Genomic DNA, 121,896 nt, shown 5'->3' on the forward strand with positions numbered 1-121,896 from the left:
CAGTTGGTGGAACGTGAGACTCTTTGATCTCGGGCTTGTGAGTTCTAGCCCTACGTTGGGTGTGGAGATAACTTAAATAAATTAATGAACTTTAAAAATTTAAAAGAAACAGATGAAATAATAGTGATGTATTTTACGATAAAATATGTTATGTTAACAATTATATGAATGATAGGGGCGCCTGGGTGGCTCAGTCGTTAAGCGTCTGCCTTCGGCTCGGGTCATGGTCCCAGGGTCCTGGGATCGGGCCCCGCATCGGGCTCCCTGCTCAGCGGGAAGCCTGCTTCTCCCTCTCCCACTCCCCCTGCTTGTGTTCCCTCTCTCGCTGTATCTCTCTCTGTCAAATAAATAAAATCTTTAAAAAAAAAAAACAATTATATGAATGATATATCATATGAGTATTATATACTATACAGTTATATATTGTATGAATAACAGTTACATAATTATGTTATTTAAAATTATATTTACAATTAGATAATATAAAACATAACTATTACATAATATAAAAAATTTATATTAAAATATTAATACTATATAATATAGTATAATGCTATTAATATATTTTATTATATTATTATATAACCATATTTAATATATAAAATATTAATATAGTCAATACTATATTTTCCCTAACTTAATATAACCAAAATATATTTTTAATGATTTTATTTATTTATTTTAGAGAGAGAGAGTGCGAGCAGGGGGAAAGGCAGGGAGAGAGGGAGAGAATCTCAAACGGACTCCTCACTGAGCACAGAGCCCGTCATGGGGCTCGATCTCACAACCCTGAGATCATGACCTGAGCCAAAATCAAGTCTGACGCTTAACCGACTGAGCCGCCCAGATGCCCATCTTTTTTTTAAAGATCTATTTATTTATTTTAGAGAGAGAGTGCAGGTGAGTGGGGGGAGGGGGGCAGAGGAAGAGAGAGAGGGAGAGAATCTTAAGCAGGCTTCATTCTCAGCAGGGAGCCCGACTCAGGGCTCAATCTCAACCCTGAGATCGTGACCTGAGCTGAAATCAAGAGTCAGCTGCTTACCTGACTGAGCCACCCAGGCGCCCCCAAGTCTTCAAAATCTTGTGTGTATGTTACACACAGCACGTCTCAATTCAGACTGGCCCATTTCAAGTGCTCAGGAGCCACGCAGGGCTGGTGGCCTCCAAAGTGGACAACGTGGGTATAGCCTTGTCCTCCATCTTTGCAAGAGCAGGCTGAGCCCAGGGAACAGCCTGCAGTGCTGGGCTGGGATCTTGCACGATTGTGGCCAATGTCGTTGGATCCTGTTACTACAGTATGGTTGCGTCTGCCTGGGTACAACTTTTATTTAGACACGGTCTGGGGGTGCCTGGGTGGCTCAGTTGGTTGAGCATCAGACTCTTGATTTTGGCTTGGGTCATGATCCCGGGGTCCTTGGATGGAGCCCCATGTCGGGCTCCCAGCTCAGCACGGAGTGTGCTTGAGATTCTCTCTCTCCTTCTCCCTCTGCCCCTCCCCCCCACTCATGTGTGTGTGTGTGTGTGTGTGTGTGTGCTCTCTCTCTCTCTCTCAAGTAAATAAATAAGTTAAAAAAAATAAAGACACTGTCTGAGCACAGAGGACAGGTGCTCTGCTGGGCTTCTAGAAGGGGCTGTGTGTGGTTTTGGTAGTAAATGTTGATACCTGGATAGATCCTCAGGCACCACAGTCTTTGGGGAGACCTAAGCCTCAGGTTGGTGGGGGGAGGCGCCTGGTACCACCCCGGAAGCCCCTTGGGATCTTGGATGTCCTTTCTAGCTAGACAGCCAACATCCCTCCCCACCCTCTTCCCACAGCTGGGCGTCCTCTCTCTACGACCCTTTCCTACCACCTCCAATCAGTAGAGTTTCTTCCTCGGCCCTTAAATGTTGGCTTTCTGGAGTTCTCTCTCTCCAGCATGCTGCCCACATTTACAGCTTCACCCGATACCTTCACAGCTCTCTGGAGGATGTGGCCTCAGCACCCACTGACCTCACTCAAACTGACCTTGTCATGTTCTCCCAAGCCTTCCCCTCCCCTCAAATCCCCATCCCAGGGAAGCCCTACTGTCCACGAAGTCACCAAGCCTGTGCCTGGGACCCAGGCTGGAGGCCACCCTCTTCCCACACGACACCCTTCCAAGTAGAAGCTCCCCCCTCTTCCCAGACTTGGGTCTCTACCTTGCTTCCTGTCTGGTCTTCTGGCTGCCGACCTGTTTTTATTTTTATTTATTTTTTATTTAAAGATTTTATTTATTTATCTGAGAGAGAGAATGGGAGACAGAGAGCATGAGACAGGGAGGATCAGAGGGAGAAGCAGACTCCCCACTGAGCAGGGAGCCTGATGTGGGACTCGATCCCGGGACTCCAGGATCATGACCTGAGTCGAAGGCAGTTGCTTAACCAACTGAGCCACCCAGGCGCCCCTGCCGACCTGTTTTTAAAAGATCATCCCTGTCCTTATTCTTTTTTTTTTTTTTTAAGATTTTATTTATTTATTTGACAGAACACAAGCAGGGGGAGTGTCAGGCAGAGGGAGAGGGAGAAGCAGGCTCTCCGCTGAGCAGGGAGCCTGATGCGGAACTCCATCCCAGGATCCTGGAATCATGACCTGAGCTGAAGGCAGATGCTTAACTGACTGAGCCACCCAGGTACCCCGATCATCCCAGGTGCCCCGATCATCCCAGGTACCCCGATCATCCCAGGTGCCCCGATCATCCCTGTCCCTATTATACCTTCTTTCAGGGTGCTGCCTCCTCCAGGAAGTCCTTCTTGACTTCCTCCTCTATCCCCCCTCCCCCCACCCCCCTCTCTCTATCTCTGTTCCTGGTCAGATGCTAGCTTTCCTGGTTTGGGGAGTGGGCTGCAGGCAGTGAGGTCTTTCCCTTGCTCTGGTTTGGGAAGGAGATGCTGTTCCAAGAGCTGAGCCCCGTGGGCGCCTGGGTGGCTCAGTTGGTTAAGCGACTGCCTTCGGCTCAGGTCATGATCCTGGAGTCCCGGGATCGAGTCCCGCATCGGGCTCCCTGCTAGACAGGGAGTCTGCTTCTCCCTCTCCCACTCCCTGTTTGTGTTCCCTCTCTCGTTGGGTCTTTCTCTGTCAAATGAAATGAATAAAATCTTTAAAAAACAAAACAAAACAAAAAAAAACAAGAGCTGGGCCCCCCTGGTCTTCTAGAAACACTTGGAGGCCGGCGAGTGGGGATCCAGGTGGCTTCTCTGAGGTGTTGAGTAGCCCTGCCTGGGAAGGAAGTGGGCTGAAGGGCCAGGCCGTTGCCAAATCTTGGGGCTTGGGGGATCTGCTGGGTCAACAAGTCCTGAAGAGGAAGTGGTGGGAAAAGGAAGTGGATGACTGGGTTTGGCTGAGTTGCCCGTGTCCATTCCCTGTCCCACCCCACTCCCCACCACGAAGTCCCCTGTCACCCACACACCCACCTATGCCTCAGACCAGGCTCCCCAGGGCTTGGGTCAGAGCCTCCTCCCCCGCATCCATGTCACGTGACCTTCCCCGGGCACCACACTTCTGGCCTCCAGGAGGGTATTACTCCAGATTTCGCCTTGTCTGATAGGAATACGATGTGAGCCACATACGGGAGCTTACATTTTCCAGCAGCTAAGCAAGGGACAAGCAAAGAGCAACCAAAAGAATCAGATAACACAAATTTGGGTGATATATTTTATTGAACCAAATATATTTATTTTTTTTTAATTATTTTATTTTATTTTATTTTTTTTAGATTTTATTTATTTATTTGAGAGAGAGAGAATGAGAGACAGAGAGCATGAGAGGGAGGAGGGTCAGAGGGGGAAGCAGACTCCCCGCCGAGCAGGGAGCCCGATGTGGGACTCGATCCCAGGACTCCAGGATCACGACCTGAGCCGAAGGCAGTCGCCTAACCGACTGAGCCACCCAGGCGCCCTAATTTTTTTTTTTAAAGATTTTATTTATTTATTTGAGAGAGAGAGAATGAGAGCGAGCGAGTACATGAGAGGGGGGAGGGTCAGAGGGAGAAGCAGGCTCCCTGCTGAGCAGGGAGCCCGATGCGGGACTCGATCCCGGGACTCCAGGATCATGACCTGAGCCAAAAGCAGTCGCTTAACCAATTGAGCCACCCAGGCGCCCCTGAACCAAATATATTTAAAATATTTTCATTTCATTAGGTGATCAATATAAAAAGTTATCAAGAGATCTCACATTGCTTTTTCCTACCCATTTTTGAAATCTGGAGTGTATTTTCCACTCACAGCATCTCAGATGCACCACATTCCAAATGCCCAGGAGCCTCCTGGGGCCAGCGGCTACCATACTGGACAGCAGAGGGCTAGGACTCCTTCACTAATGTCCAGACCATCTACAAATTTCCCTTTCTATAACATCCAACAGCGGGAGCTCCATATGTCTAACACTCCCAGGTTCTAGAATCCTATGATTCAAATAGTCTGTGACTCCCACTGTCGGATCCCTTGGACCTAATAGCTTGTGATTCTACGAGTCTGTAATTTCAACGCTTCAGAGTCCTTGATCTAGATCGGGGGTCGGCAAACTCCAGCCTGGGGCTAAATCCGGCCCACTGCTTGTTTTTGTAAATAAAGTTTTATTGGAACACAGCTGTGGCCATTCAGTCTGTGCCTACTTTCATTCCACCAAGGCAGACTGAGTAGCTGTGACAGAAACCTCGAGTGACCTCTTGGCCAGCAAAAACTAAAATATTTAGTCCTTGTTCTTTTACTGATCAGCTTACACTGATGTTACCTACACTCTTTCCCGTGCATCAGATATCACATAATAATATACATTGTCCAAAAGGGACTTGTTTCCCCATCTTGGGCATTCATTTACCCTTTCAGGTTTCTATAATTGTGTTAGGTTGGGGGCGCCTGGCTGGCTCAGTCGGTGGAGCATGTGACTCTTGATCTCGAGGTTGTGGGTTCGAGCCCACATTGGGGGTGGAGATTACTTAAAAAGAAAATCTCTTAAAAAAATTAATTAATTAAAAAATTATGTTAGGTTGAGCTCCATGAAGTTGCCACACTTCATCTCATTTTGGGGTGAGGGGGTGTAACGGCTCATTATTTATTACTTAAAAAATTATAAAATATGAGCGACATAAAATTCACCATTAATGGCATTTAGTACATTCCCAGTGGGGTGCAACGGTCACCATTCCCTAGTTCTGGAACATTTTCATCACCCCAAAGAAACCCCATCCTGGCCCCCAGCCCCTGGCAACCACTAATCTGCTTTCTCGTTACAGACTTGCCGGAATGCAAACTTTTTTTTTTTTTTAAAGATTTAATTTATTTATTTGTGTGTGTGAGAGAGAGAGCACAAGCTGGGGGAACCACAGAGGTAGAGGGAGAAGCAGGCTCCCGCCGAGCAGGGAGCCCGATGTGGGCTGATCCCATCTCATGACCTGAGCCGAAGGCAGACGCTTAACCCACTGAGCCACCCAGGTGCCACCCAACCTATTTTGACCCACAACATGGCAATTTCCTATGTCAATGTAACCGTCTAAGGTCCTTCTTCTTCTAGCTCCCCCCGTGTTGAGGGGCTGGTACTTGGCATCTTTCGGAGTGGCTGTAAAAAGGAATCCCACACCCAGAGCAGCCCTCCCTTTCTATAAAAGCTGTGTCTCCCTCCCCCCATGCCCGCTCTCCACCCCCAGCCATCTGCAGGCTATGGAGACCCTGGCCTCTGCCCCCAGCATCCCCCAGCCCTCAGGGAAGAGCCCCCAGCGCTAGCGACACCAGAAAACCTCAGGCCCCCAGAATCTGAGAAACGTGCACTTCAGGATCAGTGACCACGGCATTTAGGAAGCTCTACTGATCTGAGAGACACACTCCTGTAAATCTGAGATCAGTGGAAGTTTGGGCTGATCAAGGACAGTCCCCACCCTGAGCTTCTGCCATGCTCGTCTCTTCTCTGACCAGGGTGGGTTCCCATAGGATGTGGGAGATGAGGAGGCCTCCCAGAGCATGGCAGGAGGGGATAGAAGGGGCGTTTGTCTCATCGGGAGGGTCTGGGGCCACGACAAGGCTCAGCCAAGACATGGTCACCTGGGGAGGGGCCGGGAGATGTCACAGGTCACGCAGTGAGCTCCAGTTTGTTGACTCAGACCAACTTCCTCTATTTTTTTTTAAAAGATTTTATTTATTTGAGAGAGAGAGAGAGAGAGAGAGCGCATAAGAAGGGGGGGAGCGGGAGAGGGAAAAGCAGACTCCCCGCTGAGCAGGGAGCCCGACGTGGGACTCGATCCCGGGACTCCAGGATCATGACCTGAGCCGAAGGCAGTCGCTTAACCAACTGAGCCACCAGGCGCCCAGAACAACTTCCTCTAACAACACGGTTTTATTCCCTAAAGGACATCAAAAGAAATGTGTAAATATATCCCCTCCACCCAAAGCATGCACAGAGAGAAGTATACAGCCACAAAAGAACTGCTGAATAAGAGTTCTGAAATTGGAGAACCACTTCCTCTTGCTAAGCCTTCTTAAAATGTACATTTTATTTTTTATTTTATTTTTTTTAAAGATTTTATTTATTTATTTGAGACAGAGAGAATGAGAGAGAGCACATGAGAGGGGGGAGGGTCAGAGGGAGAAGCAGACTCCCCGCCAAGCAGGGAGCCCGATGCAGGACTCGATCCAGGGACTCCAGGATCATGACCCGAGCCGAAGGCAGTCACTCAACCAACTGAGCCACCCAGGCGCCCTTAAAATGTACATTTTAACAATTTCTATTGTATTCTTTTCGTCATTGTTAATTTAACACGTAGGGAGGCACAGCCGATGGGCCGGTGAGCCGGGCACCCACGGATGTGCTTGAAATCTCTTCACCCATGTATTGCTCAAGGCAAAACATCCACTGCACAGATGAGGAAGTTGAGGCCCAGGGAGGCCGAGGCCCTGGATCTCACCCACCGCGGACCTGGACTATGAGTCTCGTCATTCTGGCCCTCAAGTTCACGTTCTCGGCCTGGCGCCTGTGGTGGGAGTGAGGTTAGGGACCACGACGGTCAACATCCTCCCACTTCAAAGACGGGAAACTGGGGGAACAGGAGGGATATGATTTGTTTGTGTTTTTGTCTGCCCTGTGGTTGACGACCTCGGCCCTTTTGTGGGGAATGTGACCCTGAGCTGTTTCTCTAAGTACACGGAAGGCGGGAGGAATATTTATCTGTCTTCAAGGCTTTGCAAAGAGCAGAGAGAGGGGGCTGGTATACATTTGGAGGCTGGGAGGCGGGTAGCAGGCAGTGGGTGCTCCCTGAGGATGACCCCAGAGGGCCCCCCGGGGAAGTGAGAGTGAAGACCTCCAGGCCTTCAAGGTCAAACTGCATGCAGGTCTAGCTTCCAGGAACAGATGGCATTGATAAACTGGGGTTGGTGACACTGGGTCAACTCTCCACCCACCTTCCTTTGCTGCCCAGTAATTTTGGGATGTGTGAGTCATGGGAAGAATACAGGACAAACACACCCTTAGAGTACGAAAAGGCCACTCCTGTTTTCCCCTGGTTATTAAGATTGGCTGGGGCCCGTGAGGTGGCAGTGCTGAGAGGCATCCCTTAGGAGCCTCGGCAAGGGGGACGAACTTCCAGGAATCCACCAGCTGCCAGACGCCGGGAGAGACCCCCAGACCTCCCGGGTCCTGGCTGTGAGCCCGGATCAGGCTTCTGAGTGGCATCTGGTCAAGATGAGGATCCTCTTACAAGAGCCGGTAAGGATGGAGGGAAAGAGGGAGGCAAGGACAGGAGGGTGGCATTTGGCCATCTCGGCTTTGTAGGCTAATTCTTTTCAGAATCTGGGAATCAGAAACGGCAATTTGAGAGGTGGGATCTTATCACCATTACATTGGAATTCCAGGCTCTTGGAATTCACTTCGGCGGCCCAACAGAAAAGCTTTTGGTCAAAGGGTCCACATATCTGGTGCACTCAGGTGACAGCAAAGGACGATTCTCCAAACTCCAGGAACCCCAGCAGTTTCTGGATAATCCACCCAATGGCCACTTGTCCGGTGAACTAGCCCTTCGATTCACCAACTTCACTTTTTTTTTTTTAAAGATTTTATTTCTTTATTTGAGAGAGAGAGAGAGACAGAAACAGAGCATGAGCAGGGGGGAGGAGGCAGAGGCAGAGGCAGAGGGAGAAGCAGACTCCCCACTGAGCAGGGAGCCCGATGTGGGGCTTGAACCCAGGACCCTGCGATCATGACCCGAGCACAAGACAGACGCTTAACCAACTGAGCCACCCAGGCGCCCCTCCAATTCCACTTCTTAAGAAAGAAGCTTTAACTTTATTTTCACAGATAACAGACACACGCACGTCAGAGCTGGGAAGCTCTGTGTATCTCCACGAGCCAAATGTACACAGGTACTGAGCACCCGGGTCAAGGAATAGCACAAGCCTAGTGCCGACGTGCCCTCCTGTTCCCCCAGTCGCTACCCACCCCCCACAGAACTCTTCTGCTCGTTTTTGAACTTGATGTGAATGGTATCACTCAGTCACCTCCCCTGCGTGTCTGTTTGCCTCTTTCCCCAGCAGTATATGTATGAAATCCATCCACATTTGTGTGTGTGGTTTGTTCATCCGCACTGCTATAGAGTATTCCACTGCATGAATATATCATGCTATGTTTTTTAAATATTTTATTTATTTATTTGAGAGAGAGGAGAGAGCACAAGCAGGGGGAGCAGCAGAGGGAGAGGGAGAAGCAGGCTTCCTGTGGAGCAGGGAGCCCGATGCGGGGCTCGATCCCAGGACCCTGGGATCATGACCTGAGCCGAAGGCAGTCGCTCAACCAACTGAGCCACCCAGGCGCCCTAATTCATTGTTTTTTATATGAATCAAATTTACTGTACAAAATGAGGATAAAATAATAAGGCTATTCGTGATTATCATTAAATGTCCTTTATTTACAGTCCGAGGCTGGTTGGTGAGCACGGCCCATCCAGCCAGCGGGCTGATATTCAAGCTGCTGTAGGAAAGGGCTGATGTGTGTGCAGATAGGGAAACAGATTGAAAACACATTCATTATGCGGAAAAGATAAAGAGATGACACAGTGGGTTTTGGATGTTGCATTTCTGTTTGGTATATTCAAAGGGAAATACCACAGTTGGTTGAGCTGCCAACATGCAGAAGATTTCCTGGATTTTGACCAGTAGAAGCTGGGCAGGGTGGGGTTTGAGGGTGGGAGAGAGGGCGTGTGTACCAGCAGGTACCAGCTGCTACCTCACAGCTAATGCTCGCTGTGGACCAGGCACTGCGTTCAGCTCTCCACTCTGATTCGCTTCCTGAACGCTCGTGACACCTCTAAGGTAGGAAGAGTATTATTCTCATTTTACAGGCGAGGAAGCTGAAGAACAGAGAGGTTAAGTGACTTGCCCAAGGTCACACAGCTGGTGAGGGTTTGAATTTTTAAAAGCTGCACACCTTTTACTCTAGTGATGAAAATAATATGAAAGCAGCAGGCCAAACTCCAAACACACACACACACACACACACACACAAGTGGCTGGGCCTCTTGGCAACTACTTGGCAGGGAGGAGAGGGCAGAGGGCAACACTCCAACTTCCCCTCCGCTTTTCCTGTTGGGTCAGTGCCAGCTAGAGCTCTGGGGAGCGCCCATGAGAGCCAGCAGAGAGCCTCAGGGGCAGGTCATGCTGACGTTGGGGGGCTAGGGTCTACCATCCACCCGAGCCCTTTACTGCTTTATCACACGTCAACTCCACAAAGCCTCCCCTAAACCAGTGAGGTAGGTTCACCTCGGTGACTCATTGCTCAGATGAGGAAACCAAGAGAGAGCCAACTGAAACTGAGTTACGGAGCCCGGGTCTGCTTAGGGCCACCGGCTGTGCTGCCGTCTGTCTCCTGAATCTAAGGTTTTTGGGTGAATGCGCTCTAGGGCCCGCAGTTCCAGAGTGGGGATGACACAGTTCAAAACTCAGCTCTGTTACTTGCTTAGCTGAATGATCTTCGGCAAGTTACGTCCCTGGGCCTCAGTCTTCTTGTCTGCCGAATGGGTACAATGATAGTACGGGTAAAAGGATAGTATTAAAATCAGAGGGTTGTTATAAGGATCAAATGATATAAGATTTAAAGGCACCCGGAGCAATGCCCAACACATAACACAAAGTGCTCAGTGGATGGTGGCTTCTAATACTAATACTACTAATATAATAATAGTAAGTAATAATAATATATAATTATATATTAATATTACTATATTATAAAAGTAAAAATAACTATTATATCACTATATAATGTATTAATGTATTAATCTATATTACTTATTATTATATATTTATATATTATATTGTATATTTATATATTATATAGTATATGTATATTATTATATATTTATATATAATATAGTATATTATATATTTACTTATTATTATATATTTATATGTTATATTATATATTTATATATTATATATAGTATATGTATATTATTATATATTTATATATAATATAGTATATTATTGTATATAGTTAATATATAGTAAATTATCCATAATATAAAAAATATATATATTTTAATATTTTATTTATTTGACAGAGAGGGAGATAGCGAGAGCAGGAACACAAGCAGGGGGAGTGGGAGAGGGAGAAGCAGGCTTCTCACCGAGCAGGGAGCCCGATGTGGGACTCGATCCCGGGACTCCAGGATCATGACCTGAGCCGAAGGCAGACGCTTAACGACTGAGCCACCCAGGCGCCCTAAAAATATATATTAATGCATTTGTTTAATATGTTTAATATATAATATTTGTTTAATATATTTAATATATAATACTAATATATGATATATTAGTTTATTACTATTATATTATTATATTAATATTATATTAATAATAATATTCCTATATATTATTATAGTAGTAATATTACTATATATTACTATATGTTATATTATTATCATAGTAATAATATAATATATATAATTATTATTATTGCTATTGTTATGATAGATCATGTCGCTTCACAGCTCAGCACCCTCCTGTGGCCCCTATCTCATGTGGAATAAAAGATAATGTCCTCACAGTGTGCCCCATGGTCCACGATATCTTTCTGTTCTTACCTTCCCCTTCTCTGCCTCCCTACTCCACCCCAGCCACACTGGCATCCTCGCTGTTCCTTGAACATGACCACCATGTTCTCACCTCAGGGCCTTTGCTGTCAATACATATATATATATTTTTTTAAAGATTGTATTTATTTATTTGACAGAGAGAGACACAGTGAGAGAGGAACACAAGCAGGGGGAGTGGGAGAGGGAGAAGCAGACTTCCTGCAGAGCAGGGAGCCCGATGTGGGACTCGATCCCAGGACCCTGGGATCCTGACCTGAGCCGAAGGCAGACGCTTAACGGCTGAGCCACCCAGGCTCCCCTGCTGTCAATACATATTAACCTTTCCCCCTCTTGATGGATATTCGGATTCCAATATTTTAAATTCTAGGGGCGCCTGGGTAGCTCAGTTGGTTAAGCGTCTGCCTTCAGCTCAGGTCATGATCCAGAGTCTCAGGATCCAGCCCCCCATCAGGCTCCCTGTTCGGTGGGGAGTCTGCTTCTCCTTCTGCCCCTCACCCTGCTTGTGCTCTCTCGCGTGCTCTCTCTCTCAAATAAATAAATAAAATCTTTTTTTTTTTTTTTTTTAAGAACATTTCCATCAACGCTGAATGTTGGATCACACAGCGCGGCCCTACAGTTCCAAATAATAATTGGCTGGGGTTCTAATAGTATAATATTTTGGGATTCCAAAATATATTTTAAAAATATTTTATTTATTTATTTATATGACAGAGAGACAGACAGCAAGAGAGGGAACACAAGCAGGGGGAGTGGGAGAGGGAGAAACAGGCTTCCCGCTGAGCCGGGAGCCCGATTTGGGGCTCGATCCCAGGATCTGGGATCATGACCTGAGCCGAAGGCAGACGCCCAGGCGCCCCTAAAATATATCTTTTTAAATCACGATCATTTTCTGCATTGCAATACTCCAGAATTCCGAGATGCGAGTAAGCTTGGGTTCTAACATTGTAATATTCCAGAATTCCAGGATGCTCATGAGCTAGTGTTCTCACACTCTGGCATTCTAGAATTCCGGTATTCTAACCTGCGGGGGTTCCGACGTGGCACCATTCCCGCAGCGAGTTCTAAGAGGGTAGTCTTCTAGAATTCCGGTATTAGGATGCACTGGAGATCGGCAGCTGCCGCAGTCCGCGTCCGAGCGGCTAGCGGGGGTTCCCACACCCGGGGATTCCAGGCGCCTGAGGGTTTCGTCAAGGAGCTCCCACGATTTCTCTCCGGTTCAGGTGTCCGGGGCCTGGATGGAGAACACTTCTCTCAGCTACGAGTACGCGGACTACGACGGGGTTCCGGATCTGCCCGTGGACTGCGCGGACGGCCTCTGCGTCTCCACCGACCCGCTGCGCACCGCCCCGTTCCTGCTGTACGCCGCGGTCTTCCTGGTGGGCGTGCCCGGCAACGCGATGGTGGCCTGGGTGACCTGGAAAGAGGCCCGCCAGAGGGTCGGCGCCGCCTGGTTCCTCCACTTGGCCGCGGCGGATCTGCTCTGCTGTGCGTCTCTGCCCCTCCTGGCGGTGGCCATCGCGCGCGGGGGGCACTGGCCGTACGGGGCGGCGGGCTGTCGGGTCCTGCCCTCGGGCATCCTGCTGTCCATGTACGCCAGCGTGCTCCTTCTGGCCGCTCTCAGCGCCGACCTCTGCCTGCGGGCCCTCAGGCCCAGCTGGGGGGCGGCGGCGGGGCGGGCGCGCGGGGTGCAGGTAGCCTGCGGGGTCGCCTGGACCGTGGCCTCGCTGCTCACCGTGCCCTCGGCCATCTACCGCCGGCTGCACCAGGAGCACTTCCCTCGCCGGCTGGCGTGTGTGGTGGACTACGGAGGCTCCGCCGTGGTGGAGAACGCGGTGACCGCCACCCGCTTTGTTTTTGGCTTCCTGGGGCCGCTGGTGGTCGTGGCCAGCTGCCACGGGGCCCTTCTGTGCCGCGTGGCCCGACACCGCTGGCCACTGGGCATGGCCGTAGTGGTGGGGTTTTTTGTCTGCTGGACCCCCTACCACCTGCTGGGGCTGGTAATCGCCGCGGCTGCCCCGCACTCCGCGCTCCTGGCCGGGGCCCTGCGGGCTGAAGCGCTGGTCAACGGCCTCGCTCTGGCTCACAGCTGCCTCAACCCCATGCTCTTCTTGTACTTCGGGAGGACTCAACTGCAAAGGTCACTGCCAGCCGCCTGTCGCCGGGCCCTGAAGGAGTCACAGAGCAAGGATGAAAATGCGGTCAGCCAGAAATCCACCAGCCATGATCTAGTCTCGGAGATGGGCGTGTAGGCTAGAAGGAAACTGGTTTGTGTGAGTCCATCCGATTTCGCAAGGCTGGCTTCAGGCATAGCTGGATCCAGCAGCTCAATGATATCATTTCTTTATTTATTCATTCAACAAGCATTCATTACGCACCTCCTATGTGTAAGGCCCTATTATAGGCACTGGGGAAGTAGCAGTGACTAAAACAGACACAAATCCCTGCCCTCAGGAAACGGACATTCTATTGGAGGAAGACAGGCAATAAGCAAAGGAAAAAGAAATATGGAATATATCAAGTGGTGACAAGTGCCAACCTAAAGGGGACAAAGAGGACTGAGTGGGGCAGGGATTTAGGTAAGCTAGGCAAGGCCCATTGGGTAAGGTGATATTTGAGCCAAGACCTGAGGAAGGGAGGAAGGAGTCATGCTTAAATCTGGCAGAAAAGCATGTCAAGCACAGGGAGCAGCAAGTACAAAGGCCCTGAGGCACAATATGCTTGGCACATTTCAGGAAGAGTGAAGAGGCCAATGTGAATGAAGCAGAGGGAGCAAGAGGGAAAGTGGAGTGAGACGAAGGGAGAGAGGTGGTGGGGGGCTGGGTTTGAAAGCCTTCCAGGCCATAGCAAGTGTTTGGAGATCCATGGCAGTGTTCTGAGCTACTGTTAACAGATAAAATATACAACACCAAATTAAATTTGGGTTTTGGGTTTCAGATAAACAACAAGAAAACGGGGTTTTTTGTTTGTTTGTTTGTTTTGTTTTGTTTTTTTAGCATGAGTATGTCCCATGCAATATTTGAAACATACTTCAAAAAATTATATGTTGTTGGGGGTGCCTGGCTGCTCAGTCTGTAGAGCTTGTGACTCTTGGTCTTAGGGTTGTGAGTTCGAGCCCCACATTGGGTATAGAGATGACTTCAAAATAAAATCTTTACTGGTGTCTGGGTGGCATAGTCGGTTAAGCGTCCAACTCTTGGTTTCCACTCAGGTCATGATCTCAGGGTCATGGGATCAAGCCCCGAGCCAGGCTCTATGCTCAGCATGGAGTCTGCTTAAGACTCTCTCTCCCCTCCCTTTGCCCCTCCCCACGGCTCGCTCTCTCTCTCAAATAAATAATAAACATCTTAAAAAAATAAAATCCAAGGGGCACCTGGGTGGCTCAGTTGGTTAAGCGACTGCCTTCGGCTCAGGTCATGATCCTGGAGTCCCGGGATTGAGTCCCACATCAGACTCCCTGCTCAGCAGGGAGTCTGCTTCTCCCTCCGACCCTCCTCCCTCTCATGTTCTCTGTCTCTCATTCTCTCTCTCGCAAATAAATAAAATCTTAAAAAATAAAATAAAATAAAATAAAATAAATTAAGAAATAAAAATTATTTGTTTATCTGAAATTCAAATTCAAATTCAAGAGAGCATTCTGTAAATTTTTTTTTTCCTAAATCAGGCAACCCTATTCTGAGCAGAGAAATGTCTTTTTTTTTTTTTTTAAAGATTTTATTTATTTATTTGACAGAGAGAGACACAGTGAAAGAGGGAACACAAGCAGGGGGAGTGGGAGAGGGAGAAGCAGGCTTCCTGCTGAGCAAGGAGCCCAACACGGGGCTCCATCCCAGGACCCTGGGATCATGACCTGAGCCAAAGGCAGATGCCTAATGACTGAGCCACCCAGGCACCCCAGAGAAGTGTCTTGATCTTAGATTTTAATAGGATCCCTCTAGTTGCTGGTGGGGACTAGACTATGGGGGTGTGGGGGGAGGGACATGAGGATCTTCTGCTTTAGCGGAGAGACTACTGCCATGGTCCGAGCAAGAAGTGATGTTCACTTGGGTCAGGGTACTAGCAGAGGCAGGTGAGAAGGTGACAGATTATGGCTCTGTTTTGAAGGAAAGGCTATGTCCTAGCTCCTTAGCTTGGTAGTCGAGGCTTCTCTCTGCCACTGAACACAGTTACGTTCTAGCTGTGCAGACCATTGTGGCGGACGGAATAACGGCCCCCTAATGAGGTCCACATCCGAATCCCCTGCACCTGGGAATATGTGACCATACATGGCAAAGGGAACTTCGCAGTTGTGATTAAGGGTCTTGAGGTGGGAAGAGGATCCTAGATTATCTGGGGGGGCCCAAGGTAATCACAAGGGTCCTTATAAGAGGGAGGCGGGAGGGTCAGAGTCAGGAGCAGGAGATTTGACAGTGGAAGCAGATATCAGAGTGATGGGAGGAAAGGGCCACCGGCCAAGGAATGCAGCCCCAGAAGGGGCCTGCCGACACTTTGATTGTAGATGCCTGACCTCCAAAACTTTAATGGAGTAAATCTGTACTGTTCTTGAGTCGCTAAGTCTGTGGTCACCTTGTTACAGCTGTCACAGGAGACCAGGACAGATCCTCTGGGCTGTATCATTTTCATGCCTCTAGGCCTTTTCTCAAGCTGGTGCCACTGCCTAGCGTGCCCTTCGGATCGGTGCCGCCCTATCTGGTAATCACCAGCTGTCGGTTCCTCTTTGGATGCAAATGAATTCAAGTAAAAAATTGAGTTCCTCAGTTGCACCAGCTGCTAGTTCGAAGCTCAATAGCCCAGTGTCGCTCGCGGCTGCCATACGGGGCGGTGCAGATACAGAACCTTTTCATCACTTCCGGACGTTTTACGAGACAGGGCTTCTCGAGGATCTCACCCGCTCACATCTTGAAGTCATTGTAGTGGCACCTGAATGTAGGGTCATTACTACAGGACTGCATCTTCCATAGAATTTCCCCTTTAAGATAAGTCCTACCCCAACACAGGGAAGTAAGGGGAGATGCTTCCTTTTATAAGACGAGGCCCAGAGAAGGGAGGTCATTTGCCCAAGATCACACAGCAAAGAAATTATAGAACTGAGATTTGATCCCATGTTCACTTGACTCTAGTGCCCATGCTCTTATCTCTGAAATCTTCCGTCCTTATTTTGCTCAAATGACACTTTCTCCAGGGAGTCCTCTCTGATTCATTCCCCTCCGAGGGAGGGAGTAGTGTTCTCTTCTCTGGGTTAAGTTTCTGGAACACAAGTTCCCAGGTACGCTGTAAATTCCCCATGGGCAACATCTGAGCCATTTTTATTTTTATTTCTTCTCCACCCATTCCCAGGCCTTAGAAATAACAAAACTATCTTTATTTGTCTACATCCAGTTTTCCAACTAGACTGTGAGCTCCCCAGTGATGAAGCTCTCTTTCTTGCTATCTCTTCTTTTAAAAAAAAAAGATTTTGTTTATTTATTTGACAGAGAGAGAGAGAAAGCATGAACAGGAGCAGGGGGAGTGGCAGGGAGAGAGAGAGGGAGAAGCAGGCTCCCCGCTGAGCAAGGAGCCCAACACAGGGCTCAATCCCAGGACCCCTGGGATCATGACCTGAGCCGAAGGCAGACACTTAACTGACTGAGCTACCCAGGCGCCCCGATATCTCTTCTTTCTATTTCTGGTATAGGTACACATAGTAGGTCCTCACCAATACATATTTTAGTCCTGGGGTTTTATTCAGAATTGACATGCATGAGTTATGAAGACCAAGTCTCCCTTGTAGAATGAATTATGTCCTGGGACAATTTACAGAGCTTTATGAACAGCTGGGGGAAATCCTGTTGTTAATCCACTGGGGCCAGGTGCCATTTAAGAGAGCTCTTCTTCAATACATTTATAAAAAGTCTTTTGTGGTTTTTTTAAAATTTATTTTCATTTATTATTGCATCAGCCTTACTTTTTTTTTTAAAGAAGAAATCAATTTCACAGAAGCTTTCAAATGTAACGCTTTTTTAAAAATTTATTTTATTTTATTTTTTTTAAAGATTTTATTTATTTATTTGAGAGAGAGAGAGCACATGAGAGGGGGGAGGGTCAGAGGGAGAAGCAGATTCCCTGCTGAACAGGGAGCCTGATGCGGGACTCGATCCCGGGACTCCAGGATCATGACCTGAGCCAAAGGCAGTCGCTTAACCAACTGAGCCACCCAGGCGCCCTAAATTTATTTATTTTAGAGAGAGTGCACAAGAGCGGGGGGAGGGACAGAGGGAGGAGAAGAATCTTCAGGCAGACTCCCCACTGAGCATGGAGCACGATGCAGGCCCGATCCCAGGACCCAGAGATCATGACCCGAGCAGAAATCAAGAGTCAGACTCTCAATCGACTGACCACCCATGTGCCCCTTAAATGTATTTCTGTGGAATTTGGTCATTAAAAATAATCTTGCTTTTTGTTTGTTGTAATTTCCCCTTTTCTGTTCTTAATTTTGTTTGTTCTTTGAACACATTGATTTCCAAAGCATTGTTTCCAAAGCACCAGGTCTGAATATTTTTCTAAGAACGAATTTCAAGTTTGCTACTCAATCCTAGGTTTGGTAGTTTGTGACACATATCTTGAAGTCATATTTGTTGTTTACTTCCTCCCATTTTTCTTTAAAAAGAAGTTGTAGTTCTCTTTTGGAAAGTTCAAGCAGTGCTTAGTCAGTTTCTTCCCCTTCTTCTTTTTTTTTTTTTTTTAAAGATTTTATTTATTTATTCACGAGAGATAGAGAAAGAGAGAGAGAGGCAGAGGCAGAGGGAGAAGCAGGCTCCCCACGGAGCAGGGAGCCTGATGCGGGACTTGATCCCAGGACCCTGGGATCATGACCTGAGCTGAAGGCAGACGCTTAACCGACTGAGCCACCCAGGCGTCCCTCTTCCCCTTCTTCTTTTGATGACTTACGAATTGCCTTCTCTACGTTCAAATTGTTTTCCAAAGGTTTGATAATTGCATCCAACTTCCCCCTTGACAACCCAAATCAATGTCCAACACATAACTCAAACTCGAATATGCTCAAAATGGAACTCTGGATTTTCTCTCTCAGCCCTCCTTCCCTATTTTCCTGATCTCAGTTGATGGCAACTCTCTATTTCCAGGCACTGAGACCAAAAACTTTGGGGTCATCCTTGACGCCTCTCTTTCTCTCACATTCAATGGCCAATCTGTCAGCCAACCCCTCTGGGCACTACTTTAAAGTATCCACAGAATCCGACCACTTCTCACCACCTTCTCTGCCATCATCCTGATCCACCATCTCTCACTTACTGCACCGGCTGCCTCCCTGGTCCTCTTTCCTCATCTTGGTTCCCTACAGTCTGTTCCCCCACACACGAGCCCAAGATTCTGTTAAAATCTAACTCAGATCTTTGGGGTGCCTGGGTGGCTCAGTCATTAAGCGTCTGCCTTCGGCTCGGGTCATGATTCCAGAGTCCTGGGATCGAGCCCCACATCGGGCTCCCTGCTTGGTGGGAAGCCTGCTTCTCCCCCTCCCGCTCCCCCTGCTTGTCTTCCCTCTCCCACTGTCTGTCAAATAAATAAAATCTTTAAAAAAAAATCTAACTCAGATCGTGTCTCAGGTCCTTCCTCTGCTAAACTCCTCCCATGGCTCCCACCTCACTCAGATGAGAAGCCAAAGTCCTCACCGTGGTGTGCCTGATCTACTCTCCTCCTTTCCTCACCTCATTTCCTGCTATGCCCCCCTCCTTCACTCCCTCCACACAAGCCAGCTTGCTGACCTCTGAACCCACCAACCATGTTGCCATGGCAATCTGCATTTGCGATTTCCTTCACCTCCAGGGATCTCCATGGCTTGCTGCCTCACTTATTTCTGCTCAAATACTGCTTCCTTGGGGCTGTCCTCTGACCACACTACTTAAAATAACACGACTCCTTGCCCCTTTCCTGCTTTGTTTTTCTCCATAGAGCGTGGTGGTACTGCTTGACATTCTTTTTATTTTTATTTAAGTAAAGATATTTAAATGTCTGTTTCTCCTACTAAAACCCGAGCTCCACGGGAGCAGGGACTCGATCCGTTTTGTTCACTGCTATGTTCTCAGTACCTAGAACTGGCTCTGGAACTGAAGGCTGTACCTTCTCAGCGGAAACATTCTCTTAAGGAAAAAGGAGAATGTTGGGAGGATATACTATGAATGAAAGATCTAACATTTATTGAGTGCCTACTATGTACATTAATGAAAAAGCAATTTATGTACCTTATGTATATATTTTCACTTACTTTCCCCAACAATCTTGAAAAGCAGATATTATCCTGTTATAAATAGGGAAACTGAGGCTGAGACCCACAATGACTGGGGCACCTAGGACGAGAGAGGACTCTATTTTCTCATTCATTTAGTCATTCATTCAACAACATTTACCGACTCTCTGATACTTGTGGTGGACGCTGGACAACACAGGACCTCCAAGACAAGAATGGCCCCTGCCTTCTATTTGGGGAGTTGAATTATTTGTTAGTGAATTATACGTTAATAGAATTATGCATTAATAATTATGAATTACAGTGAATAAATCACCGGAGCAGTTTTTTATTTTTATTATTTTTTAAGATTTTATTTACTTATTTCACAGAGAGAGACACAGCGAGAGAGGGAACACAAGCAGGGGGAGTGGGAGAGGGAGAAGCAGGCTTCCCGTGGAGCAGGGAGCCCGATGCGGGGCTCGATCCCAGGACCCTGGGATCATGACCTGAGCCGAAGGCAGACGCCTAACGACTGAGCCACCCAGGCGCCCCAACAGAAGCAGTTTAATAGTGTCTGGGCTCCCGCCAGCTTTCTCTCTGGCGTCGGGCGATCCGTTGCAAAGACGATTCACGGGAAGGGTAGAGCGCGCGCCCGGGCGGAGGCGCTTGCAAGTCTCCGCTGCAGCGCTACCGCCGACCTCTAGACGGCGCAGCGTCAACCCTGGCACCCCTCGAAGAGAGGCGGAGCTGGAGCGTGTTGTGCGCAGGCGCAGAGTGCGTTTTGGCCGCTCCCAGTTGCACACTGGCTCCTCTGCCTGCGGCGGGGTGGGGCCTGGCAGTGAAGGCGGCGCGCGCAGGCGCAGAAGCGGCTTCGGGCGCGTGAGGGGCGCTGGGGACCGGAAGTTGGAGCGATTCCGGCTGTTAGTGAGGTGAGGGTGGCGGGGCTGTTGTGCGGGGCCGTGGCGGCGGAGGCGGTGGGTGTCCGACCGGCTTGGGTAGTTGGGGAGCGAGCCGAGGGGTGGGGAGGGAAGTTCCAACATGGGAACATGTGTTGGAGGAGACATGGGGCCCGGGAGAAGCGGACGGAGATGGAGCCTGAGCGCCCCGACAGCACCTGGGCGACACAGAGACTCGAAACTGGAAGAAATGGGAGCCACGAAAAGAAGCTCGGAGAAGCTGAGGGACCGAGAGACGGGGAGGCGGAGAGAGGACGGAAGCCGCAAACTGGGGCCAAGGAGCTGATGGGGTCCCCCCCAGAGCGCCTCCCAGAGGCTGCAGAGAAATGTGGTCGCACCGTGAACTTGGGGAGGTGGGAAACTAGCGAACAGAAAGAGACTGAGGAAGAGGGCGGTTCAAACGGAGGAACAAAACACTCGTTGACCTTAAAAGTTATTTTACCAGCCAAAATGGGTTTACTTGGGGATAACTGCGAGTTGCAACTTGGGACAAGCCAGCTACAGCAAAAACCATTGGCTAGTCCAACCACAGAGAAGATAATTTTATGGAGAAGGAGGAGGAAGTTGGGAGGGGTTGTTTTGAATGGAAAGTAGGTTGGAGAAGAGCAAGAGTTCGGGGTGTTGGTGGTTTCTCATTGGCTGAGTTGCTGGGGTGGTCGCTTTCTTGTGGGAGATGCAGCTGTACCTCCTTCCCTGTTGGCACCTGTAATTGATGATTCTTTCCTGTCGGCAATTCTGTTGGAGCCTATAATTGACAGTTCTTCCAGTACTAACTTCAGGTGGTATCGCAGGAGAGCTTCCCCCATCCTTCTGGCCTCGCAGCTCCATCTTAGATTTTTCTTCATTAATGGTGAGAGACTGATAGATAGAGATGGAGGCAGTGGCATAGGGAGAACCTGGCAAAAGCTGATGGAGGGACTGAGAAAGGGGAAGAGCAGCCAAGGGAAAGAGACTTGGAGAGAAAGCCGGAGGTGGGAAGTGAGTGAGATAGATGGGAACTGGGTGATTAGGGCAGACCAGTGAAGAGAGAGCCATCTGGAGTGTGGAGAAATGGGGCTCGATGGAGAGAGGGTGCATTTGGTAAACTTGGAGAGCAAAGAGAACTGAAAAGACAGTGTCAAGTTTAAAAGCCAGACCACGGAGAATCACACTGAGAAGATGAAGAGGAATAAATGGGAGCCTGACTCCCTGGATTTGAATTCCTTGTCTCACTGTGTACTTAACCTGTCGTTGGCTCAGTACAATAGGGAGTGATAATAGCACTTTTTTTTTTTTAAGATTTATTTTAAAGGAGGAGGGAGGGGCAGAGGGAGAGCGAGTCCAGCGATGTGGAGCTTGATCTCATGACCCTGAGATCATGACTTGAGTTGAAACCAAGAGACACTTAACCAGCTCTACCACCCAGGTACCCCAAATAGCACCTTTTTAACACGAAGAAAGTGTAGCTGTGTGTATGTATGTAGTTGTGCATATAAATATACATAGGTGATTTAGAATAGTACCTGATAAGTGAGGAGCGCTGTTAGCTAGTAAAGCGTCAGAACTGGGAGACAAAAGGTTAGGTGGGGAAATGCAGATGAATAGTCATGATGGAGGGAGAGGCAGTAATAGAGACTGGGAACTGGAGAGAGAGAAAAATGGAGCGTCAGGAAAAAAAAACAAACACGACTGAACAAGCAAGTGAGAAAGTCAGTTGGAGAAGTGACGAGGAATGGAAAGGGTCAAATGGAGAGGGCTGGTTGGAGAGAATATCAGACCTGAAGATAAGAGAAACGATGAGAGACGCGACCAGACTATGAGAGGGAAGAGGGGTGAGCATGGTGAGCTGAAAAAAACAGGCTGAGACATGAGGATGGACAGCCAGAGAGGGGAGAGCTCAGAAGCAGAGAAACTCTGCAAGCCATCACCAAGAGACCCAGAGATGGTCAGAGACACTGTGGCAGAGAATCGAGGGGACCCAGGAAATCTACAAGGTTGAGACTCCAGAGCCATGGTACTCAGTTGGGCCCACGTGCGCATAGGCAGCTTGCAGCTGGGAGGAATGCTCATTTCATTCCGGATCCTTTTCTCGGGATCCCGGGCTCAGTATCCGTAGCCTTCTAAGGCCTTTTCCTCTTACTGCCTCCCTTCCAGCAGGAGTTACCTATGAAGCCACTCTAGCATCACCTAACCCAGGTGTTTACCAGAAAATGTGCTCCCATGGGAAACCACTCTGCCAGCTCACAGATGCTTCATCAGTAGAAACCCCCCTTCTGGCTCTAATTACTCCCAGGGATGGCCTGAGTTCCCCCCTGAGACTGCAGAGATCGAATCTCTGAACTGTGTTCCGTGATGGCCCTGAGAGACTGCAGGGAGAGTGGGTGAAAGCATTGCTAATTCCAGATGAAGGCGAATTGTGGCCTTTTTTTTTTTAATTCTAGAGAGGGGTGGGGGAGGGGCAGAGGGAGAGAGAATCTCAAGCAGACTCCCTGCTGAGCATAGAGCCTGGTGCGGGGCTCGATTCCATGACTCAGATCATGACCTGAGCTGAAACTAAGAGTCAGACACTTAACCAAATTAGCTACCCAGGAGCCTCAAATTGTGGCCTTTTGAGTGTAGTTTTCCAGGCTGTATGCCCTGGTTCCTGTCACTGATTTTCCATGTTAGTCATCACTGTGAGAAAGAGTGGACTTGAATTCTAGTTACTGTTTAGCTCCTCTGTCCCAGGCTAGGCGATAAGCATTGCAGTGTTTGGAAGTAGGTATTATCCCCATTTTATGGGTGAAGAATACAGCCTCAAAATAGTTAATTTGCAGGTGGCCACACATCTAATAAATGATGAAGATTCGGAGATTCAGAGATTCAAACCCAGATCTGCCTGACTCCAAAACCTATACCAAGGAAGGTTTGAATGCTCTTAAGGTCATAAACTTAAAGAATCTGGGTGATGGGCTTCACTCCATAAAATTGTACATACGTTAGGACTTAGGCAGCTGAGAGAAAACCAACTTTGCCCAAAAGACATTTTCTTGTGTAGCTGAGAAGTGGGGGTTGGAGTGGACTAAGCCAAGCTCCTCTCTCTCCCACTTTTCCTAGTTCCTCAGTGGCCATCCTGGTGCGTCCTTCATTGTGCGCATGTGCAGGCTTTTCTCTAGGATGGGTTTCTAGGAAGGACTCGGGGGTTCAAGAGCTACTACTACAGACAGCTGCGGGTTGATACGTCGTCCTAGTGTAAATGCCAGAGAAAGGCCGTGATTGGCTCCCTGTGGGTCATGTGTCCGCCTCTCGCACCAATCAACGGTTGAAGGAGGAGGAGTCGGGTGCCGTGATGGGCCAGGCCTTTGTCGCTTGCCCAAGCAGTAGGGGTTCTCTGACTTGGAGCCGTCAGAACCGTGTGGAATCCAGGAAGGACTGCTTTTCAAAGGTGGGGAGGGGGGGGGGGTGCTGTTACCAGAAAAGGAAGGAAGGAAGGGAGGAAGGGATGTGCCAGGCAAGCAAAGACCGCGTCTAACCTAACACTTGCAAAATTGTGCACTTGATTTCAAAGCGTTCCTAGATGTCCTGAAGCTCAGGGACCTCAGATGAAGAACACTTGCCTTACTCTTCATTATACCACACCCCTCTTGTGTCATTGCCGCTCGTGACAAGGTTCTGTTGTCGATTGGCCCCGTGACCCACCCTCCTTCAGGTTTCAGCTCAAACATCTCTGGGCATCCTTCCCTGACTCCCAAGTATGGTCAGGCAGCTCCTGTGGGCTCCCACGGCCCAGTCACTGGATTGTCTGTCTCTCGCCTGTGACCACGACCACATGTGAGGGCTCAGGATGGCCTTACTCATATTATCCGTCCTAGTCCAGTGCTTCCAGAACAGCAGGCTTTCAGGAAATGTTTCTAATTTTTTTTTATTTTATTTTTTATTTATTTGCGAGAGAGAGAATGAGAGACAGAGAGCATGAGAGGGAGGAGGGTCAGAAGGAGAAGCAGACTCCCTGCTCAGCAGGGAACCCGATGTGGGACTCGATCCCTGGACTCCAGGATCATGACCTGAGCCGAAGGCAGTCGCTGAACCAACTGAGCCACCCAGGCGCCCCTCAGGAAATGTTTCTAAAAATGAATGTCTTCTATTCTCTCCTCCAGGCATTCCGGACCTGAAAACCCAGGATGGACTAGTGTCTGTCCCAGAGATCACTGCAGGAGTTGTGAGGGGCCCTGGGTGTCGCCAGCTTGAGCCAGGTTCCTGGGCACTTGCTCTGTCACTGCCTGTGGTCATCCTGGACCATCAACGAGGAGGGAGAGTGTCTCTTTGAAGAGAGCGTGGTTCCTTATTCCAGACACTGGCTTCTTACTGTGACTTGGAGATAGCACCAGTAGCATGCCTCCTCCCAGAACGAAGGAGGGCGGGGATCCCCGAGGCCGACACTGGGATCCCGGTGAGGAGGAGGCCCCCGAGAAATGGGACTGGAATTGTCCAGAGACACGTCGCCTCTTCGAGGATGCCTTTTTCCGCGATGAGGATTATATACGCCAGGGTTCTGAGGAGTGCCAGAAGTTCTGGGCCTTCTTTGAACGCTTGCAGAGATTCCAGAGTCTCAAGGCCACCAGCAAGCGGGAGAAAGACCCCGTGTGTCGCAAGCACAGCGTCCCAGCCCTGGCTGACCTGCCTCGCACTTACGACCCACGCTACCGCATCAACCTCTCGGTCCTGGGCCCCGACACCCGCGGCTCCCGGGGGCTGGGCAGGCAGCCCCCGGAGAGAGTTGCCGAGTTCCGCCGAGCCCTGCTGCACTACCTGGACTTCGGCCAGAAGCAGGCGTTCGGGCGGCTGGCCAAACTGCAGCAGGGGCGGGCGGGGCTTCCCATCGCCCAGTACGGGAACCGCATCCTGCAGACGCTGAAGGCGCACCAGGTGGTGGTGGTGGCCGGGGACACGGGCTGTGGCAAGTCCACTCAGGTGCCCCAGTACCTGCTGGCCGCCGGCTTCAGTCACGTGGCATGCACCCAGCCCCGGCGGATCGCCTGCATCTCCCTGGCCAAGCGTGTCAGCTTCGAGAGCCTCAGTCAGTATGGCTCCCAGGTGGGTGGGCCTTAGCCAGCTCTCCGGTGTTTCCAGCGCGACCTCGAGGCGTAGGCTGTTGCCCCTATGGTCGTATCGATGAAAGTTAGCGGAGCACTTCCGGTTCTTCGAGAGACTGATCTACAGATTGACCTGAATATGGTCCAAACGAGAAAGGCACTAGCATTACCCATAACACTTTCTTAAATTTTTATTTTATTTTTGAGAGAGTGCGAGCGTGGGGAGCGGCCGAGGGAGAGAAAGAGAATCTCAAGCAGGCTCCACACCCAGTGCAGGGACCAATGTGGGGCTTGATCCCAAGATCATGACCTGAGCCGAAATCAAGAGTCAGATGCTGGGCGCCTGGGTGGCTCAGTTGGTTGAGCGACTCCCTTCGGCTCAGGTCATGATCCTGGAGTCCCGGGATCGAGTCCCGCATCGGGCTCCCCGCTTAGCGGGGTGTCTGCTTCTCCCTCTGACCCTCCCTCCTCTCATGTGCTCTCTCTCTCATTCTCTCTGTCAAATAAATAAATAAAATCTTTAAAAAAAAAAAAAGAGTCAGATGCTTAACTGACTGAGCCACCCAGGCGCCCCCCTCCCAGTATGACACTTTTAACAGCAAAAAATTGGAAATGTCCTAAATCATTGGTTTTTTAGCAGCCATAAAAAAAAGAGTGAGGCTACTTTTTTATAATGATTTCTAGGGTTCTAATCCAGGTTCTGCCCCTTAAGAATCGTTACTGAAATTCTAATACTCTAAGCAGAAGAGTACGTATCCTGTGTAGCTCAGTGAATTTTCACAAATTGAATTCATTTATGTAACCAGCACCCCAGAAACCCTCTGTCCCCCACGTCCCCCCCGTTACTGCCCTGAGGCCCCAAGAGTTGTCACTATCCTGAGTGATAGATTATCTCTTAGATGATGACAGTTGAGTTAAAGAGGAAACACCACAGATCAATTTTGCCTCTTTTATTTACTTTTTATAAATGGAATCAAAAAGTGTGTTCTCTTTGGTGCCTGTCCCCTGTCGCCCGGTATTAGTTTTGTGGGACTTGTGTGTGGGCGAGTGTGTGGGTGCACACTGTCCTCCTGTTCTTTCTCGCTGCTGTTTGGTATCCCCTGGTGCAGACACCACAAGGCATTTGTCCCTTCTGCTGTTGACTGGAACTTGGGGCATCTCCAGCTTGAGGCTCTTGTGGAAAGGCGCTGCCATCAACATTCTAGAACATGCCATTTGCTGTCTGTCGGTACATATTTCCGTCAGGGATATAGCTAGGAGTGTGACCGCCGACGCGTCAGATCTGCAAGATCGTCTAGCTTTAGTGGATGCTGCCGAGCCGCTTTGCGAAGTGGTCGTACCCATCCACATTCCCAACTGGTGCTGTGTTCTACACTTGTTACAGTTAATCTTTCTCGTTCTAGCTTTTCTGGGTGGGTGGATCGTAGTAGCACATTTTAATTTGCATTTCTCTGACAACTAAGGGTGGAACGTGTGTATTGGCCATTTGGAGATCCTCTTTTCTGAAGTGTCTGTTCAAGTCTTTCTCCCTGTTTGTCTTTAGTGTTGTCTTTTTGTTCTCGATTTATGGGGTTTTAAAGAGGAGGGAAACGAGTCCTTTGTAGGATTTGTGTATTGCAGATCTTGTCTCCTACTCTGTGAGTTGTCTTTCATTTTCTGAATGCTGTCTTTTGATGACGGTGTCTTTTTATTTAAATACTGTTCAGTCTGTCATTTTCTTCCTGTGGTTGGCACTCTCTGGGTTCTGTTTAAGGATTATCCCCCTACTTTAAGGACATAAGGACATCCTATGTTTTTTCCTAAGGATTTTTACCTTTAAAACTATAATTTATCAGAAATTGATGTGTATGTGATACAAGGTAGGGTTAAGATCATTTCCTCACGGGGCGCCTGGGTGGCGCAGTTGGTTGAGTGTCCGACTCTTGGTTTCGGCTCAGGTCACGATCTCAGGGTCGTGGGATCGAGCCCCATGTGGGGCTCTGCGCTCAGTGTGGAGTCTGCTTGGGATTCTCTCTCTCCTTCTCCCTCTGCCCCTCCCCACTGTGCTTTTTTCCTCTCTCTCTCAAATAAAATTTTTAAAAAAGATCATTTCCTCTCAATACTGCCTTTAACTGTGTTTTGCCTTGGATGAGTGACCTCAGTTTCCCCATCAGTGAGGTGAGAATGGTGGTTTTTGCTTCTCACATTGGCTGTGAGGATGAAATGAGTAGGGGGTGCCCATTCAGTGTTTACAGTAGTTCCCAGCAGAGTAGGGACTCAAAGGTGAACTATCCCCATGATCATTAATTAGTATATACGCAAGGCTCTGTGCCGACACTTTATGTGCATGAGCACGTACCATTCTCCCAGCATCGGGGCAGGGGGGAAATGTCTCTGAGGCACGGAACTGCTCGCCCCGAGTCAGCAGCACTAAGCGGCAGAGGTGACGTCCAGCCCCAAGCGTGCTGGACTCCAGAGTCTGATGGGGGCCGGGGAGCAGGGGCATTTGCTCAGATTTTCAGTTTGGGCGGGTGCGGGCTGGTGTTCAGGCGCGGGCTCCTATCCTGACCATCCCCCTCTCCCCCCAACTCAGGTTGGCTACCAGATCCGCTTTGAGAGCACGCGGACGGCAGCCACCAAGATCGTGTTCCTGACGGTGGGGCTGCTCCTGAGGCAGATCCAGCGGGAGCCCAGCCTGCCCCAGTACCAGGTCCTGATAGTGGACGAAGTCCACGAACGGCACCTCCACAACGACTTCCTCCTGGGCGTCCTCCGGCGCCTGCTGCCCAAGCGGCCGGACCTCAAGGTCATCCTCATGTCGGCCACCATCAACATCTCGCTCTTCTCCAGCTACTTCGGTGGTGCTCCCGTGGTGCAGGTGCCTGGGAGGCTGTTCCCCATCACGGTCAGTGCTGCTCCCGTGTCCCCCAGTCCTCCCACCCGGTCTCTGGCCGGCCTGGACCTGTCCCTTCTCTCCTGCTCAGAGTCCCATCTTTCTGTGAAGGACATTCTTGCTCATGCTCTCTCTTCTAAAGCTGTCATCTCCTGAGCATTTGCAATGTGCTGGGCAGGTGCTTGGTGCTTGTTGGAAGAGACCCAGCGAAGTAAAGCTATGAGTTCGTTCCTCTTATATAACAGTCCTGCTGGTCCAGGCTGCTGGGCAGCTCTGTTGCATGTGGTCATTCAGGGACCCGGGCTCCTCTTTTCTCCTGCTCTGCCATCGCACAGGGTGGAGCTGCTCAGTCTCCGCACTGTTGACATTTTGGGCTGGATAATTCTTCCATTGTGGGGGCTGCCCTGTGTGTTGTAGGATGTTTAGCAGCCTTCCTGGCCTCTTCCCACTAGCTGCCAGCGCCATTCTTCCCCCTCAGGGGTGATGGCCCAGAATGTCTCCAGATGTTACCAAATGTCCTCTGGGGGCAGCCCCCACCCCCCCTCCCCCCCCGCCCCCGCACCAAGCACCACTGTTCTAGGGAGCTGTCCAGGTCTGTCTGGTCAAAGCTTGCAGGAAGAGGGAAGGAGCCCTAGTCCAGGGGAAGGCCAGTTTGTCTTTAAGTTGGACGTGACCTTGCAGTTGTCTTGTTCTCATCTCCGTGCCCATCTGGTGCAAGGTGGGGAGGGCTGGAAGGTGCTCGCTCTCTCGCTAGGGGACGACGTGCCCAGGAAGAAAAGAGCAGAGTCTCTGGGGCCACTGTGGGTCTTGCACACCACTTGACACCCCCGACCTCACCCCGTCCCCACAGCGGTCCTGGGCAGGCCTGACTCCACACACGTCCTTAATCTCCCACCCCAGGTCTTTGGTTTCTCCGGAAACTTCTACCCTGACCTTTGCCCCCTTTTGCTCCAGCCTGTTTGCTGTGGCTCGCATAGTGGTCTTGTCGGGGATCAGAGTGAAGCCGCTAGCGTGGGGGAGCCCACGAGGGCGGCCCTCGCCACAGCCCTGGGGGGCCTGCGCCAGGGATTTCTGCCCCTTTGGGGTAAGACGGAGGTTCAGAGATGCGGAGCGGCAGAGCCGGGACTGGAATCCTGCTGGAATCCCAGATGTGGCCCCGGGCCAGGCAGCTTCTCTTCGCTCTTTCGGATCCCCTTTCCCCTCCCCACCTGTCTGTCTCCCCGCCCCCCCCCATGGGTGGCACTCGTGGACCCCTCCCGCCTGGCTTCCCGGTGGCCCTGCGAGTCGGTCTATGCCTGCTCTCTTTGTGTTTGAAAGCCACTCCCTTCCCTCACAGGGGGAGTTGGTAGGAGTCCCGGAGTTCCCAGCACCAGGAAACCGCACTGCTCCTTGTGGTTGTGGGTTCTAAATACCCATCCGTCTGTCTTCCGAGCAGCTGTAAAAAAAAGGGGGGGAGCATGCTGTCTGAGAAGTGATTTCTCTAGGCTTTTGATCCTGACTCCACCCTTAAAAATTCTGTTGTTGTTGAAGTTACCTGTCAAACCCGACGGAACGTGCGTGTCGCGCGTGGAGCTCAGCTAACTTTCACACTTCAAATACTTGCGTGCAGCCGGCACCCGGACTGCAGAACCTCGGACGTCCCCAGCGCCCCAGAAGCCTGGTTACCCCCATACGCTGTCCTTTTGGGACGTCCTCCTCTAACTAACTCGCTCAAGGGCGCCAGGTGCTGCCTGAGGGGTCCCCGCCGTCTCCTGCAGCCTGGGGTCTCCCTGCCCTGTGGCCCTGTGCTCGGGTGACAGGTGCGCCCCTGCCCGGGGCCGTCTCCCTGCAGGTCGTGTACCAGCCACAGGAGACGGAGCCAGCAGCGTCCAAGTCCGGGAGGCTGGACCCTCGGCCTTTCCTCAGGGTACTGGAAGCCATCGACAGCAAGTACCCCCCCGAGGAGCGGGGCGACGTCCTCGTCTTCCTCAGTGGCATGGCAGAGATCAGCTCGGTCCTCGAGGCTGCCCAGACCTACGCCGGCCGCACCCAGCGCTGGGTGGTGCTGCCCCTGCATAGCACCCTCTCCGTGGCCGACCAGGACAAGGTACCACGTGTGGCCAGGCCGGGGGGGGGGGGGGGGGAGGGGGGCGGGGGGCAGGGCGCGTCTGGCTGTATGGGAGGGGAGGGGAGGCCCGATTCGAGCACAGGTGTGGAGGTGGGAGTCTGCGAGCTGGGTGTGGGGAAGGGTTGGGAGGGGGCCGTCAGAGAGGCCGTCGGGTCACCCTGGTAGTTATTTGTTGCCGTATAACAGAGTCCCCCCAAACCTAGCAGCTTAGAGGAGTAAGTGTTCACCATCTCACATCACTCCCGCAGGTCAGGAGGTCGCGAGAGGCTTCGGTGGGTGCCTCCGGCCCAGGCTCTCTCCGGAGGGTGCAGCTGAGGTGTGGGCTGCCATCGGAAGGCTTGCCCGGGGCTGGAGGGCCCTCCTCTAAGAGGGCTCACTCACATGGCGGGCTGTTGGGTGGGGGCCTCAGTTTCCCTCCACGTGGGCTGCTTGAGTGTCCTCCCAGCATGGTGGCTGGCTCTCCCCAAGAGACCCAAGCAGAAGCCACAACGTCCCTTATGGCCTGGCCTTGGGCATCACGGCCCGTCATGTCTGCAGTGTCCCGTTAGTTGACCTGGGCTGCTCTGGTCAGGGGGAAGGTACTGGATGAGGGTGTGGATCCTGGGAGGCGAGCCACATTGGGGCCTTTGTGGAGGCTGACTACCACGGTTCTCTGCGGGGGGAAGGGGGAGGCCCTTCACTTCACAGTTAGTCATTGGTTGATTGAAGAAACCACCTTTGAGCACCTCCTTAGTGCCTCCCCTTGCGCCGAGGGGGCTCTTTGGGACACGCTGGGAGCCAAGATATGGCCCTTCCCCTCGAGTAGCTGCCGGTCTGTGGAGGGAGCTGGCAAGCAAGGATAATTTACAAATGGAAAAGGAAAGTTCTGGAAACGGGCACAGCTCTGTGAGAGCACAGTTGTGGTGGATTCAGGGAAGGCTTCCTGGAGGAAGAAACGTTCAAAACTGAGACCCGAGAAAGCCCCAGCCTAGGAAGGGGGCAGGGAGAAGAGTGCCCTGGCTAAGGTGTGTGGAGCATTGCTGGGTGCCGGCCGGAGTGGGCAGCTGTGTGCACGCCTGGCCTCATTGAGACCTTCCGGCAGCCCCGTCTGCCAGGGGCCGCTGTTACCCAGGACAGACACAGACACTGGGGCCGAGGCACTCGTGCAAAGTCACGTAAGTGGTGGAACCAGGCTTTGGAACGTGGTAGTTTGGCACCAGAGCCCACGCTCTTAACCAGGGGTTGCCAACTTCCTGTAAAGGGCCAGGGAGTACAGAGTTGTAGGTTTGTTTATTTGAGAGAGAGCATGAGAAGGGGGAGGGGCAGAGAGAGAGGGAGAAGCAGACTCCCTGCTGAGTGGGGAGCCTGACGCGGGGCTCCATCCCAGGACCCCGAGATCATGACCTGAGCTGAAGGCAGCCGCTTAACCAACTGGGCTACCCAGGTGCCCCCAAAGTCATAGGTTTTGTGAGCCATTTCGTCTCTGGCTCTACTCCTCTCTATCATTACAGCAGGAAGGCAGCCGCAGACTGACCCAGGTGAGGCTGTGCTGTGTTAAAACTTGATACACAAAAAACAGAAGGCTGGCTCTGGCCCCCAGGCCTAGTCGCAGATCCCCCACTCTTGACCACTGTGTTTGTCTCTTGGGCCTAAGAGAAGGGCTTGTGCAAAGGGCCTGCGGTGAGAGAAAGGTGGGGCCCCTGGGAGACCACCTGCAGGGTGTCTGGGGTCCAGACTGTGATGGGGAAGGCAGGCCGGGTGGTACTGAGAGGTGGGCAGGCCTAGGCCGCAGGGCCTTGAAGACCCAGTGTGGTGCTTGGGCTTTGTCCTGAGTGCTCCTGGGAGCCATGGGAGGGTTCTGAGCAAGGTGGGGAGCAGTGCCAGTTTGTGCTTTAGCAGATCCCTTTGCTGTGTGTGATCATGGATGGGAGACCAGAGACCAGGGAGGAGGCTGGGGCAGGACCTGGGTGGGAAGCGAGGGCCTGGACCAGGGCAAGACTGTGGGTTGGGGAGAACGGAATGAATTTCGGAAACGTCCAAGACGTGCAGGTGTGGCTGGAGCAGGGAGGGGCAGGGGAGCCAGGACAGCCCAGATTCCTGGCCCACGTGGAGTGGTGGATGACGAGCTGTCTCTGAGATGGGGACCCGAGGAGGAGAAAAGTGTTCAGTGGGAGGCGCTGAGGCTATTCGAGATACTGTAAGTGGGTGTGACGTGCCCGTGGGCCATCCAGGAGTCGTCAGGGAGGCCACCAGACACGGGTCAGCAAGGGTCAGCTAGTCTCAGATGTCACCTCCTCCTCTGCCCCCCCTTCAGGTATTTGACGTGGCCCCCCCTGGAGTTCGGAAATGCATCCTCTCCACCAACATCGCCGAGACTTCTGTCACCATTGATGGGATCCGCTTTGTAGTCGATTCTGGTAAGAGCTGCTCCCCGCCACCCCTCAGGCCCTAGAGAGAAGTGTGGGGTCTGGAGATGTGCAAGTGCAGTGAGGGAACTCTGGACCAAAGCAGGGAGTAGGGGGCCTTAGGGCTGTGGGGCAGCGGCAGCATCTTCTCAGACATTCCAAGCTTGCTCCTGCCTCAGGGCCTTTGCACTTACTGTTGTCCCTGCCGAGAGCAGTCTTTCTCCAGATATCCACAGGGCTCACGCCCTCATTTCAGGGCCTGCATAAATGTGCCGCCATAAGAGAGGCCTACCTTGTCCACTTTTGTGATTCCCCCTCCTCCTGCCACTGTTGCTTTCCTTATGAGACCTGTTGTTCCCCAGAATATGGGCCTTATATTTCATATCTGTTGACCTATTTCTTTTCTGTCTTCCCAACTGGACCGTTGTCTGGGAAGTCAATGTAGCGTAGCGTAGCGGTTGGGAGACGCTGGGGCCAGCCTGGCTATGTGACCAAGGTTGTGTCGCTGAGACCATGTGTATTTGCTCATTTGTAAAATGACAAGAATAGCAGAGCCTCCCTCGGTTTTGAGGATTCAGCGAGCGAATTCTTCCCCTGGGTACTGTGGATGGTGCCTGGTGCTGAGTGAGCACTCTGTGTTAGCAGTGAGCTTATCGTACCGAACCTGGGAGCAGTAAAACATTGTCACTTTATGTACCATCAAAATTTAAAAATGCCGGCCATTAAATGTGGACGTGGCTTTGCTCTCAAGGTGCGCCCCGTTTTCAGAGACTGTGAAAGTGGACAGAGTTGGTCTTAGAGTTGATGAACTCTGTTCTGTTCAGCCCCGGGAGAGCAGGGACAGCGATCACAGCAGCGCCTCGCACGCTGCCTGGCACACAGCAGGCGCCTAATAATAACAGTTGGATGACCAGGCTGCTGAATACACAAGCAAGAGATGGGGGAATGAGGAAACAAAAGGCTAAATCAACGAAGCGTCAGGGTGTCAGGGTCGAGGCTAAACAAGCTCTCCGTCTGCGTCAGTGGAATGAAGGAGGCGAGGGCGTCAGGGACCGAGCGGAGGTGCGCCCCCCGCCCCCCGTGGCTGCCGCACCGAGTCTCCCATCCCCGTGCAGGGAAGGTGAAGGAGATGGGCTACGACCCACAGGCCAAGCTGCAGCGGCTGCAGGAGTTCTGGATCAGTCAGGCCAGCGCCGAGCAGCGGAAGGGCCGGGCCGGCCGCACGGGCCCCGGGGTCTGCTTCCGCCTCTATGCTGAGTCCGACTACGACGCCTTCGCCCCCTACCCCGTCCCGGAGATTCGGAGGGTGGCGCTCGACGCGCTGGTGCTGCAGGTGAGGCCTGGGCGGGGAGGGGGCCCCTCAGCCGGGACCCACCCTGGGGTTTCAGGGCCGGGAAGGGCACGGGAGCTCATGGCTTCCAACCGTCCGGGCCCCCTGGCAAGGAGAGGATTGTCCCGGGGTCCACAGGCTCGTGGGAAGAACCTCGTGACTCCGTCAATGCCGTCAGCTGGGACAGAAAATCCGCCCGGAAGTGGCTCTTGAAACCGGGGCTTCTCCGTACATTTTACGTCCTGGCTCTTAGCTCGTTAGTCAGCTTTGCTTCGATCAGGGAGCTGTACCAAATGGGCCCGCTCGCCGAGCGGCCGGCACACAGAATCTCGGTCCTCGGGGTGGCGGGCGGTTTCTTTTCTCTGGGGACCCAGGCCCCTTCCCCGTGTGGCTCTGGTGGAGGGGAGGGAGCGTGGGAGAGGAGCTTGGGAGGGTTGGAGGGCCAGGCCCCTCCACTTGCCTTGCCCTGGTTAGCGCTCACACCCGCGGCTGCTGGGGAGCCTGGCCGGTGTGGGCTCTGGGCTCTGGGCTCTGGGCTCTGGGCTCGGGCAGAAGAAGAAGGGCCGACGGCTTCCACAGCAGGCTCCCCCGGGGGGCAGCGGCCGGGAGCACCAACCAGCCCCCTCCCTGTGGGTGATGCACCCTCGTAGTTCCTGTTTTGTTTGATTTCATTTTTCAAAAATGCTGCTTGGGGCCCACCGTGTGAGTTCCTGACCCATGGGGCCTGACCGATACGGACGATGGACCGTTTCACAGCGGAGCAGTCCCCAGATGGGGAGGCGGCAGGCTCGGTTGTTTAAGTGGGTCAGTGATGTCCTACAGGGCTCGGGCTCGTTCCAGCCTTTTCCATCTTCCGTCCGTCAGCGGCTCTTCCAAGCACAGTGATGGCAAAGGTGACGCTGGATAGAGAGCGCTTGCCTCGCACTCGCTGTGGGCCAGGCGCCGTCCTCGGTGTTGTCTGTGTAGAACTGTTTGGATCCCCGCAAAAACTAGACGGGAGGTTGTCTTATCATCCCAGTTTCTGCACGAGGAACCAGTCGCACAGAGATGTGATTTAAGTTGCCCCAGGTGTGTCCCAGGCGGTCAGAGCCCGGGTTCCATCTGGGGCTGTCGGGCTCCGAGCTGGCCTCAGGCGTGCCACCTGGCTGTGGCAGCCATGACATCACCACCACCTCGACCATCCAGAGGCAGAGGCAACAACTGCCCCTCCACGTGGGTCTCATTTTTAAGACCCTGGGCACCTTTCCCTGAAGGCCCCTGGCCGCTCTCCCATCCCTGTCTCGTCGGCAGCACTGGGTCATGGGTGTCTCCTGGTTGACCTGGAAATGCCCAGGGCCGTGGCCTTGGCTGAGTAGCTCAGAGCGGGGATTGCTGGCCCCGGCTACACAGTAGAATCACGTAGAGAGCTTAAATTTAAAAAATCTGGCCTTACCCCTCACCCAGAGCTTCTAACGTAAAGGGTTTTTTGTTTTGTTTTGTTTTCATGGGCCCTGGATGTTTGTCCAGGCAGCAGGGAGGGAGGTGGACCGGCTGCTTGCTGGGTGGCCAGCCCAAGCTGTGGTGCCCGCCAGATGAGGCCCAAGTCAGCAGATGACCTCGCGGCAAGGTTGGCTAGAGCCCCTGGGCCCTTCCTGCTCTCTCCCGGCCCCATGAGCTGCCACGCCCACCTTTCCTCCATTCGGTCCAGAGAGGGGATGGTTGCTTCTGCCTTGCCAGGCCCGGTGATGGGTGCATGCTTTACTTGATTCCCCCACACCCTGCTGCCCCTCTGGACCTCTGAATTAATGAGGATTCACTTTGGTCCACGGTGAGAGAAACCCAACTCAAACTACCGTGAGCAGAAAAGAGGATTTCACGAGGTTGTGCATCCATCGTGGGGGGTGGTCTGGCTTAGGAATGACTGAGGACTTCTTCATCTGCTGTGCTTGGGCTAATCTCCAGGCAAGGGAAAAATAATCCCAGCAGCTCTGGGCTTCCACGCTGGCCCCTCAGAACCAGAGAGGAAGCCAGAACTTCTCTCTCCCACTGTCCGTTTGCAAACGTCCCTGGGAAGATCCTGATTGGCTCAGCTCAGGTCCCATACTCATTCCTTGCTCGGTTGCTGTGTTGAGGGGCTGAGAAACCAAGATTGGTCCAGCTTAGGTCCTGTGGCTTGCTCTGCGGCCACGGTCCGGGAGAAGAGGTGCTGGACAGACAGACAGACAGTGGCCCTTCTCCCCTGCCCCGTGCAGAGGGCCTTGGCATTGGGAGTTTTAAGGTAGCATGAGTTTATGATCTGTGAGCCCCCAGCCAGTGCTCCATAGTAGCTCCTGTGTCCCCCATTCCTGGGGGGCTCAACTGTCATTCCAGATGAAGAGCATGAACGTGGGGGACCCACGAACCTTCCCTTTCATCGAGCCCCCACCACCAGCCAGCCTGGAAACAGCCATCCTCTACCTCCGGGACCAGGGGGCCCTGGACAGCTCTGAGGCCCTCACCCCCATCGGGTCCCTACTGGCCCAGCTGCCGGTGGATGTTGTGATTGGTGAGGACTTCCTTCAGAGTGGTCACCCAGGGCTCTGGGAGTGGCTGCGGGGACCGTTCATGCTCTGAGCGACTCATAGGGCCAGACTGTTCCTTCTCTGGGCCCCGTCGGTTTGGTCACGAGTTCCCTGTTCCGGGCGCTGGGTTACAGCAGTAAACAAACAGGCCCCTCTCTTCCCCACACACCCTGTTCCCAGCTCCACCCTGGTGTCCCCTCTCTTGGTGTCGTAAGGATGTCAACATGGCCTGCCTCTTCCTGCTCATCTCTGAGTCATCCCTGCCCCTTCTGAGAAACTCGCTGACTGTGTTCTGGTCTGATTGTCCTGACTCGAGACGTTCTAGAGGCTCCGTGGCACGCAGAGTATTCCCAGGCGAGCAGGACTCCTTGTGGCACTATTGGCTGGGCATGATGCTCCACAGAACCTTCTGCCCATGTTAACATCATTAACGTCCCCATCAGTGCACCATCCTGGAGCTTCAGGGGGGCAGGAGCCTGGGGACCACCGACCCTGAGGGCCTCTCGTGGTTATGAAGGTGGTTCTGTTTGTTTGAGGACACAGGGCTAGAGCAAGGGGAATCCGATCTGAGAAGAAAAAGAACGTTCTGTGAGCATCGGCCGTGTGTCAGTGAAAGGCTCTGTGGGCCTTCTGTCATTTCACCCTCACCTGGGGAGGGGAGGGCCTTTGGTCACCCCTTCTGTACAGACGAGGAAGTTGAAGATTGGCCAGGGACAAAGATCTGCACCCAAGGGCCTGGAGCAAGCAGGCAACAGGGCCTGGATTGGATCCGCGTGACGTGGGAGTAACTCAATCCAGCCTCAGAGATAGGTTGTCACTCACTTGCTCAGGGTCATGCTGTGGGCAGAGCTGGGAGGCACCCCAGCCAGGCGGACACTGTTGGTCCCCAAGCCCTGCGGGGACTCAGTGCCGGGAGCCTCCGGGCCCGGATGGCTCAGTCACCGTGCTTCGTCTGCGCCAGGTGGGGCGCCGAGTGCTTCCCGGCGCGGCACGGTCCGTTCTCATGGCAGCCAGACGCCGCCGTTAGCCCATTTCACCGACGGGAAGACAGAGGCGCAGAGAAACGGAGGGACTTGCCCAAGGGACAGAGCTAGAGGGTTCTGGGACAGCCTCGTTTTCTTGCCCAGCTTTATTTTACGAGGCTAGATGTGTAACAGGAACTTTACAGAAAGGCAGCCAAGGGGACCAGAGAGGATGAGTCAGACGCGTGTTACGCAGGCCGCTGAGCACGGGGCAGGTAGGCGAGGGCCTGGTGGTGCGGACCAGGGGCCTGCTGCTTCCGTCTTGCCCTGTCTTCCCTGCTCCCACTCCCCCCCCTTCCCCTCTCCCCCCACCTCCACCTTGAATTAAACAAAGATGGCAGGAGAGGATCCAGCGGAGGCAGGCACAGAAGTCAGTGCCCACGGTGTGCCTGGCTGGCTGTTGGGGCTCATGGGGAGTCCCGTTCTGGAGGGAGGAGGGAGAGACCGTGGGGGGTCAGAGCGAGTGCCGGAAGGAACACGAAGCCAGGAGGGGGTTGTGGGGGCGTCAGTTGTGGAGAGGAGAGCCAGGTGGGTGGGGGCAGTGCTGCCGACAGCAGCCAGCTCTCAGACGGTGCCCACCTGGGGCCCGAGGCAGTGAGACTGAGGTGACCTCCGGCCTACAGATGGGGAAACTGAGGCCTTGCCCAGACTCACGTGACTGGGAAGCAGAGCGTGGGCTTGATTCTGTCCCTGTGGCTCCCGAGGCCTTTGCGGGCCAGGCGGAGGGGGTTTGAAGCTGGCCGGGGGTGGGGGGTGGGGGGTGGGGGGTGGCCGTCCTGGAGCCCAGGAGGCTCAGCTCGGTGTCCGCGCACCTCTTCCCGCCCCCGCCAGGGAAGATGCTGATCCTGGGCTCCATGTTCCACCTGGCGGAGCCCGTGCTCACCATCGCGGCTGCCCTCAGCGTCCAGTCGCCCTTCACCCGCAGTGCCCAGAGCCACCCGGAGTGTGCGGTGGCACGGCGGCCCCTGGAGAGTGACCAGGGGGACCCCTTCACGCTCTTCAATGTCTTCAACGCCTGGCTGCAGGTGAGGCCGGCGGCGGGGCCACCGCTGTCTGTGACATTCTGTGTGCGGCCAGGGGAGGCCCGCTGCCCTGCCGAGGACCCCTGAGCCCTCTGCAAACTGGAAGGGCCCCGTCTCCACCATTCATTCCCAGGGCCCAGCCTCAAGGGGAGGCTGGTGGTGGTTTTGTATTTTTTTAAAGATTTTTATTTCAGAGAGAGAGTGTGCATGTACAAGTGTGGGGGAGCAGCAGAGGGAGAAGCAGACTCCCCACTTAGCAGGGAGCCTGATGCAGGGCTTGATCCCAGGATCCCGGGATCATGACCTGAGCCGAAGGCAGACGCTTAACCGGCTGAGCCACCCAGGCACCCGAGGCTGGGGTTTTTATTTTTATTTATTTTTAAAGATTTTATTTATTCATTTGTGACACAGAGAGAGAGAGAGAGAGAGCATGAGCGGGGTGGGCGGGGGAGGGAGAGGGAGAGGGAGAAGCAGGCTCCCCGCTGAGTCAGGAGCCCGACGTGGGGCTCGATCCCAGGACCCTAGGATCACGACCTGAGCCGAAGGCAGACGCTTAATCATCTGAGCCACCCAGGCGCCCCCGAGGCTGGAGTTTTTAAAGCGCTGAATAAAAGCCCTGCCACCCAGGGGAGGGCCACACACTCCTAGGGTGGCACGTGTATATCCAGCACGTGCTCTGGGCCTGGCCCTGTGCCGGGCAGTGCTGGGGACTGGTGGTGACTAAAAGCACGTGGCCCTGCCCTCCTGGGTTGCACAGTCCCGTGCAGAGAGGCAGACCTGTCCCCAGACTGTGATCACCGAGAATGGGCTGTGATAGGCAGTCCAGGGGGCTGGGAGAGCCCAGAGGGGATGTCTGACCCAGTGTGGTCTGCAAGGGCTTCCTGTAGGAGGGGGCAGTGGCACTGAGACCTGGAAGAAGAAGGAGAACACATGTGTCCCTGCCTCTTATTCTTCAGGGGCTGGTGTTTGGGCCTGTGCTGGGGGCGTCCGGGCGCTGGGTCAGCCCTTGCACCCTTCCCCATCCAGCTAGGCCCTGACCCCCTGGTGTCCGGTTTTCCACCCAGGTGAAATCCGAACGGAGCAGAAACTCACGCAAGTGGTGCCGCCAGCGGGGCATAGAGGAGCACCGGCTGTACGAGATGGCCAACCTGCGGCGCCAGTTCAAGGTGAGGCTCGGGACCAAAGCTGGGAGGCTGGGAGGGGGAGGGGTAGTGAGTGTGGGTACACCACCCCTTTCCTTCTCTGATGGCGCAATCGGAGTCCCACCCTACACCCACCTCCTGCAACCCTCAGACACTCAGACGTGGGGTGGCCTGGGTGAGTCAAAGGGGGTGGAAATCCAGGAGGGCTTCCTGGAGAAGAGGCCAGGGTCAGCGGTCACATGCTACATCCTCACGAAGAACCTGGCCGCCTGGAGCAGGGGTGCTGAGCTCTGGGAGGCAGCAGGGGGCGATGGCTGGCACATCAGATCCAGAGCGGACGTCCCAGTGGCAAGTCCCAGCTCCGTCATTCACTAGCAGTGCGATCCTGGGCAAGTTCCTGCACGGCCCTGGGCCTCAGCCTCCGTGCCGTCCTCTGAGGATTAAATGAGTTAATACACGAAGAGCCTTTAGGACAGGGCGAGTCCCTGGCGTCATCACTGCCCCTGATTGCGGATGGCCACACTGAGGCCCGGAGGGGGTGGTCACCCGACCGCGGCCTACCATGCAATTTTAGGAGCCTCCCCCCGATCGGGGACCGCGGATGTTCAGGCCGTTCTCGGCATCTCACTTTGTGTTGGCCTGCAGACCTGAGAGGGTGGTGCAAGGCAGGGGCCCCTTTCTCTGTGTCACACAGACATGACGTCCCGTGTCCTCTAAAACAGAGGGGCTGGCGGGTGGCAGGCCCTGTGTCCCTCACCTGGCCCCCCCCCCCCCCAGGAGCTGTTGGAGGACCACGGGCTGCTGGCCCGGGCGCAGGCCGCGACACCAGGCGACAGCTACCGTCGGCTGCAGGAGCGCCGTGAGCGCAGGGCCCTGTACCACCTGAAGCGGCAGCACGAGGAGGGCGGGGGGCGCCGGCGCAAGGTGCTGCGGCTGCAGGGGGACCTGGACGGCGGCTCCAGCGACGAGGACCGGGGGCCCGGCGACAGCGTGGACATCCAGGTGGGCTGCGCTCCGCTCAGGAGACCCGGCTCCGTGGACAGGACCTGGTCCCCGCACTCCGCAGCACCCTGGGGTCCACGTGTCCTAGCGCCAGCCCCTTGGGTACCGGGCTGGGCCCCCCGGGAACCCACCATCCCCACCCCCCACCCCGCATTTCCCCCCAGGACGTGAAGTTTCAGCTGCGTCACAGCCTGGATCAGCTGCAGGCGGCCACCAGCTCAGCCCAGGACCTGACGCGGGACCAGATGGCCCTGCTCAAGCTGGTGCTGGGCCGGGGCCTCTACCCGCAGCTCGCCGTCCCGGATCCGTTCAACAGCAGTCGCAAGGACTCGGACCAGGTGGGCCTCCTCCTTGCGCCCTGGACCCGCGTGCACGTTGTCACTCAGCACGCCTTCCCAGCCCTGCTCGGTGCTGGGGACTTGGCGGCTATGGGAACAGTCCTGGCCCTGCCCTCACGGGGCTCCGGTGCAGTGTGGGGGTGTCAGGGAAGGCTTCCTGGAAGAGGGGACTTTTTTTTTTTTAAAAGATTTTATTTATTTATTTGAGAGAGCGAGAATGAGACAGAGCACATGAGAGGGGGGAGGGTCAGAGGGAGAAGCAGACTCCCCGCTGAGCAGGGAGCCCGATGCGGGACTCGATCCAGGGACTCCGGATCATGACCTGAGCCGAAGGCAGTCGCTTAACCGACTGAGCCACCCAGGCCCCCGGAAGAGGGGACTTCTGAGTGGAGACATGGACGGGGGAATCTGGCTGAGAGAGTGGAGGAGAAGGGTTCTGGGCAGTGGAGGAGTAGGTCCCAGGGCCTCTGTCACCTGGCGTCCGCCTTTGGCCTCTGCAGATGTTCCACACGCAGTCCCAGCAGGGCACCGTGCTGCACCCCACATGCATCTTTGCCAGCAGCCCCGAGGCTCTGCACCCGCAGGAGCGGAAGGCCGGGGCCGGCCAGGCCAGCCGAGGTACTGTGAGTGCAGGCGGGGAGAGCAGAACCCTTCGGGAGGGGAGGGGCAGAGGGACAGGGACCTTGGGTTGTCCCTCACCCTCTGGGGTTACCCCCTGGCTCCCACCCACACTCTGCCTCCACTGGGGCTGCCGACACGGGAGCGGCAGGTGTGGGGCCTTCGGGGTCCCAAAGCCAGACCTCTCGGGGAGTCGCTCCCAGGCGGAGCCCCGCCCCGGGGCGGTGGCGGCTGATGGGGCACTCTGGCCACACCCCCGGAGGCCGGAGCTTTTCGCAAGTAGAGGGGACCTGTCCCGTGGGCCCTGTGAACACCCCGGCTTAGTCCTGGCCGTGGGGGCACGGAAGGCAGCGTCCAGGCGCTTGGCCGGAGGGAGCAGCCGGCTGAGGCCGCAACAGGCCAGGCGGGGTCTCAGCCGGGCGCCCTCCCCGAGGCACAGGCACGAGCTCTGGGACGCAACTCCTCTCTGTCCTTGTTTGTAAACAAAGTAACCGCGTTAACCCCAAAAGCTAAGGTTTATGATTTTAAATTCCCAGACAGTTCATCCTCTTCCTTTTACATTGTTTTTCCCTTTATTTTTTCATTTTGAAAAATCCCAGACCCCATCCAAGTAGAGAATGGGATGAGCCCTTGGTACCCTCACCCAGCTTCCTGCCACCCCGTGTCTTCCGTCACCTCACGTTTTTCTCCTTTTTGCTGGGATCAGGTCCCAGATGTCCTATCATTTAGTTTTGTGTATCTGATCATCCTTTTTTTTTTTTTTTTTTTTAAAGATTTTTTTATTTGTCAGAGAGAGACAAAGCACAAGCAGGGGGAACAGCAGGTAGAGGGAGAAGCAGGGAGCCCAACGCTGTCCTATCATTTAGAAGTGTAAAAATAAGGACTTTTTTGCACTACAAGAACGCTATCGCACCTAACAAAAGTAGCAGTATTTCTTAACGTGTGTAAATGGCCCTGGGGGGACTGGCACCCTTGGGGGGACAGACCAGCGCAGGGGCTGCTGAGGGTAGGAGATCGGGTGGCAGGGTGCCCTGAGCTGCCCTGTGGACTGTTTCAGATGACAAGGACAAGATGAGCAGCAAGCACCAGCTCCTCGCCTTCGTCTCCCTGCTGGAGACCAACAAACCCTACCTGGTGAACTGCGTCCGCGTCCCCGCTTTGCAGGTGGGTCCCAGCCCCGCGCAGCCCGACTCGCAGGTCTGACAACTGTCTCCCCGGGGCAGGAGGCCGGGGTGGGCCCGAAGAACTGCCCTCCCCCAGCTGGCTGCTGGCTCTGCATTCGTGTCTGCATTCCGTAAGCACTTGCTGAGCACCTGCTGTGTGCCCCGGACCTGTTGCAGGCAGTGAATAAGACCAGACCTGGTTCCCGCTGTCCCAGAGCTCACGTCCAGCTGGGGAGGATGGTAATAAGGACAGTAAAGCAGTGCCCTGTGATATGTTAGCAGATGAGGAATATTTGAGGAAAATGAATAGGGTAAGGGGGTTGGGGGGGGTGAGGGTAGGGAACAGGCTGTAATATGAAGTGATCAGAGTTTGGGCCTCATCGAGAAGGTGCAGTGGAACAAGGGAAGAAGGGAGGGAAGGAACCACAGAATACGTAGGGAGAAGAGTGTCTTGGAACAGCAAGTGTAAAGGCCCTGAGGCACACACATGCCCACCGTGACCAGGGAACAGTTGGACCAGAGGTGGTGAAGGGATGAGTGGCGTCAGAGAGATGAGGTCGGAGAGACTGGAACCCCCACCCCCCGGAGGGTTTGAGCAGAGCTGGAACAGGGTCCGATGTGGGGCAGTAGCAGGAGCCCAGCAAGGAGGCGACTGCAGTCATCTGGGGAGGAGAGGGTGGTGGCTGGCCCCGGGTGGAGGCCGAGGACACGCTTGGGTTGCGGGTAGATCGGGGTATGTGTCTGGAGCCAGGAAGGGAGAGTCCTGCAGGCATTAGCTGCCCTACCCCATGAGTTCCGCACGCCGCCATGAGACTCGGGGGGCATGTCGCTTGTCTGAGCCGCACAGTGAGCAGGGGACCCAGCCAGAGCTCCGGGGCCCCACGCCACACCTCATGGCTCCTCTGCCTGTCAGCTGGGGGTCCCCGTAACCAGGCCCCCTCACTTCAACCCCGGGGAATGCAGAGGGAAGGGAGAAAGCCCGCGGGCTCCCTGAGCCTCCGGAGATTTTGCCGGCGCCTTGCTCTCCGCCTGCGCCCGGAATGCTGACTCGAACCTGCTTGGTTCGTCTTCACTCAGACACGATCGAGCAGCTGCCTGGCACTAGGCACTGCTTCCTGATCTAGGTGTTGGGGATGCGGTCGTGACCAGAATCCCAACACGGCCCGCATCCCTGGGGCTCCCAGAGGCGTGGGGGAGGCAGAGAGCAGACAGAAACACCAAGAAATAGGGGCGAGAATGCCAGGTTCCCCCAGCAGCGCTAGAAAGGAGCAGAGCGGGGTTGCGGGGCAGCGTGGTGGCGCCGGGTAGGACTTCGGCGAGGAAGCAAAGATTCAGAGCGGAGATTCTCTGCCGCATGCTTGGGGTCTGACAGGGCGTTTCTCACACACACAAAAGAACAGCAGGCGGAGCAGATCCGTCCGTGTCCCCCCATCAGTCCGCTACAATAGCCGGGGTTTTTTCCATTTCCTGACACATTTTAAAGTAAACGGGCTGGAGTCAGGGCCCTCAGCATCTGTCCGTCAACTAGTGTTCAGTTCTTGTTTGTACATTTTGAGGGTAAAGCGTAGGTAGTGACATGTACAAACGGGAGGGATGCCGAACGAGGAGGTGTTGACAGAGCATCTGTGTGTGTTAGCTCAGCCCTGTGGTGACACGGGAGGATGACCCTGTCTTCTTAGAACCTAGTACAGTTTACGCTTTAACCTTGGTTGGTCTCTCTCTCCAAGTAGCAAGTTTGTTCTGTGGGGGCAGGGACCCTCGTTTGCAGCCGAGGCTGGAAGGGGGCCTGGCACACGGGGCGGGAGGGGTGCAGTAGGTGTTTAATGGGAGGTGGACACATGGGGTCCACGGACAAGTGGGGAGAGGAATGAAGGGTGGGCAGGGGTCTGAGCTGGCCTCCTGCCCCGCACACCCACCGTCGACCTCCTGTCCCCTCTCTTCCAGTCCCTCCTGCTCTTCAGCCGGTCCCTGGACACCAATGGGGACTGCTCGCGCCTGGTGGCCGACGGCTGGCTGGAGCTCCAGCTTGCGGAGAGTGAGAGCGCTGTCCGCCTTCTGGCAGCTTCCGTGCGGCTCCGGGCCCACTGGGAAAGCGCCCTGGACCGGCAGCTGGCCCGTGAGGCCCAGCGGCGGTGGCCAGAGGTGGATCAAGAGGAGGCGGCGGCTCCGGTGGACCACAAGGAGGTGGCAGACCTGAGCAGGGACCTGCTGCATTTTGCGGCGTCCAAGGTACGTGCCGCCTGGGCCAGAGGGACCGCCCGCCACGGGGCTTCAGAGTCCAGAAGGCCTGGCTTCCAGCTCCTTGTGGGGGTTTGCAAACCGGACAGGCCGAGGACAAGCCCAAGGTCACACAGCAGGGGAGGGGCAGAGCAAGGATTTGACCCCGGGAGCCCAGCTCCATAGACCGAGCCATTAGCCCCTGCGGGCCCCTCCCCACCAGTTCAACATGCATTTATTGAGCACCCACTACATGTGCTGTGTGAGCTACCCTCAGTAAGAGTTAAGGGCGTGCAGGCTGGAGAAGGAAGCTGTAAGTAGCCATCCGTTCACGGAGGGCACAGGGGAAGATCAGTTCCCCACCTCGTCAGCGGGGAGTTGGGAATTGCTCCTGATTCTACTGCGTGTGGATGGGGCGCAGAGAAGGGTGTGCACCAGAGTGATTTCCTGGAGCGGTGGGTCCAGGGAGCCAGGGCAGGGGGATCGGACCAACGTGCTGGGTGAGGATGGGCAAGGTGGCCCGGTGGCAGGTCTGGTTGTGGTCCCCCAGGTGACGGAGCAGAGAAGGGGCACCAGGGCGTGTGTTAGACAAGCCTGTGGTAGCCAGTGTCTGAGACTGTTGTGATTGACTTAAGCAGTTGGTCCTCTTACTGAACCATCCAGGTGCCCCAACAGTGTCTCCCTGAGTCCATCTCTCCTTTCCTGTCCTTCCTTCCCCAGGTTCCCTACAGCCTCCGGCGGCTCACAGGGCTTGAAGTCCAGAACCTATATGTGGGACCCCAGACCATCACCACTGCCCCCAGTCTCCCCGGCCTCTTTGGCAGTTCTCCCCTCTCCCCCCACCCCACTAAAGGGGGCTATGCAGTCACTGACTTCCTCACCTACAACTGCCTCGCGGTAAGCATGGACCCCACTTGACCCATCAGCCCCCTGCCCCTGAAGATGGGATCTGGGGGAGTCCCGGCCTCCCCACCAGCCACGTCTCATCTTAGTGCAAAGACGTGGTTTCAGCATGGGGCCTCCCAACCCCGAGGGGTTCTGGGACGGGGCCACGTCCTGATGCAGCCTTCCTGCCCCAGAGCGACACGGACCTGTACAGCGACTGTCTCCGCACCTTCTGGACCTGCCCCCACTGTGGCCTGCACATGCCCCTGACGCCCTTGGAGCGCATGGCCCATGAGAACACGTGCCCTGAGGCCCCGCAGGACAGCCCCCCAGGTAAGAATGTGGGGCAGGCTGGGGCACTGTGGCCGCCCGCCCCTCCCGCGGTGGTTTCCTGCGAGTCTGGGCGTTCATCCGCTCGGCACCTGGGGACTGAGGACAATCCCGGCTGGAGCCACATCAGGCTTTGTCACAGAGACCAGGAGCCGGGGATGCGAGGGCCCAGAACGTCCCCTCTTTCTCATTTCGCTGTGTTTGTCGTTCTTTTCTCTGTCTCGGCCACACACCCCCATTGTCACCCCGGGGCATGCACCGCACACCTCCCGCCAGGGCTGGTCCGGGAGGCAGCAGTGGGTGTCCCAGGGGGTGACAGAGACACAACAAGAGACACAGAGTAAAGACTTGCATGTGTTAATCCAGGAAGGCTTCCCAGAGGAGGGAGAGCCCGGGGCCAGGAGAAAGCCTGAGCCCCCCCCCCGCCCCCGGGACTTGGGCAGGGGTGGGAACACGCGGTGGAGCCACCCCCCCACCCCACACCCAGCCTCGCGTCTCCTCTCTCCTAGGGGCTGAGAAAGCCACCCCCGAGCCCCTCCCGAAGGTGTCTGCCCTGCAGCGGCCCTACCACTGCGAGGTCTGCGGGGAGGACTTCCTGTTCACGCCCACGGACGTGCTGCGGCACCGGGGGCGGCACCTGTGAGCCCGCCTGTCGCCCCGCCTATCGCCCCCGCCGGGCACCGGGGCCAGGCCCAGGACTCCCGCCCGAGCTCGCAGCCTGGGCCCAGCCCCGCAAGGAGGGGGTAGGAGAGTGTGAGTAAAGTCTCCGACGCGGCCTGGGCCCCGGGAGCCTGCCGCCGCCGCACGCCGGCCCTCCCCGCGGTCCGACTCCCGGCATCCGGGGCGCTGCGGGGCAGATGGGGGCGGGGGGGCCAGCAGGGACTTCAGGTCCCAGGCAGAGGACCCTTCCCCCGCCGCTGCTCTCTCCCGAGTCTGTCCTCACGGGCCCTGCTTTTCCTCAGACTAGGGAGACCTGCGTTGTCCGTCTGCATGAGTCGCTTCGAGGACTGGGGGGTGGTGGGGGCCCACATCTGACACGGTCCCCGGGGCCGTTCCTGCTGCCGGGTCCTTGGCAGTTCTCACTTGTCCCCTCCGACCCCCCAGCCCGACCCTGCCGCACACATGAGAACCGCGGGGAAACCCCCTGAACCCTGGATGCTGGCAAATCCCACGGCTCCACTGAAAGACAAAAGCGAAGGATGCAGGTTCCCAAAGCTGGCTCCAGAAGGGAGAGAGAACTATGGGCACTAAGGCCCAGACAAGAGCCCACTGCAGTATCCTGTGTGAACACAGACGCAAAGTCCTCACCAAAAGTTTAGCCAGGCCTATTCCCGGGTCTGTAAAAACGGCAGTAAGTCCATCATGGCCAAGTGGGGTTTGTTCTAGGAACTGTGTTGGTTTAACATTTGAAGACCAGTCAGTGGGATTCACCATATTAAAAACAAAGCATATCGGACAAATTTCAACACCCTGGGGCCTCGGGTAAACCCCTCGACCTCTCTGCTCTACCGTTTTTCTCTCTGACCAATAAACACAGCCCCACTCTTTTCAAATGGAACTCTTGGAAAGCCGTCATATTTTTTCCCCCCCGAGTCTGAGAGCAATGCATGGTTGTGTGGGGGCAGGGATCAGAGCCTAAATAGAAGCCACGGCAGGGGTTTTAACCAGGAAGGGGGTTACCACGGGGATGGGGGGCTGACGACAGCCCGGGAGGCTGGAGCGGCAGGCTCCGGGCCGGGCCCTCAGGAGCGACCCCCAGGACGACAGCACAGAACCCTCGGAGGCCAACGCCGGGACCGCTGGGTGCAAGAACGCCCGGCCCCGGCCGGGACCCTGGGGTGTCTTCTGCACCCCCCCATCTCTGGAGGGGTCCGCCTGCCAGAACCTGCTCCGCGGCCAGAGTCCGGCTGCGGGGGGCGCCGCCTCCAGCCTCCGCCGCCAGAGGTGAGGGGGGTCCCCCTGCCCTGAGCAACACGGGCGGAAACGGAGAAGGTGCAGAAACGCGATGGAAGGAGAAGAATCCACCGCGATCCGCCTTCCCGGGCGCAGCCCCCAGCGCCTTTCTCTGCGCATGCGTCTCCCGACTCGTACGCACCGGTCAAGGTCGTGTGGCGCCCTTGGCCGGTGGAGCAGTTCCCGGAGACAGATCCCAAGTGTTTCCCCAGCTCGCTACACATTCGTCCGAAAGCGGACGCTTTACAAGTGGCGGTGAAACGGCCCAAGTGGAGACACCCCACTTGTAAATGCCCGCGTCCTGCTCCTGCGTCTTTGGGCTGCTTCGGTCTCTCTTAATTTTCCAAACAGCGCGACAGCGGACGCCTTTGGGTGCACGGAGGGGTCTCCGCTTCTGAATTGCCGTTTTTGAAAAGACTTTCTCCATGATGGGAAATTCGGAGAAGCTGGAAATAGTAAGAAGGGAAAAGAATCCCCCGGAATTCCCCGCACCCGAGAGGCTCTGGGCGCCCGTGTGTTTGATGAGCGCCGCACGGACGGCGGCGGGTCCTGTTTGCTTCCGTCCACAAGGCATCTGCACATAAACACGGCCCGGTTACTACCCGCGCGCCTGTCCCCTCGGTTAGTGGCCGGGCCTGCCCGGGGCCACGACCGCTTCCTTCCATTCTGGTCTGGTCCCCCCGCCTCTGCACGATGCCTCTCCCCAAACTTCCGGCCGTTTCCTTAGGGCACGTTCCCAAGAGTGCAATTAGTCGGGCAAAAGGTGAGAGCATCTATGAGTGTCTCCTTCATCCCCACCCCGTTTCACCAACCACCACCCCTGCAACCCTCAGTGTGTTCTCTAGAAGAATCTGTTTCTTGGTTCCTCTCTTTTTCTGCCTTTGCTCGTTTATTTTGTTTCTTTAAGTCCACACATGAGTGAGATCATATGGTATTTGTCTTTCTCTGACCGGCTTATTTCACTAAGCATTATACCCTCTAGCTCCAGACATGTCCTTGCAAATGGCAAGATTTCATTCCTTTTTATGGCTGAGTAATATTCCTTTGTATATGGGTGACAGGGATGAAGGAGCACACTTGTCCTGATGAGCTCTGGGTGATGTACAGAATGGTGGCATCATTACACTGTATACCCAAAACTAATAAAACACCCGTGGAAAAAAAAAAAAGTAACACGTTACACTTAGACGCACACACCCACAGAGCATTTCTGATGAGTCTTTGGCACAGACTGCAAGTTTCCCCTCCTTTTTAACCACCTGCATTTCTGTCCAACTTACAAGGGACACTGCGTGCATTTTGGTACAGTAGCAAACACTCAGTGGGGCCTACTGTGTGCCGGGCACTGTTCTGGGAGATCGTCTCGTATTGATACAGAGCTGGCTCCTCGTTGTGCCTGGCTGTATAGTGGCCCATTACCTGGATGGGCCGAACATTTATCTAACCAGGCCCGTTTGGAGAGACGCTTAAGCAGTTTCAAATCTTTTGCTCCTACGAATATAGCTGGCATGAAAATCCTTACACGTGGATCATTTCCAGATATGTATCTGTAGGATAAATCTCTGGAGGTAGAATCACTGGTTCAAAGGAAGGTACATTTTAATAGGTCATTTGATGGATTAGCCTACCTGTCCTCTGTACAGGCTGTGGTGACTTACATTATTTTTATTTTCCCTGATCGCCAGCAAGCCCAAGCATCTTTGCATATCCTGGGCCATTTGTATTTCCTCTTCTGTTGGCTCAAATCCTAGACTCTTTGTCATTTTGTTATTGGTCTGTAGTAGCTCTTTATATATTCTGGATCTTAAGCATCATAGATGTTATAAACATTTCTCTCAGTTTGCTGCTTGTCTTTTGGCTTTATGGTGACTTCACTCAACATTTTTAAGTTTTTTAGTAGTCAAATCTCTCTCCCGTTATGACCTCTGAAAATGCCTTCCCTGACCCATGGCATTAAAAAATAGAGAAATAAATGGCTTATGGGAGAAACTAACCTCAGAGCTTCTCCCACCCACTGTCCAGCCAAGTCTCCTAAGAACATTACAGCTTATCGGACTGTTCCTGCTTTCCCCCTTTTTCAGGTTAAAACATAAATTAATGTCCCACTGGCACGAAACAGAGTTCTTTTTATTTGTGTGTGTGCCCATGCACACGGGTAGGGAGGTGCTAAAAATGGAAGCTCTCCAGTATCTGCCAAAAAGACTCAAGCATCCCCTGGGTTCAGGCCCAATAAAACCATGCTAGGGCGTGAGTCTGAAGGAAACTGCCAGAAGAAGGGAGAAAACTCTTAACGCGCAGATATGGCCACCAGGGCATTCGTCCGAATTGAGAAGTTCATATTACCCGTCAGCCCCCTGGGGAAATAGGTCTGCTCTGAAACGTGCACAAAAACTCCAGGTGGGGCTGTAGTCTGGCCATTCTCACAACTGCATGAAATAAAGCTCCCGGACACCTCCCTTTTCACCCAACAGATTGGCCCAAATTAAAAAGATGGAGGATGCTCCCTGCTGGCGAGGATGTGAGGAGAGGGGCACCTCCAGCCACCCTGAGGGGAATTCGCACTTCAATTTCGCAGCATCTTTCAAGATGCAAAGTGTGTGTGCACTCACTCAACAACCTTGTAAAACTTTCTCTTGAAGCGTAAGGGCCTGGTGAATTTCCCCAGGACACAAAACACGCCTGGCCACCAGCATGCAGACAGAAACAAACCATGGCCAGCCCGGGCCCCCAGGGCGACCAGCACTCTGACCCCTCACACCATCGCCTAGCGTTGCCCGTTCTAGAACCTCATAAGAATGTGCTCTCCCATGCCTGGCTTCTTTTGCTATCCTGTTGCGTGGAGCTGTGGTTTATTCATTCTGTTGAATGAATTCATCACACTTTAATCTGTTCTTTTGTTGATGGGCAGTTGGCTGGGTTCCAGCTACAATAATAATGCCGCTATGGACACACAGTCCGTGTGGCTTTGGGTGAACCCATCTGTGCCTTTCTGTGGAGTACGTGCCCAGGGCTGGAGCTGCTGGCTCACGGGGCACACAGGGGTTCAGTGTTAGCAGATTCTTTGCAATGGCCTTCCAGAGTCGTTTTACTAATGTATGCCATGCATAAGACCTTTGATTAGCCATGCTAATGATACTGTAATATTTATTGCAATTGTACTTGCATTTCCACGATGCCTAATGATGTCGAGTATCTTTTCATGGGCTTATTAGCCATTTGTTTATCTACTTTTCTTTTTTTAAAGATTTTATTTATTTATTTGACAGAGACACAGCGAGAGAGGGAACACAAGCAGGGGGAGTGGGAGAGGGAGAAGCAGGCTCCACGCAGAGCAGGAAGCCCGTCGCGGGGCTCAATCCCAGGACTCTGGGATCACGACCCGAGCCAAAGGCAGACACTTAACGACTGAGCCACCCAGGCGCCCCTGTTTATCTACTTTTCTTAATTTATTTTGACTCTTATAAAGGAGTTGTCTTCCTGATTTGAAAGAGTTCTTTATATTACGTATATAGTTTACAGGGAACCTGCTGGCTCAGTTGGTAGAGCATGTAGTTCTTGATCTTGGGGTCGGGAGTTCGAGCCCCAGGTTGGGTGTAGAGTTTACGTAATAATAAATTTTTAAAAAAATATATATATGGTTGAGGGGCGTCTGGGTGGCTCAGTCGTTAAGCGTCTGCCTTCGGCTCGGGTCATGATCCCAGGGTCCTGGGATCGAGCCCCGCATCGGGTTCTCTGCTGGGCAGGAAGCCTGCTTCTCCCTCTCCCACTCTCCCTGCTTGTGTTCCCTCTCTTGCTGTGTCTCTCTCTGTCAAAAAATAAAATCTTTAAAATATATATATATATACAGTTTATATATTTATATAATATATATAGTCCTTTATATATATGTGTGTGTGTATATATATATACACACATATATATAAATTTGTCATGTGTGTAGTGAATATTTCCCCCAAGTCAATGCTTGATTTTTTAATTTCTTTCACCCTATGACCTCATTTTAACTGGCTCATCTGCCAAGATCCTATTACCAAATAAAGTCACATTCATAGGTCCTGGAATTAGGACTTCAGTATATCTTTTTGCGGGACACAACCCAACTCCTATCATCCCCCTCCCCCGTAATCCACCCTCTGCATGGCCGCTCAGCACAAAGCACACAGAAGACTCTGTCCTTTCTCTGCTCAAAATCCTTCTGAGACAATGGAATATCCCGCCATAAAAAGGAACGAAGCATCGAGACACACTACAACATGAAGGAACCTTAAAAATTCTATGCTGAGTGAAAGAAGCCAGACACAAAAGACCATATAGTGGGGGTGCGCTTCAGCTCAGGCCCTGATCTCAAGAGTTGTGAGGTCAATCTGCATCGGGATCAGCACTCAGCATGGAGTCGGCTTGAAACTCTCTCCCTCTGCCCCTTCCCTCTTTCTAAAATAAATAAATCTTAAAAAAAAACAAAAAACAAAACAAAAAACAAAAAAAACCCATATAGTGTATGATTTCATTTCTATGAAATGCCCAGAGCAGGCAAATCCATAGACCCAGAAAGTGGATCATAGCTGCCCGAGGTTGGGAGTTGGGGTGGCGGGGGAGTGGCTGTTGAGGGGTAGAAGGTTTCTTTCTTGGGGTAATGAAAACGTTCTACAGTTGATTATGGTGATGGCAGCACAACTCTGAATAGACTAGAGCCATCGAACTGCACACTTTAAATGGGAGGGTTTTAAGGTAGTGAATTACATCTCAATAACGCGGTTACAAACAAACCCGCCTTGCATGGCTCCCCAGCGCCCTCTGGAGGGAGCCCGGGCTCACTGCCTGCCCCACATTCACCGGCACCCGAGCTGAAATGACCCAGAGTCTCGCTGTCCTGGAAACAGAGCTCCCAAGAGCCTACAAAGCTACACGCAGAGAGACACCGCCGTGGACTCGTTCGAGGAGGCCCCCAGTTATAAAGATGACCCGCTTTGCCACACAATCCCCCCCAGACTCAGGTAGCGACGGCCAGAATCTCATAGTCGCAAACACACGAGCTGGACGGAGGCACGACGTGACAGACGCAGCCGGGGACCCGGGCATTTGTCGGGGACACGCGGGCGCTGGGCGGGGACAAGCTCAGCCGCGAACACGCTCCGCGCCGACCGCCCCCCGCCCCAGCCCGCCAGGCCCCGCCCCCCGGCCCCGCAGACCCGGAGGGGTCCCCACCTCCCAGGGCCCGAACCCGCGGCGGCCGCTGCTTCCTCACCCCAGGAAACGGGGGAGGTATTTTTAGTTACAATTAACCTCCCGCCCAATTTCCCTCCTCCCCGGTGGCACATCCAATTGGTTTAATTAGAGAGGACTCAGCGAGAGGCATTTACGGTCACCGAGCAGGTGGAGGGGGAAGCGGGAGGGGAGCTGCCTCTCCCCCCTCGCCCGTGTCCCGGGTTCCCCCATCCCCCCAACAGGCAGCGCCTCAGGAATGCGCCGGCCTACCCCTCTCAACCCCCCGCCGCCGACCTCGGCCCGGCCCCGGCCCCTCCCCAGGGCCCTCCCCGACCTGCGCTCGCAGGAGGGCCGGGAAGTCCTTCCTGCTCTCTATCACTCATCCATGCCACTTCAGTCCTGCGGAGTTTGGCGGGAAATAAACACGAATCCTCGTCACCAAAATCATAGCTAACACAGAGAATAATAGTTCATGTTAGGCCCTTTCAAAATCAGACTCTTAGAATTCTATTTTTTTAAATAAAAGGGCGCGCGGGCGGAGTGCTTAGCACGCGGGCTTCAGAGGTGCCAGGCTGCCGGTTTGAATGGAGATCCAAACTCTCCAGCTGTGTGGCCCTGGGTGGGCTCAAGTTCACCTCTCTGGCCCTCGGTTTCCTCATCTGGGAAATGGGGACAGCCATCGCACTTCCTTAGTGGTAAGGGCGTACCAGGTGGGTAGGTACGGAGCTCCTAGAACGCAGCAGGTAACTCCCACCCCCACGCCGCTCTATTATTTACAACCTCCTGTCACCTCGCAGTATAAACCATGTGCTCGTTTGCTCAGCCCTTTGTGGAGGTCCCCCACACTAGGACGCCAGCTCCCGAGGACAGGGGTCTTCGCCTTGCTCACGGATGAGCCCGGAGAGCAGAGTGCGAACCCTGGAGACACCTGTGGCCTGAGTGAATGAGGCTCAGCTGCCCCGTTTCCTCTGCCCTCCACCAGTTGTCCCCTGCGCACCTGCTGCGCGCCGCGTGCTGGCAGGGCTGAGGTTCAAGCCAATACGGAAACAGGCGAATTAGTGACAGAGAGAATTCCAGGGAGGGGACGTTAGGAGGAAAAGGGATGGGGCAATAAAGGAGCGGCAGACAGAAGAGGGGTGCTTTGATTGGGCTGCTCCTGCATCTTTGCCGAGGGGATTCTGAGCTGGGGAAGGTGATCCAGGGCAAAGGGAGCCGCCAGGACGGAGGCGCAGAAGGAAGACTGAGCTATTTGCCACAAACAAGGGTCCAAATCCAAGCAACTTACAGTTTGCACTGAGCTCCACGGCGTCTTGGGAACAAAACAGCCGAATCGGCAGACCCTGGAGTTGGCAGCAGCTGAGGCTCCCACGAGGGAGGTTAGATCCACGTGCACTTCGTTGGGGAGGGTAAAGGCCTCTGTGGGTCACAGGCCTAACAGGGCCTCAGTTTCCGTGTTTGCATTATGAGGGTCCAGAGGCTGCTGTATCTTAGAAGGTGTGTATGTGAGGGGTGCCTAGGTGGCGCGGTCGGTGGAGCCTCAGACTCTTGATTTGGCTCAGGTCAGGATCTCAGGGTCGTCGGATCCAGCACCCAGAGTGGGTGCAGTCTGCTTATGCCTCTCCCTCTCCCTCTGCCCCGCCCCTGCCCCTCCCCTAACCCCACCCTCACGCGCATGCTCTCTTTCTCTCTATAATAAAATCTTAAAAAAAACGAAGATGAGTAGGTCAGTGAGTGGTGTTTGGAGGTGGGCTCTGAGGGTCTCATGCGTCCAAGCGCGGGTCTGCTCAGTCCAAGTGAGGATCACGGAGCTGGTAGGGAGCAAAGCGGGGATTTGAACCCCGGGCATGTTGGGCTGGAGTCTGGGTTCATGACCTCTCTGCTGGGCAGTCTGCTGGTCTGTTGGCCACACATGAATGTTTCCAAGGACAGCCCTGGGTAACTGTGTTTGTGTCCCTTGGGACTGCGAGCCGCAGTGTGGGAGATTAATGCAAAAGTGGCCATTTTTCTTCATCCCTCCCCGTGTCCCCATCTCTTGTGCTGTGAGTTTGCAGCCCCCCATCCCCAGCCTGTAAGGGGTGGAGTCTATGTCTCCTCCCTTGAATCTGGGCTGGCCTTGAGATTTGTGGCCAAGATAATGCAGCTGAGATAACCAGGTCAGACCTGAGCTGGGGCCTCAAGAGGCCACAGATACACAGCAGAACCCTGTTGAAGTTACAAGAACTGCCCAGCAGAGCCTAGTAGATTAGCCCATAGAATTTTAGCCCGTAGAATTATTAGCCCTAGTATTTTAGCCCATAGAATAATGAGCTAAAAAATAGTTGGCATTTGAACCACAGAGCTTTGGAGTGGCTTGTTACACAGCAATAGCTAATTGATAAAGAGTGCCTGAGGACAGTGAGGATTAAGAGTACCAATGATTGGGACGGCTGGGTGGCTCAGTCGGTAAAGCGGCCGCCTTCAGCTCAGGTCATGATCCCTGGGTCCTGAGTTCGAATCCCGCATCAGGCTCCCTGCTCAGCGGGAAGTCTGCTTCTCCCTCTGCCCATTTCCCCTGCTTGTGCTCTTGCTCTCTGTTTCTCTCTCTCTCTGACAAATAAATAAGTGAAATCTTTAAAAAAAAAAAAAGAGTATCAATTATTATTATAATTGGTGATTCATGAGCTTCAAATTGATGAGAATTTGAATCTCGAAAGAGACACAAGAACTCAGATTGGTGCCTTTTTGTTTTTAAGACTTTATCATTAAAAAAAAAGGGTAGAAGACTTCCATGAAGGGAGGTAGGGGAGAGAAGGGGTGGGGAGTGGGCTGGGAGGACAAGGGGACCTCTTCCAAATGTCGGATCCGGCTGACCCTCCTTCCCTGACCTCCCCAGCCCACCGCCAGTCCCTTCTCTGGCCTGGAGGCGGGGGACCCCCAGCCACCATCTTCTGAAGACCCAGGCCCGGGATCTCAGCTTGGGTTCCAGGCAGAGGTGAGGGCAGAAGCGGGGCACAGGGTATGGGGGCCTTGTCTTTGTCCTTGAGAGACCCTCGAGCGGGCGCTCACGCCCCCATGTCCCAGTGGGGCCCCAGGGAGGTAGGCATTGCATTGGGGGCCTTAGGAGGTGGGGTCCTGAAGTCAGGGGGCCAGGTGGGGACCAGAACCAGGTGTGAGCCTGGTGGTCACAGTCCAGAGGCTGGAGTCTGTGGAGAGGGGACGAGAGGCCACGTCAGGAAGTGGAGAGGGGTCTGGCCCCACATCAGCCCCATAGTGAGAGGAATGCAGAGGGAGGGAGGGAAGCAGAATAGAAACAGAGGTGGCAGAGAGAGAGATGAGGTCCTCTGACACTCAGACCAGGCCACACCTGTCCTCGGTTGGTCAGGCCAGAGCTGAGACCCCCACCGACCTGCCAGGCTCCGGACAAACATGTCCATCTCTCCTTCCCAGGCTCCATGCCTAAGCCCTCCTAGGTCTCCACTCCCATCTCCCAGCCTTTCTGTTGGCCCCAAGTTCATTACTCACTCACCCATCCTGCTGGCGCCAGCCCAGCCCAGTCCTCCCTCCCCCTCATTGGTGTGTAGGCAGTGGTGATGGGGGCGGGCTGCTGTCTCATAGCCATGAGTCTGCTAAGTGCACTGGGCCTTTGCATATGCTATTTCCCTCCTTTCCTGCCTCACTCCTTCCATTCTCCTGGTCTCAGCTCCCAAGTTCCCTCTTCCAGGAAGTCTTCCCTGAATGCCCCCAGCCTGGGTCTGATGCCCCCTCTGGGCTCCTCCAGTTCCTGGGTTCCCTCATCCCAGCCCTGCTCACTTTGGGTCATCACTGTCTGAAGACAGGTCTGTCTCCCCTGCTGGACAGTGGGCCCCGTGAGGGCAAGGCTGGGCTGTCATGGTCACTGCTATGTCCCAAGTACCAGCCAGGCCAGGGCCAGGCACAGAAGTGCTCAGGGAATGTGCATTAAATGAATGAAGGAATGAAGAGGTGCTAAACTAAAGAGTCTGGACTGCATCTAGAGGGCACTAGGAAGGCACAGAAGAGTTTTAATCCAGAGAGAGTCAAGATCTGATTTGTGTTGTAGAATTTCCAGGCAGCCTCTCAACCCTGGGTCTTTGCACATGCTATTCCTTCTGCTTTTCTGAGCTGAGTGAACCTGCACAAGTGAACTCTTCTTTCTGAGCATCAATTTTCTCAACTGTAACATGAAAATAATATTTTCTCCCTCTTGGGGTTTTTATTAAGACTAAGTGAGAAGATGCTCTAAAGCCTTAAGACATGGGAGAGTAAAAGAATGTACCCTACTCCTTTGCCCCCCACTTCTACCCAGTGAATTCCTATTCATCCTTCAGTGTCCTACCCCGAAGTCACTTCCTCTATGAAGTCTTTCCTGATATCTCAGAGATAGGTGATGTCTCTCTCCCCTGAGCAAGCTGTGTTTTATTGTTTCAGCTGTTGCTCTGTCATTCTTTCCTGATGTCCACTTCCTCAAAAGCCCAAATCTTCTCAAGAGCAGGACCCTATGTGAGGCTGCTCAATATGCTGGAGATGTATGAATGGGTAGGTGTGTGGATGAATGGGTTTGTAGGTGGGTGGGTGAATGTATGGAGGTGGACATATGAGTGGGCTGATGTATTTTCTGATAGATGACAGGTAGTAAATGCATGCATGAATGGATCATGGGTAGGTAGGTAGGTGAGTGAATGCGTGGATAAGTGGGTGGATGTGTGGGTGGGTGGATCAGGGTGGAGGTGGATGGATGAGTGGGTAGGTGGGTGGATAGATGAATGGATAGGGAGTGGACATTTGTCTGGATGGATAGTAGGTAGGTTGATGACTGATGGATGGATAAATATATAGACAGACAAATGAGCAGATGGATGGATGGATGAATCATCTCCCCAGTAAGCCTTGGAGAACCCTCAGTTCAGGGACCCATGCTGACCCTGCTCTGGGTGAGCCCAATATTGGAACCTGGAGGTCTTACCAAGGTTTGAGAGCCATACAACCCCAACCCAGAACCCCTAGACATTGGACACTCACACTTGTCCTGAATCTATAGATAATGCCACTCTCCTTCTAAGTTCAAACTCATTCCCATCGACCCTGGAAGACAAAAGAGGAAGATTGTGAGTCTTCACCAGACATCCCCATATGCCCCTAAATCTCTCCCACCTGCTCCTTCCCCAGGGGATCCCTCTATCAGGACAGACTGAGTCATCATTTAAGAAAGTACTAGTCCTGGGATGCCCGGGTGGCTCAGTCGGTTGAGCCTCTGATTCTCGGTTTCAGCTCAGGTCCTGATCTCAGGGTCCTGAGACTGAGCCCCGCGTTGTGCTCTACGCTCAGCACAGGGTCTGTTTGTCCCTCTCCCTCTGCTGCTCCACCCCTACCCCACCTCCACCCAGCTCGTGTGTGTGTGTGTGTGTGTGTGTGTGTTGCGTTCTCTCTCAAATAAAATAAATAAGTAAATAAAATCTTAAAAAAAAAAAAGGTACTACTCCTTTAAGGAAAAGTAGAACCTTCCAATGGATGGGCAGGGCCTGGAAAGAAGCACCAGGAAATCTGCAATTGCCTCTCCCGCTCCGCTGTTATGCAAATGAAGTACTGCATTATTCATAAACTTAATCCCAGAAGGTGGGACATCTCCATTAAGAGGAGGGGCCTGGTGTGTTGGGGGCATGGCTTAGTTAAGGGGCGGGGACTTACCTGGAGGTCTGACAGTCATGTGCTGCTGAGCTTCCGAGTAGCCCCCCATTGGCTGGCCCTCTGGGCTGAAGACTGCACTCTGACCTGGGAGGGAGGTCGAGGGGTGCAGGCTGAGCCCCAGGATATGCGGGTCCCAGCTTTGATACTCCCCAGGGAACATTAGGCCCTCTCTCCCCACCTTCTCCCCGTACCTGTGCGGTTGGATTGATCGATCATTGGTTGCACGATGCGTCTCCGGGCGTTAATGAACCTGGGAGGGGGTTATGGAAACCGAGCAGGGTGTAAAGAGGGAGTAGGAGAGAGGCAGAAATGAACACACGGAGACAGCTGGAAAGAGAGGACGGGGATGGGGAGGGGAGAGGAGAGGCTCCCAGGGGCTGCGGGGCCTCCTTCAGCACCGCGGACAGCGCCCGGCCTCCCACCCCGGGCTGGCCCACGGACCCGCACAAACCTCCTGGGCCACTCACCAGTTGTTGACTTGCAAGATGGTGAGCCCTGTGTCCTGCGCCAGCTGTTTCTTCTGCTCCTCCGAGGGGTATGGGTGCTGTGGCCACCAGCAAGAGTCACCCTGCCTGCCCAGCAGCCATCTGGTCCCCAAGGCCTGGCCCCATGAGGATGGTGAGCCCAGGCTGGGGCAGGGCCGGGAGAGCCAGCTCTTCGGAGCTGCTCTAGGCTCCCCCAGAGCCCAGTGGAGGGAAGCGGAGCCAAGCTTCGGGCAATTATGCCTGTGGGCGCCCCTGCCTCTTCCAGCCATTAGAGGCTAATTGGCCAGCTCTCATTAGGGAGACCGAAGCTCGGGGTGGGGTCTCCAACACCAGAAAGGAGGCAAAGCCCAGCATGGGGCCCTGTCTGAGTCTCTGTCAGGGTCCTGGTGCATGTCTCTCTCTGTCCCGGTCTCTGTCCCTCTGTGACTCAGTCTCTCCCTGACTCTCTTCCTGTATTTTCCCGGCTCCCTCCACGAGGCAGCATGCTGCACTGGATAAGGCCAAACTGCCTGCATCTGAACACACTTCTGGCTAGGAGACCTCTGGGCTCCTCACCTGCAAAATGGAGCTCCTCACAGCCCCATCCTCATAGGCTCTGTTTGGTGATGATTGTGGAGGGGGCGGGATGTGAATGGGTGGTGGGTTGGGGGCAGGACTGAGTGAGTTCAGAGCCCTAGCAGCACCTGGCACGCAGCTAGCGCTCATGGATGCTTGCTCTTGTTAACCGCCTCCCCTTGAGATTCGCCCTCAGTATCTCCCCCATGCCTCAGTCTCCCATCACTGGGTCTCTCTCACGGCCTCAGTCTCTGTGTGACCATCCTTCTCCTTCTCTCTCTATGCCTACCCTGCACCCGGGCTCCAGGGCTCTCACCGAGAGGTGCTGGAACAGCCAGGCTCTCATGATATTGGTAGCCACCTTGGGGAAGATCCCCCTCTTCTTATTCCGCCGTCGCTCCTGGTCCAGCTCCTCGTCCTCTCCCCCGGAACTGGGAGAGGCCACGCTTGTGTCTAGTCCGTCTCCTGAGGGAGGACAGGCATGCTGTGCTTGTGGGCAGTGAGCGGGGGGACCAGAGGGACCCAGAACCCTCACCCAAGAGACTGCTCCACACCTCTGTCATCCTTGCGCCTCTGGAAGTCCTACTTGCTGTCTAACTTCAATTCTCAGACCAACTCCCACATTTTCCCTCCACCTCCCAGGCGTCTTACCTTGGTCACTGGAGTTGTCCCCACTCTGGGAGGCTAGGCCCCCACTGGATGGACCCGGGGTCCCCAAATGTACAGACCCGCTGTCCTCATGGTCTCTAATCCATGTATTATTCTGGAAAACAAGAGCTAGAGGTCAGTGCCAAGGCTTGGGTGCTCTATAGCGTAGTGGCGGAGACCATGGGCTCTGGGACACCTGAGTGTAAAGCCTGTCCCTGCCTCTTTCCTGGCTGTGTGACCTTGGGCAAGTTGCTTCAATTCTCTGTGCCTTCGTTTCCTCAACTGGAAAACAGGACAACTCTCCCTACCTCACAGAGCGTGGAAAGGACTCAGTGAGTTCATTCACATAAAGACACATAGCAATCGCCCCATAAAAATGAGCTTATACAGATCCATGACAGCTTATCTGAAATCCTTGGGGACCAGCAGTGTTTCAGAATTCAGAACTTTCCACATTTTTTTTAAATTTATTTTTTAAAGTAATCTCCAACTCACGACCCCAAGATCAAGAGTTGCATGCTCTACCGCCTGAGCCAGCCGGGCGCCCCTAGAACTCTTCGCATGTGTAGACAGTAAATTCGTGCACACACTGTGTATTTCATAACACCCCCAGCAGGGTCTGGGGCTTAACCTCCTCATCAAACTCATTAACATTTCTGCAGCAAGATGGATGAATATTTAACTAAGTGGAATAAATAAAGTCTATAAATAGCCTCTCATTAGTTCAGGTCAGACTTTGCTGCCAAATGAGTTTGCACTAAACTTACGGGGGATAAAAAACAACTTTCAGTTTTCAGCGACAGGGAGGGAGGTGTCTCTGAATTGCAGATCGGGGGAGTTCAGGCTGTGCTTTCTTTATGCAGACTCCGACACACTTTGAAGAACTGGACAATGCATTGGATCTGCCCTCGGCCCCAGTTCCGTGTCCTGGAGGCTGACCTACCTGTACACACTTCATCAACGCCCTTTGTCATTCAGTTTCAGGTTCAGCTCAATTGTTGGGAGGCAGACTGGGTGGGTTCAGCTCTTGTTGAACCCCAGGGTGCCCCACCTGCCCTATTGATTACCCTCAACCCTGCCTGTTGCTTTGTAAGCAGCCCTCCCCACCCCCCCCCCAACATGGCCCATTGCGGGTGCATCATCTATCCTGCAGGGGCCGGGCTGGAGATGCCACAGCTGAGAAGGTTTCTCCAGGTGTGGTATGTCTGTGTGGAATTGTGTGTTTGATTGCATGATGGACGGGCGAGCGAACTGCGGAACCATCAGTCCGAAGGCTTTTGAGCTTGGCTGCAAGGGTCGCCTCCGGCTCTTCTAGCGCTGGCTCTGATGGGACGCTGTGGGTGAGCGTCCACAGCAGTGTGCCCGAAGCTGTCTTGGGATTATTGTGTGGCAAGTGTCAGTGGTGTGCCCATGCCTGTGTCTCTCTCTGAGATGGCCAGGTGGCTGTATGTGACCATCACGAGGCCACAGTGTTCTAAGTCTGTGTCTGGTGTTCCAGGGCTGGGTTGTCTTCTTTGTGAGACGGTGTGTGTGGTTACCACGCCGGTGGCTTTGTGTCTACACTGGGCTGGAGGATTGCCATGGTGTGTATCGGAGGCTGCCTGAAAATGCGGAATACGGCGACGCCTCTGAGCGGGGCTCTTGCTGCACATGTGCAGATTGTGCGCTGTGGGGCCAAGGGTCCCCGAGGCCCGTCTGCGACTGCTGTGCGCAGCCGACCCGAGTCTGTGTCGGGGTACGGCCATGTGCCTGTATCTGGGGCAGGGGTGGCCCGGGTCAGGCTCCGCGCGGCTGTTATGGGGCTGCCAACAAAACGAGTCCATCTGCACCTGGGGCCAGGGGCTGTCACGCGGTGAGGGTGGCTCACGTCTGAGTGAGCACAGGCCCTGTGCTCGTGCAGCTCTGGGTCTAAGTGCGGCGCTGTCCAAGTCTGTGCGGCAGGATCTGAGCCGTTTGGCTCCGTCTCCACCGGTGTGACTGTTGTGTGGCTGGGCGTGCTCTAGAAGTGCGGGTCTCGGTCAGGCTGTGCGACGCAGGACGCTGCTCTGCGGCTGGGATGTGTGTGCTTGAGTAGGGGGTATTCGCTCTCATCCAGCTGCGAGGGCGAGCGGCTGTAACTGAGCGTGCGTGGCTGTGTCTGAGGCTCTGTGCGTGCGGCTGCGCCTACGTGTGTGCGTGTGTGCGCATGCGCTGCCATCCAGCTGAGTCCCGGTCTGCGCAACTGTTGCGTCGTTGGCGCATGCCCAGTGGTCAGGCGTGTCTGGCTGAGGCTGCGGGGTGTGTGTGCGCGCCCTCCCGCTGCAGCCCGGCCGTGTCTGCTCGCGGATTTGGTTGCGGGGTGATGCCTGGTGCCCCTTCCCCGGCCCACCTGATCCGGGAGGCTGGGGCAGGAGGCCGGGTAGTCCTCGAGGTCCTCCCTGCAGCCGCCATCCCGATCCTCGATGACCAGGTCGATGGGCATCTTTCCCTTGAGGCAGGTGATGTAGCGGTGACAGAAGTTGTCGCACAGGTCGTGGACCTGAGGGGGCACCGGGGTACTGGGGGGGCCACCCGGGGGCCAGGGCTGGGGTGTACAGGGATGGGGGCAGCATTCTGCTCCAACTCCAGTGGGCAGAGGGCCTGAAGGAGGGGTGGAAGTGGGGAGAAGGGGAGGGGTGGAGGGCAAGCAAGGGTGTGAGGGGAAGTGAGAAGCACTCACCTTCTCCAGCTCCAGCAGGTGGAAGCGGAGCACCTGAATGGCCTGTATCATCTGAAAATGAAGACAGGAAGAGACAGAGCAGGGGAGAGAGGGAGGGATGGAGGGAGAGGAGGAGGGAGGGAAAGAGAGGGAAAGAGGGAGAAAGAGGGAGAAGGACAAGAGGAGGAGGAGGAAGAGAAAGGAGAAAAAAGGAGAGAGAGGAACAGAAAGAGTGAGATAGAATGGCAAAGACAGAGGACAGGCAGAGAGGGACAGAACCACAGGGGCAGAGAGCAACAGGGAACAGACACAGAGACCCAGAATTAAGGGAAGATGGAATGTCAGAGAGTCAGAGACAGAGAAAGAGAAGCAAGAGGTGGAAGAGACAGGAAAGGATCCATCGCAAGAGGAGTGAATGAAGGTCTGCTATAATAAAAATACTCCATCCTTTGCCTGCTTGCCCCTTGCTCCATTTCCCACCCTCTGACTGTAAACTACATTTCCCAGAGTCCTTTGTCAAAAAGGTCAGCCAATAGGAAGCCCTGGCGGGAGCTGGAAAACAAAAATAAGGGAGAAGCCAGGGTATTTCTCCTTCCCTCTCCCTCTCCTCTCTCCTTTGCGCTTTGTCCCTGCACTCATCTTGGCATGGGCTCTGTTGTCCTGGCTGATAGAACAGCTAGCGTCTACTGAGTCCCTCTTCTGTGCCAGGCATTGTTCTAAGTGCTTGACTCTTGTTAGCTCATTATATCCTCACAATAGCCCTATGAGATAGGAATTGTTCCTAGCTACAGATGAGGAAACCGAGGCACAGGGAGATTCAGCTACTTGTCCTGGTTCACAGAACTAGTGAGTGGCAGAGCTTGGATTTGAACTCAGGCCATCAGTCCCCATTCTCAAACTCTAGGCTATACTCATTGCAAATGGGCCACAATTATCACTGTTTGATCAAGTGGGTCAGGTGATCTCTTCTCTACTCCCACAACCAACCCCGGGGCTATGGAGGGTGGGACAGGAGACCCCTGCGGAGGAAGGAGCACTGGGGAGGGCGCAGGTCTCACCAGATTGTCCAGCTCCGGGTTGGAGGAGAAGAGGGGCCTCTCAGAGCGGACCTGGGAGGAAGAGAGAGACCAGGGAGGGGGCGCCCTGTCTTCAGCCCACCCCTCCTCTCTGGCTGTCCTGGCACACAGCAGATGGGGGTGCCCACCTGCTTGGCAAAGGCAGCGATGTCCTCGTTGAAGGAATCAGAGGAGCATACATCACCACCTGGAGGTGTGCCCAGCCCAGCCCCGGCCCCATCCCGGGGTGAGCACGTGGCCAATTCACATTTCTCAAAGACCAGGGCCAGCAGTGGGAAGAGCGGGTGTCTGGGGGAAGCAGGAGAGAAGGTTCATGAGGGAAAGCAGGGGACATGTGGAGTATGGAGCACCTGGGAGAGGGACAGAAGACCCAAGGGAAGAGATGGAGAGATGAAGACAGAGCAAGCGTGTCAGAGAGACAGAGAAAGGGGCCCAAATCCCAAGACCCCATGGAACCTTCAGTCCTGTCCCCACTCACCCGTAGATCTCATCCTTCTCCCTCCTCAGGCCATCACTGTCCAAGCCCGGGGGCTGGGGCTGGGGAGGCCGGTGGGGGCCATAGGGCCCGGGGGCTCTCGGTGTCGAGGGCACTGCCTCCGAGAAGCCAGCCAGGGCTGCGGTGCTGTCCACGATGCCTGGGTAGTGGGGCAGCTCATCATACTGGGGGGAGGCAAGAGGGGGAGAGCCCCAGGGAGGCATCAGGAAACCTCCCTACCCTGGCATCCAGGAGATGCCCCTCCCTGCCCCCCAGAACCAGCCCTTTCGTTCCCCGTGTCTGAACCCTGCCACCTTTAGACCGCAGACGTCCCATGGAGCTCTCTGGGTGGGTCTGAAAGCCCTGTCCCACGGTCTTCTCTTATACCCCTGGCCTGTGAAAAATGTTCCATCAGAGATTCTTGATGTGTGGGCAGAAGGGTCCAGAGGAGACAGACTGACCCAGGTCTCAGGTCTGAGGATCAAGGTGGGGGTCAAGGATCAGCTGATGGTAACTCCCAACTCCTCCCAGAGTGAGGAGGGGAGGGGGAGAGGGGAGAGAGCCATGGAGAGATTCAGATAGAGACTAGGAGCAAGATACAAGAGAGAGACAGAGGGTAGGAAAGAGAGGGATGGAGAAGAGAAGATACAGGAGCGAGAGAGAGAGAGATGCTCACTCATGGACACTTCCCACAAAAGCAGTGCATCATTTATGCATAAATGTAAGTCTACACTGTCACTCCCCCTTCAATTTCATCCCACAGTTGTCAAATATGTCCATCTGACTGTACATATTTAACAACTTGTCACACCCCACTCACCATGTGAATCCACCCCTCCATACACACATACACACACAGAGCCAAACACCAGACACAGCAATGCAGGAATGAGTCGTTGAATGAATGAATGAGGCATTTAGCGCATGTGTGAATGAATGAATGAATGAATGAGGCAGGTAGCACAGCGCCTGGCACACATTCCATAAACACTTGTTGAACCCAAGTGGAACCCCGCACAACCGCACAACCCACTTGTGTGATCAGCCCCAAAGCGAACCACTGTCATCACAAAAGCAGGCACGCTGGGGAGGCCAGAGGGGCCTTAAACCACCCAGGCTAAACCGTCTCCTTGGGCTTGAGGAAACAGGCTCAAAGAAGCCACGAGACTCAAACAGAAGGATGCAGGCATTCCCGCCATGGGTCGCTGGCCCCTGCCCCTGACGGGTGCGCGCCGATGGCTCTGTGTGTGTATGTCCCTCTCTCGGTCTCTTTCTCTTCCTCCTCTCCTAACTTCTCCCGAGCCCCGAAGTTGAATCCAACTGTTCCCTGTGAGGATGTGCAATGGGGTCCTCACAGCCTGCCATGTTCCCACACCCCTGCACCCCCAAAGGTGCATACTCACCTCCTCGCCTGAACTCTGATCTCCCCATCCCCAGGACCATAGAAGAGAGAATCCCTCGGCCCAGCCTGGTGAGACCCTCCCTCCCCTCCCAGTACTGTCCCCACCCCTAACCCTCAGGAGGACTTGGAACAAAAGTAGACCGGGGAGGAGGACTGGGGAGGGCAGAAGAGGAAGGAGGGGGTAGGAGAAAGGACCTGAGATGGGGCAGGAGACCCAGGGGTGGAGGGAGGGGGAGACCCGGAGCAGAGACAGGGGAGACCCGGGGATAGAGAGAGGAGGAGACCCAGGGGTGGAGAGAGGGGGAGACCCGGAGCAGAGACAGGGGAGACCGGGGGCAGAGAGGGGAGGCAGAGAAAGAGATGGAGGAGAGGGCGGGACGGGCTGACGGGGGCCGGGGCGCCGGAGTGGGGCGGGGGGCGGGCGACGGAGGGACGGGGTGCGCGGCCGGGCTGGGGCACGGGGTGCCCGCCCTCAGACCTACCCTCCGGGCCATGGGCTGATGCCGGCGGCAGCTCCCGGGTCCCTCCAGGGCCTGGCCGGCGGGGCGGGCGCAGCCCGGGGCAGCGGCCCCCGACGGGCCGCGGTGCGGACGCCAGGGGGTGGGGCAGGAGACCGGGGGACCGGCCCCCCCACCCCCGCCGCCGTCAGTGGCTGGCGCCGGGCAGCGCGGAGGTTGCGTGCATGGACCCCCGGCACCCTCCCCCCGCGGGGGTCAGGACGAGGGGCTCATGCCGGCGGGGGCGGGGGTGAGCGGGGGGTCGGGCCCCCGGTCCTTTCTCCCCCCCCCGGGGTCCCGGGAGGATCGGGGCGGCCCGAGGACGATGGACCGGGAGACTGGGGAGACCGGGGGTGGAGGGAGACTGGGAGGGGGCGCGGGCGTGGGGCCGGGGGGCGCGGGGCACGGGCGGGGGTGGCGGGGGCTCCCCGCGCGGGGTCCCGGCGGCGGCGGGCCGGACGGCTGCCGGCGGCTGGATGGCTTGGTGTCTCCCCGCCTCCCCGTCTCTCCCGGTCTCTCCCGGTCTCTCCCTCTCTCTGTGGTCACATCCGGAAGTTCCACATCGAGATGCTTAACCCACTGTCCGCCGGTGGCTGGGCCGCGGGCGGGGCGGGCGGGGCGGGCGGCCCCTCCCTCCTCTCCCCTCCTCCCTTCTCCCCCCTCCCCCCCGCCGCCGCCCTAGGGGCGGCCTTTGTGTCGGGGTCTCCCCGGGTCCCCACCCCGGCTGCCCCTGTCCGCGCCGCCCTCTCCCCGCACCCGGCCCGGGCCTCCTCTGCCTCCCGCCCGCCGGCCGCCACAGGTCTCTGTCCGCCCGGCCCGCCCCCGCTCCCCAGCCGCGGAGCCTCCCGCTCCCTTGCTCTCCATGTCCTTCCCTCTTTGTCTCTCTGTCTCTTTGTCTCTCTCTCTCTTTGTCTCTGTCTGTCTGTCTGTCTCTAGGAGACAAACGTGCAGACAGAGGAGAGAACTGAAGGCTGGAAGTAACCAAACCCCATATTTTAGTTTCTGTTCTTGCTCTGGGCCCCCTAACTTCCCTCCCCTGGGAGCCAAGGATGCTCATGTGCCTGTGTCTGAAGCCATCTGTGTGTGTGTGTGTGTGTGTGTGTCTGGTCTGGGGCAATGCCTGGGGATGTGCGTGTGTTTGCAGGGCTGTAGCTGTCTCTGCATATGGTGACTCCTGGGGCTGTGTGTCTGCCTGAGTTCGTACACACAGAATCCGGACCTCAGTCGTCAGAGCGTCAGCCCATGCACGGTGTGTGTGGGAGGGCCGTGTGTGCATGCGCATGGGGGGTTGCACAGGTGTGCAGGCCTGGAGGTGTCCCTCTGTCCCTCTGCCCCGTTTTGACCCCTGCCTTTCACAAGGGTCTCCCCTGCCCTCAGTTTGGGCAGTTTCTGGAATCTGCAAGGTTGAGGGTAAATCATGTACCCACCTGCTCGCATATCTGTCTGGGAGCCGGTCCGCGGTTTTTATCTGGTTCCTGGAGGATCTGGGACCCAGACAGCCTTTGCAACTGGTGTTCCAATGAGACGTAGGAGGGTTCTGCAACAAAAGTTAATATTGAGCTCTGACTGTGTGCGGGGCGGTGTCCTGGAGACATATCAGGGAGAAAAGACAAACTTCCTGGCCTCCTGGCACTCACGTTCTACTGGGGATGGTTGGGGAGAGAGCAGACCAGTAAGTAAGTGTGTAAGTATAAAATAATGCCTGGAGACGACAAGTGCTCTGAAGCAAAGCAGAACAAGGACAGAGGAGTTGATATAAGCTAGACAGGGAAGGCCCTCAGAGGAGGTGACATCTGAGCAGAGACCTGAAGAAAGCGAGGGAGGGAGCCATGTGGACACCTGAGCGAAGATCACCGGAAGCAGAACAGCAGGTGCAAAGGCCCTGGGGCAGGAATGTCCCTGGTGTGTTGGAGGAACAGTGAGGAGGTCAGGAGGGCAACGGTGGGAGAGGGCAGGAGAGGGCAGGTAGGAGGAGAGAGAGAGACACCTGGGATTCATCATCTCACTGGCTTTTTCTACATTGGGGGTCTTTATCCTCTGGTGTCCTCAAATTCCTGAGGGGATATGCTAATGCGTGTCAGGAGGCCCGTGAACTCTCTGAAATTGCAAATGGTGGGCTTGGTGCCTGTGTGCTCCTTTCCCAGGAAATGGCCCCTTGATTTAGTCCTATTGTCATAAAGGGATACTGGACCCCCAAAAGTTACCCAACCATCACTCCTGAGAGACTGTGCCAAAGAGAAACGAGACAGAGATCCAGACAGAAGGAGGGCAGGGACAGAGATCCAGAAAGAGGGAGACAGAGACGAGGGGCAGAGATCCAGAGGGGGAGGGACAGAGATCCAGAAAGAAAGGGACAGAGACCCAGGCGGGGTGGGGCACTGAGAGAGGGGCGGAGGCAGGACGCCCACCCCTGCTGGGCTTGCTAAGGATATTTTTATGGCCCTCATAAACAGCTCTGCTCCACGGCAATCTGCTTCTCCATCCTCCCATCTTGTGGAAGCTAAACAAAACCACCCAGGGCAGGGGTGAGACAGCTGGAGCTAAAGCAGGAGGGACTGGGGTCAGGACAGCAGCAGGACTTCCCGGTGAGAGAGGGCTAGTGAGCAGGGGGCCGTGAGGAGGGCAAGGACAGGACGATGGGATGGCCCTGGTGCCCCTCACTCCTGGGTAGGTTCCCTCCTCCCCCGCCCCAGGCTCAGCTTCATCCCAGAAGCCTCCCACCTCCGGCTCTGGCTCTGTCACTCTCTCCCACGCCCTCACTCTCTCTGTCTCACACGGGACCTCTGACCCTGTCTCTCCGTCCCTGCCTCAACCACCAGCCCTCCAGCCTGGCCATCTCTGGGTGTCCTCCAAGAACCCGGCCCCTCGGCCCCTCTTCTCTCAGCCTCTGTCTCCCCATGGGCTGGATGGGCAATGGGCTTGAGGGGGAGGAGGAGGGAAAATGGTTAAAGCGGAGAGTGCCAGGACCCTGGGGACCCCTGTGTTAGTGGGCACTGCCCCTGAGGCTCTCCGGAGGGACAGGAGCAACTGTCCCTCGGATGACGCTGGCCCTTTAAGGAAGGCAGAAGGGAAGGGAAGGGGGCCCGGAGAGCCTTTAATCACTGCCACACACCCCGCCCCCCAGATAGGGGTTTTGGAGCAGAAAATTAATTTAAATCACTTTTTAATTAAAGATGCAAAGCTCTTCTGTCTGCCCGCCCCCCCCCCCCACGTCCACTCCCTTCAGCTGAGGTTCAGGGTGGGAGGGCCAGGGGTGTGGGCACCCAGGCTCACCTTACATCTTGGGGGGTATGCTGAGGTCCCCTCCCCAAGCTCACTCTGAAAACAAGAAGTGTGGGGGGTGCGTGGGCAGAGGGAGAGAGGCGACCCTGTCTTCACTGGGGTGGGGCATCCCAGTGAGGCCAGTGAAGGGGTGTGAGTGGGAACCAGGCAAAAACAGCGCTGGAAAGAGACAGGAAAGTGGGGGGACAGGCTGAGTTACAGATGGGGGGAGAGGGAGACAGAGACAGAGACAAGAGTCATCTCTGCCATTGCTCTGAGTTCAGAGGACGCTCCAGCCCCCCAAACAAGGAGGAGGGCCTCTGACTCTTGGGCATAAATCTTTTTAATTAAAGAGAGGAGGGAGATGTTGGCAAGGGGAAAATAGGAGTGTCTGGAAAACTGATGGAGGGAGGGGAAGGGAGGAGGTCTGCAATTTTCTCACTGCCCCGCCCCCCCAGCCTGTCTGTCTGTATCTCACACACGCACACGCACACGCACATGCCCGCACGCGCACCCCAGTCTCCCATCTTTCTCTCCGACCTCAGGCCTCCTCTGCCGAGCTGCCTCCCTTATGTGGTCCTTGGACCTCTGGACCCTTGTGTCCCAGGGGAGGGAGCAGGTGGGGTCCAGGCCTGGATCCCGGCAGGCGGGGCTGGGGTGGGGGCCCACACTTGCTGACTCTGGTGGGGTCGCATCTCTAAGGGTGGTGTTTGGACCCCTGGGCACAGGTACTGGGGAGTATGCCATCTGCCTTTCTCTCTGGGTGTGTGCGGCTCAGCATGGACACAGACCCCCCAGGTGGGCCCCGAGCCCGGGAGGGGGTCTCATCCTCTAGCTCTGCGCCATCAAGTCATCCATGAGTAGACCTGGGGGACCTGGAGGTCCCCCCAACACAGGTTCCCCCCACTTGGCCACCAACCTCTCGGTGGCCTGGGAGGACCTTCTCCCTCAGTTCAGTCCTCTCTGGGGCTTTGCCCACCAGGTGGCTGTGATTCCCCAGAGACCCCCAGCCATCCCCACCATCAGCTCTCAATGGATGGAGTGAGCAAGGAGCTGCTGGGAGGGGGGGCTTTCTTCTGTCATGGTCCTACAAGCTCTCTGCCTCAGTTTCCCCTCTGTCAACAGCTTGGGGTTTGTCTCTCCATCTCTCTTCCTCCTTCCTCATCCTCGGCTCTCCACAAGGATCTGTATCTTTGCTCAGGGATGGGGATGAAGGGACCCTAAACGAGGGTCCCCTGTGTCTCTGTTTCTGTCTTGGGTGTGTGTCCATCTGTCTGTCTCACCTGTCTCTCCCTCCATCTTTTCATCTGTCTCTGTGTCTCCTTTTCTCTGGATGGTCTCCTGTCTCCCCCTCCCCCTAGCTCATCTCTGTCTCTGGAGACTGCTGTCTCTTGGTCTTTGTGTTCCCCCCCTTTTCCTCTCCTTCTGAGCCCCCCCACCCCATGGCCCTGGGTTTCCGCCTTCTGTGTCTCTCCCTCACCCCCCACCCCACCCAGGCCCTTCACAGATGCATCGCCCAAATCCCCAGTGCCTCCCCTGCCTGGCTCCAGGAGAGGAAAACATTTATCTTGGTGGGGGGGAGCCCCCCTCCCCACGCCCCCCCTCCGCCTGCCTCCTGGGCCCATCCATCACCAGAGCCGGCAACTCGGGCGGCTCATTTGTCACCGCCGCCTGCCGCCCCACCAAGCAATCATACCATTAGCCATGGCTCAGCAGAGGCCACTGGGAGGACCAGCCTGACCCAGGTGGGGGAGGGGCGCTGGCCACGACTCCCACCCCCAGCCCCACTCCTGTCTTCCTGTCCCTTCCCTCCTTTTTCTTCCAATCGGCTTTCCTCTGCCAGCCTCGCTCCATGCCTTAATGCCTGCTTTCTGGGTCTCATCTCTACTCTGCTCTTCCCCTCCTCCCTCCCCCCTCCCCCCCCACCTCTCTCCCTGCTCCCCCCCACTTCCCCTCCCTCTCCCTCCTCGCCTCCTCCCCCCTCCTCCTCTCCCTCCCTCTCTTACCACACGCCTCCCTCCCTGTCTTGAGTGTGTCTGTCTGTCCATTTGTCTGTCTCTTGTGTCTCTCTCTCCATCTTTTCCTTCCTGTCTGTCTCTCGTCTGGATGATCTCTCTGTCTCTCATCCTCACTCTCCCCTGTCTCTGCATCTCCCCGCGTCTCCCTCACCCCCACCTGGCCCTGCTGGGTTGGGGGGGCGCTCTGTCTGCTCTCTGGTCCACAGCTCCCTGGCACCGCATTAAGGGACTGGAGGACCGCTTTGACCTTCTGGAACCATCTCTGCCCCATCTCTCCCTCTCTCTCCCATCTGCCTCGGCACCACATTTTCAAGTCTCCGGGCCCCCTCTCCCCATCTAATTTTCTGTCTCCTTTGGTCTTTGTCTCTGCTTTGTTCCGCGCTCCCTCCTCTCTTCTGTTCCTCTTCCCCTCCAGCCCTGTGGTCCCTCCTCTCCTGACCCCAACTGCCCCTTTCAATCCATCATCCTTGACATTTCCTTCTCTCCACCTCCTGGGGAGAAAATTGCAGGCAGAGGGCAGGGGAGCAGAGAGGCCAACTATGAGAGGGTGGGAGGGGGCAAGAGAGCCAGGGCCTGGAGAGACACTGAGACCTGGGAAGCCCATCCCTTCTCTCCCCCAGCCTTGAGTGCTGGGAAGGTCTCCATGACTTCAATCCTCAAGGGGACAGCTGGAAGCCCAGGAGGGGCCAGGAGCCAGCCCTTCCTTGTTCCCTGGAAGGACAGCCGGGCCTCCCTTCTTGGTGCCCATGCATTTTCCCACTGGACGAGGGAGACGGTAGGGCTGTGTGGGCTGTGGGTGTCCCACTTATGTCCCTGTGACCCAACAGCAGCTCCCACATTGGCACCTGCACCCCCCAATGGATGCACTACTCTGGCTGAGGCAGGAAGTGGTAGGAGCCAAGCCCTGGAAGAAGGCCTCCTCATCAGCAGCCCAGAGTTAGTGGATAAACACCCCAATGTCCTCACCCTGAGGTTGGGCACCCCAAAGAGGATTCTGCACCATCCCTGAGCGGTCCCAGCGGGGTTGAGACTCTGTTGCCCGCAGGGGGTGACCTGCTGATCAACACATCCTTAATGCTTTCCTTCCCTTCAGTGTCTCCTGGAATCACCTCCCAAATAAGCCACTTGCCTTCCATCCTTGCCTTGGGCTGGCTTCTGTGGAGCCCAGCCTCAGACGGTGGCCAAGCAGGGACTCAGTGGATAGGCACAGAGAGTGGGCAAGGGGAGGAGAGATCCCCTGTGAATCTTATCTGTCCATGTCGCTAGGCTATGGTGGCGCCCAGCTTAGATGTTACTTGTGAAGGTGTTTTTCAGATGAGATTAATATTTAAATCAGTTGACTCTAAGTAAAGCAGATAATCCTCCAAAAAGTGGGTGGGCCTCGCCCAATCAGTTGAAGGCCTTTAGAGAAAAAGACCGACGTCCCATGAGAAGACAGGAAATCTACTTCCAGGCTGCCTTTCAGCTTAAGAAGCAACATCACCGCTTCCCTGGGTCTCCAGCCTACTGACCTGCCCTGCAGACTGTGAATTCACCAGCCCTCACAGTCACATGAGCCAATTCTTTAAAATAAATCTACCTGTGGATCCATCTATCCATCCTATTGGTTCCATTTCTCTGGAGAGGCCTCACTAATATACCTCCCAAGCCTACGATGCTGTGAGCATGTAAGACACAGCAAAGAAATGAAAAAGAACATAAGGGTTCAAGACGTGGGGTATATTCATGCACTGGATTATTATTTATCTATAAAAAGGAATAAAGTACAGATACCTGCTACCACATGGATGGACGATGGCTAAGTGAAAGAAGCCAGACATAACAGGCCACATATTGTAGGATTCCGTGTATATGAAATGTCCAGAATAGGCAAATCCATAGACACAGGGCTCTGATTAGTCGCTGCCAGGGCTGGGGGAGGGGAAGTGGGGAGTGACTGCTAATGGGTATGGGGTCTCCTTTGGGGCGATGGAAAAGTTCTGGAACGAGATAGTGCTGATGGTTACACAGCATTGTGGATGCACTAAAATGGCACTGAACCGTGCACTTGAAAATGGTTGAAACGGTGAATTTTACGTTATGTGTATTTTATCACAATCAAAAAGAAAGACGTTCAAGGGGCCGCCTGCGTGGCTCAGTCGGCTGGGTGTCCGACTCTTGATTTCAGCTCAGGTCCTGATCTCGGGGTCGTGGGATCGAGCCCAGAGTTGGGCTCTGCGCTGGGTGTGGAGCCTGCTTGGGATTCCCTCTCTCTCTCTCCCTCCGCCCCTCCCCCCCGTAATTAAAAGAAAGAAAGGGGTTCAAGAGGTAGAGATACCCAGAAACTGAGAGACAAGAGGCAGTGATGAGTTAGCTCTAAAGGTAGAGGATTCATTACCTTTAACTCCGCGCAGTTGCTGTTACAAATTAGCACCAGCTCAGGGGCTGAAAACAACACCGATTTATCCTCTCACAGTTCTGGAGGTCAACATTCCAAAGTCAGCGTCTGAGCCAAAATCAGGGTGTCAGCAGGGCTGCGCTCCCTCTGGAGGCTCGAGGGGAGAATCCGTTCCTTGCCTCTTCTGGCTTCCGGGGGCTTGTGGCCACGTGACTCCAGTCTTGACGGGCCAGCGTCGTCAGATCTCTCTGCCCCGTGCTCACATGCGCCCCCTCCTGCGTGTGTAGTATCCTCTCCCTCTTCAGGATGCCTGTGACTGCATTTAGGGCTGACCCGGGTCCTCCAGAGTGATTGGCCCATCTCAAGACCCTTTATTTAATCCCACCTGCAAAATCCTTCCCTGTCCTACAAGGTAACATTCAACAGGTCCTGGGGATGAGGACATGGATTATCTTTGGGGGGGGGCGGCTAGTATTCAGCCTACCACGAATGGCTGCCAACAAGTCCCCTCCTCCCTCTAGGCACGTGCTTCACCCATCAAGAGGCGGCTTCTACTTCCCTGCCCGCTGAAATCCTGTGAATTGCTTGTGGCAGACGTGACCCAGGGCACCTTGCAACCTGGTAGAGAAGTTGGTCTAACCGACTAGGGGAGGAGGGCGGCCAGATGGAGAAGTAAAGCGGCCCAGCCCACAGGCAGCGCCCACTGCAATCCACAAGGGAGAGCATCTTGCACATTCCAGCCACGCCGAGCTCCCAAATGAATGCAGCCACACGATGACCTCAGCCAACACGACATGGACCCGAAGAATCAATGTCAACACACAGAAATGTGAGAAATAATACAGCGTTGTTTCAAGCCACCAAATTTCAGGTGGCTTGTTCCTCTGCGATAGGTAATTGATGAAGACACACACACACAGAGGGGTAGGGGACTGACATTTGGAAACAGGTAAACAGGGAGTGAAGATACAGATCAAGGAAGCAAAGCAGAGAGACAGAGATGGAGAGAGAGGAGGAGAAGACAAGGCTTAAAAGAGAACTTTGGAAACAGAGAGAGGGGGAGAGAGAGCAGTGGAGAGACAAGAGGCAAAGAAATTGTCAGGAAATTCAGGGGCTCGGAGCCCCCACTAGGCTTTCAGCCCCCAGCCAGCACCAGCCATCAGCCACATGGTGCCTTACCTGCACCCCCAGCCTGGCTGAGCCTTCAGATCGCTGGAGCCTCAGCTGACATCTGACTGCAGTCATGGGACAGACCCCAAGCAAAGACGATCCAGGTCAACCCACAGAGCCCACGGGAACCAAGCCACCCACGGAACCGTGGGAGAGGATATGAACTTGTCATTTCAGCCCCTAAGTCTTGGGGTGGTTTGCTCCGTAGCAACAGACATCCCGGACGGGGAGCTTGGAGGGTCAGGGACAGGTGTGGGTGAGGAGTGGGACCCGGGGCAGTTGAGGGGCGGGGTCTTAGGCAGCAGATTTATTTGGGGGAAACAGGCTGAGGACTTGGGGAGCGGTTTGGGAAGATGAGGCTGAGGAAATGTGGGTTTTGAGTTTGGGGAGGTTTGGGGGGTTGGGACCAGGTCTGGCTGGGGACCTTGATCTTGGAGCAGGTGACGCAAAGGGTCCAGGACCCTCTGGTGTTGATGTCAGTTTCACCCCGCACCCCTATTCTGATTGCTTAGAGTTTCTCAGCATCCACTCCACACGCTCCCTCAAACGTTTCTGCAGAAGAGATTGTTCATTGACCCTCTACATCCATTCACCTCACTTGTCCTGAAACATCCTTGGAGATTTTAAGCATCATGACTCAGGATAAAAACTACATTTTTTCCCCCAGCGCCTCTCACAGCAAGACGTGGCCATGTGAGTCAGGTCTGGCCACCGAGATGCGGAAGGAAGTGATATGTGGCCTTCTTGGGTCACAGCCTTACAGGCCGCGGTGGATCTCAGACCTCTCCTTCCTGCCCCATCTTTCTGGTTGGAATGAGGCCATGGACGTGAGCCATCCTGAGCTCAAACGAGGAGGGCTATACTCTGGCTATGCTGGAGCAACAAGATAGAAGAAACCTGAGTTTTTATTGCCCCGGTGAAGTAGATTTGCCATACCAGATGCGGACTGTCACACGAGAGAGAGAAATAAACTCTTACCTTACTTAAGCCATTATTAGTTTGGATCCCTGTTATTCACGTCTAAACCTACATCTAACTACTATCAGTAAAAATATTACCAGTACAAGTACTTCCTTCTTTAACCAATTATCATCTCTATTTTACAGGTGAAGAAACAAGCCCAGAGAGGTTAAGTAACCTGCTCAAGGTGGCACAGCTAGTTAGTGGTAGAGCTGGGATTGGAACCCAGGTCCTCTTACTTGAGGACCAACATATTTGAGTCTTTTAAGTCTTTAACTGATCTGAAAGTCCAGTGGATGTTACAGGCCCTCTCCTGGGAAAATGCTCCTGCATGTGCGGTTTGCGCACAAGCTCAGAAATTTCCCAAAACCTGTCCACTGATCTCAGTACATGTAGATTCCAGCTTGAGAATCCTCATGCAGTCTATTCCCTCGGCACCTGTCTGTGGCCTTGGTTGCACACAGCAGAAGGTGACTGACTGATTCCACAGAAGCAGAGTGTATGTGTCAGCTTAGGCTGGGTGATGTCTCAGTAACAAACATCCCCCAAATATCAGTTGAATGAAATAAAGATCTTTCTTTCTTTTTATTTCTTTCTCTTTCTTTCTCTCTCCCTTCCTTTCATTCATTCATTCATAATCTCTATGTCCAACGTACAGCTCAAATCATGACCCCCAAATCAAGAGTCAACATGCCCTACTGATTGAGCCAGCCAGGTACCCCAGATTTATTTCTTGATCAAGCTACAAGCCCATGGCAAGTTGGCTGCATAACACCTTCACCCTAGGACCCCAGGCTGTTAAGAGTGGTCACTATGTACATTATAGCTCATCATGGCCAAAGAAGACGAGACACGGTAAAGCGTGCACTGGCGTTGAAAGCTTCTACCCAGAAGGGCCACACATCACTTCTGCCCTCTTTCTTTAGCTGAGGCAAATCACTACTGAATTGAAAGGGCTGGGAATGCACAATGTTCCCACAGGGAAGGCGAATAGAATTTAGCGAATGTTAATACAATTCACTATATGGAACTTAAGGAAAAAGGTATGAGGGGCCCACGGAAGCACTGAGTGGCCTGGAGAACCAGGCATGAGGCTAAGGTTCCAGAAAGAGAGCCCCAAACCTCGGCCAGAATGGACCCAACAAGGAAGCCACCTCCATAGCCATGGGCGATCCGGATCTGAGTCTTGGATGTCCCAGTTTGCACCGCTGCTGGGACCGGGACATAACCTCGCCTGCCCCCCCCCCCCCAAACACTGATGCTACCTCTGTGTCTGTGCCCCTTCTTGCAACCAGCGAGCCGTCCCAAAGTCAGTGGGTGCCGGTGTGACACCATCCTCACCAGCTACACGGATCCCCTACGGTGCCTGCTTTTGCAAGGCGCTCCTTTGGAATTGAGGACTCCTGCTGGTGAGTCTGTTTGGGGGGATCTAAGTCACGCGACTGTGCCCTAACTGTAAAGAAGGCTGGGAAGGTCAGTTCCATGGCTCTTTTCTGGAGGATACAAACTTTCAAGGCTGGAAACGTCCCCACGCATAGCGCATTTAGTGGCCAGAAATACGAGAAGTTTCCACTATGTGCTCACATTACTGAGGTCCAGGGAGAGATGGGAATTGGCACTAGGAGGCTTCGGCAAGCCTCTGCATTCATTCCCTGTTGCTCTTGTAACACATTACCACCAGCTTAGGGGCTTCCAACAACACACACTTCTTTCCCTACAGTTCAGGAGGCCAGAAATCCAACATCAAGGTGATGGCCGCTCATTCCAGGGGCTCTAGGGGAGAAGCCGGTCCCTTGCCTTCTTCAGTTTCCAGAAGTGCCTGAGCTCCTCAGCTTGTGGCCCTTCCCGGGTAACTCCAACCTCTGCTTCCCCTGTCACACGTCCTGCTGCGTTCACCCCCTCCCCCTTTCTGAAGACCCTTGTGGTTGCACTTAGGGCCCACGCAGATAATCTAGTGTAATGTCCCCTCGTAAGACGAGCTTAATCACATTGGTGACGTCCCTCTGGCCACAGAAAGGAACATATCCACAGGTTCTGAGGATTAGCAAGGGGACCTGCTGGGGGGCCATTAGTCAGCTTACCGCAGCGCGGCTTAATGGAACGCATCCAAGGGTTGTCTGTCCTAGGGACTCCTGTAGAGCCCTAGAGTGAGGTCAGGGCATTCACCGCCCCACACCTCCCACTGGCCCGGCCCCCACCCCATGGGTGTGGGTCAGTTTGCATGTCTATACCAGAGCCACAGCTTTTGTGGGGTGACCCTCTCCATGTGGCCATACTTTCCAGCTTCTGTAAGTCACTGCCTCCCGCCCCCCCCCGCCCCATCCCCCAGGCTGGGGGCATTACTAGCTCTCAGCTCTGCCAGCCCCAGAGTCCTGCACCATCCCTTGTCCATTTCCCTTCACCCTCCTTGCTTAGACCAGCCCCATTGCCCCAGTTCCCTGCCACCTGTGTCCTGCTACAGAGTCTTTCCACTCACAGGTCCCAAGCTGACCGCCACCTCTTGCACTCTGTTTGCAATGTGTCCCCCACTGCCCTGAGAGCCGGGCGAGAGCAGGGCCAAGGGAGATTTTGGTCACCACAGTGGCCCCAGCATAGTGCCAGGCACAGATCAGGCACATACTGGATAAAGGGAATTAAAGAACGTGGGGGCTAGAGCGAGTGGAAGGGATATTCCCCATTTCTTCTCCCCCGGGTTTGGGTTTTAGGAACCGAGACTCAGGTGGCAAAGCAGGTGTATAGGGAGTCTGCATTTCTCTGTCCTTCTGGGGCTGTTCTAGGACGGCCATTGTGGTGCGTGCGTGCGTGCGTGTACGTGTGTGCGCGTGCATGTGAGTGGGGAGGGGAGGGAGAGAGGAGGGGGAGAGAGAGAGAGAATATGAACTATAAAAGTAAGCAAGCTGGAAATATCTAGAAAGTATAACTCTTCCATCTATTGAGCTCTTACTATGCGCTAGGTATTATTCTAAAAATATATATCATTCCATAGAACCCTGCACCATTAGTCCCCATTATTATTGTTCTTGTCCCCATTTTCCAGATGAGGGAACTGAGGCACGAAGAAAGGAAATCATTGTGCTATTGCTTCCTGCCATGACAAGTAATTGAAATCACTCCCAAGCTGACTCCCTTGGAACTCCTAGCATCCAGGGAAGAATCGTGACTTTGGTGTGGGACGGTCCTCATCTCATCCACGTCCCAAGCTCTGGATATGCTCTCTCTTTGAAGCTGAGATCTTACTCATCTTCCTGAGGCCAGGCTCACCCATTTCCTTGCCTCTACCCCACTGTCCTTCTTCAACCTGGTAAGACAGAGTTGTCCTTGTTCCATTGGGCACTCTGGACCTCATCCTCTTCCATCCCTGCCCTTCCTAGCCATGAGACTTTGGGCGAGTTGCTTTCCCTCTCTGAGCCTGTTTCCACACCTGTAGAAGGGGGGCGATCCTTAGGAGGGACTATATGCTCTGCCTCAGTTTTCCCGACTTCCACTCCCTCCTCCGTCTAGATCAGCCTGACCCCTCCCCCACACCCTCCACCAAACTGCTCTTGTCAAGTCCTAAATCCCAAGGTTGCTTCCAGCTGCTCATCTCCCTCCACCTTTCAATCCTGTCAACCGCACCCTCATTCTGGAAACTCTCTTCTCTGGGCTTCAGGTGTCCCAGTCTCCTGGTTTCCCACCTACCTTTCCGGCGTGTCCTTCTCCATCGGCAGGTCTCCCACGTTCCTTGTGCCCCACCCCCTCCGTGGCTTGGTAACACCGCATTGCCAACAGATGCCAAATCTCTGTCAAGCACATCCCCCTCTCCTGAGTTCCAGGTGTCCCCTGGATGTCTCCCCTCCCTGACATCTCCTCTGGATGTCCCATAGGCTGCACCCTCAGCATGTACTCACCTGAATCCAGCATGTTCTCCAAACCTGTTCTCCCTACTTATCCCCACCTTCATTCCCCAAACCCAGGAGAGACCTCACTGCTTCTGCCAGACATTCTCCACACTTGACTCCCCGTCCCCCACCCCCAATTACCGGATCCACTCTCCACCCTTCTCCCTCCAGCTCTGCGTCCTAGGAGGGTGACCTATATGCACCAACTATTAACCTCTGGCTTCCGGTTGAATTCAGCCAATGGGAGGCACCAGCAGGAGCCTGGTGGGTGGGAGGAGAGTCAGGTTGGGGTGTTCACTGTTCACTGTCCAGCCCCCTTCTCTCTTCAGTGTGGGTCGTCGATGCCCATACTCATGGCCTTCATTATACCTACAGCTTCAAATCTCAACAGCTTCAGGTAACTGTCAGCTCACACCTTCAGACCGGGGGTGGTAACTGGTCCCTCTACTGCCGGCCCCGAGGTACTGCGACTTCTCCGGGGTTGTCTTCCTTGACCTTGCCCACCCCTTAATCCCTTAATAGCCCCTTCTTTAAACTTTCCCTGGCGACTCCCTTTGCGTGCGCCACTTCTTTCCTGCTAGGGCCCTGCCTGCACGCTCTCCCTGAACGCCCTCATCCAGCCTGATCCATTATCTTCTAAACCATCCCCTTCGTGCCGTCCCCCTTCCACCTCCATCTCCTTACTCCAGGACCCCTCTGCTGCCCCAGCCTCCTCCCTGATCTCGCAGCCTCCAGCCTCACAGGCAGCCAAAAGGAAAGTTTGAAAATGTAAATCAGACATCAACTGCCTGCCCCCTCTTTAAAGCCCTTCCAAAGCTCCCCTTTGGTTTTGGGATAAATTCTCAGCTCCTTAGAGGGGCTGATAAGGTCTCTTGAGCTCGCTCCACTCCCCATCCCCAGGCACTCCATACCCCATTCATGCTAACCACTGGCAGGAGTATGAAAAAGCCAGTAAATCACAAGTCTGCACACCTTTACATAGGCTGTGCCCTTTTCTTGGTGAAGCAAGCGCACGCGCGCACACACACACACACACACACACACTAGCTTCTCCTATTTCAGGATTCTGAGAAAATCACTAGCTTTATTCAGGAAACTCCCATCAACCCCAGCTCCTCTGATAGGCAAATCTGGGTCCTCCTCTTTTGTGTTCCCAGGATGCCCAGTGAAAAGGAAGAGTTTGTAGCTGGTGGAATGGGGGCGTGGCTAGGAAAGCTCCCGGGTGAGGCGTGGGGGCGTGGCTAGGGAAAACTGGCTGGCCGTTGGGGGCGTGGCTAGGGAAAGCTCCTGGGCGCGGCGTAGGGTCGTAGCCAGGGAAAATTGGGTGGTGAATGGGGGCGTGGCTACGGGAAGCAAGTGTGGCTGGTGCATGTGGGTGTCCTGCAGAGGACTGGGGGCATGGAAAAACCCAGAGTACCTGGTCTGTTCCACAGTTGCCCAAGTCTCAGTCAGAGACTTCATTAGCTCCCTCCTCTAGAATCCCAACTGCTGACGGGAAGGCTGTTTTTCAGGCAGAATTTCAAATTTTTATGGCAACTTTTACAGAAATCACAGAGAAGACACAGCGACTGGTGCTGATGAGCTAGGAGTAGAGAAAGGGGAGTGGGTAACAGGTCTGGGATGTTGGGGTGATGCACAACAGGACGATAGAACGCTAAAAACCTGTGGGAAGCAGGGTGTTATGGGGGTTGCAGGGCGATCCTCAGGGTCCCAAGCAGAGGGCAGCACTCCGCACACCCCAAGTGTGTCCTTTGGGCAGGAAACAACAGTAAGAAAATGCAGATGGCCTACCAACAGATGGGTGGCCTCCAAAGTTAAAAATGCCCACTCAGACCCCCTGGCCCCAGTCCCACCCTCCCACCCACCCCTGCTCCCCATCAGGCAGAGATGTGGCAGCATTTGCTGGCTTGTAGCCTTGGTCCTCTGGGACCCTCGGTCTCCTCTTCGAGGGCCCTGCCCGGATTGGCTGGCACTGAGGGCAAAATGAGCCTTCTAGATTGTCAGGGGAGATGGCTGGACTCCCTTTGATTCCTGGCCTCCTCCCCAAAGCCAATTCTCATGGCTGGGGGGAGTCTGCTGCCCTCACAAAAGGAAAGTCTGTCACCCCCTTTCCCCAAGACATGCACCCTCCCGCGTCCCCCCTCCCCCAAACACACTATATATACACACAGCCCCCCCCTTCCAAGGCGTGGCTGGGCTCTCAGAGGTAGTGGAGGCAAGTGGGGGCACTGGAATGTGAGAAGTTGCAGGTTCAAATGTGCCTCCTCCAGCTCTGAAACCCCAAACTTCTCCCCTCCCTTCTCCAAGCCTCGAGAATTAGTATCCTCCCAAGGGCCTGAGTGGAGAAATCAGGGAAGGTGTGGCCCCGTTATGCACGCACCTACCTGTTCCTCCGCCCCACCCCCGGGGGCTGAACAGAGCTCCCTGAGGGTTGGGGAGAAGGGCTGAGAGCGGAGACATCCTGGGATGGATCAGCCTCCTTCAAAGGTTCCCCCAGGGAGGGCTAGGTTCTGAGGCCCTGGGGCACAGGTCCCTGGTGGTGGTGGTGGTGGTGGGGATCCTCTAAAGGGGGTCGTAAGGGATAGGGAAAGGCTGGGTGTCTAGAGAGACCGATGGTAGATTCTCTAGAAGGTCACTGGGTAGGGGGCGGTCCTCTAGGGAGGGGCCTCGAGGTGCAAATGTCCCCAGGGGTGTGGGCAGTGACTAACAGGGATGGGCTGCAGTTGCGGGCACCTCGGGGAGACTCCCGAGGGGAAGGGAGGAGGGTGTCAGTGGGGACAGAGGGCGGGGCTACCAGTTCCCGGGAGGAAGGGAGGCTGAGTCCCAGGAGAGGAGGCTGAATCTCTGGAGGACAGAGGAGACGCGGGTCCAGAGCAGGGGCCGCCGAGCCTCGGGGGCGGGGCGGGGGCGGGGCGGGGGGCGGGGCTAGAAGCCCCGGATGTGGCAGTAAGCCTCGAGGCTGGCGAAGAGGATGTAGAGGAACCAGAGGCCCAGGAAGAGCGCGGTGGTGGCGAGCTTGGGGCCGCGCGGGCCGCCCAGCTCGCCCCCGATGTGCGGCCGGCGCCGGTAGAGCAGCACGGCGATGCCCACGAAGGCGAAGACGGTGAAGAGCGTGACGGAGAAGGCCAGCGTGCCGGTGCGCACCTCGAACGGGCGGCCCTGCACCGCCCAGTACACGGCGGCCACCGACCAGGCCACGCCCAGGCCCAGGAACACGTTCACGGCGTTGGAGCCCGTCACGTTGCCGATGGACGCGTCCGCGCACTGATCCTGCAGCGCCGCCACCTTGCTGGCGAACGTGTCTGCGTGGGCAGAGACACGGCGGTCAGAGGGCCCCCGCGGGTCCCCGCCGCCTGCTCTCCGTGAGGCCCGACGCCACCCCCATGCCCCCGACGAGCCAGACCGCGCCGTGGGCCCTCCCCGCCCCCCCTGCTGCCGCTCTGCACCGGCGGCCTTGACCCCACCCGAGGGGCCAAGCGGCTCACCGTCCCTACGCCTGCTCTCTACAGAACCGGCTGCCTGCTTTCTGTGGAACTCGCTGCCTGCTTTCTAGGTCTGCATTCAGTGGTATCCACTACCTACTTGGCGTGGCAGCCGCTGCCTGCTTCCTGTGGACCCGCTGCCTGATTTGGGGGGGAGAGGGGGGCCCAGTCTCTGCCTTCTATGGGGCCTGCCGCCTACTTTCTCTGGGACTCACTGCTCTCCATAGGAATCACTCTCCGCATCGCATGAGCCCACCGCCTGCTTTTGTATTGGCCCAATCCTCCCATTGCCACCTGGCTGGACAAAATATGTGTTAGGTCCCATGCGCACGTGATCCTGTGCCTGTCAATTCTCCCCCGTGGTTTCTGTCAAGCATACAGCCTGGTTTCTATGGCCTCTGCCCACTTTTGAACATCTTGCTAATAACTCAGATCGCTGGTACGGAGCGCGGGCATCAGGGAACCATTCACAGTAGTCTAGGGGACCGCCGCCTGCTTTCTAGGTCTACAGCGCCACCACCCGACTGGTGAACACATCCATGTGGGGGAAAAAAGGTGTCAGGCTCCCCACATCTGGTCTTCCCACTCCTGTAAGAATTTCTGTCTGGGCCCCCTGGTCTCTAAGGGACCCTCTCTCAGGTTTATTTGGGAAGAGGGGGATCATGGACATTGCGTTTCCATGGGACATACACTACAGGCTTCGAGGCCCCGCTATCTTATTTCTGTGGCACCCCCGCCTCCAACATCTAGTTTCGACTCTGCCTGCTCATCTTAGTTAAAGCTTTGAGACTCACTGGCCTCGTCCCTGTCATGACCACCAACATGGTTCGATGGAATCTTCCACGTGGTTTCTCGAGGGGAAGGTAATTAATCTTGTTTCTCTGGCACCCACTGATTGGTACCTATGAAGTCCCCACCTTATTTCTATGGGACCCCTCTCCTTTCTCTTCAGTGCCCCGCCTTCTTTCTATGGAATCCATCGTCTGGTTTCTACATCTCCCACCACCTTAGTTCTATGGGACATTACGCCCGGTTGCTTTTGGGGAGGATTCAGTCTGTATATTGAATCCACAGACCCCCGCCGCCTAGTTTCTGTTATGTTCCATCATCATATCTCTAGGGGACCCACCAAATGGATTCTGTATGACTCCACCACCTGATATCTGCAGAACCTTTCTTTTAGGCTCTACTGTTGGACTTCTCTGAGACTCTACCCGGACAAGCAGTCTCCCAGGGGGTTACCGGGGATGGAGGTGCCCAGGGCCACGAAGACTACAGCGTTGACAGAGTCTTTGAGCCCAACGGTGCAGCCAAAGTGGGAGGCCAGGTCCCCAATGAGCGCGGTGAGCAGGCCGATGACCAGGATGCAGACGCCGAAGCAGGCCCAGCCGTGGCAGTACTCAGTGGGGGGCACACAGGCGAATAGCACCTTCCAGAACACCGTCAGGAAGTGCATGACGTAGTCAAAGCAGGAAGGCAGCCGTTCCTCCCGGGACCCGTCCTCCTCCTCCTCCTCGTCCCCTGTGGGCACACGACCCAGCTGGGGCACACACCCATGCCTCCTTCTTCCTCACCTACAGATCCCTCCCATTTTGTGCAATTTCCAGGCAGTGAGTTCCCTAAAGCGAATTGCTTTCCCAGAATCCCTTGCAGCTAGGAGAATGTATGGGCCCAGATAAAAATACTCGCTTTCCCAGAATTCCTTGAAGATAGAGGCTACGTGCCCAGCTAAAAATATCTGGCTTGCTAGGATCCCTTGCTGCTAGGGGTGGCCATCTCCTTAGCTAAAAACATAGTCTTCTTCTCAGAAGCCCTTACAACTACCATCTACATACAACCATTTCTGTAGCTAGAAATATTGACTTGCTCTGATTCACTGCAGCTAACCGTAGCCACATAGTCAGCTAATGGTGCTTACTGTCCCAGAATCCTTTGCAGCTAGAGCGCCAGCCAGATACCTAGCTAACATTATTCACGTTCCCAGAATCCCTTTGGGCGAGCAACAGCCATGTCCTCAGATAAAATATTCACTTTCCTGGAATTCCTTGCAGCTAGTGGCAGTCCTGTCCTCAGCTAAATACTTGCTTTCCCACACTCCCTTGCAGCAGTGGCCATGTGACCCAGTCTGGCAATGAGACCTAAACAGAGGGTTTCCGGAAGGCTCCGGCTTTCCTGACACAAGCACGGTGTTACCGATCTGTTTTTCTGAACCTTGTCAGGGATGCCTCACTCACCATTCGCGTTGTCTGTGCCACGTTTTGTGACGGAATTTGACCTGCTTTCGACTTGTAACAGGAAAGCACAGATGAAATGTTTTGTCTACCTTGCCCTAAACTGAGAAGCATAAAGTGATGAATGAGAAGTAGTGAACGACTCCAGTGACCAAGCACTACATCTGGAAGGATGCCGATAAGAAACAGTGTAACCCTCCTTGCTTCCCTGCTTCCTCTTTCTGCCTGCCTGGAACGCGAACTTGACACCTGGAGGTGCAGCAACCATCTTGCAACCATGAGGGCAAACAGCTGAAAGTGGGAAAGAGAAATGAAGAAGGAGCCTGGGCATTTAAGGATGTTACTGAGCTGCCAACTCCTTATTGCCTCCTATGGATCTCTTGGTTCTGTGAGAAAAAGAAACTCTAGTGTGCTTAAGCCACTGTGGTTGAGTTTTCTGGTGTTTGCTGCTGAATGCATTCCTAATTGGCCACAGTGAGACATGGCCAAAGTCAGAGTGGGGAGAACACACTCTTGGGAGGGAAGGGGCTGCTTTCATTGCATCTCTTGGGGGCTTTCCCTGCTCTGCTTCAAATCCTGCCTTGGTTTCCTACTGCCCTTAGACCCAGGCCCACACTCCTGCGCTTGGCATTTGAGAACCCGCAGGCTCTGGCTTTTGCTTACTTCTCTGGCCTTTCCCATCAGGGGAGGCTCTTCTTCAGCCTTTCCCATGGAGGGAGCCTCATGATTATGTCTGTGGCTCTGGAGCTACCTCTCTGGTGTCAAACCTTGGATCTGCTGTGTGATCTTGAATCAGTGTCCTAACCTCTCTGAGCTTCCAGCTGCCTATCTGAGAAATGGGAAGAGGAACTGGACCAGTCTCAAGAGAAGGCCGTGATGACTACATGAGTGAGGCCACAGAAAGTACTCTCCGTGCAGCCTGGCCCACCTCCAGTGTGACGGTTATTGTTCGAAGGCCCCTTCTAGGGCCTGGGGAGATTCACTGAAGCTCCAAACCAAGGCCACCCTGCAAAGAGCTTACAGTTGAGGCAGGGAGGTAAAGGATATAATACAAGAGCACCTCTACATGCCAGACGGGACATGATTCACCCTCCAAGGGGCTGAGAACTGCCCTTTTCCAGCAGCGCCTCAAGCAGCTTTGGGCTCACAGCAAGGATGGAAAGGCATTTGTTGAACAAAGTGCAAAATGATCAAGCACTGAACAAGATACTTGGGAAACATCTGTTAGGTGAGGTCATACAGGAAATGGACTTCCAAGCTCCCTGGCACTCCACTGTCCCCATCATCACTGTCACCATCAGGATGATTACTTACCACTGGTATGGTCCCCCCACCCCCCCTCACTCCTTCCTCCGATCTAATCAGTTGCTCTCTACAGACCCACTGCTGACTCACGTTGGCCCTCTGTAACCACCGTCTCACACCCTCTCCTCTTCCCTAAGCCCAGAGGGAGGGCCGTGGCTCCCCAGCATTCTTGGACAGAAGCTCCAATTCCTCATCACATTGTCACGCCCCACCCCAGCCTCTCCTTCTTCCTCCCACGGGCTCCCTCTGGCACCTGGAGCTTCCCCCATTGAGAATGCTCCACGGGCCCCCATGCACCAAATGACACCCAAGCTCCCTGTTGGAGCCTATGAGGACCTGCATGGTCTGGACTCTGCCCACCTCCAGCTTCATCCCATGCTGCTTCTTCATGCTCGAAACTAGTCACCACCACACCCCCCCAAATGTGCCATGACCCAGCAGACTTCCAGACTCTGGACTTGGTTTTCCCTCTGCCTGGAACACCTCCCTGTCTTCTCCCTCCCCCTGGCTAACTCCTATTCCAATTTGAAGACTCGGCTCAGAAGCCTCCTCCTCCAGGGAGTCCTCCATGACCTTTGAGCTGGGTCAACACCCTATCTGGGCTCCTGCAGCAACATCGGGTCCCCTGTCCCAGTGCTGCCTGCTTTGGGTTGTCACTATCTTGTGACAGGTCTGTCTCCCCAGCTGCACTGTGAGCTCTGTGAGAACAAGGACCAATCGGTCATGGTTATCTCTTTGTCCCCAGCACTGTCCTACACAGGGCTGAGTCAAGAGAATCCCTCAGAAATAGATATTGAAAGGATGTGGCTTCAGAGGGAGACACCACTTCGTTTCTATTAGACCTCTGAGCTGGTGTCCGCAGCTCTGCTACCTGGTATTTTTCCATCTCCGAAGCCTGGTTTCTTTCCATCCCACTGAGCAACCACAATTCCTGGTGTATTTTCAGTTCCTACCAGGTAGGCCTCCTAGAAGGAAACCTGATGTATAAAGGACAGAAGCCTTGAGCTCCACCTCAGCTCTTTCTGAATTCCCTGTGGGACTTCAAGCCAGTCCCTCCTCTGCCTCTGGGCCTCAGTTTCCCCAATTCGTATCACAAAGTGCCGATCAATGTTGATCTCCAGGATTGAGCCTGTGAATCCAAGTGTCATGGTGTCTCTGGCCACAGGGGGGCAGTGTGGGCCTGCCTGAGACCTAAGGAGGGTGAACCGCACAGGTGGGAGAGCTGGGTGCCCTGGTGACTGTCTCCATGGCAACAGAGGAGCCCAGGCTGTCTGGGGAGGCCAAGACTTTTAACCTCGTCCCACCCTGTGGCTGTCTGATGAGAAAGCCCCGCCCGACCGCTCCCCCACCGGCCCCCTGGGCCGTCTCTCTCTGTCTCCCTGTCTCTCACTCTGGCCTTCTGCCATTTAGGGACTTCACCCTCTACATTTCTCATGCTCTCTCCACATCTCTGTCTTTCTCCATGATTCTCTGTGCATCTCTCTTTGTGTGTCTGTCTCTCCTGTTTGTATCCGTTCCTTATCTTTTCCTCTGTCTTTCCCGTTTCTTTGTGTCTTTCTTCTTCTCTTTCTCTTCTCTATCGTGCTGTCCTTCTCTTCTCGTCCCTCTTTCTCTCTCTTCCTCACCATTCCCCTGTCTCTCCATCCCTCTCTCTCTCTCTCTCCTTTCTCCTCCCTCCCCACTTACCTGCGCTCACTGTAACGGCCTCTAAAAACTGTTCTCTCCAGGAATGCGTCCCAATCACCAGAGCCAAGTTGGTTTTCTTGATGAGTTTATCCACCGTGTTCTGAGGATAAAAGAGTGCGGGGGAGATCATTGCCCGTGACCACCTCAGGGCACCCCGAGGCTCCCTGCAGAACACTGGGGTTGGGGCTCACAGCTCATGCTCAGGGGTCCCCAACCCCCCACAGCCAGGTTCACAGCAAGAAGGGAAAAGGGAGTGCTGCTGTCCATGGTGCTAGCAGAGGGATGGGAGGATGGTCTCGCACATTTGACCACCCCTCCCTTGTGACCTTCATAGCGGATTCCTCCTGGACCCTCCCCAAGGAAATGACTCCAGGAAGCTGGGGTCTCAGAAAGTCACCTTAAAATCATATGACTCCTCAATGATGACCTCCAGCCTGCAGTTTTCCCCAAGAACTGGCTTGCCCATCTCCGCTATCCTCCGAGCCTCCTCCTCCTCGGCTGTCAGCTTCCTGTCCCCATCCCCTGCAGCATGAAGGATGAGAGTTAGACTCCAGGGAGGCCCGCCTCACTGGGCCCATGATGCCCTTGCTACCCGTTCCCACTGAGAAAGAAAACTGTCTGCTGTCCTCTGGGAAGCCTCCTTGGTGGCATGCTCCCAGCCCGCCCCAGGGTCCTATCTGACCACCATCTTCCCCACCCAAAGACCCAGCTGGTCCATGAGGTTCAGCTGGTGGGCTCTGGGCTTCATATGGAAGGAGCTGTGTGACCTGGGGCAATGCCTTGGACTCTCTCTGCCTCAGTGTTCATATCTGTAAAACAGGCACAACGACAGTAGCTACCTCATGGGTGGTTGTGAGGGTTAAAGAAGTTAATTCATGTGCAGTGCTTAGCACAGTGCCTGGTGCACAATAAATAATCCAAAATGGTATTTCCTTTGTTAAAAGTACCACCCTCATCATTATCATCACCACCCTTGTGGGAGGAGGCCTTGTCTCTACATCCAAGCTCTGAAAAACATCCTGGAGTGTGTCTGAGGTGGTAAGGAAAGAGGGGATTCCCAATTTCAGTACAGACCCACCCCTAGCTCACTTATCTCCCCGAAGCGTGTTGGTCCTTGGGTCCAAGCCCAGCATCAACTTAACCCTAACTCTCAGTGGAAAGCCACCCCCACCAGGAACACTCAGAAAACTCTGCCAGCAATGATTTTTATTGTGTTAAGCTGTTGGGATTAGGGGGCCTATTTGTTACAGAAGCTCCTATTACTTACCCTAATACGATCTTCCATCTGACCCTAATCCTAACCCCAAACCCCAATTCTGATCTCAGCTCCAAAACTACTCTGTCCCTTATCTTCGAGCCACTACCCCCACCCCCACCCCCAATCTCTGACCCTGGCCCCAATTTGAACGGTAAGTCCCCCAAACTCACCTTAAACCCCCACCTAGGTTTTGACCTAAATCTGACCCCAATTCTAATCTGACCCCACCATAAACCCAGATGGGATCCTGACTTACCATTCCCTCAATCTTTACAAACAAAACATGATCTTGGGGCACCTGGGTGGCTCAATTGGTTGAGTATCTGACTTTTGATTTCAGCTTAGGTCATGATCTCAGGGTCGTGAGATTGAAATCCCACCCTGAGCTCTGCGCTGGGCATGGAGCCTGCCTAAGATTCTCTCCCTCTCTCTCTGCCCCTTCCCACCAATCATGTGCTCTCTCTCCCTCCTCTCACTCAAAAACAAAACAAAAACATGATCTTGGCCTCCAAACCCCCAACTGTAACTCCAAACTCAATGGGCCCTACCAACTCTGACGTCAGTTCCAACCCTCACCCGGCCCCGAATCTGCCTTTATCTCACTTCTAACTTGCCTCAAACGTGATCTGGAAGGGTAGCTTGAGGCCACGACCCTCCCCTAAGACCTCCCTCCCATGTCGCTGTCCGGTCAAGCCCAGTGGTAACTCCACTCACCTTGATTGAGCAGCAGAGCTGGGGAGAGAGAGAATAGAGAGAAGGTGAGATTGCTTCCCTGGGAAGCTCAGATCCATGAGCCCGAAGAAGCACCCACTAATGGAGCCTCCAAGGGTCCTCCCACCCTGAACCCCTTACCTCTCCCACAGCCCACCCATCACCCCTCACCTGAAATCCCTCGCTTAAGCCACTGCGGCTGGCCCAGCTCGATGAAGAAATTATCTTTTTTCTCATATTCCTCGTCATCAACTATCTTTACCTGAAGAGTTTTCCTGAGGGGGGGGGGGGAGGAAGAGCACCCAGCATAAGCCCCCTCCCTAAATTGCCAGACAACTCACCCATTAGCCCATTTTTTTAGCACCCCTCCATCCCAGGCTCCCTAATCTCAGTTAATCCTCACAACTGCCCCCACAGGAAGGCTCTCTATCATCCCTGCTTGACAGAAACATGCCCAGAAACAGCTAAGGAAGCTGAGGTTTATTAAATAGCAACCTGAAGTGTCCTGACAAAACCAGAGTTAGGGTAGGTCCTTCCTCTGCTCAAAATGTTCATATGGCTCCTGTCTCAGCCAAAATAAAAACCAAAGTCCTTACAATGGCCAACAAGGCCCCATGCCATGTGGCCCTTTTTCCCTTTCTGGCCCCCTGCCCCACGCCCCCTTACTCACACACTCCAGCTACACTGGCCTCCTCACTGTTCCTTGAACATGCTAGGCCTGCTTGTGCCTCAGGGCCTTTGCACTGGCTGTTCTGTCTACCTAGAACACTCTTCCCCAGGCTCATTCCCCCAGTTTCTCTGGATCTCTGTTCAAATTAATTTCTCATTGAAGCTCACTCCCACCACTTTCTTAATTTTGAAATCCACCCCTGCCTGGACCCCAGCATGCCTGGCCCCCTTACTCTGCTCTATATCTTCTTTGTTCCATATCACCTTCTAACATACCACTTAACGTGTTTATTTGGTTTATGGTTTGCCATTTGCCTCTTCACATTAAGACATAAGTTCCACCAGGGCGGTGACCTTTGTTCATTTACATTCTTTGCTGTATCCCCAACACCTAGAACAGTGCCTGGCACATAGTATGCCTTCTAGAAACATTTGTTAACTCTAAGCCTTCAGCTCAGGAGATGCTCTGCTTCCTGCTCTCTGTCCTGACCACGTTCTGAGGGTTAGCTGAGTGCTAATTGATTTTGTCAGCATCCCCACTGCTATGGTAACAGGGAGGGGGGTGACTAGGGAGGAACAGCCAAACATTATTTTTGCCCTCCAGGCACACAACCCACCCCCCTCACTCACAAAGACCCACAACCCCAGAAAGACCACAGCCCTGCCACTAGCAGCTCTCTCAGTGGTAGGAACCTCGCGGCCTGGCCCCAGAACCCAGAAACACAAACACCCAGCCCACACAGTCACCCAGCAGAGGAAGCTCAGCCAATCACACCGCCCACACCCACACACCATCGCACCCCACAGCCATTCCCTATGCAGTGGCAAAATCACACAGACCAGATGCCTGTTAGCACAACACCCCCACCACAGCCTCGCGACTTCGCCAACCTGCAGAGCCCCATTGTGGTACCATGTAGACTCTCTTTCCTTATATCTCCCTCATTAAGCTTCTTGCTGTCTGTTTATTTTTATTCCCTTCAGTCTCTCTCTTTCTCTCTCCATCTCCGACCCTCTCTGTCTCAGGCTCTTCCCCAGCTCTCTGCCTTTCTTCATCTGTGTTCTTCTCTCCCCATCTCAGTCTCTCGGTGTCCATAGGATGGAATAACCGAAGTCAACGCAACTCAGTCAAGAGGCTCTCAATCATACAGTCTCTCAATGGACCCATCTCAACACACAAACGCAAAGGACACAGCGACACCCATACAAAGACAGATGCACACAAGACAGTCATGTGGGGACATATGCCCACCTCCACCCTCACCCCGTCCCGGTCTCAGGATATTTTAAATTTTCTGTGGGTGAAAAGAAATCGCCGCCCCCAACCTCAGTTGTGGGCTAGGAGCTGTCCACGGTGCTGGAACACCGTGGCAAGAAGCAGGGTCTCTGGAGACATTCTTCTCACACACCCTGACACGCAGACAGCTGCCGACCTGGTGACACGCTGACAAGGTGATACGCACACACCTCCAACACTCACTCTCTCCCAGACACGCAGTGATCCGCCGGCATGCGGTGGCTGACACGCAGTGACACGCGTGCCAACTGGCACCCTGACAGGCATGCCCTCAGGGGACCCAGGGAGGAGAAACCCAACTGGCAGGGGACAGCAAGAGGGACTCGAGCTAGACAAAGGCAGGACTTCCTGAGATCAAAGGAAGCAGCCTTTCTCCCCAGTCTGACTCCCTCATGCCTGCCCTCCCTGTTTCCTGGAAACCCCACTCTCCCGCCCTCCGCAGCCTCTGATCTCCCTCTGATCTCGAACCAGTCTCCTTTGCATCCTGTCTCTTGTGCCTCTCTCTGACCCAAACTCTTTTCTCTCTGTCTCATCAAGAGGACCTCTCCTTCCCTGAGTCCCACTGAGTTTCTCTCAGTAAGAAGGTCTCTCTCTTTCTTCCCTGAATCTCGCTTCCCTTCAGGCTTCCTGGATCGTAGCTTCTCAATCTCTCTGGCTCCCTCTCTCCACATATTTCTCAGTTTCCTTCTCCTTTTGTATCAAAGTTTCTGTCTTTCTCTAACTCCGCGCCTCTGTCTCTCTGTCTCTCTCCCTCTCTCATTCTCTCCCCACCACCCCATCTCTGGGCATCTCTCCTCCACCTCTGTGTTGATCCTGCCTGGGGCCGCCCCTCCAGCCGGGCTGCTTCCAAGCACCTCTAATTAGCGCCTGCCCGGGAGAGGAAGGATGTGTTTCCCTAAACTTAGCTAATTAGCCTCCTGTTCTCTGTCATCTGAAGCCACAGCTGGAAGCTTGGGCGGGGGCGAGGGTGGGGGCGGGGGCAGAGGGCGTCCCAGCCTGGGGAAGCCCTGTGGGGGAGGAGAGGGCCTGTGGGGTCGCAGCAGCAGGAGGGAAGCGGGTTAGACTACAGGAAGGACCAGAATGAGCAGAAAGACAACTTTCCCCCATTCCCCCTGCCTCTTGAATGTGAGAAGGGGGTCTGGGATGGTGCCCACAGCCCTCAGCCCAAGTTCTCAGCTCAAGCCAGACAGAGAGAGCAATGGAAAGGTAGGGAGAGTCCATAACTGAAATACAACCCGAGTCAGAGAGCTAGACAATGAGGGCCGAGATTTAGAGATTAACAGAGACCCAAAGAGAGACTGCCAGGAGCGAGAGACGCGGAGACGCGAAGGGAGGGATGGAGAGGCGGGGAGAGCAGTGAGAAGCTGAGCGGAGGCCAAGGCACAGAGGCAGGGAGGAGGAGGGGGAAGGGAGCGCGGTGGGGGCTCTGCTCGGTGGGAGGAGCGTGGGCGGCCGGAGGAGGGAGACAGACGGGCGTGCGGGGGCGGAAGGGCGCAGGCAAAGGGGGGAGGCGCCGTCTGCATCCCAGGCAGGTGGCGGGGGATGGGAGGCTGCAGGCACACAGCGGGGAGACTCGGGCATCTGGGTAAGGGGGTGGCCGGGTGTCTGGGCGTGAGACCAGCCCTGACGCCGTGTTTTAGCGAGCGTGTCTGTGGCTTGGTGATTCTGTATGTGCCAGTGTGTTGGTTGTGTCGGTGTATCCAGCCCACTTCCCCAGACCCCACGCCACCTTCCGCAAATCCAGTGTCTTCCAGTTTCTTCAGTGTCTCTCCAAGCCCTGCCCTTACCTTGCCAGGCCCCCATATTCCGACTCGGTCTTTTCCCAAAGCCTAGCCCACATTCCCCTGAAGTGTCCTGCCATTTCTCCAGGTTCTTCCTCCTACCCACGAGCTCCACCCTTTCCCTAGTCCCGCCCCAAGCTCCGCCCTATCCCCTTAGGCCCCGCCTTCTCCCGCCGTCCTCGTCCAGTTCCTTGGGTCCCTACCGAGACCCCATCCATCGCCTTAGGCCTTGCTGCTTCTCCATTTCCACAGGCACCGTCCCACCTCGATCGGACCCTCCCCTCTTGTCCACGAGGCCTCTCTCCTCAGGCCACATTCCATCTCCTACTAGTTACCAGTTAAATCCTCTACACTCCTCTTCCCAGGCCTCTATCCTACCTCTTCTCCTCTCTCTCCTCACCTGGCCCTTCTTTCTCGGGTCCACCCTGTTCTCCTCAAACCAGCCTCTTTCTCCCACGCCCTTCCCACGTCCAGTCCCTTCCTCTTGGCCCCGCCCCGTCACTCCTGTCTCCTCCCTCCTCGCCCCTGGCCCGCCCCCTCTCTGGGCCGTGCCCCGCCTCCCCAGCCCTCCCCAATCAGGTCCCGCCCACTACCCGACACGCCCCCCACTGCCCAGGGCCGGCCCTGGCCCCGCGACCCCGCCCCCTCTCGCGGCCCGCCCACCGGTCGGCCGCGCCCACGCCTCCGGCCCCGCCCCATATGCCCGCCGAGCCCCATTCCCCCTCCCCGCTCCGGCGTGCTCACATGGTCTCGTCGTCGCCGAACTCCAGCTCGCCGCACGCGTCCTCGTAGTGCACGCCGCCGCCACGCGCCGTGCCGTCCACCGTGCGGTACGGGAGGCGCACGGTGCCCCGCGCGCCCGAGCTGCGCACGACGCGCACGTCCACGGTGCCCATGCACTCGCTCACGTGCAGCAGGCGGTCCTGGAAGGAGAATATGCCCGCGTGGTCGTCGTCCAGGATGGTGACGGTGGCCAGCAGTGGCGCCACCAGCCGTCCCTTGGGCCGCCCGCCGCCGTCGGGCTCGAACATGCCCTGCGCGTCGCCCACGCGCAGGTTCAGCAGCCGCACGAAGAAGTGTTCATCCTCCTCAAAGATGTCGTCGTCTATGATGCCGATGCGCAGCTCCTTCTGTGTCTCGCCCGGCTTGAACACCAGCGTGCCCTCGCTGTGGCGGGAGGGGAAGAAAGCGGTGAAGGTGGGTCAGCGGCTCTGGGAAGGAGGGGAGTCAGGGCAGGCTTCCTGGAGGAGGGAAAGGCGCCACCGAAAACTCCCAAGTATGAGGGTGGGCAGGCATTAAACAAATAATACTGAGGATGGATTAGGGTGGGCTTCCTAGGGGGGAGGGTAGGGGATGCAAAAGGGGAACAAGACCGAGGTAGTCCCTCCTTCGTGGAGCCCATGAGGATTAGGAGCGCCAGCATTAAATAGATAATGATGAAGATGAGATCAGCGCCGGCTTCCTGGGGGAGTTTCTAGTGGACAGGAGTGCTCCAGGCAGAGGGAACAGCGCATGCAAAATCCCAGGGTGGAGACAGCCTGCAGTGTTCCACAGCCACACCTCTCAAACCTTAATGTGCACACGAATCACCTGGGAGATCTTGCTAAAATGCAGATTCTGGTTCAGTGGCTCCGGGTTTCAAGACTGCATTTCTAAGTTGCTCCCACAGGATGTGGATTCTCCCATAGGGTACAGGGACCACACGTGGGAGTAGCAGGGATGTGGGGCCCAGAGCTGACCTTTTCACACTTCTGATGAAAACCCTTGAGTCTTCCTGGGTACCCACAAGAGAACATCCACACTCCTTAACTTGGTGTCATTCATTCATTCATTCAACAAATCCTCCCTGAGCACCTTCTCTGTGCCCTGTTCTGGGTGGTGCTGGGAAAAGAGCAGTGAAGAGGCCTTGTCTTCACAGGGCTCACCGCACTCACAGCCCCGTGGGAGAGCCATATCGTGGTGACAATTACACATTTAATAATTACTGTTCATTCATTCAACAAATATTTACTGAGCACCTGCTGTGTGCCAGGCACTGTTCTTAGTGTTGGGGAAATGGCAGCAAAACCAGATCAGAGGGGCACTTGGGTGGCTCAGTTGTTAAGCGTCTGCCTTTGGCTCAGGTCATGATTTCAGGGTCCTGGGATCGAGTCCCGCATCGGGCTCCCTGCTTATCGGGGAGTCTGCTTCTCCCTCTTCCTCTGCTCCTCCCCCTCTGCTCATGCTCTGTCTCTCAAATAAATAAAATCTTAAAAAAAAAAAACAACCAACAGATCAGAGAAAAATCCCTACCCTGGTGGAGCTTCTGTTCTAGTGCAAGAGATGGATAAACAACAAACATAATAAAATGTCAGGTGGTGATGGTGCTATGGAGAAAAATAGAGAAGGGGTGCCTGGGTGGCTCAGTCGTTAAGCATCTGCCTTTGGCTTGGGTTGTGATCCAGGGTTCTGGGATCGAGCCCCGTGTTCTGGGATTAAGCCCCGCGTCGGGCTCCCTGCTCGGCGGGAAGTCTGCTTCTCCCTCTCCCACTCTCCCTGCTTGTGTTCCCTCTCTGGCTGTCTCTCTGTCAAATAAATAAAATCTTTAAAGAAAAAATAGAGGAAAACAGAGGAAGGCGGTTAGGGAGTGAGAAGGTGTTGTGTTAGGATGTCAGGGAAATTTTTCCTGAGGTGATATTTGAGCAGAGACTTGAGGGAGGTGAGGGAGGGAACCATGTAGAGAATATCTGAGGAAAAGTATCCCTGGCAAAGGGAACAGCCAGTGCAAATGTCCTGAGGCAGGACCAGCTTGGAGTATTTGAGGAGGCTAGTGTGGCTCCAGTGGAGGGAGCAAGGGAGGGGGAGGGCGATGAGGGAGATGACATCACAGACGGAACAGGGCAGAAGTCAGGGACCCGAGAAGGGACATTGGTGCTTACTCCCAAGTGGGGTGGGAAGCATGGGAGGCCTCTGAGGAGGGGAAGGATATAAGCTGGCTTAGGTCTAAATGAGCATCAGTTGTGTAAGTCTCTGAACATATGTGAGATGCTCTATAATGGGGCAGGGGAAGAAATGAGATGATGACATCAGAGTAATCAGAAACTTTGAGGGGACAGGGAATTAGTGGGTTCCTGGCAGGCCTGTAGGCATCAGAATGACTCTGGGATGTAAATGCACCTTGAAAATCTATAATTGCCCCTCCCAACCCATCCCAGCATGCACCGCTGGCACCATTTCTGAAAGGTGCTATATGATCCATGAGTGTTCTCTATCATTACTGCGATCACTTTCATAAGAAAGAGGTCCTGGGCTTCACTTCTCTGAAAGAAGTCCAGCTCTGGGGGATGGGGGGAGGCAGAGGGACCCCGAGGTTCTGGCAAAGAGGTAGAACCAGATGACAAGCCTGGAGTAGACAGGTAAGGGGCTCCCTGTGGCTGCAGCCTTCTGCTCAGGAGACGCTGTCCATGGTGGCTGAGGCACCCAGCCCAGGGAGCCCACCTGCTCCGAGCCTGGTCGGGCCGATGTGCTGGCTTTCTGATCTCGGGTGGTAGGATTTGCAGCCCTCTGAACCTCAGGTTCCTCATCTGTAAAGTGGAGCTAATAACAATGTCTACCTCATTATAAGGATCGAGTTATAAGGCAAGGGAAGCACTCAACAAAATTTAGCTAGTGATATTTGTATATTAAGATTAGAATCTTAGGGATGCCTGTGTGGCTCAGTGGGTTAAGTGTCTGACTCTTGGTTTCAGCTCAGGTCACGATCTCAGGGCCGTGAGATCGAGTCCCACGTCGGGGTCCTCGCTCAGCGCAGAGTCTGCTTGTCCCCTCCCTCTGCTCCTCCCACCGCTCTCTCTCTTTCTCAAATAAATGAATAAAATCTTTTAAAAAAAAGATGAGAATCTTAGAATCCTAAAGTCATGGGATGTTAGAAATGTAAGCTTAAGTGGGGATTTTAGCACCATCTTTACCAAATGGTTAAAGTGGGCATCACTAGTAGTAGAAAAGGCAGGTGTCATGGGCCTCCTGGTATAATATGCACCAAGGAGGACTGCATCACTTGCACGAGTTCTGGCCAAAAGTGCATCACCTGAATCTAATCATGAGGACACATCTGATAAACCCAAATTGAGGATTGTTCTACTAACTGCCCTATCTTCAAAAGTGTCAGGGTCACAAAAGCCATAGAGAAGTGGAGGGATTGATCCAGACCAAAGAACTCTAAAGAGACATCACAACCATATGCAACATTTGGGTCTGGACTGGATTGGAAAAGGGGGGGTGGTGAAAACACAGTCACAAGGATGTTACAGGGATGACCGGGGGAAAATGCAAACAGGGACGGCAGACTGGGTTATAATATTGATTCAGTATTACATTTCCTGAGTGTGGCAGTTGGATTGTGACCGTAGGAGGGGGGTGTCATAAATCTTAGCAGATGCACACTCAAGTATTTATGGGTGAGTGGTCATGCTGTCCGCAACTCGCTCCCATCTTGCGCCACAATGATTAATACTAGTATATATTAGGGAGAGTGAGTGAATGCAAACAGGACAGAAAATGAACAATCGGTAACTCTGGGCAAAGGTTACATGAGGGTTCACCAAACCATTTCTGCCGCCCTTCTGTGGGCGTGAATTTTTTCAAAATAAAACGTTGGGAAGAAAAAGAACGTGGGGATTTTAGAAACCAGGTATGATAGAAATATAGAAGATGGACTTGTGTTTCAGCACTGGATGCACAAACTCTGAGAAGATGAAAATCTTAGAACCAGCAAATTGGAGACTGGTTGGGGTGCGGATTAGAATACCCAAATGTAGGAATCCTGGAACTTTAGACCCTTAGCATGTTAGGATTCCAGAGGTTAAAACTCAGAATCTTGGAACAGCTGTGCTCTTTCAGTGCTTTGGAGGTCATATTTAATTTGGGGAAACTGAGGCCCATGGATCACCCTAATCCATATGATACCTGTGGGCAAATCAGAAAATGGCTTCCCTTCTTCAAGACACTATTTCCATGAATCAGGACACTGTCATAATAGACATACAAATCTACAATGTCTACTATGTGAACAGAGCTTTCTTAGATGTGGTGCTCTCATGCAGTGCACAACCTCGATAACCGTACGTGACATCCCTGATTGCCCACACTGAAGCAGGAACTTGCTTAAGAACTTGCAGGGTCCGGGGCTAAACTTGGACTGGAACCCAGGTGTCCTCCCTCCCAGTCCTGGACCTAAGCTGCATTGATAAGTGATGCCAGGCCTGTGACTGTCACCTGGGATAGGAGAGCAGGGACAGGAGGAAGGTGTCAACTTTCCCTAGCTCTTTGGTTCCATCACTGAGCAGCATATACTCCTGCACTTCAGACATCTCAGTACTGAGGTCATTTGCAGGTGAGAAAGGCGCCTCTGATCCCAGCAGGTGACACCCGTCCTCACTTCCTTTTGCAAAACCTTTGGTGGGGTAAGTTGCAGACTAGGGGTGTGGGTAGGAGAGGAAGGGTGAAGAGGTTGAGTGACAACAGGCCCCAGTATGGTGAATGCCTTTTCTTCAGTTGAAGGAGGCTGGGAGATGTGGGATGGTAGGGAGAGGAGGGAGGGGGTTGGTCATGGATGACCAAAGAGATCCCACACTACAGGATGACAGAACAAAGATCCTGAACCCCACTCAGGAGAAGCAGAGTGCAGGGAGGGCGTGGGTGGGAGGGTAGGAGAAATGAATGGAGATGGGCAGATCAAAGGATCTTGGACGGACCCGAGATGGAGAGAATGACCTACAAATGCCCAACGCAGTAGAAAGATAGGAAGATGTGATCGACAGAGGCAGGGGAGGCTGGGCTATTGATGGTCTTTGCTGAGGCACAGTGGTGGAGCTGAAGATCTGTGAAACCCAGAAACTCAGACCCAGAAAGAGAAGAGTTAAAGGGACAAGAGACTGGCTGCTGCAGGAGCAGAACCAAAGATCTGCGACCAGGTCCACCTCAGCTTTACTCTGGAAGGAGGATGAAAGGGAGGCATGGCAGACTGCTTGGCAGGTGGAACCCGAGAGAAGCTCAGTCACCAACACTCTCTCCCGTCCTCTGCTTTAATTTCTTCACAGCTGACATTTTTCTGTCTTCAGTGTCTACTCCCCAGTGGCCCATCTTTCCCATGAGAATGTCAGCTGCATTTGGGCAGAGACTTGATGTATTTCGTTCACTGCCTGTCTTCATGGCCCAGATCTGTTTCTGGCACACAGCAAACCAGTGAGAAATGTTGGTATTATTATAGGGAACTATGACAGACTACACATCGGTCAACAAACTACACTGTAAAGCTATCATTCTTGAAAGAGTGTGGTATGGACAGAAGAACTACAAACAGATGAAGAATTTTGTGGGTCACACGAGGATAAAGTTATCTTGTTTACTGTTCTGTGTTCCTTTTTTTTAGGGGAGCAGAAGGAGAGGGAGAGGGAGAATCTTAAGCAGGCTCCACATCCAGTGCCCAGCCGGATGGGGCTCGATCTCACGACCCTGAAATCATGACCTGAGCCAAAATCAAGAGTCCCAGGCTTAACCCACTGAGCCACCCAGGCGCCCCTACTGTTCTGTGTTCTAAAGATAGTACCCAACACATAGTAGGTGCTCAGTAGGAATTGCTGAAGGAGGGAAGATCACAGGTCTGCTCAAAAAGGGGGAAGGAGAGGGGCGCCTGGGTGGCTCAGTCGGTTAAGCGACTGCCTTTGGCTCAGGTCATGATCCTGGAGTCCCGGGATCGAGTCCCACATCGGGCTCCCTGCTCGGCGAGGAGCCTGCTTCTCCCTCTGACCCTCCCCGCTCTCATGTACTCTCTCTCATTCTCGCTCTCTCAAATAAATAAATAAAATCTTTAAAAAAAAAAAGGGGGGGAAGGAGAGAGACAGGGGGCAGGGAGACACAGGAGGGTGCAAAGGTGGGAGGGAGGCTTCTTTATGGTGCCACCGAAGACCTGGGGATAATTTGGGTACTGCCTCTCCCCTCTTATCCCATTTAATTTTCTCACATAGCACTTACCATCACCTGATATTTTTATCTATTTAATAGTTCATAACCTTATTGCAACTTGAGGGTAGGGACCTTAGCTGTCTTGTTCACCATGATATACTCCCAGGTATACAGTAGGTGCTCAACAAACACTTTTACTTTAGTAATGGTGTGTGTGTGTGGGGGGAGGGTACTTGTCCTAGCAGGTAAAGCTACATACACATAATGCAGCTGGAATAATTAACACAGGGTGGTGTGAAGCACTAAAACCCACAGGTAGATCATACACATGGGAGCCGGGACAGCCGTGCTATCTGGCAATAGACAGAAAAATGTCAGCTGTGAAGAAATTAAAGCAGAGGACGGGAGAGAGTGTTGGTGACTGCGCTTCGCTCGGGTTCCACCTGCAAATGCTAGAAGAGTGTGCGGTACAAAGAAGGCTCTGGACGGTGAATGAATGAGTGGACAATGAATGAATGCCGCAGGTCCGCGCACGGCAAGGTAAGGCCGGCCGGCCGCTGGAGGCAGCCCCCCGAGCGTGGAGGCTGCGGAGGCCGCGGAGGCCGCGGGACCGCGGCGCCTCCGCGCTGCGAACGGCCAACCCACCTGTACTCATAGTCGGAGCCGGCCTTGGCGGAGCCGTCCTCGGTGCGGTAGTCCACGTAGAAGGTGCTGTTGCCCTCCCCGCCCTGGCAGGTGACCGACAGCAGCACCGAGCCACAGTTCTCCAGGCAGTGGTAGAGGCTGGGCTCGAAGAAGATGCGGCTGGCGCCGTCGTCCTCGTCCTCGCCCGGGCCCTCGGCGGGGGAGGCCCTGCGCGACGCGTCCACCGCGTGTCGCCGCAGCACGTTGCCCGCGCCCGTCATCAGCCGCGTGGCCTGGATGCGGTAGAAGGCGCGGCTCTTCTGCTGGTGCAGCAGCGCGTAGTAGTTGGCGATGCCCACCAGCTGCTCCAGGTCCTTGTCCGGGTGCTTCTGCTTGAGGTCCTTGAGGATCTGGATGACCTCGCGGCGGCTGGCGTCCAGCTCGCGGGCCTCGGCGGGGCTCGGGCCCAGGCCGCCCACCTCGCCCGGCACCTCGGAGCCCACGAACGTGCCGTCCAGCTCGATGCTCTTGGGGGGGTCGCCCTCGGCGCCGATGATGATGCCGCTGCGCGGGTCGGTGCGGTAGCGCTTGTACACGTACTTGTAGAAGAGCAGCCGCTTGTCGGCCATCCAGGCGAACACCACGCACACCGGGAAGAAGACGAGGGTCAGCAGCGCCTCCCACACCTGCGGGCGGCCGCGCGGGTCAGGACCGCCGCGCCGCCAGGGGGCGCGCTCGCCGCCCCGCCGTCCGGCCGCCCCCGCGTCTCTCCCGCCCGGCGCTGGGGTCCCGCGGTGGCCGCGCGCCCCCTCCGCCCCCCGTCCCGCATCTCCCCGCATCTCGGTCCCTGCCCCGCCTCGTGCCCTCTCTACTTCCCTCTGGTGTCGGCTTGTCTCTGCCTCTCCCCATCTCTCTGTCTAGGTCGTTGTCTGTCTCCCCGCCTCCGTCCCATTTGGTGTCGGTCGGTTTTTGAATCTTTCTTCCTGTCTTGTTACCTCTGTCTCCTTGTTCTCCTTGTGTATCTTTTGTAGATGCCCATCTCTCTCCCTTGTGAGATTCTTCGCAGTTTCTCTCCCTCCGCCTCTTTCCCGGTCTCCTGATGCATGCATGCATGCATCCATCCACCTTTCATCACGCTGAGAACCATGCCCACCTAACCCAGTGCCAGGAACCCAAACACCCTCAGCCGCCACTAGGGGACAGACAGGTCCCCACCCCGTGGCCTCAGCCCCCCTCAAGGGGCAGAGCCTGTGTCCCTTCCTGCCTGCCTCTCCCTCCATCTTTTTCTCCCTGCTCCTTTTCCCCTCCACCCCTCCTCACCTGGGACGCGGCGACTTGCCCAAACCCCACCCATCACCCAGGGCCCGCTCTCTGCTCAACCTCTTCCTAAAGCTCCCTGATTCCCCACCCCCCCCCCTCCGCCCTCCCCTCCCCCACCTCCCTCCCCCTGACCAGTGACTACAGCCTTTGCCATACTCTCCTTCCTTAGAATCTGTTTGGCCCTTAGGGAAGAGACTTTGACTCTACAAGAGGCACAACTTTGGCTCCTGTCACAGCCTCTCGCAGCAAGTTCCCATGTTTACATGCTACCTCCCCAGAGAGACAAGGCAAGGCTGAGTTCAGATCCTGGTTCTAGAAGAGGGAGGTCTGGCTCAGCCTCTTGCCTGTAAAATGGGGGTGTCCCCAAGACTGAATGAGCTTATGTACCCCTAACACTTAGCACTGTCAGTTCCTGACACATGGAAAATACTCAAAATGTGAAATTAACATTAGCGCTCATTGAGGCCCAGGACTCGGTCTGCAAGCAGTTACCTTTCTTATTAAAGATAAGGAAGAAACGATGAAAGATTATTTACCACCAGATGGCCCCCAGAGGTGTCTTTAAAATGGGCCCGGAAGGGACAATATCTTTTCAGATCCAATCCCCACAACCCCTTGTCGCTGTGTTTACTGACAGCTCAGAGAGAAGGGCAGGACTTGGAAACAGAGCCTCACAAAGCCACCAGGCAGGTCTGTCAAAAGAAGCCGAATTTTCTACACGAGCTGTAAAATGAACTCTGGCCTTGTGTTCATTGCGCTGGCCACTGTGTATATTGCAGGGGATTCTCCTGTAATCAGAAGACAGCCTCGAACCCCTAAGATTTGGTTTTCTTCTGCAGGTAAATAAAAGGCGATTCTAGGAGACTCACATCTTCCTTCCAGGGCACCCACTGCGAATGGGCATATGGATGGACTTGCTCACCCTGGGAGGGAAGTAAGACAGCTTCAGTGGACAGGAACACCCCCAAGGGGGGGGGTGTCTCCAAATTAGGGTCCTTTATGGGCTGCCACCATGATTGGGGTGCGAGATCTGGTCCAGCGACTCATGGGGCAGTCCCACACAATACAGAATTGTCCCATGTCCTGCCTGAGCTCAGAACCTCCCTCTGGACACTCGCGGTGGCGAAACACCTGCTTTTCTAATAATTGCAGTCTGGAACTCAGCTCTGTTACATGTATATGAAGTATTTTCCTGATGCTTTAATATATGCTGAATACGCTTATTTTTAATCTTGTAGCTACCCACTCCTCTGCTCAACTCCGTGCATGGAATGTTTCCTGATCTTTTTCTTTCTCTTAAACCCAAACTTGTTCAGTAAAAGATGGTGCTGGTATCTGGTTCCCACACCATGACTTTTAATGTAGCCATGCTGAAGCATTTACATGTGGAAATGCACATTGTTCTATCAGAGATTACTTTCTTTTATATCACAGTTCAGCCACTATACGGACTTTCGGAAGGCCAACAGCACAGGCAAGTTCATTAATGGGAGGAATCGCTCACATTTACTCTGTTCCAGGCTTGCTGTTCTGAGCCCTTCCATGTGTAATTTATTTGATCCTCACACCGCCCTCTGGAGTCAGTGCTATGACGATGTCCAAGTGACAGGTGAGGAAACTGAGGCACCGACAAGGTGAGGAACTTGTCCAAAGAAGAGCTAGGAAGCAGCAGAAGTGGGGTCTGAACCCAGCGTGCCTGGGTCCAGGATCCACCCACCAGACTACTGGGGTAGAAGGCCTCTCTCCTATCATCTAAGAATTTCACATCAGAGTAAAGGGATGTAACAAAGCATTTGCTAGAAAAAGGGAGCATGGGTATGAAGGGTCAAGAACCAAGGGCCCGGTCTAACCCCTTCCATGGTTCAGATATGAAAACTGAGGCCCAGAGAGGGTCTGGGCTTTGTCTGAGGTCACACAGCACCTCCGGGAGAAAATCCAGAGCCAGACCCATCTCACTGCCCCAGTTCGCTGTGTTGAGGAGGAAGTGGCGCCATCTTGGTCTCATGCCAGTTCCCTCCCTTACTTCATGAAAGTGTCTCATAATTCTGGCTTCCACATTACTCCCGAATGGATACCCCATGGTGACTTCTCCACCCAGAACTGTGACATTCTCTACCCTGTTTTCTGAGTCTGAGCCTGGCTCCTTCTCAGGGGGAATCTCTCTCCTCCACCCCCATCCTTACCCACCTGTCACTCATGGTGTCTAAAATTCTCTTCATAGTTTTGCTATAAATCCTCATCAAAGAGCACTTTGAAAACCTAAGTCAGTGTACCATCCTTTTTAATAGTGCGTGAGAACCGTGTGACAGTTTCTTCTGTATTTTTCACCATGGCAGCCAGGAGACTCGGCATTATAGTCGTTAGTCAGTTGCGGTAAAGATCTCTCTCCCTCTCTCATCCCTGTCTCCTGGTGCTACCATCTCTCCCTTAGCTCACCTGCAGTTTCTGGTCCCTCCCGTCTGCTTTTATATCACCTGCAAAGAATTTTTATACTTCCTAACTTCAGCTCCTTCCTGGAAAGAGACTAAAATTGGCAGGACCTGACAGATACGCACGGAGAGATTATACACATGTGTGAAGGAATTCTGGGTAGCCTCAAATAAATTATGCATGTGTGTGAACGAATTAGGCCAGGCCCATAAATAAATTATGCAAAAGTAGATGGCAGTCATGGGGTTGTGGGAAATGAATTAGGCATATGTTTTAAAGGAAGACTAAGCAGAATGTGGTTAAGACACTGGACAAATGAGAGGCAAATGATTATGGGGACGTGGGTGTAAATTATGGAGCAGTGGGGCTAAATTTTGTCTCGCTGTTGGAATAAATTATGCAAAGTGGCCTTTGCAGTGGACTTGGGCTTATACCTACATTGGATTGGATTGCATATCAATTACAGTACAGTGATAAATTATCCTACCCTCAGAAATCAATTATGAATAATGAATTATGCAAATCACAATTGCATATCTGGCAAATACAGAGTTTACCAGATGTGGGCCTACGTCTATGCAGGCCCATGGATACATTATGCAAATTGTGCCAAGTTACCCAAGTTGATTAGCCCTGTCAGAAAACACAAGGTTGGATTATGCAACTGTGGCATGAATTATGCAAATGAAGGCGGTCTTATTATAAAAGTGGGAATAAATTATGCAAGACAGGGAGTGGAAGAAAACATGTGAACATACCTGGCAAATACCTGGCTAGACCATGAACTGCATGTGGTATGCATTACACAGATCACAAGGACTCTGTTAATACATACGGCACCATTGTGAGAGCTAAAAGGGGCCCCTTCTGGATGGATATATTGCAAAATGTCACCCCCCTCTGGGCGGATGAGCCCTTTCCAGGACCTGCAGAGCCATCCAGACATGGCTTGGGCACACTCAAATGGACTCCAGCCCCAAATTGCCTTCTCCAGCCCAATGCCCTTGTGCAGTGTGTGACCTGCACAACCATACCTGGCAGCCCTCCCAGATGTAAGCATGCATTTCTGCAAATACATGAATCGAGTCTCCAAGCCCAGGGCGTCACCCCTCTGGATTTTGCAGACATACATGCACCAAGGAGGTGTCCACGGGTCCTTGCTCACCTGGACCACACCCGGGGAAAAGACGGCAAGGATGAGATAAAGCCAGACGTAGGCGAAGATACTCCAAGACGCAGTGACGAAGAAGACTCTCAAGTGCTTGATCTTGCGGCTCTCACCGGCTGGGATGACGTAGATGCACACAGCAATGACCACAAACATGTTGAAGGCAGCACTGCCCACGATGGTGCCCGGGCCCAGCTCGCCCGCCTGGAAGTTGTGACCGCAGACCTCGATGACAGACAGCAGGATCTCAGGGGCTGAGGAGCCCAGGGCCATGAGTGTGAGGTTGGACACCGTCTCGTTCCAGATGCGGACGGTGCCCACGCTGGTCTCACCGTTGGCCTTGGTGATGGTGATCTCCTTCTCCTTTGACGTGATGACCTCGATGGACGCCATGAAGCGGTCGGCAATGATGGACACGCCCAGGAACATGTAAACCATGGCCACGAAGTAGACCACAGCTCGCGCCGCCTTGTCACCCAGCGACGGGTCATCGGGCTCCCAAACGGGCAGCAGGACCCCCGGCTGACAGCGGTTTGAGCCCTGGCAGCCCCCTGAGCTGGTATCACTGTCATTGGCGGGGGGAGGCGGCAGGGAGGGGGTTGGGGTAGCTGCCCCTGAGCATGGGGGCATCCCCAGGAGGAGTGCAAACCCCACTAAGGCCAGGGGAGCCATGGAGGGTGTCGGGTCCTGTGGGGGAGGAGGAAGAAGTGTGGGTGAGGGGCACGGACCCCTCCCATTCGCCCAGGAGCCGAGGCTTCTTGGGGGTAGAGCATGGGGGACAAGCAGAGGGCTGATAGGAGGAGGATGGGGGCAGAGGGAGATGCAGAGAGACAGAGAGGGCCAGACAGAGACTAAGAGAGAAAGATAAAGACAGAGGAGAGTACACGTTGCCCTCACCACCTTGGGGAACTAGAGATGAACATCCCGTGTCCTAGGACTCAGCCGTCCCCCTCCCAGGTACACGTGCACCCGGGAGCCATTGGTCGTGTGTCTGCCAAAAGACACATCCGAGGATGTCTAACAGCTCCCATCTTGAAACAACCCAGATGCCTCTCAGCAGTAAATGGAGAAGCCCAGCACGGAGCACTCACACTGAGGAATGTTATAGGGCCCTGGAAAGGGAACGGGCTGCTGACCCACCCAGCCACACAGACGAATCCCACAGACGAGGGAGGAATGAAGCCAGGCCCCAAAGAACACGGACTGAATAATTTAGCGGGTGAGGCGAGGGGCTGGAAGCCATCAATTCATTAGGTAAGTCTAATGGTTTCCAAATTGACCCTCAGAGGGCTCCTGCTTGGGGTCTGGGATGTCTGTCTGAGCGGGGCTGGGGAGGGGCTGCTGTAGGGTCTCCCACTCACATCTTTCCCTGCAATGGCGGCAGGTGTCTCTCTCCAGTACCCACTATGTCTCCGTGAGGTGCCCGGGTCTTCAGCAGCTATGACGAGGCCCCGTGTTGGGCTTTTGGTCTCATTTGTGGGTTCTGGGGTCTCTACGGTTTCAATACTTCTCCAGCCTCTGATTCTGGGTTTGAGAGGCTATCTCTGTGTCTTGCCTCAGTTCCCTTTAAAAATGCAAACCAGGGGCACCTGGGTGGCTCAGTTGGTGGGGTGTCTGCCTTCAGCTCAGGTCACGATCTCGGGGTCCTGGGATTGAGCCCCGTGTCAGGCTCTGTGGTCAGCGAGGAGTCTGCTTCTCCCTCTCCCACTGCCCTTCCCCCCAGCTCATGCTCTCCCTCTCTCAAATAAATAAATGAAATCTTAAAAAAAAAAAACCCCAAACCCAAGTCAGTTCACATCCTTCCTCTGCTCAGAACCCTCCATGGCTCCCGACTCAGTCTCAGCCAGAGTACCACAGCCCTCGCCCTGGCTCATAAGGTCTCACATGATCTGCCCCCCTCGTTCCCTCTCTGGCATCATCTCCTCCCCCTTGCTTGCTTGGCCCCAGCCACCTCGAGGTTCCTCACATACTAGACAAGTTCTTGCCTCAGGGCCTTTGCCCCTGTTGTTCCCCCTTCCTGGGTCACTCATCCCCACTGATTCACCCTCTCTTCTCCAGTTCTCCACTCAGACATCACCTTCCTGAGCTCTCCATTCAAAACGACGCCACCCCACTATGGGGAGTCCCTAACCCGTTCCTTGATGGAGAGGGCCAAGGCTCAGAGGTCAAAAACTCGTTCAAAGCTTCCAGCACCAACTCTGGCTCCATTTCTCTCTCCAAGAGTGGCCCAAACTCCCAGTTCCCCTGCCCGACTCTTGCATTGCCTTGGTAACCCAGTAGCCTATAAAAAAAAAGGGGGGGGACTGACAGAAGAAGGAGGGGCCCTCTGAGCCTGCACCTCCCTGATCGCTGTCTTGCCTCAGTTCTCCCGGTAACTTGCATTTCTGTCCGAAAGTTCTTCTCTGAGTCTAACCCACAGCCTGCCCCCAAAACACGCCCACGTACTCACGGGCAGGGAGCTGGCTCCTCTGGGGGAGGGAGGCAGAATGTTGGCAGAACTTCCCTGAGGAGTGTGTGTGTGAGTGTGTGTGTGTGGGCGGGGAGAGGGGGATTCTTAAAGGGCCACTGCACAATTAGCCCCCTTAGCAAGGCCCCTAATGATACATCTAATTAGCAGCCCCCTAATTAGCAACAACTTAGGCATAATTACAAACCCACCAGGATCCAAAGCAAAGACTCATGCTCTCTTCTCCCTCCCTTCTCCCAGGCTTTCTGGAGTAACAAGGGCCACCTGGGAGTCAAGAATTCATCTCAAGCATCAAACTCCCTCTGTCATGGGAGGGCCATGGCCTGGAAATTGCCCTGCAAGTCTAACCACCTGTCCCTCCTGCTGCGGTCCTCAAGGGAGACCAGAGTCTGCCAATGGGTGTTCTCACGCCTGCCCTCCTTGCCCAGGGGCTGGGCAAAGCAGCCTGGCTCAATCTCTTTTCCTGAAAAACCTGGTTTTCTCTCACTGAGGCCTTAAGGGGAGGAGGGATCAGGGAGAGAAAGCACTAGATAAATATTTGTGAAACGAAGGACCAAGAGCTCTGAGCCCTGCCGCCGGGCCAGCTGGGCTTCCTCTGCTGGAGGCGCCTGCCTATGCCTTCTCCATTCACCAGCAGCCCTGAAACCTAAGCTGGATTTAGAATCCAGGGGCAAAAGGATCAGGTTGAGGCCAGGGTAGGAGTCTGGAGGGCAGATGGTGGCATCTCTGCATCTCTCCCCACCCTCGTGGGCAGGTGACCAGCTGGTCAGTGGTGAGCACCCCGGGTCCGCCTCCCGCGCCTCCCAGGGGCTCGGAGAGCTCCTTCCTAGAGTGAGACTGCAAGCATAAGGGGGGGGGGGGGTCCAGTCCGGTATGCCAGGTGGGACCTCCTCCCTCCCTCACGTCCCTCACATTGGCAAGGGAGGTGGTGGTTCCTGGTTGTGCTCTGGTGGGGGCAAGGGTTGCCCGCCACCCCTCGGAGGGATTCTGAGGTGGGGACACAGGCTTCTAAACACACCCACTTACTGCTCCAGGGGTGAGCCAGGCTCTCCCAGCACCACGTCCCAGCCTGGGGGTCACACGTAGTCTCAGTGCTCAGGGCTATGACACCCTGATGGGTAAATTGAGGTCTGGAGGGGAAAAGAGCATGGCCAGGTCAAGTAGCTTCAAATCAGGGGCAGGGGAGGATGGAAACTCAAGGCATAGGACTGCTAAGCTGGTGCTCTTCCAAATCCAGCTGGGCCCCACATGGATACTTGAGGACCTCACCCCATCACAGCCTGGGCTACAGGCTAGGCCCACACCTCTCCCCTGGTCACTCACTCTCGCCCAGCTTCTCTGGGGCCCCCTTCCCCCAGGAAAGAAGAAGATGCACTGGCCAGGGACCTCCAGACTCAGAGGGGCCCTCTCAGAGCCCCCAAGGGATGGGGAAGTAGCTTTGGAGAGTCACCTCCACTGAGAGACAGTTCTGAGGCTGGTATGCCATGAGAGGGATGGAGGTGAGGCTGCAGAAAGGACTGGCCTGACTCACCCAGTACCTTAGTGCTGTGCCTGGAGTAGGAAAGGTGCTCAGTAACTGTCAAAGGAACGGACGAGTGAAGCAAGCAATGCACAAATGGCAAAAGAGGTACAGAAGTCAGACTGCAGGAAGGACCGGCCCAGTCTGTATGAAGAGGAATGGGGAGGCAAGATCGGGGGACTGGTGCAGTGTCCACCACAAAGGGTATATAGGCTAGACTGCAAGAAGGACTGGCTTCAGAATGCCAGATACAAGGCAGGGGAGAGGAGAGGAGCTCTGTCCTGGGGGGGGGGGGTGGGGAGGGATGGGGCACAAGCCGGCCGGGAGGATGGGCGGGAGCTCAGCTGAAGAAGGGAGAGGAGTTTGGGGGACTCCGCACCTTCTGGGGGAGCCCACTCTGTGGAGTGGGGGTAATCTTCTTCCTCCAGGTCTCCCCCTTGCCAGGGGCGGGACGAAGGTGTGTAGGAGGAGAGTTAACCCACTACCAGGGAAGAGAGAGACAGAGAAACAGAGACCACATACCTACAGAGATGGAGAGAAGGAGGGAGAGGGGCAGAGAAGAGAGAGGGAGACACCCACAGAGACAAAAACACAGGAGAGCAGAGACGGGAGAGAGAGACAGAGACACACACACACACAGATGGTGAAAGAGGAAGGCAGAGAGAAAGAAACCAAGGACTTAGAGACAGAATCCCCAAAAGACACAGAACAGACCCATGCACAGAGGAAACCAGAGGGACAGAGGTGCGAGTAAGGGACTGAGAAACAGGGACACAGGGAAAGGGACTCAAGAGAGGCAGCCAGACTCTGCAGGACAGGACCCCCGAGAGATGTGGAGAGACGGAAAGATGAGACCCAGACGCAGGAAGGCGGGGGCGGAGGGAGAGAAGGCGAAGGGTGGCTGCCCCAGACAGGCTGGGGTGTTCTCGCCCCGTCAGTGCCCAGGAGGCACCCCCTCCTCAGCCCACCATGCTCCCTGGAACACAGGAGGGGCTGAGGATGTTGGCTGCTGGTGGTGCCCCCAACCCACAGAAGGGACTGGGTATCCCCACCGGGGATATGCAGCCCCCCAACCCCCATAAACGAGCTCAGGGAAAAGCAGCTCCTGGCTCCTCAAATGTCCCCCTCCACCCGCCTGGGACAACACCATCCTTCCTCCACGCCCCTCCCCGCCCAACGGAGGGTCTCTTACCTGCAGCTGTAGCTTGGAGCAGGTCCCCCTAGCACTGGGCTGGCAATGGTGGGTGACTCCACCCGACAGAGAGAGAGAGAGAGAGAGAGAGAAGCTGGAGACTGAGAGGGAGAGCCAGGGAGGAGGGGAGGGAGAGGGGATAGAGGGAGGAGAGGAAGAGGGGGGAGGGACCCGGGGGAGGGGGAGTCAGGAGAGAGGGAGGAGGAGGGACGGGGGAGAGTGCTGGGAGGGAGGAGGAGGAGCCAGAGACAGAGGGGAGGAGGAGGAGGCGGGGAGAGGGGAGGCTGCGGCGAGGCGGGGGGGAGGCTTGGGGAGGGGCCTGGAGAGAGGAGGTTGGGGGGAGCCCAAGCCTCCCACCCACCCTTTCAGGTTCAGCACCACAGACAAGGGACAGAGGCGGAGGGTGCTTGTGTGTGTGTGTGTGTGTGTGTGTGTTTGGGGGGGGGCTTGGGGGTCATTCAGAGGCATCCTTCCCCCTCCCCAACACACACACACTCTGATCCATACAAGGGCCAGAGAGGCACGAACAGCTACAAATAGTTACAGGCTCACAGAACCAGAGGGAGGGCAAAAATGTTTAACCAGTCAGATCCAAATTCACATGCTGTGCCTGCAGACATAACCTCGCCAAGCAAGCCAGAAACAACCACAAAGGCACCCATTAATAATAGTAACAACAGTTGCCATTCATACCGCCCTTACCACCTGCCAGGCGATGTTAGAAATTTTTTTTGGTAAGTGACTGACAGGTGCTGACACAACTAGCCCTTCTAATAACCCTGTGAGATAATGCTATTAGCCTCATTTTACAGATGGGGAAATCGAGGCACAGAGTGGCCAAGTGGGGCTTCGGGCTCCACAGCCTTAACCACTCCACTGTGCGCTGTCCCAGACCGAGGAGCAAGTGAGAAGTCAGGCAGCGAACCGCAAACGGCCAGGCGGGGAGCTGAGTCCTAAAGATACAAAATCCTGAGCCCTGAAGTGGACACACAGGTGCACATACACGCCCGTGAGCACACGCTTCACAGACTCACACCACTGCTGACGAAACTCACCTAATCCCATGCCGGGGTCCCACTCCCACCCAGGACGGCAGGTGATGCAGCTCTCCGCCTCAGCAGGCGGGCAGCAGGAGGGAGGAGACCCCACCCGCGCCAACAGTCCATGCCCATCGCCAGTCCAGGCTGGACACCCTTGGGCAGGCTGCCAGGAGGAGGGAGGCGATTCAACTCCCTGCAATTTCCCACGCCTGGGCCCAGGATTCTAGGAGCTGACAAGGGTGGCCAAGGATTGGTGGGCTCCTGCCTCCTAAAAACCCACCAGGTGGCTTGGTCTTCACGGTCAGTGTGGGTGGTCAGACTGTTGGGTGGACTTCCTTGGTAGGAGGTAGACGGATGGCCAGAATGACTGTGGTGTCTGCCCCTCTGTGCTGGGAAGCAGGAGTACCACCCAAACCCTGCCCCAAGGAGGAAAAAGCCCACCCTCCCCACCAGTCTGGGGATCCTGCTCTCGGGAATTAGTCCCCAACCCCCTGCCCGAGACGCTATTTCTGGCCTGCGGTGGGGGAGGGCGACAGTTCTCCCTGTTCCTGCCCTCCACTGGTCCCGGAGATACAGGCCTCTGCTTCCTTCTCCCTTGCCCTAGCCGGGGCTGCCAGAGGGAGCAAATCCTACAGCCAGCCCAGCCTTGGGCCAGGGAAACCAGCCCTGTCTCAAACTCCCTGGTCACTGGATCCCCTGGGCTTTTCAATCAGGTCTAACCTTGGTCCTTTCCAGCATGGCACACCCTGGGTCTCTCCCTCCTGGGTCTCATCGCGGTATGCCCCACTGGGATCTAAAGTCAGTTGCTTTCTGTTGGGGTCTAACCTTGGCCCTCGGCACAAAGTCTAACCACAGTAATTTCTGTCGGGGGTCCAACCTCAGCATTATTCATATGGGGGGCGGGGCTAGCTTCACACCCTCTGCGGCAATTTGACTACAGCTTCCCACGGCAGTCCTTCCCACCTGTATCCTTTCTTTTGAGGCTTAATTTCTGTATTTTTCCCATTGGGGTCTAACCTCAGATCCAGGGCACCACACTGGAGTCCAACCTCAGATCCAGGGCGCCCCACTGGGGTCTAACCTCAGATCCAGAGCGCTCCACTGGGGTCTAACCTCAGTCCTTTTCCTTGGCTTCTACAATCTCTTCCACGTTGGTTTCACTTCAGCCTTTATAGCAGGGCCTCATTTCTATTCTCTGAGGTCTACACTATGATCTCAGCTCAGTCCCGCTTCTAGGTCTAACCTTGGATTTTCTCTCCTCATATGCCCCTCTCTCCTATTCTTCTGGGCGATTCCAGCACCCAACACCGAGCCTGGCACACAGCAGGTGCAAACACTTCCCAGAATGAAAGAATGAAGACAAGTCAAAGTCTGCTTCCTCTGGACATATAAATAATCATTGGCTGACCAATTCTCACTGGGGGTGGAAGGGGGGGGTCGGGTGAGATCATCCCATTTTCAAACGGGGACACTGAGGTACGAGACAGGGGTGCGTCAGCCAGAGTTGCAGGGCACAATGGGGCAGAGCCTGAGCAGGAACTCCCAGCTCCACCATCCTGGGGGGCCTGGGGAGACCATCCCCTCCTTCAGGAGGCTTCCCCACCATGAATGGCTAGAGGCGATTACTCCAGTGAACTGCCCCTGGGCCCGGGGCGGGCAGTGGGTGGGAGCTCAGGAGGCCGAGGTCTCAGTGGGCCCCAAACCAGCCCTGTCCCCAGGCCTCTGCGACTGATGTCTCCTCTGCTGTACTTGATGCCGAAGCCGGGTCAGGACCAGCTCCGACGCCTGGACCAGGCTGTGCTGTGGGAAACAAGAGGAGGCCCAGCTGAGACAGGGCAGGAGGGGCGCAGGTTGGACCACGCGGGAGCTCGGCTGCGGCAGGAGGTTGGAGAGCAGACCAGCATGTGGGGTGGGAATGGATCTCTGTGATGGGGTGAAGTTAGACCCAAGAGGATGCCCTTCATTGAATTTCCAGTGGGAGGAACAGAGCCTAGGCCCAAATGTATGGGTGTGAGGTTAGAACTCAGAAGGGACAGGGAAGGACCGAAACATGGCAGAGACGCTACATTGTATGGGAGTGAGGCTGAGGTTAGACCACTGCGGCGGGGGGCACGGGGGGCGGGGGGGACAAAGGTGAGACCTTGACAACAAAGGATAGGCTAATAAGGCAGAGGAGGGGGGCGCCTGGGTGGTGCCTGAATGCACGTCCTCGTGGGGCTTCGCCCCGTCCCCTTCCGTGTTTCTGGGGAGAGCATGCCCTCAACAGAACAGGTGTGCCAAAGCCCCCAGCCCAGGCTCTGCCTCGAGGGGAACCGAACCCGGGAAGCCCGGCTACCTGCAGGATGTGCACGCCCTTCAGGGAGACCACGGCGAGCTCCTGCAGCCCATCCCCAGTCAGGTCCACGTGTGCCATGGCCAGCAGCGGGCTGGAGAAGCCTCGCCGCCACAGCAGGCGGAATCCGCGCTCGGCCTCCGGGAGCCCGGACTCCGGGCCGAAGTACTTGTAACAGAGCAGCTCCTGCGGGGGGTGGGGGGGGGCGGGGGGGCGGGGGGGCGAGGGTCACATGGGGATGCGGGGCAGTGGGAGGGGACAGGCGGCGGTGGTCCCATTCCCCAGGTCCCACCTGCCCGTAGGTGGCCACCAGGACTTCGGGCCACCCATCCAGGTCCACATCGGTGACCAGGCCACAGAGGACGCTGTCAAACTGGTCACTGCCGGGCAGGAGAAGCTGGTCCTCGAGGCCCCGGCTCAGCAGGTCCCTGAGGGTCCCCGAACACGGTGGGGAGACCGAGGTCATACCACAGTGCCCGCAGGCCTGGTCTGGGTGTCCATGCTGCTCCCCTTCCCAGGTCTGAGCCACGCTGTTCCTCCTGACGCCCGGACCCCCTCGTCTCCAACCTGGACATCTCCACATCCACCAAGGGGAACCCAAATCGCTCACTCCCAGACTGGCAACCCGCTATTCCCCAGTAGGGACACCCACGCTGTCCCCTGGAGGCGGGACCATCTCACGCTCACATGGAGGCCCCACTTTGCCTCCAGTCTGGACGCGCACACGGCCTCCGTGGGGCCGGGGGGTGGGGGGAGCTCGGTCCCAGCTTGGACACCTGCGCTGCCCAGCAGGGGAGCCACATCTGCTTGCTCTGGCTCCCGAGAGCAGACTGGGACGTTTTCAGAAATTCTGCCAGCTGGCTGGCATCATATTGGTGGCTCAAAATCTACCGCGGTGGGAGTAGGGACACTCCAGAAATCGATCGGCCACACGCCGAGCCAGGTGGTAAGCATTTGCCAACTCGCTTGTCCAGGGGGAGTGGGCATCTCGGTTCCCACCCCAAGGCACTGAGGTAGCCCCGACAAGCTCCAGACATTCACACTCCCCTCCCTGGGGCACGACCACCTTGAGCTGCCCAGCCCGAACGACCTCCCCCAAGGGGACTTCCTGCCGAGGCCCCTCACCGATACACCACTGCGGGCTCCAACATGCTGGCTACAAGCACGCCGTACTCTTCCTGCTGTGGCCTGTCCACGGTCTCTGCAGAAGGGACACGAGGGGGGCAGGGCCTGAGGCGACAGGCTCCAGGCTCCTCCTCACACCCCCGCTCCGCGACAGGACGAAGACCCGAAGCTGTGCCAGGGAGGGATGCTTTGAGGTTAGACCACAAGAGAACGCGGAGTGAGGGGAGACGCCGGGAGGAGGAGCAGGTGTGAGGCCAGAGTGGGAGGGAGAGGAGTGAAGACCAAGCCAAGGGGCAGAAGGCAGCCTGCAGAGGTCAGGCGAAGGGAACCCACCAGGGAAGGCCAGGGAAGAGGAACAGAGCAACACGTGGGGCAAGAGGGGAGCCCGAGTAGGAGGGTGCACAGAGTTCCTGGGGTTGGGGGGTGTGGGGGGGGACCTCAGGGTTAGATCGCAACAAGAGACAGAGTGAAGAGGCCAGAGTGGGGATGAGAGGAAGTCACAGTGTGCCGGCTGACGGTTAGACCGCCAAGGGAAAGACAGAAGTCCAACTCCAGAGAGGGTCTAAGGTTAGACCACTGGGGCAAGTCGCTGAAGTGAAATCTGAGAGCACAGAGGGGAGGGAGGGGGCCCAGGAGCGATAGGGGGCGGGTGCCAGGGGGTTGGACACTTTGGGAGAGGGGCATGAATCTGGGTGTGGGGAGCCGAGCGTGCAGAAGTTGCCCCCCACCCCAGGACCAGAGCTCACCCTCAGGGGCCGAGAGGCTGAACACGATCACTCGGGAGATGGGGCCATCCTGCAGGATCGTCCATGTCTGCAGGATCTCTGTGGGGAGGGGGAGGACTCAGGGCCCTGGCCCCAGCCCCTGGCTCCCGGCCCCCATCCTGGGACCTCACCTTGGCTTCGCTGGTCCACGTGGGCAACTCGGACATAACCACTCTGACAGCCGAGGGCGGAGAGTCGCCGGGACGTGCCAGGGAGGTTGTGGACGTCAAGCCAGAGGACGCTGGTGGGCGGGCGGGTGGACAGCGGGGCTGAGGGTGTCACCAGGTACTGGTCCCATGTTCTGCCCCCCCAGGAGCATCCACCCCCTTCCCGTAGCCCTGGGAACCCACTGGGGAGTCTGATTTCTCTGAGGTTCTCTGATTTCCCTGAGTCTGTTTTGTGTTTTCTCTGTGATCACCACTGTTGACCAGCTTCTCCGAAGTCACATCCGTGGCCCGAGTTTGCTGAACTCCCCTCCCCTGCCCAGTTTCTCTGAGGTCATCTCCATCCTCACTGTTCCTAAGCGTTTTCCCACTACCTGATTTCTCTGAGGCCGCCTGCTCCAGTCCCCAAGGGCCTCTTTCCAGGAACTCTCTTACCTACTGGTCAGGTTCGTGAGTTCTGGGAAGAGGTTTTCCACGGGCTGTTCTTCAAACTGATGCAGCCCCTCGTTCTGGGGGAACCAAGACCGAGGCCAGCCTCACACCCAGCACCAGCCCATGGCGACCGGGGCAGGGCCCTGCCCACCGCACCTCCCTCTGCCTCACCTCCTTGTACAGATGAATGGCCGGGTCATTCCCACTCAGGAGAAACACTGTCTCCAGTTGATTCCCGACCTGGACCCTGAAAGCAGACAAATCTAGAGCCCCAGTGTGGCAGAGTCCATGTGTAGAACTGTCCAACCTCAGAATCGCAGAAACCTTCTGTTTCTGGAGCCCTCACCTGCTAGAATCCTCATTCTGGGTGTGGATGCAGGCACGGAACATGGGGCTCTAGTGTTCTAGAACACTAGGACCTCTTTAATCTAGAACTGCGGTATTCCAGAAGTTCTGCTTTCCATCTCCTTTGAAATACTCGAACTTCTAGAAATGGCCACCATGGATATGTGGACTCATAAAATAGCAGAACATCCAAATCCTAGAATCCAGAACATCAGCTTCTAGAATTCTCACCTGCTAGACCAGAGGCTGGCAAACTATGACCTACAGACCAAATCCAACTTCCCCCCTGTTGCTGTAAATAAAGTTCTATTGAAACAGTTACACCAATTATTTACAGAGTGTCAATGGCCGTCTTCTTGCTACTTGTCTGGCAGCCAAGTAGTTCTAACAGAAAAACTTGGCCAATCACTGTGCTCGACCACTGGTGTTCTAGAATGGAACTCAGAGCTCTAGAGTGGAATTTTCACACTTTGGGATTCTAGGAACCTCCCATTCTAGATGGTCTGTATTCTGTCTCCTTGAAATATGAGAATACAAGATAAGAGAAGGACTTTATCACTATAGAATCTCAGAACTACCAAACTGCAGAATTTTTAAATCTTGGAATCTCAGAGCTTACAGCTCTAGAAAACTTAGCATCTCTGGATCTTGCAGGATCCAAATCTAGAACATCAGAACCTCAGAGTTCTAGATGTCTAGAACGCAAGTGCTCAATCAGCTCTCAGATTATCTAGTTCAGGGCTGAGGCTAGTCCACAGCCACTTTAAAAGCACAATGCTCTAAAAAACAAAACTAGAGTCTGACTGTCTATGGGCAGGTTTGCTGCCTCGTTTGCTAGAGCCTCCCCACTAAGGGCGTGTGCACACACACACACACACACACACACTCTCTCTCTACAGTATTACACCTGCAGCTTACATACTCTGCATGGCACAGCTGGAAAGGAGTGAACTGAAGCTCCAGGTTCAGGCAGCTCTCTGTAAGGGGAGCACATGCAGATGGGTACCGGGGACCTGACAGGTGCCCCCTCCCATCTTCCCCATCCCTCCTTCCCTCGAGGCCACACTTACGGGCTATGGAGTCAAGGTTGTACTCAGAGCCAGGCTCGTAGTCGCAGTAAATGTTCAGGAAGGGGCTGCCCTTGTCCCCTGAATCCTGGGGTAGGAAACTGGCCTCAGGGGAGAGTAGGGGCAGCGAGAGGGAGAGGGATTTGGGTCAGGCGCAGCGGGATCGTGAGGAGGAGGGAATGGGTAGGTGGAGCGGGCCTGGATACCTTGATGAACGTGATCCCCACCACCAGGCCCCGCTTTGGGGGTGACTTGTTGAAGGTGTCGATGGAGACAATCTCCGCGTCCACTGGCAGGGGACAAAGTTCACGTCAGGCAGACTCCTGACCCCTATATCCCCAATCACAGTGACCCCTGACCTCTAGGACTCACTAATCTCTGACCATGGCAATTACCATCATCTCTGGCTCCATGTGAATCCCGATCATCATAACTGTGGTAGGAGGGATCCTAACCTCTGGGTCTGAGGAATCCTGAACCCTAACCACTGACACCGATGCCTCCTCATTATCAGCCTTGATCCCTTTCAGTCACCCTGATCCCATTCTCTCATCACGGTGACCCAGCTCAGAGCTTCAGAAGCCTTCTCAACACCAAGTTCGAGGACCGCCCCCCCAACCCCATGGCGCCACGCACCGGGAATGTAGTTGAACTGCAGCTCCTTGGCCACGGGCCGGATTTTCTGTCGGAGGTCTTGGTAGCGGAAGCCCAGCACCTTGCCTTTAAGGGTGGCGGCCAGCAGCTCCCCGCGCCCGCCAGCGCCGCCCGCCAGCCCGTACACATTGCTCTGCGACGAGAAGCGCGTGAAGCTGTCCTCGCGCAGCGGGCAAGGCCCTGCGGCCACGGCCGCCTCGCCCATCACACCCCTCAACCACTCACCCCCCGGCCGCGCCCGCCGCCCGCCCTGCCCTACCCCACCCACCGCTCCCGAAGCGACCTGAACCGCCGGGTGGCCGCACGTCGCGCAGGCTGATGACGTAAAGAAGCTGCCGTCGCTGCCCTTTACCAAGATGGCCACCCGCCGGGCCGCCGGGGCTTCCTATAAGACTGCCCCACCGCGCATGCGCGCTCCTCGCCGCTCCTCTTCGGAGTCAAGGAGGGGGCTGCCACCGCCTGAACTGGGGAGGGGGCGGGCCTCGCTGTGGGCTCTGTGGAAGGTAGAATAATAATCCTAAAACTCAGTATAGTCCTTACGTGCCAGGAACTGTTCTAAGCGCTTTCCCTCTATTTATTTCAAACTCACAAGCAGGCTGAGGTAGGTACTATGTTTTACGAAGGAATCGAGGCACAGGAGGTAATTTGTCTATGATCGCACAGCTAGTAAGCGGTAGTGGAATCCGTACGAGATAGTTCCATAGTCTGTTATTTTAATCACGTTACCTTTAAAGTGGTGAAATGCATTCGTACCCAAGGAAAAAGGATCTGGCTGTCCGTCCTAGCAAAGAACCACCTCCTTCACTGAATGAATACCTACTTCGCGCCGGTCATGTTGGCTCCGATTTTCTCTGAATCCTGACAGCCACCCAGCTGTTATTACCCTGCTTTCATTTACTGAGCATTTACTGAGCACTTAACCGTGTGCCAGGTCATCCCTTACACATCAATCTCGATGAACCCTTCCAACTCGGCAAAGGAGTTTATTGTCCCAATTTATAGAGGATGAAATAAATGGTGGCTCTGATATGACTGGAAAGTGGGGGAGGCTCTGGGGTCTTCAGGGGTTCATATATGTGCTTCTTTTTTGTTGGACTCTAGAAAGGCATCAGGAGTTTGAGGGACTCTGTATACATCTGTACATCATTTCCAGAAGATAAGAGTTGGCCAACTGTCTGGCCACGTTGAGTTAATCTTCTGTCTCTGTCTCTGTCTCTCTGTCTCTCTCACACACACACACACTGCGGGAAGTACGAGTGTACATGCGGGTGCACACACATGTGAACGA

The 121,896-nt window shown here is 54.8% G+C and overlaps 5 protein-coding genes across 17 annotated transcripts; 2 read left to right on the forward strand and 3 right to left on the reverse strand.

Annotated features, from left to right (window-relative positions):
- Positions 1 to 7,500: 7,500 nt before the first annotated feature.
- On the forward strand, positions 7,501 to 14,070 carry C5AR2 (complement component 5a receptor 2). 2 transcript variants are annotated; one of them, XM_034986860.1, is made up of 2 exons: positions 7,501 to 7,708; positions 12,305 to 14,070. In XM_034986860.1, exons 1-2 carry the CDS (start codon positions 7,685 to 7,687, stop codon positions 13,331 to 13,333), a joined length of 1,053 nt encoding a protein of 350 aa, XP_034842751.1. In that variant the 5' UTR covers positions 7,501 to 7,684; the 3' UTR covers positions 13,334 to 14,070. The 2 variants fall into 2 exon arrangements, with proteins under 2 accessions (XP_034842751.1, XP_034842752.1); XM_034986861.1 differs by lacking the exon at positions 7,501 to 7,708 and adding an exon at positions 8,834 to 9,743.
- A 6,104-nt stretch (positions 14,071 to 20,174) lies between these two features.
- DHX34 (DExH-box helicase 34) lies at positions 20,175 to 47,842 on the forward strand. Of its 6 annotated transcripts, XR_004675954.1 has the most exons (18): positions 20,175 to 20,234; positions 24,377 to 25,313; positions 27,885 to 28,196; positions 30,016 to 30,270; positions 32,585 to 32,687; positions 33,791 to 34,008; positions 36,355 to 36,529; positions 38,399 to 38,592; positions 39,654 to 39,755; positions 40,509 to 40,733; positions 40,898 to 41,071; positions 41,572 to 41,689; positions 42,747 to 42,853; positions 44,797 to 45,081; positions 45,790 to 45,966; positions 46,149 to 46,287; positions 46,794 to 47,037; positions 47,389 to 47,842. XR_004675954.1 is itself a non-coding variant. In XM_034986862.1 (17 exons), exons 2-17 carry the CDS (start codon positions 24,612 to 24,614, stop codon positions 46,925 to 46,927), a joined length of 3,420 nt encoding a protein of 1,139 aa, XP_034842753.1. In that variant the 5' UTR covers positions 20,175 to 20,234; positions 24,377 to 24,611; the 3' UTR covers positions 46,928 to 47,842. The 6 variants fall into 6 exon arrangements, 5 of the variants coding, with proteins under 5 accessions (XP_034842753.1, XP_034842756.1, XP_034842754.1 ...); XM_034986862.1 differs by having other exon boundaries at positions 46,794 to 47,842; XM_034986865.1 differs by having other exon boundaries at positions 20,224 to 20,279; positions 46,794 to 47,842.
- An 8,346-nt stretch (positions 47,843 to 56,188) lies between these two features.
- On the reverse strand, positions 56,189 to 67,147 carry MEIS3 (Meis homeobox 3). Of its 4 annotated transcripts, none has more exons than XM_034986871.1 (13): positions 66,925 to 67,147; positions 65,044 to 65,225; positions 64,694 to 64,853; positions 64,548 to 64,598; positions 63,511 to 63,561; positions 63,181 to 63,279; positions 60,816 to 60,927; positions 60,481 to 60,629; positions 59,592 to 59,668; positions 59,316 to 59,374; positions 59,125 to 59,208; positions 58,459 to 58,521; positions 56,189 to 56,624 (listed from the first exon to the last, which is right to left on the reverse strand). In XM_034986871.1, the coding sequence occupies exons 1-12, from the start codon at positions 66,934 to 66,936 to the stop codon at positions 58,472 to 58,474; spliced, it is 1,086 nt and encodes a 361-aa protein (XP_034842762.1). In that variant the 5' UTR covers positions 66,937 to 67,147; the 3' UTR covers positions 56,189 to 56,624; positions 58,459 to 58,471. The 4 variants fall into 4 exon arrangements, with proteins under 4 accessions (XP_034842762.1, XP_034842760.1, XP_034842761.1 ...); XM_034986869.1 differs by having other exon boundaries at positions 63,181 to 63,330; XM_034986870.1 differs by lacking the exon at positions 66,925 to 67,147 and having other exon boundaries at positions 65,044 to 65,502.
- Positions 67,148 to 83,528: 16,381 nt separating this feature from the next.
- SLC8A2 (solute carrier family 8 member A2) lies at positions 83,529 to 112,776 on the reverse strand. Of its 2 annotated transcripts, XM_034986872.1 has the most exons (10): positions 112,686 to 112,776; positions 107,505 to 108,194; positions 102,611 to 103,275; positions 95,768 to 96,190; positions 91,448 to 91,551; positions 91,280 to 91,297; positions 89,705 to 89,829; positions 89,308 to 89,407; positions 85,328 to 85,606; positions 83,529 to 83,905 (listed from the first exon to the last, which is right to left on the reverse strand). In XM_034986872.1, the coding sequence occupies exons 2-10, from the start codon at positions 108,177 to 108,179 to the stop codon at positions 83,529 to 83,531; spliced, it is 2,766 nt and encodes a 921-aa protein (XP_034842763.1). In that variant the 5' UTR covers positions 108,180 to 108,194; positions 112,686 to 112,776. The 2 variants fall into 2 exon arrangements, with proteins under 2 accessions (XP_034842763.1, XP_034842764.1); XM_034986873.1 differs by lacking the exons at positions 95,768 to 96,190; positions 102,611 to 103,275; positions 107,505 to 108,194; positions 112,686 to 112,776 and adding an exon at positions 95,030 to 95,094.
- Positions 112,777 to 113,095: 319 nt separating this feature from the next.
- Positions 113,096 to 120,862, reverse strand: KPTN (kaptin, actin binding protein). Of its 3 annotated transcripts, none has more exons than XM_034986874.1 (12): positions 120,591 to 120,862; positions 120,161 to 120,243; positions 119,958 to 120,060; positions 119,810 to 119,864; positions 118,714 to 118,789; positions 118,546 to 118,619; positions 118,078 to 118,187; positions 117,929 to 118,006; positions 117,183 to 117,258; positions 116,350 to 116,485; positions 116,061 to 116,243; positions 113,099 to 115,525 (listed from the first exon to the last, which is right to left on the reverse strand). In XM_034986874.1, the coding sequence occupies exons 1-12, from the start codon at positions 120,811 to 120,813 to the stop codon at positions 115,397 to 115,399; spliced, it is 1,326 nt and encodes a 441-aa protein (XP_034842765.1). In that variant the 5' UTR covers positions 120,814 to 120,862; the 3' UTR covers positions 113,099 to 115,396. The 3 variants fall into 3 exon arrangements, with proteins under 3 accessions (XP_034842767.1, XP_034842765.1, XP_034842766.1); XM_034986875.1 differs by having other exon boundaries at positions 113,101 to 115,525; positions 119,958 to 120,042; XM_034986876.1 differs by lacking the exons at positions 118,546 to 118,619; positions 118,714 to 118,789 and having other exon boundaries at positions 113,096 to 115,525.
- Positions 120,863 to 121,896: the final 1,034 nt, after the last annotated feature.

This window comes from Mirounga leonina, unplaced genomic scaffold, assembly GCF_011800145.1.
Source record: "Mirounga leonina isolate KUSES-001 unplaced genomic scaffold, KU_Mleo_1.0 Mir_376, whole genome shotgun sequence".
NCBI classification, from domain to species: Eukaryota; Metazoa; Chordata; class Mammalia; order Carnivora; family Phocidae; genus Mirounga; species Mirounga leonina.

Coding starts and splice junctions, on each gene's coding strand:
- DHX34 (XM_034986862.1), top strand. CDS start 24,612: ATGCCTCCTCCCAGAACGAAGGAGGGCGGGGATCCCCGAGGCCGACAC. Junction 36,530..38,398: donor GCCGGTGGATGTTGTGATTG/GTGAGGACTTCC, acceptor CGCCCCCGCCAG/GGAAGATGCTGATCCTGGGC. Junction 41,690..42,746: donor GGCCGGCCAGGCCAGCCGAG/GTACTGTGAGTG, acceptor GGACTGTTTCAG/ATGACAAGGACAAGATGAGC.
- MEIS3 (XM_034986868.1), bottom strand. CDS start 65,264: ATGCCTCCCTGGGGCTCTCCCCCTCTTGCCTCCCCCCAGTATGATGAG. Junction 64,854..65,043: donor GAGAAGGATGAGATCTACGG/GTGAGTGGGGAC, acceptor TGCTTCCCCCAG/ACACCCGCTCTTCCCACTGC. Junction 64,599..64,693: donor TCGCTGCCTTTGCCAAGCAG/GTGGGCACCCCC, acceptor TCTTCCTCCCAG/GTCCGCTCTGAGAGGCCCCT.
- KPTN (XM_034986874.1), bottom strand. CDS start 120,813: ATGGGCGAGGCGGCCGTGGCCGCAGGGCCTTGCCCGCTGCGCGAGGAC. Junction 120,061..120,160: donor TGGGGATCACGTTCATCAAG/GTATCCAGGCCC, acceptor CTCTCCCCTGAG/GCCAGTTTCCTACCCCAGGA. Junction 115,526..116,060: donor AGGGCGTGCACATCCTGCAG/GTAGCCGGGCTT, acceptor TGTTTCCCACAG/CACAGCCTGGTCCAGGCGTC.
- SLC8A2 (XM_034986872.1), bottom strand. CDS start 108,179: ATGGCTCCCCTGGCCTTAGTGGGGTTTGCACTCCTCCTGGGGATGCCC. Junction 91,552..95,767: donor TTCGGCGACGACGAGACCAT/GTGAGCACGCCG, acceptor CCCCCCCCTCAG/GAAAACTCTTCAGGTAAAGA. Junction 85,607..89,307: donor GGCCGTTACAGTGAGCGCAG/GTAAGTGGGGAG, acceptor GTGTGCCCACAG/GGGACGAGGAGGAGGAGGAG.
- C5AR2 (XM_034986860.1), top strand. CDS start 7,685: ATGAGGATCCTCTTACAAGAGCCG. Junction 7,709..12,304: donor GGATCCTCTTACAAGAGCCG/GTAAGGATGGAG, acceptor TCTCCGGTTCAG/GTGTCCGGGGCCTGGATGGA.